The sequence below is a fragment of the Arvicanthis niloticus genome, chromosome 1, assembly GCF_011762505.2.
Source record: "Arvicanthis niloticus isolate mArvNil1 chromosome 1, mArvNil1.pat.X, whole genome shotgun sequence".
NCBI classification, from domain to species: domain Eukaryota; kingdom Metazoa; phylum Chordata; class Mammalia; order Rodentia; family Muridae; genus Arvicanthis; species Arvicanthis niloticus.
The window spans coordinates 146208947-146313952 of record NC_047658.1 but is presented as its reverse complement, the minus strand read 5'-3'; the positions used below and the strand labels follow the sequence as shown (position 1 = coordinate 146313952).

At 38.3% G+C, this 105006-nt stretch overlaps 1 pseudogene; it reads right to left on the bottom strand.

The window, feature by feature from the left end:
• Positions 1 to 20347: 20347 nt before the first annotated feature.
• On the bottom strand, positions 20348 to 74821 carry LOC117712980 (R3H domain-containing protein 2-like; annotated as a pseudogene).
• Positions 74822 to 105006: the final 30185 nt, after the last annotated feature.

Below are 105006 nucleotides of genomic sequence, written 5' to 3'. Positions count from 1 at the left end.
ACAGCTAACCACTGATATAATCAAGGGTTTCCTAATGGAGAAGTTAAAGAGAAGACTGAAGGAGCAGAAAGGGTTTGTGACCCCATGAGGAGAGCAACAATACCAATCATTCACAGCTCCCCAGGGTCTAAACCACCATCCTGGGAGAACATAGGGAGGGACCCATGACTCCAGCTGTATATGTAGGGGAGGATGGCCTTGTTGGACATAGGTGGGAGTGGAGATTCTTGGTCCCATGAAGGACAAACACAGACTATGTATGGGGGGAATGTGAAGTTGGGGAGGGGGGAGTGGAGGTGGGGGATAGTTGGGGGCACAGCCTCATAGAAGCATGAGGAGTGGGCATGGGATAGGAGGTTTCTGGGTGGTGGGGTGAAGTGGGGTAAGAGGATAAAATCTGAAATGTAAATAAAATACCCAATAAAAAAATAAAATAAAAAATGCAAAAGCATTTTAAATTGGTCTTCCATCTTAAACCTTAGTAAGTGTTCTGCTTTCATATTGCTTTCCTTGTCTCTAAACTCCTCTCTCCAGCCCAGCAAGAGTAACAGCCACAAGAAACTGTACGTTTTGTCATTGTTGATTGCTATAATCCCTGTCCACAGCATCAAATGTTATTAAATGAGAATACATTGACAAAGTCAAATCCATTAGAAAGGGCAAGAGCTATGAAGTCAGCACAGTTGCTTAACACAGTTCCAAAAAAGATTGAACAGATTGAAAAGTTCTGAAGAGATTGCTACAATCTTTGTCCTTCTATCTCTATCTTTTGGATTCTGCTCTCTGTATGTTGCATGCTTGGCAACTTTCTGCATTATGATTTTGTGTCTTTTTCTGAGAAAATTATATCTGAAACTTTTTAGGAAAATTCAAAAATTACATTATCTGGCCAATATGTAGAAGTCTTCTTTATGACTTGGAGATCATTAAGCACAGATAAGCACATAGCAAAATGAGGCCATTACTCCAGGAATCTTCTTTGGGTATCTCCATCCAAGCAAACTCAAACAGTATAATTGGTGCATGGTAAACAGAGACCATTAACAAACTGTGACTGTCCAGAAAAATGGGTTACAGATTGATAAGATAGATAGATTCTCTCTCTCTCTCTCTCTCTCTCTCTCTCTCTCTCTCTCTCTCTCTCTCTCTCTCCTTCTCTCTTGTTCAGAGCTCTTTGAGAATGTAGTTAAAAGATAAGGGTTCATGTAGGATACACTCATGAAGGAATAAAACTCAGTAAATAATATAGATTGACTAAAACTTTTGCTTACTTTATAGAGTAGATGAAACATATAGAAAAAGAAGTTAGGTATTAGAATCTTCTAATTATAAAAGACTGGTTCAGATATATTCTGTTTGTTTGGAGTGCTTTAAAACCACAAACATTTCCACCCAAGGAGAGTAGAGTGCAGGAAATAGTCAAACTCAGGGTCAAAATCAATCAAATAGAAACAAAGAGAATAAATGATTCAAAGAATCAACAAAACCCAAAGCTGATTTGTTGAGAAAAATCAACAAGATAGATAAACCCCTATCCAAACTAACTAAAGGGTACAAAAATAGTATCCAAATTAACCAAATTAGTAATGAAATGGGAGACATAACAACAGAAAAATGAGGACACTAAAAAACCCATCAGATCCTACTATAAAAGCCTATACTCAAAACTGGAAAATTTAGATGAAATGAATGATTTTTCTAGAGAGATACTATGTACCAAAGTTAAATCAAGAGCACATCAATTATTTCAACAGTCCCATATCCCCTAAGGAAACAGAAATGGTAATTAAAAACCTCATAGAGGAAAAAAAAAAAAAGCCTAGGGCATGATGGCTTTATGGCAGAATTTTGATAGACCTTCAAAGAAAAGCTAATACCAATACTTCTCAAACTATTCCACAAAATAGAAACAGAAGAAACTCTACCTAATTCATTCTATGAAGCCACAGTTACTCTGATACCACAATGACACAAGGACCCAAGAATGAAACAGAACTTCAGGCCAATTTCTCTTATGAATACTAATGTAAAAATACTAATAAAATTCTCCCCAACTGAATCTGATAACTCATTAAACCAATTATTTACCTTGATTAAGTTGTCCTTCTTCTAGGGACGGAGGGATGTGTCAATATATGAAAATCCATCAATATAGGAAACTATAATACCCATGATACAACTCACGGATTATATGAAGCTCAAGAGAAAGGAAGACCATGTAGTGGATGCTTCAGTCCTACTTAGAAGGAGAACAAAATAATCAAAGGAAGTAGTGGGTGGGAGGGACTTGGGAGGAAGAGAAGAGGAGGAGGGGAAAAAGAGGGGAAGAATCCAGTATAGGAGGAGATGGATGAGATGTTCAGAGGGTCAGGAAATTGACCAGAGGTGTGTAGAAATGGGGGATGGGGAGCTGAGTGTAGCAAGCAAGAAGTCCCAGATGCTAGGAAATCAAGAGCCTCCCAGGACTCCATGGGGTAACATTAGCTGAAATACCACACAAATGGGAGGGAAAGCCTGTCAAGATTATATCCAGAGATTAGGCACGGCCCCCTGGTTGAGGGATGTGGCCACCCACCAAAATTTTAACCCCAAATTGGTCCTGTCTAAAGGAAATACAGGGACAAAGAGTGGAAAAAAGACTGAAGGAAAGACCATCCAGAGACAGCCCAACCTGGGGATCTATCCCACATGCAGACACAAAACACAGACACTATTGTAGACACCCAGAAGTGCTTGTTGACAGGAGCCTGATACAGCAGCTGCCTGAGAGGCTGTGCCAGATCAACCAATACAGATGCAGTTGCTCTCAGCCAGCTATCAGACTGAGCCAAAGGACCCCAATGGAGGAGCTAGGGGAAGAACAGAAAGAGCTAAAGGGGCCTTATCTGGCATCAATAGGAGGGGAGGGCCTTGGTCCTGTGAACAAGGCTTGATGATGCCCCAGTGTAGAGGAATGCTAGGCAGGAGAGGCTGGAGTGGGTGGGTGAGAGGAGGAGAACTCTCATAGAAGCAGGGTAAGTGGGGATGGGATAGGAGGTTTGCAGAGGGGAAACAGGGAAGGGGATAACATTTGAAATATAAATAAATAAAATAAACAATTAAAATACAAAATAAACTATATAAACAAACTCAAGGAATAAAGTCACATGATCACCTCATTAGAAATTGAAAAAGCCTTTGAGAAAATACAACACCCTCTCAGGTTAAAAGCCTTAGAGAGATTAGGCATTCATGGCACATAATTAAGCATTATAAAAGCAATACATAGCAAAACGATAGCCAACATCAAATTACATGGAAAGTAACTAAAAGCAATCCTATTAAATCAGAGACAAGACTGTCCATTTTCTCACTATCCCATTGCGTGCATGAAGTTCTAGCTAGAGCAATTGGACAACAAAAGAAGATCAAGGTGGTACATATTTGAAAGGAAAAATCAAAGTATTACTATTTGCAGATGATATGGTAGTATACATAGTGGACTCCCAAAATTCCATCAGAGAAGCCTTACAACCGATAAACAACTTCAGTGACATGGCTGAATATAAAAATAACTCAAGCAAATCAGTAGCCTTCCTTTATACAAATGATAAACAGGATGAGAGAGAAATCTGGGAAACAACACCATTTACAATAGCCATAAATAATATAAAACATCTTACTGTGACTCTTACCAAGCAGTGAACGATCAGTATGGCAAGAAATTCAAATCACTGAAGAAAGGAATTGAAAAAGACCTCAGAAGATGGGATATCTCGCATGCTTTTGCATTGGTAAAATGAACATAGTAAAAATGAACATCTTACCAAAACAATATACAGATTCAATACAATCCCCATCAAAATTCCAACGTAATTTTTCACTGACATGTAAAGAGAAATTCTTGACTTCATATGGAAAATCAGAGAATCAAGGATGCCCAAAGCAACGTGAACTATAAAAAACCTTCTGGGGAATCACCGTTCCTGACCTCAAGCTGTACTACAAAACAATAGTGATAAAGATCACATGGTATTGATACAAAGACAGACAAGTCAATCAGTGGAATAAAATTGAAGGCCCAGAAATAAACCTATGCACCTATGGACACTTGATATTTGACAAAGAAGTCACAACTGTTTACTGGAAAAAGAGAGCATCCTCAAAAAATTGTGTTGTTCTAGGAGAATAAAAATAGATTCATATTTATCACCTTGCACAAATCTCAAGTTGGAGTGTGTCAAGGACCTCAACATAAAACCAGATACACTGAATCTAAAAGAAGAAAAGTTGGAAGAAGCCTTGAACTCATTGACACAGGAAAATTTCAGTGGGTCAGGCTCTAAGATCAACAATTGGTAAATGGGTTGAAACTTAAAAGATGAAACTTAAAAGATTCTGTAAGTCAAAAAAACACCTAACATAGGACAAATTGGCAACATACAGATTGGGGAAAAAAAAAAAAAAAACTTCACTTACCCTATATCTGACAGAGGGATAATATGTTTATTAGACAAAGAACATAAAAAGGTAGACTTCATAACCCAACTAAAAAATAAGATACAGAGCTAAAAAATAATTCACAACAGATGACTCTTGAATAGCCAAGAATGACATTGGCCAAGGACAAGGAAATGGACTGCAGGCAGAAATCCAACAATAGGCTAGAACAAAGAAGTAATTTCAAGCAGGAATCTAAATATTAGGCTAAAACAAAGAAGTAATTACTGGCATGGCAATGACTTTAGGCTAGGACAGGCAAGTAGGCTCAGATATTTTGGTCATCCTGATAAGCCCTTAGAAACAGTGATCATGGGAGTGATCACAGGACATTGTTTATTACCTTGCTTGTTCTTTGACTACTTGTGTTTATTGTCTTGCTTGTTCCTTCAACTATTTGCATCTATTGTGTTGCTAATTCTTCAACCTAGAACAGACCTTAATACTTGCAAATATTTAAAATGGCATAAAAGCAGATTGGGAAAAAAATAAAAACAACAAAAAGAAAAATGATTAAAGTCCTTACTCATTACAGAAATGCAAACCAAATCAGCCATGAGATTCTACCTTACACTAATCAAAAAGGCTAAAATCAAAAACTTAATTGACAGCACATGCTTGCAAGAATGTGGATAAAGAGAAACACTCCTTGATTGCTGGTGGGAACACATACTGGTGCAATAACTCTATAAATAAATCTGGCTGTTCCTCAAAAATTTGGAAATAGTTCTAAATGAAGAGCCACCTATACCATTCTGGACATATACATAAAAAATGCCTTACCATACTACAAGGACTAGTGTTCCACTATGTTCTTAGCAGCCTTATTTGTAATAGGCAGAAGCTGGAAACGACTCAGATGTTCCTCACTCAGAGAATGGATATAGAAAATATCCATTCACTTACATTTACATATTGAAATACTATTCAGCTTTTAACAAAAAGGACATCACACATTTTGGAGGCAAATGGATGGAACTAGAAAATATCATCCTGATGGAAGTAACTCAGACCCCAAATGACATACATGGTATGTACTCACTGATAAGTGTGTATTAGACAAAATATGTAGGATACAGCCCAAATAACTTAAAACGTTTAACAATATCCAAGTAAGAATGCTTCAATCCCACTTAGAATGAGGAACAAAATACTCAAGAAAGACAGAGGGTGGGAGAGGGGAAAGGAAGCAAAAAAAGGAACAGGAGTAGGTATGGGGTGGAAACTGGAGAGAAGTCCAGAGGGCAAAAAGATGAATGGAAACATGCAACCCCAGGGAGTGGGAGCTGGGAGTTTCTCTACTAAGTACCAGGGACCTGGGAGGTGAGAGACTCTCAGGTCTCAATTTGGGTGACCTTAGCAACAATGCCCAGCAATGTCAAGAGGGAGCTCGAAGAGTCCACCTCCAGTAGATAGACAGGGCCTCAAGTGGAGGAACATAGTTACCAAGCCAGAGTCAAAACTTCTGACCCAGAATTGTTCTTGTCTAAAAGAACTACAAGGACAAATATTGAAATAGACAGAAAGAAAAGAGATCCAGTGTCTGGTGCAATTTATGATCCATCTCCTGGGGGCGAGTGCATCAAGGCTTGACGCTATTACTGATGCTATGATGTGCTTATAGACAGGAACCTAGCATGGCTGTCATTGGTAAGGCCATCCCTGCAGCTGACTGAGACAGCTATTTACACCTAGCCATTTAAGTTTGGGACACCTCTGATTGAATTAGGGGAAGGATTGAAGAAGCTGAAGAGGAGGATGACCCTGTAGCAAGACCAGCATTCTCAGTTAACCCTCAACCCTGAGAGCTCCCAGTGACTGAGCTACAACCAGGCAGGATACAGGGACTGTCTAAAGGCCCTGGCACATATATAGCAGAGGACTACCTGGTCTGGCCTCAGTGGGAGAGGATATGCCTAATCCTAAGGAGACTTGAGGACCCATGGATGGAAGATGCCTGGTGGGTGGGGAGAATCTCTTTGGAGTCAAGGGAGAAGAGGAAATCAATGAGGAAATTTGGGAAGAGGGACCCAGCTGGGAGGTAATGGCAGTAATGTAAACAAATGAAGTACCTTAAACAAACAAACAAACCAACCAACCAACCAACAAACAAACAAGATCTACAGGCAACTAAGGAGTTCTGGGAGTGGAGAGCATGCTCCAGGGGGTAGTTCACAGATTGGTTAGCAAATACTACATAACCAGCTCAGAAACATATATAAAAACCTATATAATACAAAATTTGCAGGTGCTGTTATATCTTATGAAGTACATGTGTATATACAAATATGTAAGAATCATTAATGAAAAAAGACAAAATACACGAAAAAATCACTAATTTTATATGTGAGTTTAGAGAGCTCCAGTATCAACCAGCCTAACAAACAAGACCACTGGTGTAATAATAACCTGAGTATTCTGGGTGTAACAAACCACTTTCTGAGTGGATAAAAGGTCCTATGTACAAGATAGAACTCATACCTAGAACTATTACTAGGAGCAAGACCTGTAGATACTGGGGAAGAGCCGTCTACTACTATTTTAAAAAGACATAGTACTTAACAGACTCTTAAAGAAGCAAGTCAATTTTATTTAAAAAATAAGCAAACAAAAATCATTGAATGACAATTAATACAGTGACCTGCAAGTATTCAGGATAAAGAGACTAAGAGATTGCAGTTTCTAGTTCTGAGTCGGACATTTTTCTTTTCACATCCTCACATTTCAAGAGTCAGGAATCACTATAAAATATGAATCTATACCACTACTGGGCATATAATGAAAAGCTGCTCCAACATATACCAAGGACACATTCTCCACTATGGTCATAGCAGTCTTGTTTATAATAGCCAGAAGTTGAACTACATTCACTTCTAACTCATCTCTCCTTTTATTTATTCCTGATCCATCTCCACCATCTTTGCCTTAATTCTAGTTTTATTTTACATTTTTGTTTAATACCACATGAATTTTGACATTCACTGTCATTTATTGTGGGTGTGGGTCTCTCTACTGGAAAGTAGTCTACCTACCAAAGCTTTAGTCTTTAAGATAACTAACTCTCCTACCTTTAGAAGTCATCATCTGACCCTCAGTTCAGGATTGCAGTTCACATACCCTTTTGCTCTCCAGACCGGTTTGTTCTCAGTCAGGTCTTGTGGAGAAAGCACAACTTCTTTGGGTTTTTGAAGGCAGTGGTTCTCTCATATAAAGACACAATAGTAGGAAATAGGATTCAGGTGATAAAATGATCTTGTGATTACTATCCCTGAATCAATTTAAATGATGGATTACATGTTTCATTTCCCTTGCATATCTGAAATAAAACCGATTTGATCATGGTAGATGATCATATAGAGGTCATCTTGAATTCAACTTGAAAATATTTTATTCAGAATTCTTACATGTTTGTTAATAATAGAGATTAGCTTATACTTTTCTCTTTTTTTCCTTTGGTCTTTGTCTGATTTGGTTTATCAGGGTAATATTGGATTCATACAAACAACTCAAAAATTGTCCTTCCTTGCCATTTTATGAAGTAACATGAGAAGAATTGATGTTATCTTTTCTCAAAAGCTCTTGTAGAATTCTACATTGAAACTGTCTGGCACTAGGCTTTTTGAAGTTGTGGAAATTTTGATTACTGCTTTTATTTCATTGATTCTTATATATCTGCTCACTTTATTCTTTTCATTTTAGCCTAGTGATTTTTTTAAGTTATTGCATCAAAAATTCATCCTATTCTATGTTTTCTACTTTAGAGGAATATACATTATAGAGTATTTATTTATTTAGTTAGTTAGTTTTTGTTTCTTTGGTAACTAATATTTTATTAATTTAATCCCTGATGTTAATTATCTCTTACTATCTACTTTTTCAAGGTGTTGTTTACTCTTCTTTTTCCAAGGCTTCAACTGCCTCATTGAGGTATTAATTTACATCACTTAATTTTTATACAGGCATTTACAGCTATAATCATTCATTTTATGAATGCTGTTCTATGTCTCACGGATTTTAAAATGTCCTGTTTTAACTTATATTAATAAAAATAATTTTAGGTCTATTTTATTTGAATGAGGTTTTTGTTTTGTGTTTTGTGTTTTTTTTTTTTTTTTTTTTCATGTAAGTATGTGCATCACGTAAATGCCTGGTGCACTAAGAAGTCAGAAGTAGTCATCAGGTCCTGTGAAACTGGAGTTAAAAATGGTTGTGAACCAACCCAAGGATGCTATGACCCAAATGCAGGTCCTTTTTAAGAGAAAAGTACTTTTAACTGCAAAAGTGTCTCTCCAGCCCTAAATTTAGGAATCAATTAATTTCATTCTTCATTGCTTCAATGACAGAATTGTCATTTTGTGTAGTATGATATTTAATATTTTATGAGTTGGTATCCTTTCCCTTTCTGTTAATAATCACTTTTATTTTACTGTACTCTGAGAGAATTCAGAGTTTTATTTCACTTTACCTAATTTGTTGAGAATTGTACTGTGTACTAATATTGTTGCTCAGCAGTATTGGCTGCTGAGAAGAATGTTGATTCTTCAGGGCTTAGTCATAATGTTCCTTATGTGTATATTAGGACAAATTGATTTAAAGTGGTGTTTAACTATATTGTTTCTTTGTTTAGCTTTTGTACAGATGATCTGTCTATTAATAAGAATGAATGGTAGAGTCACTCACTATCACTGTGATGGGGTTAATCCATGGTTTTTGATATAATAACAATTTCTTCATGAAATTGAATTTATCTGTCTTCAGAAGTAATTTGATTTTTCTTACAGATTTTAATGAACTTTCTTTAATCTCTGATTTTAGTGTTTTAACTACAATGTCATAAGTGCATTTTTAATCCTATATATTTCAAATTCTGTAGACATCTTCAACCTAGACTGACATCTCCTTCTCTAGATTCTTTTCAGATTTCTACCAATGATTTTCTATGTCTTTGCTCTGGTATTCTCCTTCTTCTATGCCATAATCTCGTCATTGGGTCATTACACGTTGTCCAACAGCTCTTTTAATTTCTGTTTATATTTTTTTTGACTCATACAGAGTTATCTTTTTCGTCTACCTCTTTTTTGTTCCTGGTCAATTTATTTAAAGAATATCAGTATCAATTTTTAAAACATTTTTATTTAAATAAAGATTTATTTATATTACTTCCTATCACCCTTTCTATTTACTAAAATCTCCCATGGCCGTGTATGTCCATTGATATTAATAGTCTCATAATTTTAATTATCATTGATATTGTGTGCATGTGTGTGTGCATGTTTGTGTGTGTTACATATATAAAATGCAACCAGCTGAGTTTATTTAGTATTGATTGTGTGGATATATTTTAAGACTGACTAATGTATGATAACATTTAGGGTGTTCAACTCTGAGAAAGACTAAATCTTCCCATCCCCGCAGTTTTTAAATGCCTGGATCTCTTTACTAGGGTTGAATTTCCATGCCATCTGTCTCATAAAAATCATCATTTCCACTGATGTTATTACTGTTCACATCTTTTTTAGCAATGTTTTAGAGATTTTGTGGCCATAGCTTTCCTCTAATATCTAGAAGAAGCAATCTTGGAGCAGGTATTCTATACTCCTATCACTTACAATTTTTCTTTCCCTTCTTCCCATGGGGGTGATTGTAGGTCCATCGAATGGGTTTGGCAGTGGGTTTTTTGTGTTTTTGGTTTTGTGTGTGTGTGTGTGTGTGTGTGTGTGTGTTACTATTTGTGGAATAGTTTTGAGGAGTATTGGTATTAGCTGTTCTCTGAAAGTCTGTTAGAATTCTGCAATAAAACCATCTGCTTCTTGGTTGTTTTGGGTTGGAATGTTCTAATGACAGTTTCTCTTTCCTTAGGGTTTAGGAAACTGTTTAGATAGTTTACCTGCTCTTGATTTAACTTTGGTACATGGTATCACTCTTGAAAATTACCCATTTTATTTTGATTTTCCAGTTTGGTTAAGTATAGTCTTTTGAAAGTAATACCCGGTGACCTTTTTTTTTTTAAATTTAACCCTTTTTATTGGAACAGACAATGAACTAGGTTATTTTCCTAATATGTTTTAGCTCTGTGATTTTTTTTGTGACTTGGTGACTCTGTGTTTGTTGTACCATGGAACAATGGTAAGAGCATCACTGTCATCAGTGCTGCATGACAACAAGAGGTTCTCCAATCCAGAAATGTTTGCCCTGTCCACTTTCTAGATGGGAATGGAAAATTTAAGAAAAGTGGCCATTTCATTCTTGTTTTCAACAAGTAAAAAAACTCATTTTCTTTTTTTTTTTCATTTTTTATTGGATATTTTATTTATACTTCAGATGCCATCCCCTTTCCCCATTCCCCCCTTAGAAAACCCCTATTCCATGCCCCCTTTCCTTTTTGCATTTATTCACTTTTTTAAAAAATGTTAATCAAAGGCTTTATAAGTTTGGTAATGCTCAATCAGAGGTGTAACCCACTACCCAACCTACATATATCAACTATCTTTGACTGGTGCAGACACATGAACATCTGCCTCCCTGTCTCCCCCCTCTTTCTCTCTCTCATCACCTAGCTTCTCCTGTCCTTCTTCTCCTCCTCTTTTTACTCCTTCTCTTCCTCTCAGTACTCCTCCAACCTTAGCTCCTCCTACATATCACCCTTCCTGTTAAAATAAAACTTTTCTCTCAAAATACAATTAGAGCATAATTATGCCAATTTGTACCAGTGAGGTACAAGATAGTCCTAATATCCAGTCCATCATTTTGTTGACTAACCAGAACCTCTGTCATCTATCCTAACTAAAGCACTTAGTTCTGAACCTGGATTTTTCCTTGGCTTTAGAATGAATGTCAGCTGAAAACCATCCACTCAAATCTTTTCTCTCAAGGTAAATAGCCAGGATTGGTTATGAGACTATAAGTTTTCAACCCTGTAAGAAATCCAGAATGACTGAGTTAACTATAATTGTGGGAAGCACAAAGCATAGCTTCTAAACCTTAGCCAATTTATAGAGACCTCTGAACACCTGGACACTCCCTATACACAAAATGTTGGAGCATCTGATCTTCAGCCTTCTGGCCCAGAATCATGTGACAGACCTTAGTGATGCAGAATTATTAAGGGCTGATTACTCTGTCTAGGCAGATATAATCAGTTGACTATTCTGCAAGTGTGTCCTTTTCTGGACAGTAATTTGTCTGTAGATGGAAAGAGGCAATTCTTGCCTAGTGGCTGTCTCACCACAACTGGAGTAACTCCAAAGATGCTCAATTTCTTCTTAGAATTCAATACAGGAAGCTGTCAGGAGCAGACAGGTCTCTAATCAAAATGAACATTACTACAGAAATGTTTGTCACGTCAATTCTGTGGACTTCTGATGTTTTGAAAACCAACTATCCATGTAAGGTAATCTGGACTGTTGTTTGTTAACTCCACTCAGTATTTCTAAGTAAAACATAGAAACCACCCTAATAATAAACTGTAAGCCATGATTTGCTATAGTCCCTTATCTCACAGGCTAACCATCTCAAATCTGTTTAAAAAGTTAAAGAAGGACTGGGTCTAAGCTTTGTATTCCTAAATCTGTTATACTGGTACCATGCCTATGAGAGTAACAATATTCATCTCACTTTCGTGTCAATAAGAAGCTCGTACCAATGAAAACCTTAAAATTTGTAATCAAAGTAAATTGGTGCCATTTAAGAAATCATATCTTCATCTTGATAATAATTGTACAGATTTCTACCAATAGATTATGGTTATGCAATAAATCCTAACTAATCCTCTCTATTCCCCCCAAACCACTACTTTTCCCTAAAAAGGCAGCCCAACATTTACCACCTTATTCCCCAAGCCCAGAGAATAAGGGCGCTGACTCTTCATTAGCTTCTTCAAGCTGATTATGGGAGTTGAGATATTAGAAGAGGAGTGGGGGGGAGAGTAAATTGATTAGCCTCTGATGCTGTGTCTTCACTGCATCCAGATGGAATTCCAGGACCTCAGAGGTTTGAGCAGGTCTGCCCAGCTGGCTGGATGTAAGGGCAATCTGGCTTAGACATCTGTCACCCCATTGATCACCAGGGTTGATTTGGCTGATCTGACTGGCTAGGCGGGTGTCCCCTTCCTCCCTCACTTCTCCATGTGCATCCCTCCCGAAGCTGTGTGCTTCCCCGAATAGAGGAGGACCGGTCTTTGGTCAAGGGTATAGGAGTAGCTGCGCTCCCCTGCTAGAACCTCCAAACAAGCTCTCAAGAAAGCTCATTTTCATATGACTGGATTACAGTTTCAGATGTGATAAAACATGATGACCAGAAGCAATTTGAAGAGGAAAATGTTTATTTCATCTTACAACTTGTTCACTAACATCAGGAAAGTCTGGAAAGAAATTCAAGACAGGCACCTGGAGTCTTGAATTGATACTGAAACCATGGAGGTATGTTGTTAAAAATATATTTTCAGCCTGCTTTCTAATGAAATCCAGGACCACGAGCCAAGAGGTGACACTACCCACAGTGAGCTAGATTCTCCCCCACCAATCATCAATCATAAAAAAAATTCATACTGGCTTGCCTTATGGCCAATTTGGTCAGGAATTTTCTTGATTGAGGTTCACTGTTTCCAAATGTCACTCTCTTTGATTAAACTGACTTAAAATTAGCCAGCACACACTAGACCAAGGAGAGGCACATTGTGGATATTTTAGAATTTACATGGCAACTTCGATAAGGTTAGTTGATTTGTAACTTGTACATAATCAGGAGCATGAATCCAAAGATGAACCCATAATATGGGTGCATTTTGCCAAAAAAACTGCAGTAGGAGTTAGTTTAGTGTTAAAAATAAGAAAATATAAAGGCTTAGAATAATTAATATGGGTTACAAATTGGGACAAAATAGCATTCTCAACCTTCTGTACAGCTTTTCTACCGTCCTCTGTTAGAGCACTGTCAGACTTAGGGTCAGGATCTCCTTTGAGAATCTCAAACAGAGTCTTCAATTCTCCTGTCATGAGTTTCAAATGTGATCATAGCAAGTTAATGTCTCCCAATAATTTTTGAAAATCATTAAGTATCTTAAGGGAATCAGTCCTGAAGGTGGCCTTACTATTAATAATACATGGACAATTAATCTGAAATCCTAAACAAGTACGTGGATCTTGTAATTATACTTTTTCTGGTGCTATTTGTAATCCTGCAGTCTGTAAAGCTGTTCTAAGATCATCAAAGCACTAAAGTACCTGTTTTCCATATTTTCCTGCTATTAAAATATCATCCATGAAATGAATCATATAGATTTGCTTCTACATGGTTCTAACACCCTCTATGGTGGAAGCCACAAACTTTTGGCACAAGGTAAGACTGTTAGCCATACCCTGAGGCAAGACCTTCCATTGATATCTCTTCACAGGTTCTCTAAAATTTATAGTGGGAACACTGAAAGCAAAGTGCTTTCTGTCATTAGGATGCAATGGGATAGTAAAAAAAAAAAAAAAAAAAAAAAAAAAAAAAAAAACAGATTTTAAATCTATAACTATTTTATTATAGCCTAAAGGTATGGCCATCAGTGTGGGCATCCAAGGTTGTAAGGCTCCCATCCTAATCATGGTTGCATTAACAGCACTCAGGTCTTGCAACAATCTCCCCTTTCCTTTTTCCTAATGACAAATATTGGGGTATTCCATGGAGAGTTAGTCTCCTCTAAATGTCCTGCCTATAATTGCTCCTGCACTAGCAATTGAGCAGCTTGTAATTCTTCAGTGGTTAGGGACCACTGATCCACCCTGATGGGCGAGCCCCCCTTCCAGGTGATGAGATCTGCACAACACCCTGGGGGTACAGCTGAATCAGCCTCCCCCAAGCCTCTTCTTCCAGTGTTACCATAAACCTCAATAGGATGACTCATCCCATCTTCACTTTTTTTTAATCCTTTCCCTGGGGAAAATTCAGAGTTTATCATTTGAGCCATGATTACTTCATTAGGGCTGCACAAAATCAATCCCAACTGGGATAACAGATCTCTGCCCCAGAGATTAATAGGAAAGCCCAGGATGACATAGGGTTGTATATTCCCTGTATTGCCTTCTTTATCTTTCCATGTCAGCACCTTAGAGCTTTGTTTTGGATTTTGACTTTGGCCAATACTCCTTAGATTGGTTAAGGGTGGTGTCAGAGGCCAGGTGGCAGGCCATTTACTTTGTTTTAGAATAGTCACAACAGCTCCTGTGTCAATCAAGCCTTGAAATGCCTTTCCATCCAGCCATAGTGTCAGCATAGGTTTTTGCTTAACTATAGGCTGTACCCAATATGCATCCGAGGAGCCAAAGCCTTGATCCCCTCTCTTGGGACTCTTATATTTGTGATTAGTAGGGTACAATGGAAGTAACAATAGTTGAGAGCTATCCTCCTTCCTGTAGGAATGGTGACTATATTCTGAACTGCCTGGGCCATTACCTTAATCTCACCTTGATAATCATTGTCTATAACTCCAGGAAAAATTTGTAGTCCCTGCATAGTAGTACTGCTTCTTCCCACTATCAGGCCAAACACATTTGGATAGAGTGGTCCAAACACTCCAGTGGGTAAGGCCTAAGGTTCCATTTCTGGGGTTAATACTATGTGGGTGGCAGAACTGAGGTCTAGTCCTGTACTTCCTGGTGTTGCTCGACTAAGTTCTGAAAGGGATTTTTGTTTGCTGGTATAAAACTGACTGCTCCATAAGCCTGTTTTGGCTTGTGTTGGTTCAGGCTTTGGAACTGGCTCCTGTTCTCATTTTCCTGATTATGGGAAAGGATGTTTTCTTGTGTGTCTCTTTTGGACCTACAATCACTAGCCCAACGCCTTCCACATTTGCAAAGTAGGCAGAGCCCAGGCTGTTTTCTGGGCGCCTCTGGGTTAACTCATTTTCTGCCTTGCAATCTCTTGCAAAGTGTCCAGGCTTGCCACATTTAAAACAGGCCTTTTGGTTTCTACTAGTCAAAAAATCTCTTACTGATTGTCATTGTATGGCAGCCACCATAGCTAAGCCCTGTTGGTAGGAGGGGCCTATGTCAGAACAGAGTCTGATATACCCCATAAGGTCTGTCTTTTTCCTGTAGGGTCTAATGGCACCTTGGCAGGCAGTAATGGCATTTTCATATGTAAGCTGTTTCACATAACCTACACCTGCCTCTGAATTACCAAAAATCCTACCTGCTGTTGTTATTAATCGATGAACAAAATTAGAAAAGTGTTCATCAAGTCCTTGTCTGACTGCTGTTAAGGATGCACCAGAGTTCTCTTTTGCCTGGAGTTTATGCCAAGCCTTCATGACTGCATTTTGAATTTGAGCAAATAAGCCTGGGTCATATTGCATCTCATTATCACTAGAAGTAAATTTCCTTCTCTTACCAAATCATCAAAGGAACAACCATTGCCTGCCTGAATGTTTTTCCTAGCTGTTTCTTTACAATTCTCATGATACTCTGATTTCCAAATAAGATAGTCACCACCTGTAAGAACTGCTCCCACTAGCATATTCCAATCACTAGGAGTCAGCCACTCCTCTGCAGTAGACTCTAAAATTGCAAGAGTAAAGGGAGCAGTGGCACCATATTGTAATATTGATTTTTTTAGTTTCTTAATAATTTGGATATTAAACCCTGTGTGATGTCTCCAAGGAACCCCTTGAGCATCTCTGGTCTTCAATACAGGGAAAGCCTCAGTGAACCCCTTTTATGGATAATCTGTGGCTAATCTTAAGCTAGGGACAGGGACTGCCTTTGGACTCCTGGATGAGGAATGCAAGGAGACGGGGGATTTTCGCAGTTTACCTTTTGAGACATCTTCCCTGACTTTAATTTTTGTAGCTTATTAATTAAGTCCTGATACTATTTTTCTAACTCTATTTGTTGTTTAAGAACAAATATTTTTTCTTGTAACTCCCTTATGGGATCTATAACTACCATCTACATTGGAGGAGCACTTGGAGGCAAAGGCGCATAGGGAGGGGGTCTTTGGGAAGAGGGCCATTCAGGGTTGTAATGTTGGGCTGCCTCTTCCTCTAGGTCAGCACAATCTGGCTCTGACAAATTGTCATCAACCTTTGGTGGTATTTTAGATTCTAATTTCAGATAAATACTTTTCTTTTTATTTTGAACATAAAAGATAGCATTCAAACAATAAAACAAGCAGACAATTAGCACACATGAGCAGTAAACAGCAAAATAAAAACAGAGAGTTGAGTTCAGGCTGACTTATTTCTTGCCCCATTTTCATTAACATGCCTTTCTTGATACAGCAGATGCCTACAATGATCACCTTTATTTCACTTCTGAATTTTCAGCAGATCCTTCTTCCAGTAAAGTCCCTCACTGTGTCTCTTGTTCTTGCTGCCCCACATTGGGTGCCAAAAATGTTCCGGCCTGAGCTACCCCACATTTGGTGGTCAAATTGATAGAGCAGTTTGGGGGACCGCTCTATCAATATTGGAACCCGCACTGCCAAAAGCCTTGGGAGGTAAATTGTTCCGGCTCCTACTGCCCCTAATTGCTCCAATCTGCAGGTTGGTGGTTAGCAAGAGAGAGTGAGGATGTATGTTTAGGGGTATCTTTTTCTTTAGGTTAGGGAAGTTTTCTTCTATAATTTTGTTGGAGACATTTACTGGCCCTTTTTCCTCTATACCTATTATTTTTAGATTTGATCTCCTTGTTGTGTTCTGGATTTCCTGGATGGCTTCCGTTAGGAGCTATGTGCATTTTGAATTTTTTTGATTGTTGTGTCAATATTTTCTATGGTATCTTCTACAGCTCATATTTTCCTATTTCCTGTACTCTGTTTGTGATGCTTGCATTTGTGACTCCTAATCTCTTTCCTAGGTTTTCTGTCTCTAGGAATGTCTCCCTTTGTGGTTACTTTATTGTTTCTGTTTCCATTTTTAGATCCTGGATGGTTTTTTTAAATTCATTTTCCTGTTTGTTTTGTTTTCCTCTATTTCATTAAGGGATTCACGAGTTTCCTCTTTAAGGGCTTCTACCTTTTTACCTTTGTTTTCTTATATTTCTTTAAGGGAATTAGTTATGTCCTTCTTAAAGTCCTCTTTCATCATCATGAGATGTGATTTTAGATAAGAATCTTGGTATTCACGTGTTTGGATTCCTGGGATCCTTTTGGTGGATGAACTGAGTTCTAAGGATGCTAAGTAGCTTTGGTTTCTGTTGCTTATATTCTTGCACTTGCAGCTCTCAAATTGGTTATCTCGGGTGTAAAGTGGTCTTGATATCTGTGATTGGAGCTTGTCCCTCTTGTGAACCTGTGATTCTGTGAGCTTAGGTGTGTCAGCACTCCTGGAGGCAAGTCATTTCCAGGTGGTATTGGGGTGTGGAGGACTATGTCACAGAGTCATGCCCCTGAGATAGATGGGGATGGAAAGTGACTAATCATGTCTTTGGCTGCACCTCACATTTCCTGGCTCCTTTAGGCCCTGGGCAGGTGCCTCTTGGGACAGGTATTGGGGAGTACTAGTCTCACCTATGAGGTTAAATGTGTGAGCCTTCTTGGGGAACAATTTATCACTGGGCAGGAATGAGCTGGGGAGACTTGTGGCACTGGGTCAGCTTCCAGGCACAGATAGAAACCTGAAGCTACAAAATGTCTCTTAATATCATATGTTAGCAGGGAAAACTATGTCTCAGCTTTGTGTCTTTGCTTAAGTATTGTCCATTCAACCATCAATACAACTAACCACTCATCCAATATCTCATTCTCTTATGCCACTTACAAACACAGTGTCTCTTGATCTCATTGATGTACAAGGCATAGTTACCTTCTTTCACTCTTTATTTCCCATAGGAAAACGAATGTGTGTGGGAGAAAGCCTTGCCTGCATGGAGCTGTTTCTATTCCTGACCACTATTTTACAGAATTTCAAACTGAAATCTCTGGTTGACCCAGTGGACATTGATATAACACCAGTATATTCTGGACTTACTTCAGTGCCTCCCACTTTCCAGATGTGCTTCATCCCTGTCTAATGAAGACCAAAATATCAAAATGAAGAGAAAAAAAGCTTGTGCTACATTTTTTTCTAAAATCACCCATAGAAGCCTTTATTAATCATTGTCCCAGAAATGCTACTGTATACTTCCTTCTTCTAGCTTCTGTTCTCTAATTGCCCAAGGATATCAGTTGTCCATTATTCAATTTCTAATGTCAATGTAAAATATCATGAGGGAAAAATTTCACTGCAAATAAAAAGGGTTCTACAGTGATTTTCTGTTTCTAAACCCATTTTGGGAGCTCTTAAATGACAAACCCAAAGATTGAGCTCTGACCTCCATATATGACTTACACGTTTACACACACACACACACACACACACACACACACAGAGAGAGAGAGAGAGAGAGAGAGAGAGAGAGAGAGAGAGAGAGAGAGAGAGACAGACAGACAGACAGACAGACAGACACAGAGATATATACACAGACACACACTCACACACAGACAGACAGACAGACACACACACACATACACACACACACAGCCTATATTCTTCCTCTGTTAATACATATGGAAAAGAACTTATTGGTGAGGAAGAAGTGACAAATCTTTTTAGCTAAGAATCACCTAAAGTTACTGAAAGTACTTCTGTTTGAAACAAAAAAAAACTGTACCAGGAGTAGCTTCACTCTGTAAAACATCAAGGGTGGAATACACTGGCACGGTGACACCACTCATTCTTTGTTGTTACCCAGATCAAAATTAAAACATTTTAAATTTGTTTAAATACGCAAAAGCATTTTAAATTGGTCTTCCATCACAAATCTTAGTAAGTATTTAGTTTTCATGTTGCTTACCTTGTCTCTATGCTCGTCTCTCCATTCTTGCAAGAATAATGGTCACAGGAAGCATAATATTTTATCATTGTTAATTGCTGTAATCCTTTCCCACAACATTGAATATTATTAAATGAGAATACATTGACAAAGGCAAATCCATTAGAAAGGGCAAGAGTCATGAAGTCAGCACAGTTGCTTAATACAGTTCCAGAAAAGGTGAACAGATTGCTACAATCTCTGTCCTTCTATCTCTCTTTTGGGTTTTGCTCTCTGCATGTTGCATTCTTGCCAACTTTCTGCATTATGATTTTATGTCTTTTTCTGAGAAAATTATATTTGAGTCTTTTGAGGAGGGGGAATGTGATAGGAGGTTTCTGTGTGGTGGGGGGAAGTGGGGTAAGGGAATAAAATCTGAAATGAAAATATAATACCCAATTAAAAATAAATTTGAAAAATAATGATTCTAGTTCAACTGGCAATCAGCGTGTAGAAAAATGAAAAAAAGAAAAGAAATTTCTAAAATTAACCTTATCTGGCTACTATTTGGATGTCTTCCTTTTTATGCCCTGGAGATTATTAAACATAGATAAGTACCCAGTTAAATGAGGCCATTACTCCAGGAATCTTCTATGGGTATTTCCATCTGAGCAAATCAACTGTAAATAAATATAAACTGACTTCTTCTTTTCCAATATACAGCCACATGATTTCCTTCACTTATTTTACCATTGTGTCTAGATCTAGTTTCTGATTCTAGTGGAATTTCTTTGATAGTCCCTCCCTTTAATTTGAGGATAGATATAAGCTTGATATAAATTTCATTTATGTTTAGGTATGTGCCTTGGATCTCTATTTTCTCCAAGACTTTAATCATTGCAGGGTGTTGTTTTTTGTCAAAGACTTTTCAGGCATCTATGGGATAATTCTAAGATTTTGTCTTTCTATTAGTTTGGAGGGTAGATTATTTTGTCTGGTATTTGTATGTTGGACTATATTTATATCTCTAGTATGCAGCCATTCATAATGGTGAATGATCTTTTTGATTTGATCTTGAAGAAATGTTGCAAAAAAGTTCAAACATTATTCTAGAAAGACATTTAGAAAGCTGAGTGAAGCAGTTGCTCTTAAAAAAAATTGAAAGAAATCCAATAGTACCTGGTCTAGACTCCTTACATTTATGTGGGAACCATTATCATTGGCAATCATCCTCTTAAGATGCTCTACAAAGAACAAATGGCATTTGTACTTAGGGGAACATATGGCTCCACAATGCACTAAAAGTTAGCATGAGACCAATGCTCATGACATCTCATTAGGAAAAAAATCTTAGAATAAGACAGAAACAGTATTTCTCATACACAGCCATTCATAGAAGACAAAGATATTAAAGTCAGAATCTAACCTGTACTTACCACTGGTTTTCTTCAGTTCCTTCACAAGCCACTGTGCTTCCTCTTGCACTTTGTCCTCAGTGATCTTTTTCCTATGCCCAAGGTTCTCAGGGTAATGACTGTGAAGTGCCTTGTGGCTTTCTGTTGGGAGCCGCAGTGAGCATGTCAACATTCGCCATTACAAGATGGCGCGGGCATCCTGCCCTCCCACTAGTAAACAACTGACTGCGCAGGTGCAAAAGGCAAAAAGCGCACCAAAGTCACTGCCCATCCCGGGGTGTAATATGGGGTGATGAGTGAACAGCCAATCAGAAGTGAACACGCCACTCTAGGGTACATATAGCAGTGCCTTTCCCGTGCTTTGGGTCTTTCCGCTTCTGCTTATACAAGAAGTAAAGCCTCATGGTAATAACCACCCGAATACTGCCTCACGTGTCTTTTTCGCGGGCGAAGGGGACACGGAGGGGCTCGGATCATCTGGCGTCGAAACCCGGGATCTTCAAGGTGCCTCGGAAGGACCCCCCCAAGTTTTGGGGTGGGTTAAAAGACTACAGGATCGAGGTACATCTCTGAGAGGTATGCTTGAAGTGGAAGCCTTCGTTGTGAGCGGATATTCACCCATTGCCGCTGCTGCAGTATTTGGCCTCTTGTTTGTATTGTTTTTGCTTTTACCTTATTTGTGTTGTGAGGATCCATCCCGCAGCACAGCTATTAGGGCAAGTCAAGAGGTTTCAAGAGAGGTCCGCTCCAGGCTATCAGAAACAGAGCGTGTTAGCAGGCATCAGGCCAAGGAGCCTGGAGATCAGGCCAAAGAGCCTGGAGAAACAGATCAGGCCAAGGAGCCTGGGGATCAGGACAAAGAGCCTGGAGAAAGAAAAGAGTACTCAAAAGAAACAAGGGCTACTGCAGAGCCTGTTAAGGTTAAGGACCCTCCACCTGCAGGTGGAGAGAGAGTGAAGGACAAAAGGACCCTCCTTTATGGCAGAATCTTTGGAGAACCAGAGCAAGCAATTCCAGTGATAGAACAGATGATCTTTGAAAATGCCACAGCTGAATGCCATGCAGCCATTGTCCTTTGTAGGAACAAGAGGCTACAAGACTGGCTGAGAGCCTGTTGTGGCCCGGGGAGGGGAGCTGTGTTTGTGTTTATTCCACAGGTGAAGACAATCCAATTTGGGTCCCTACACGGCTGGTGCAGATTGTGAAGAATGAAGCTAGATTGCAAGATGATGGCTCTGATTCTCCTGATACTGATGTTCGATTTGGGGATAAGTATACCACTATGGGCCATAGTTAGATCTTGGCCTGTTCCCATGCCAGTACATTCACATTCTGCAGTGCTGCCATTGTTTACAGCTATTGAGTGTTACTTGGTTGCCCATCCTCAGGTGCACCGGCCAACAGCCTGAGTTATATAAGGCTACAAGTTTTCCATTAAATTTTACACTTGGTTTTGTGGCAGCAAAACTTTATAGCATAAAGGTAATCTACTTGGTGTTGATTTTAGAGAAAATAGATTGCTTACATCGTTAAAGATTGGTTTTGTTTCTCAAAAATATGGTTATACTCTAATATTACAAAAGAGGCTTAAAAACATAGTTAAACTGCCAATATTCCATTGGCTACAGTTGGTAGTTCAACCGAGAGTTTGAAAATTTTTGATTTGCCTATGTTTATAGAGAAAAGATACAACACGTGTCTTTTAAAGTTTACAGTTTAAATTTAAGGTTTAAGGTTAAAATTAAAGTCAAAATCACACAGTTCAGGCCTAGCCAAGCCTGAGAGAACAGGCTGGAGGAAGGTTAAGCGCATTTACATTTGAATTAAGACAATGCAGACTGAGCTCTGCAGCTCAGGTGCTAAAAGCTCCTTTTGTTCTGGGTCTTCACGACCAGGTCCTAGAAATGTGTTTACTGGAATTTGTCTTTTGTCTTCATTGTTTCTTGTGAGAAGAGGGATAAATCTAAGACCCAAAGACTTTACAACAGTCTGTGGGCTAAAAGTTATGATTATGCTGGAGACATTAAAATTATGCCTACTTCCCTCCATGAGTATAACTGTACCTGCTGATAAAATATTGTTCAAATTGTTTTAATTTCTTTATATTCAAAGTTGTTAAAAATGAGATGCTTTGGATTCCTCTAATATATGTAACAATTATTAGAGAATAAGATTGGCTTTTATCCGATATATTCATTGGACTAAAAAAGATTGGTTATTAAATTAATCCAAAATAAAGTTCAAATTTAAGATTTATACAGCCTAACTTGCCTACTCCAGCTGCCATTTCAATAGATGTTTATAGAATTATTATAGATATAAAAGATGTTTTTATACCATCCCTTTACATTTCTGGTAAAGGTGAGAGGTTTACAGTCAGTAAATTTATTCATAATTTTTAAGGGCCCATGAAGCGATATTTGTTAGAAATAATTGCTTCAGAAAATGGTTAATTGTTTTACATTTTATATATATATAAATATTGTTGTTGCTTTAATACAAAAAAATTAAGAGGTTAAATCTTTTAGTGTATATTATTCATTGTGTGATACTTTATTAGTGGATTTCTCTAAAGAAGTTTTTTCTGCAAGCCTTTGCTCCAATATAACGAGCTTTAAAAAAATTTTTAGAGTACTTGTTGCTCCAAAAAAGATTCAAAGACAGTGTCTTTCAGTATTTGAGACCTCAGTTATATCCTAATCAGATTGTGACACAGAAAATTCTAATAAAAATAGATAGTAGGGGCTGAAGAGGTGGCTCAGTGGTTAAGAGCACTGACTGCTCTTCCAGAGGTCCTGAGTTCAACTCCCAACAACCACATGGTGGCTCACAACCATTTGTGGTGGGGATCTAATGCCATCTTCTGGCTTATGAGTGTACATGCAAAAAGAAAATGGTTTGCTTTTAATCTTGATTTGCTCTTAGTGATTTTTAAAAGTTGTTAAGAGATATTATTTGGCTAAAACCTCATCTTAAGCTTACCATAGGAGGATTTAAACCTCTGTTTGATATTTTCAAAGGGATGCAAGTCCTAATTCCCCTTGACAATTAACTAATAAAAGATAGATAGCTTTGCTGAAAATAAAGTAAGCTGTTAGTTATCAACAGATAAATTATATAGACTATGATAAATTGTTGGCTGTTTGTGTTATTACTTCTCATATGTCCACAACAGCCCTTTGACAAAAGAAACCATTAATATGGATTTGTCTTTCTTCATTTACAAATAAAGTTTATATGATAAAATCCTAAAAACATTTTAGATAAAAGGTTTATTCTTTATTCCACATAACAATTAAATTGGTTATTGAATTATTAAATTTGGCCTATTACATGACAAACATTTCAGACAAATTTGATAATCATATGTTACAGTTTTTCTCTATACATGCTTTTATATTTCCTAAAATTTACTATGCATGCAGACCATAGAAAAGATGTTTGCTATATTTACTATATTTACAGATGCCTCATCTATTGAGAAGACAGTATATGTAATTAAAACATATGTGTATTTTCTTGAGTTTACCCTGCTTCAACACAATTAAATTATGTGTTGTAGCCACTGTTTAGAATGTTAAAAAGGGTGTATCTGCCTTTGTCTTGTTGAATGGTATATTTCATGAAGTACAAAATGTTTCAGCTACACAATCTAATATCTCTAGCCATTTGAATAACATTAAAAGTAATAAGGTGTTTAGGAATGCATCTGCACAACCGGTGTCAGTGTGTGTGGACCCCCCATTTTTTTTATGTTATCCAACTTTCAAAATAATTCTGATATCTTAGATTGTAAGAATGTTACATGCCTTTTGGCACAATGCTGGAATGGATCACTAGACCTAGCCTTGGTTGTGCACATGCCTACCTTTGTGCCCATCCCAGTAGAAGCTGATCCTGAAACCTTCCCTACTACATCATTATTGAGACATAAAAGAGACTTTGGCATTACTGTAGCCATTATCACTGCTATTACCATCTCTGCAGCTGCAGCTGTGACAGCCGGCACAGGCATGGTTAATAAAGTTACAGCAGCTACTATGGTTAATCAAATTTCAGAAAAGACCTCTGAGGCTTTGACCATTCTACAGAAAGTGGATGCATACCTGGCATCAGACATTCTGTTGGTCAATCAGAGAGTTGATTTGCTCCAAGCCCATGTGGAGCAGCTCACGGATGTGGTTCAAATGAGCTGCGTGTCAGCAACCCCACATCTAGGTATTACACCTCTGAGATTTGTGAATGATACATTTATTTAAAGCCATAATCTTCATGCTTATTTAAAAGGGAAGTGGACTAGGGAGCTGGACCAGATGCAGCAGCAATTGCAGATCCAGATTTCGAGCCTTAATGGAACACGAGTGGACCCTGTTACCCCTGGCGATTTTACTTCTTGGCTTACCTCTGCCTTTTCCTTCTTTCTTAAAGGGTGGGGATAGGCCTGTTATAACTGTGGTACCAGAATATTTAGAGGTGTTGCGAGTGGGTACTTGACAGGGAATGTTCCACAAGTGTGGATAGATTTCCCGAAAGTATGCCTGATTGCACAAAGGTTTGATGCCAAGAAACCTCCCCTGGTGGCGCCCCAGGGTGGAGGCTCCCTTTCCCCGTCAAAAGGCATCGAGATGGGTATGGGAAGTCAACCCATTACAATATCTCATTTTGCACAGGGGATCATGCCTCTGCTTTCCCTCACTGAGTTGGTGCCACGCTTGATAGGCAATAGCATTCTCCATTACAAGATGGCGCGGGCATCCTGTCCTCCCACTAGTAAACAACTGACTGCGCAGGTGCAAAAGGCAAAAAGCGCGCCAAAGTCACTGCCCATCCCAGGGCGTATTATGGGTAATGAGTGAACAGCCAATCAGAAGTGAACACATCACTCTAGAGTGTATTTAAGCAGTGCCTTTTCTGGGCTTTCCATCTTTCTGCTTCAGCTTATACAAGAATTAAAGCCTCGCTGTAGTAACCACCCGAACACTGCCTCACGTGTCTTTTTTGCGGGCGAAGGGAACATGGAGGGGCTCGGAACAGCTTTCCTTGCATTTCCATGGCTAAAAGTGATGCCTGAAGAAATTGGAACAGATGCTGGATTGCAGACATGGAAGAAGCTCACAGGTGGCAGCAATAGACTCCCAAAGTATTTCTGAAAAGCAAGCATGACCTCTACTCTCCTCTTTTCAGCTCACTCTGAAAACTGCCCAGCACACACATAAGCACACACACACTTACCATGTCCATTAGTAACATTTCCAAAACCTGGGAAACTTCCTTTTCCAGAGAACTCTTCTCCATAGTCAATGAGGGCTTCTTTTATTGCCTCATAGCCATGCAATACCACAGTAGGCTGTAAGCGAAAATACAGAGTGTACACAGGATCATAGATTTTAGAAAACTGGAAAGAAATAGCAAACAAATATTAGTGAAAAATGTCATTGTATTTCCTTAGAGTCAATCTATTAAGCCTGATGATAGTATCGTATTATAATATTTTTAGTCAGGAAACTCAATTTAAAGTCTGTATAATTCCTTTCACTATGAAGATTGTCATATATTGATGACCTACAGAGTGCCAGAAAATCTCCCAGGCTGTTGACACACTAAAACCAAAGATTTATATTGATGTCACCTGCTTTTCCTATTGCACAAAGAAACTGAAGTAAAACATTCACCTTTATTTCTAGGGTTCTATTGCAAATTACTAGAGTCAAATTTGACCCTCTGCTTATTCAGTATTAGATACTTGAGCAACACTCTCATGATATCTCCAAACTGAAATGGACTTCAATAGTCATATGAGTGCTGCAGAAGCAGTTGTTAAACAATTTCTGTTACAACTAGAGAGCCCTCAGCAGAAAGAATGTAAGCAGCCAACCTCAGGAGGTAGGAGGTAGGGGGACCCTGTAGAATATACCAGAGACCAGGGAGATGAGGGACACACAGGACTCAAATTAAAGAACCTTAGATGAAATGCCTTACAGTGGGGAGAGGGAACTTCTAAAGTCCACCTCCAGTAGAATGACAGGGCATCAAGTGGAGGGGTGTGATAGACATCTCACAGTCAAAAACTCTGACTTAGAATTGTTCCTGTCTATAAAAACTGCAGCAACAAAAAATGGAGATGAGAAAGAGGGAAAGAAGGTCCAGTGACAATCCCAAATTGGGATCCAGTTAGGGAAAGGCCCCAAGGCCTGACACTATTACTGATAATATGGTATGCTTACAAACAGGAGCCTTGCTTCACTGCCCTTGCCTCTAAAAGGCCCAACAAGCAGCTGAAAGAGTCAGATGCAGATAGTTATACCTATCCAATGGACAGAAGCTGAAGACCCATGAGTTTGAATTAGGGAAAAGCTGGAAGAAGCTGAGGAGGAGGGCAACCCCATAGGAAGACCAGCAGTTTTAACTAAACTGGACCCTGGAGATCTCTCAGACACTGAGCCACCAACCAGACAGCATACACCAGGTGATATGAGGCCCCCAATACATGTACAACAGAGGATTTCTGGGTCTGGTCTCATGTGAGAGAAGATGCACTTAGAGACTTCAGGCCCTAGGAAATAGGGAGGTCTGCTGGGGTGAGGGTAGTAGTTGCTGTGGACATGCTTTTGGAGACAGTGGAGGAGAGGGGAGGAGGTATCAGATGAATAGTGGTTGGGGGCAGACTGGGAGGGGGATGAATACTGGACTGTAAAAAATTTAAGATGATAATAAAAAATTCATAAACTAGAAACATAACTTATATATGGAGAATCTTTGGGATAAAAAATAGAGAGAAATAATAAATAAATAAAAAGAAAAAATTAAAAATAACAACAACTAGAGAATCCTGTGATGAAGAGTAGAAATATAAAACCTTATATTACCACAAATGTTTGATTTTAATTCTCATCGATTGTTACAAGTGTACATAGTGTGGGCATCATACAAAGTGTACAAAGCATGCAGCATCATAGAAAAAAGCACCTTCTCACTGATTACCATTCTAGGCTTAAGTCACAGGCTTTTAATAGAATAAAAGGTCATTGGGAAAATACGGCATGTGCCGTCACACATTATTTGTAGCTTTTACTTCGTTTATGAGTTCATACACATTGGATTTACTTCAAATAAGACTCCAGTAAATTCTTCAGAGTATAGCATTAATGTCAAATCCAAGAATAATGCATTTTTAAAATTCTGAGTCATTGAATGAAATATTCCTTACTCTTAACCTTCAGTCAAAATAATAAAAAATGTTTGTAAAATAGTATATAATTACCTGAATTTGTAAAAAATAGTGTATAATTACCTGCATTTCAGCTTCTTCAATCTGAAACCTAGAGCATTATTAATATCCTTACCAGAACTAGAGGCAACAGTCAGGAAAAAAAACATAGAACTCTAGAGTTTTTGCCTTTATATTCATTTTCACAATATTATTTTTAGTAATAGAATTTCATGAAAGCAGTATTATTTATATCTCCCATTGCAATGTACCTGAGGAGCATAAGGGATACTTACATCAGTTAACAATTGGTGGATGTTCTTCATATTTATCTGAAGGGTATTTCCAATAATTGGCAAAGGAGTGGGGCCAGGAGGGAGCATCCCTCTCCCAGAGCTCTGTCTTCACAGTGAGAGGAGAAGCAGAAAAGAAAGAGTGAGCACCAAAACCACAACTGGATCCGTGGAGATTCTTCTTACTGAAATAGATGTGATCAGGCACTCTAGAGATTTTATGATGTATCCTTAGAATCAGTATTTTGTGTTTGGGAAACTTTGTACAATCAACTAGTCACTGTTCAACTCTCTTCCAAATGGACTTTGTCTCAATTATAAGATAAAATAAGCTTCTTTAACTTTGTCATTTTTGTTGGGTGTCTGTAAGAGATTTTGGTTTAATTCTACTGAGTTGTGACACATAATGCTGATTAATATGGTCATTTAAACTTGACATATATTTGAGTTAAATTTTAAAATTTGAGTTCAATAGAAGTTTGTAGTTCCAAACTTTTCCCTAGCTTGACAAGCAAGAGAAATCTGAACAAAAGAGAAAAGGCTCTAGCAATTAATCCTTTACTTAACCTCCTGCTGTTTTAGGATGAGGTGTTAAATGACAGAGACTGCATTTACTGGCTTCAGAGAAACATAGAACCAGGTTAGTTATAGTTCCAGTAGCAAAGTAACTTAGACTTAGATAATTGAACTTTCTAAAATTACTTTTTTTTTACAGTTCAGTCATTGCTTCTTTCCTGGTCAGCCCTCACACAGTTCCTCATCCCTATATCATTTATAGATATGTGAGGATAAAATTTGAAAGCAGCATTGTAACAATAACAAAAATTCATGGTCAGCAAAGACCACCAACAATTTGTTAAATATAGTCATAATAAAAATATTAAGCCCCTGTAGGGAGAGGGTGACCCAAATGAAAAGGCATGCTAATACATGCCCAGATAAGCCCAAGTGAGTAATGGGCCATCTGGTGTTTACTTTTCTCTCCCCCTTTCTGAGAAGTCCAAGGTTTCATGGTCAAAAGTAACTAGTCATCTGACAGCTCGCACGTAGCCACTTCTGCAAGTTGCTGATGTTTGAAATATCCAATCATATGTAACCGCGCCAAATTTTCCCACTCACCCCAACCCCTACCCATAAATATCCCAAATTTCCTGGGTTCTGGGTCAGAACCTCTATCTCCTGCGTGAGATATGTTCCGGCCCGAGGGCCCTTGCTATTAAACCTCCTCTGCAATTGCATCAAGAAGGTCTCTTGTGTGTCCTTGGGACATGCAGGTCCGGACTTGGGTGAGGGTCCCCTTGGAAGGGGGTCTTTCAGATATATTATTGATGATATATTATTGATGATATAGTTCCTAAACAGAACTCCAATGGCTAAGGCTCTAAGATCAAGAATTGATAATGGGAACTCATGAAACTAAAAAAACTTCTATAAGGCAAAGGGCATAGTCAATAGAAGAAATCAGGAACCTACAGATTGGGAAAAAAACCTCCACTAACCCCACATCTGATAGAGGGCTAATATCCAAAATATAAGCAGAAGGCAGTTTAGAGGTCAGGTGTGGTAGGGAGGTTGGATGGTGTGATAATGATAAAACTATATTATCAATAATGTCAGCCTTGGAGCCACCCCTTGAGATATATCCCAATTTGTTCAGTCACTGGACTGTCTTTTGCTCAGCCTATTCTTCATATTTGTTCCTGCAGTTCTTTTAGACAGGAATAATTCTGCATTGTAGTGTTTGTGGGATGGCAATACCATACTTATACTTTATGCTCTGTCTTTCTACTGGAGGTATCCCTGTCCCACTATTGGCCATTTCATCTCAGGTTCCTTATTTTGCATTCTGACAGTTTCTTACCTCCCAGGTCTCTTGCAATTTCTAGAGAGACGTCCTAACTTCCCACCACCAAAGGTTGCATACTTCCATTCATTCTCCTGGCCCTCAGGGCTTCTCTCCTGTCTCCCCCCACATACCTAATCATGTTCTCCTTTTTCTTCCCCCCTCACTTCTTCCACTGAGGTACCTCCCTCCCTCTGCCTCCTGTGACTGTTCTCTTCTCCCTCCCTAGTGAAATTGAAGTATCCTCAGTTGGGCCCTTCTGCTTGTTAACCTTATTGACTTCTGTGTATATACTTGGCATTCTGTAAGTTTTGGGTTAATTAGTGAGTACATACCAGGAATGGCTTCTTGGGTTTGAGTTACCTCACTCAAAATGATAACTTCTAGTTTCATCCATTTGCCTGCAAAACTCAAGATGTTCTCATTCTTAATAGCTGAATATTATTCTATTGTGTAAGTGAAACACATTATTGTTTTCATTCTTCTGTTTTGGGACACCTGAGTTGTTTCCAGCTTCTGGATATCATAGATAAAGCCAGTATGAAGACAGTAGAGCACATGTCCATGTGGTATTGTAGTATATATGTGGTATTGTAGTATATATAGTATATATACTTTTGTGTATATGCCCAAGAGTGGTATAGCTGGGTCTTCAGGTAGATCTATTTTTAATTTCCTGGGGGAACTTCCAGATTGATTTCCACAGTGGTAGTACCTGTTTACAATCCTACCAGTAATGGAGGAGTGTTTTTTTTCACCATGTCCTCCCCAAATTGTGTTGTTGATCGCCTAAGTTTTTTTTATTGTAGCCATTCTTATATGTATAAGGTGGAATCTCAGAGTTGTTTTGATTTGTACTCCCCTGATCACTAAGAACTTTGAATATTTCTTTAAGGGCTTCTTGGCCATTTCAGATTCTTTTGTTGTGAATTCTCTGTTTAACTCTATACTCCATTTTTTTTTAATTGGGTTGTTTGTTGTTTTGTAGGTCAGCCTCTTGAGTTCTCTTTTTTCTTTTTTTTTCATAATTTTAAAAAATAATTATTTATTTTTTTCTACACTCCAAATTTTATTCCCACCCACGGCCACCCTCCAGTTTTTCCACATCTTATACTTCCAACCCACACTCTTGTCTCCATGATGCTGTTTTCACCTGACCTCTTAACTCCCTTCTTTATAAATTTTGGATATTAGCCCTCTCTCAGATGTGAGGTTAGTGAAGATTTTTTCCCAACATGTAGGTTCCTGAATTGTTCTATTGACTATGTCTATGACTAAGGAAAAGGCATTATAGATGCCTTTTAGTTTCATGAGTTGCCATTTATCAATTCTTGAGATCTTAGCCATTGTTGTTCTGTTTAGAAAATTTTCCCCCATGCCAATGACTTTAAGGCTCTTTCCCTGTTGGGGGAGATATTTAAATTGGCTGTATCCAATCTGGCTTTTCTTAATTGGCTGCCATGTTCTTGACTAGCCTAGGCCTGTGGCCATGAGTGGAGGTGGCATACCACTGCTGCTCAGTTCAGGCCGTCTGCTCAGGCAGCCAGAAACACCTGCCCTGCCACCCATGAAATGCTAGCATGGGAGATGGCTCTGCCAATCTTCCACACTGTCCCCACAAAGCTTGGCTCTGCCCATACTATCCTGCCATCCTTGCAGGCCTGGTAGGAAATGAGACTCTAAAGCTTGAATATTAATCAAAGGGTTTATGTATTTGGTAATGCTAAATATCCATATACCCACATAATTATAGATGTTTCCCAGGTAACTAACATAGATAAGTTATTACACAGTAACAACTGCTCTCAGTATCTGCATGGCTCTTCATCCTCCTACATCTCTGTCTTGAGCTCTTCCTCCTCCTCCTCTTCCTCTCCTTACTCCTCCCACCTTAGCTCCTCCCAACTTGTGGGAAAAATTTCCCGCTACATATCACCCTTCCTGTTAAAATAAACAAAAAACCCTTTCTCTCAAAATACAATTAGAGCACAACTATACCAATTTGTATCAGTAAGGTGCAAGATAGACCTAATACCCAGTCCATCATTTTGTTAACTAAACAGAACCTCTGTCATCTCTCCTAACTAAAAGACTTAGTTCTGAAGCTGGCTTATGTCCTGGCTTCAGAATAAATGTCAGCTGAAAACCATCCTCTCACATTTTTTTCTCTCAAAGGAAATAGCCTGAACTGGCTAAGAGATTATAAGTCTTGAACCTTGTCAGAAATCCAGAATGATTGAATTAACTGAAGATATGGGAAGCACAAAGCATAGCTTCTAAACCTTAGCCAATTTATAGAGACCACTGAACATCTGTATAATCCCTATACTTCAAAATGTTGGAGCATCCAATCTTCAGCCTACTGGCCCAGGATCATCTGGCAGACCTAGTAATGCAGAATTTTTAAGGGCTGATCACTCTGTCTTGTCAGATATAATCAGTCAATTATTCCACAAGTGTGTCTTTTTTCTGGACAGTAATTTATCTGTAGATGGAAAGAGGCAATTCTTGCCTAGTGTCTGTCTCACCACAACTGGAGTAACTCCAAATATGTTAAATTTCTTCTTAGAATCCAAGACAAGGAAGCTGTAAGGAGCAGACAGGTCTCTAATCAAAATGAATATTAATATAGAAATGTTTGTAACATCAACTCTGTGGACTTCTGATGTTCTTGAAAAACTACTATCTATGTAAAGAAACCTGGACTGTTGCTCATTAATGGCAATGGAAGAAGAAGTCGACAGGGGTGGAAGAAGATGATGGAGTAGGAAGGCGATGGAGAAGCAGAAGGTGGAAGGACAATGAAGGAAACCACATGGCCTGGAAAATCTGCAAGTTATAAGGGATCTCATAGCTGGGGAATAGAATAGTGTAATGGTAAATCTACCCAATCTAGGCATGAAGTTTATATCCATAGTTATTGAGTTGTGTTTTCTTTGACCCATCTTATTTGGGTTGGAGATTTACCACTACATTTCCTCCTTTCTCTAAGTGACATTAATCATTATAAAGCTACATTAATTATCTCATAAGACAGATGTCTTACCCATATATCTCATAAGGCAAAATCTTACCCTCTGCCAATACTTTTCCTCCTTTACTGCCTCAAGGAGATCCAATGAGAAAGAAGACCTCACTGGGACTGGCCCCCAGCAGTCCAGTACAGTCTTAAGTTCATATGCCCTCTTACCCAAGCCTTTAACAACCTTACAAAAATTTTGGAGCCATTCTTTTCTAGCACAACCCTCCCAATGATCAATGAAGGCTTCTTTCAACACCTCAATGTTGTACAACACCAGGAAGTTGTACAACACCACAGTGGGTTGCATGACTGAATACAGAATGAACAAAGGGTTTAAAGACCTAAAAAGAAAAGGGAAAGCATAAATATTAGTAAAATAAAGTAACATTAGTTTCCCTTGAGTTAATGTATATGGACTGATAAAAGTACTGTGTTATAAGGATTTCAATCAGAAAAACTCACTTTGATGTCTGTATTTACTGTACATTATGATGATTTTCATCTATGGATTGACTACACTGTTCCAGGCAGCTGACACATTGAAGACAAAGAATCATCACACTAAGACATTCAGCATAGTTGGTTTTTTTTTTTTTTTAATTTTTGGTTCTATTTCACAAATAAATTAAAGTAAAACATTGAAACTATTTATTTCAGAGGGTTCTATTAAATCTAAATAGACTCAGATTTGAAACTATGCTTTCTCATTACTGGATGCTTAGCAAAGCCCACATGCTAACTCTATATTGAAAAGGACCTCAGTATTCAGATGAGTGATTTTGAACCATTTAAAAAATTCATGTTAATACTACAGATCACTGTGATAGAGAGTACAAATCTTAAATATTTGATACTACAAGTGTTTGACTCTAGTTCTCACCTATTATTACAAATGTACAGAGTGTAGACATTCTAGAAACTCTACCGTAGCATGCTGCACCTTAGAAAAAAGCACATTCTCACAAATCAGAATTCTAGGCTCAAATTTTTATATGTTGGATGTCTATGTTTTTAATACTTACAATTGGAAATTTGAAACCAATTGTTAAGTTCTTTCTGTCACAACCTATTTCTCCCTCTGTGACCATTTCTTAGTTGTCTGTAGTTTCTTGTACAGAGTTGAAGTATTCTGAGCTTTCCCTATCCATGCAAGCCTTTCTATTGATGTTGTCCCTGTAGAATATTCTGGGGCAGGCATTTGAGTGTGATTTAAGGGTGGATATTCTGACATCCTTAGGAGATACTATCCTTTCAGTTAATTTTTAGATAAATGAAAATTCCTCAAAAGTCTTCATTTTCAGGTTAGTGTCCAAGTAGGAATTCATGCTTTGTGGGTATTTTGTATGTCCCATGGTATGTCTTTATTTAATAAAGTCTCACTCTACTCTAGTAGATCAGACTAGCATCAAACCCACAGCTCTTCCTGTGCCTTGTCCAATCACTAGAAATATATGTACACAAAAACATATGCATGTTTAACTGTATATTTAAAATGGTTCTTGCAAAATTAAACATGTAGATTTATGTTGTCAGGGGCATCTCTGCTTGTACACTGAAGGCCTGGAATCAGTCATAGGCTTAAAGTCAGCCTGCTAGCACAAAGTCTTGGGTCTCTGTGAAAAAAACCTTGAAACAGATGGCTAGAAGCTATTGTAAACAAGCAGCTTTATTGGAAAGCTGCCAGGTCTCAGTCATAAACCTTGTAGATAATAACCTTGATGGATAATATTAATTTAGATAGGGACAAGTGAATCATAGACAGAGTCACAGAGTTCTGTACCCTGAACTTTCACCCAGCTGACACTCTGTTCTGGAGATATCTGTACTCCCCCTGAACACCTACGCTCCTGTGTCACCCACTTCCCCACATCCTGCCTTTTTGTATATATAACCCCTGTGTGAAAAAAGTAAAACTGGTGATTTGATCAGCCTATAGACAGATCACCATTGTTTTGAGTTTGCCTGTCCCCCATCTTCTCTTTCATGTGACCTCCCCAGACCCCTGTTTAATGCCCTGCTGACCAGGACATTATGTTCTTACTAAGACAAGCCTCACAATTTGAGAATGTTGCTTAGACCAACATAACTAAGACAAAAATATATTAGTCATTCATCTTCTTCTGCTCTCCTACTTCTATGAGGGTGCTTCCCTACCTGCCAACCCACTTCTGCCTCTGCATCTTAGCATTCCCCTAGATTGGGTTGTTGAGCCTCCACAGGACAGTAGGGCTTTCCTTCAATTGATGTCTTATAAAGCAATCCTCTGCTACAAATGCAGCTGGAGCCCTGGGTTCCCCCATGAGTGCGCTTTGGTTGGTGGTTTAGTTTCTGAGAGCTTGGGGGGGGGGGTGTCGGGTCTGGTTGGTTGATATTGTTGTTCTTTCTATTGGGTTGAAAACCTCTTCAGCTCCTTCAGGCCTTGCCCTAACTTCTTTTTTTGAGTTCCAGCACACAGTCCACTGTTTAGTTGCATTCATCCACATCTGTATTGGTCAGCCTCTGGCAGAGCCTCTCGGGGACAGCTATACCAGCTTCCTGTCAGCAAGTGCGTCTTTGCATGAGCAATAGTGTTTGGGATGGATCCCTAGGTGGATTTTTATAAGGCCTTTCCTTCAGTCTCTGCTCCACTCTTTGTCCCTGCATTTCCTTTGACAGGAGGAATTCTAAATTAATATTTTTGAGGTGGGTGGGTGGCCCTATCCATCAACTAAGGGCCCTGCCTATCCACTGGGTATGATTTCTACCAAATTTTAATGTTCCATTCATTTGCCTGTGAATTTCATGAAATCATTGTTTTTAAAACCTGTTTTTAATACCACTTAATACCTGTTTTTAATACCATTGTGTAAATGCACCACATTTTCTCTATTCCTCCACTGAAAGACATCTGGGTTGTTTCCAGCTTCTATTATAAATAAGGCTGTAGAACATAGTGGAGCATGCGCCTTTATTACATGTTGGAGCATCTTCTGGGTATATGCCCAGGAGTGGTGTATCTGGGTCCTCAGGTAGAACGCTTTCCAATTATCTGAGGAACTGTCAGACAGATTTTCAGAGTTGTTGTACCAGATTTCAACCGTACCAGCAGTAGGGGAGTGTTCTTCTTTCTTCACATCCTTGCCAGCACCTGCTGTCATCTGAGTTTGTGATCTTAGTGTTTCAGACTGATATAAGGTGGAATCTCAGGGTCGTTTTGATTTGCATTTTCCTGATGACTAAGAATGTTGAACATCTCTTTAAGCATTTCTCAGACATTTGAGATTCCTCAGTTTAGAATTCTTTGTTTAGCTCTGTACCCTAATTTTTATTAGAGTTATTTGGTTTTGTGGAGTCTAACTTCTTGTGTTCTTTGTATATTTTGGATATTAGGCCTCTGTCAGATGTATGATTGATAAAAATCTTTTCCCAATCCATAGGTTACTGTTATGTCCTATTGATAGTGTCTTTTGATTCACTGTAGTTTTCAATTTTATGAGGTCCCATTTGTCAATTAATGATCTTATAGCATGAGCCATTGTTGTTCTGGTCAGGACAACTTCCCATGTTACAATCTGTTTGAGTTTTTGTTGTTGTTGTTGTTGTTGTTTTCTTCCCCACTTTCTCTTCTATTAGATTCAGTGTATCTGATTTTATGTGGAGACCCTTGATCTGCTTGGTCTTGAGCTTTGCACAAGGAGATAACAAATGGATCAATTTGCATTCTTCTACATGCTGATCACCAGTTGAACCATCACCCTTTGTTGAAAATCCTGTCTTGTTTCCACTGGGTGGTTTTGCTTTCTTTGTCAAAGATCAAGTGACCATAGGTGTGTGGGGTCATTTCTGGGTCTTCACTTCTATTCCATTGATCTTTCTGCCTGTCTCTGTGATAATACCATATGATTTTTTAAAATCACTGTTGGTCTGTAGTATAGCTTGAAGGTGATTTCCCCATGATTTCTCTTATTTTTGTGAATAGTTTTTGCTATCCTGCATTTTTTGTTGTTCCAAATGAATTTAAGGATTGTGCTATCTCTGTGAAAAATTGAGTTGGAATTTTGATGGACATTGCATTGAATCTGTAGATTGCTTTTGGTAAGATGACCATTTTTACTATGTTAATCTTGCCAAACCATGAGCATAGATGGTCTTTCCCTCTTCTGAGGTTGTCTTAGATTTCTTTTTTTTTCAGAGACTTGATGTTCTTGTCATACAGATCTTTCATTTGCTTGATTAGAGTCAAATCATGATATCGTATATTACTTGTGACTATTATAATAGGTGACATTTCCTTCATTTCTTTCTCGAACCATTTGTTCTTGGAGTAGAGGAAAACTACTGATTTGTTTGAGTTTATTTTATATCCATCCATTTTGCTGAAGTTGCTTATCAGCTGTAGGAGTTCTCTGGTGGATTTTTTTTGGGGGGGGGGGGTCACTTATGTATAGTATATCATCCACAAATAGTGGTATTTTCACTTCCTCCTTTCTAGTTTGTATTCTTTTGATCTCCTTTGCTGCTTAATTGCTCTAGCTAGAACTTCGAGTGCTATATTAAATAGATAGAGGGAGAGGATGCAGCCTTGTCTTGTACCTTATTTTAGTTGGACTGCTTCAAGTTTCTCTCCATTTAGTTTGATGTTGGCTATTGGTTTGCTTTATATTTTATTTAGTTAAGGATCTTGAAGTCCTGATCTCTCCAATACTTTTAACATGAAGTGGTGTTGTACTATGTCAAAGACTTTTCATGACCTGATAATACAATCATGTATTTTTTTTTCTTTGAGTTTATTTTTATAGTGGCTTACATTGATGGATTTCTGTATATTGAAACATCCCTGTATGCCTGAGATAAAGCCTACTTGATCATGGTGAGTAATTGTTTTGATTTGTTCTTGGATTCAGTTTTCTAGAATTTTATTGAGTATTTTTGCACCAATCTTCATGAGGGAGACTGCTCTGAATTTCTCTTTTTTTGGTGGGTCTTTGCATGGTTTATGTATCAGTGTAACTGTGGCTTTATAGAATTTACTGTGTAGTGTGCCTTTTATTTCTTTTATGAAATATTTTGAGACCTATTGGTATTGGGACTTCTTTGAAGGTCTGATAGAATTCTGCACTAAAACCATCTGGTCCTGGGCATTTTTTGGTTGGGAGACTTTTAAAGGTTGCTTTTATTTCCTCAGGGGTTATGGGACTGTTTATAGGGTTTATCTGATCCTGATTTAACTTTGATTCCTGGTATCTGTCTAGAACCCTCAGTGAGACTAACTAGAGGAAACAGAGACAGTATACAAATTTAAAAAATCAGAAATGAAAAGGGAGACATAACAATAAAACTGAAGAAGTTAAAAAAATGATCAGATCCTACTACAAAAACTCATACTCAACAAACCTGAAAAATCTAGATGAAATGTATCATTTTCCAGACAGATATCAAATAACAATGCTTCTTACTTTTACTAATATTTATGCTTTCTCTTTTCTTTTTAGGTCTTTAAAGCCTATGCATCTGTGTTCATTTTGTATTTGGGCACACAACCCAGTGTGGTATTGCATGATTTTGAGGTGTTGCATGATTTTGAATTTGTAAGTTTTGTAAAGACCTTGGTAAGAATGAATATGTCCTTATGAGTGTACTGGGCTGCTAAGAGGTATGCCAGGTTGGTCTTCTTTCTTTTTAGTTATCCTTGAAGCATTGGAGGGAGACGAGGAAGAGCTTTGGCAGAGGGTAAGACTATTGCCTTAGTAGATATATAGGTAAGACTTTTGTCTTATGTACAACATATTTTTTATTCATTCATCTGTTGAGACATTCTCAGTTGTTTCCAGTTTTAGGCTATTATCATTAAAGTTTCTATGGATATAGTTGAACAAGTACATTTGTGATAGGATAGAGCACCTTTTGGGTATATGCCCAGTAGTGGTATAGTTAGATCTTAAGGTAGATGGAGTCCAAATTTTCTGAGAAGCTACCAGAATGATTTCCAAACTGTATGTACATGTTTGTACTCCCACCAGCTATGGAGAAGTGTTCTTACTGCACATACTAGCCAGCATGAGCTGTTCCTAGTCTTTTTCTCTTAGCAATTCTAATAGATGTTTTCCTTTTTTATTTCACAGATGTCTAATGATTCTGAACATTTTTCAAGTGATTCTCAGCCATTTGAGATTATTCTGTTCAAAGTTTATACATGAATTTATATCCCAGTTTTTAATCGGATTATTTGTCTCATTTATGTCTCCTTCGTGAATTCTTTATATTTTTGCAAGGTAGCTCCCTATCTAATAGGAAATCTATAAAAAACATTTCCCATTCTGTAAGCTGTCAGTTGTCCTATTGATAGTGTCTTTTACCTTACAGAAAAATTTTCATTTTCATGGGGGCCCTTTTATTTATTGTTCATCTTAGTGATAACTAATTTGTATATTTGTATATTGTTCAAGTGTGCCCTTCTCTCAGCCTACCGGCCTGCCAGCCTGAGCAGGCCTGAATGCTGTTTACCACAAGAGACCAAACATTAGGACATGGGATGCATTGCAATGCAGGCCTTGGTGCCCTGCAGTCTGTTACAGGAGTTAAGAAGAATAGACTGCCTGCTGAGCTTGCCTTGACAACTTCTGGCTACTATCTCCTTGCCCAGCCCCTGGGCTGAACAGAGAAGAGACTCTGGGGGGTGGGGCTTACCCTTTATATGTGAAAGCAAAATATTAAACTTGGAGCCTTGATCAGAGAACTTTGTCTTGGCCTCATCTCTTCTCACCCTCCATTCCCCTTTCATTCCCAGCCTTCCTCTCAGGTGCACCTGGTACTCATAGCTGCTGGCAGCTACATTCAAGAAGTTGTCTCTTGTACCAGTATGTTCCAGGTCATTCCCCACCATCTCTTCTATAAGGTTCAGATTATCTGCTTTTATGCTGAGGTAGGTCTTTGATCAATTTGGACTTGAATTTTGGGTAGGTTGATAGATATGGCCCTATTAGCATTCATCTAAATGTTGACATCCAGCCAGACTGGCATCATTTGTTGAAGATGTTTTCTATTTTCACTATATAAATATGGCTTCTTTATCAATACCAGGTTCCTGTAGTTGTGTGGATTTATGTGTGGTCTTCAATTTGATTTCTTTGATCAAATTATTTTATGCCGTTAACATGGTGTTTTTAAAAAATATATATATTACAATAGTTATGTAGTACAGCTTGAATTCAGAGAAGCAATAACTCCAGACATTAGACAAACCCTTATCCAAACTAACTAAAATACAGAGAGACAATATCCAAATTAACAAAATCAGAACTGAAAAAGGAGATATAAGAAGAGACATCTAGGAAATTCAAAGAATGTTTAGGTCTTACATACTTCAAAAGCATGAACTCCACAAAATTGGAAAATCCAAACTAAATGCATGATATTCTAGACAGGTACCAGTGATTAAAATTAAATCATGCCCAGGTAAATGATCTAAATATTCCAATAAGTCCTAAAAAAATAGCAGCAGTCATTAAAGGTCTCGCAAGCAAACACAAAATGCTCAGGGACAGACAGTTTTAGCACAGATCTTTACCAGACTTTTAAAGAAGAGCTAATATCAATATTCTTCAAACTATTCCACAAAACTTCCAAGACAGATAAAACAATCCTGGACAATAAAATAACTTCTTGATGTACAATTATTTCTGATTTGAGGTTATACTACAGAGCACTAGTAATAAAAACCACATGGTTTTGGCATAAAAACATACAGGTTGATCAATGGAAGAGAATTGAAAACCTAGAAATGTACCCACACACCTATGCACACTTGACATTTAACAATATAATCAAAAAATTAAAGCATCTTAAAGAAATGGTGCAGGTCTAATTAGATAACTGCATGTAGATGAATGTAAACAGACCCATAGCTATTACTACTCTGCACAAAGCCTACATCCAAATGCAACAAAGATCTCATACACTAAATTTCCTAGAAGAGAAACTGGGGTAAATTCCTTGAATTCATTGGCACAGGAGACAAATTTCTAAAGAGAACACCAAGAACTCAGGCACTAAGATTAATAATTTACAAATGTGACCTCATGAAACTGAAATGTCAGGAGACAAATAGAAGTTAAAAACCAGCAGGTAATCTTCCTGAGATGAGTTCACCTTGTATTAAAATCTACAACAAATTTGCTACAGTAGGCAAGCTGCATGAGAAACCCATTTTAGGAAAAATTCATGCTATTAATATGCCATATATATATATCACTAGGTATAACCTCACCTTTTTGTGCAGATCTCTGTGTGTATATATTGAAGATGTATGACTTATTTTGATGCTACATAGACACCAAAATAATGATTTCATAGTATTACTAATTTAATTCAAATAATTTTGGGACAAATTTTTTAGAGATGGTCTTAGTTGCTAGAAGAATGCAGTGAATTTAGAATCAAGAAAAGAATGAGCTCACTCATCAGAATAGTAACATAGTAACATAGACATAAGACAGGTAAATATTTTATTATTATACAGCAACCCTAAATATCTCCTAAGACCAAGTCTTACCCTACCAACATTCTTCTCTTTCCACTGTCTGAAGAACAAACAAGAAGGAAGAACTACCAGTGTTGGCTCCCAGCACTGAACAGCTTTTGCAAGGTTATGGACACTATCAATAGGACAAAAAGGCAGCTTAAAATGAGAAAAATCTTTACCAACCCTACATCCAACAGACAACTGATATAAAACTATATATATATAAAGAACTCAAAAAGTTAAACACCAACAAACCACATAACCCAATTAAAAATGAAACACAATGCTATGTACAGAATTGTTATCAGAGGAATCTCTAAGAGCCAAGAAGCACTTAAAGAAATGTTCAACTTTTTTAGGCATCAGGGAAATGCAAATCAAAATGACTCTGAGATTCCATCTTATACACACTGGAATGAGTACGATTAAAAAAAAAACTACTCAAGTGACAGAATGTGTTGGAGAGGATGTGAAAAGGGGTGAACACTCCTCCATTGCTCATAAAATTGAAAACTAGTACAACCATTTTGGAAATGAATTTGGCAGTTTCATAAAATTGGGAATAATTCTATCCCACAACCCTGCTAAACAAATCCTGGGAATGTCTCCAAATGAGATATTCCCTACTATAAGACAAGGATACTTGTCCTACTATTAGACAAGGACACTTGCTCAGTTGTGTTCATAGTAGCTTTATTTTTAATATTCGGAAACTGGAAACAAGCTAGGTTTACCTCAAATGAAGAATGGAAAAAGAAAATGTGGTACATGTACACAACAGAATACTATTCAGCCATTAAAAACAAGGATATCATAAAATTTTCATGCAAGTGGATGTAGGTAGAAAATATAATCTTTTTTTATTTTATTATATCTTTCATTTACACTTCAGATGCCATCCTCTTTCCCCTTTCCCCATTCCCCCCCCTTAGAAAACCCCTATCCCATGCCCCCTTTTCCTTTTTGCATTTATACATTTTTTTAAAATAATGTTAATCATAGGCTTTATAAGTTTGGAATTGTTCAATCAGAGGTGTAACCCACTGACCAACCTAGATATAACAACTATCTTTGACTGGTGGAGATACACGAATATCTGCCTCCCTGTCTCCCCCCTCTTTCTCTCTTTCATCACCTAGCTTCTCCTCTCCTTCTTCTTCTCCTCTTCTTACTCCTTTTCTTCCTCTCAGTACTCCTCCCACCTTAGCTCCTCCTACACATCACCCTTCCTGTTAAAAGGAAACTTTTCTCTCAAAATACAATTAGAGCATAATTATGCCAATTTGTACCAGTGAGGTACAAGATAGTCCTAATACCCAGTCCATCCTTTTGTTGACCTACCAGCACCTCTGTCATCTATCCTAACTAAAACACTTAGTTCTGAACCTGGCTTTTTCCTTGGCTTTAGGATGAATGTCAGCTGACGACCATACACTCAGATCTTTTCTCTCAAGGTAAATAGTTAAGGGGTTCCTGGGTGGTGGGGGAAATATGGTAAGGGGATAAAATTTGAAATGTAAATATTATATCCAATAAAAGAGGGGAAAAATAGAAAAGCGGTTAGAACCAACATTCTTAATAAAATGTCAGCCCTCTTAAAAAAAAAAAACTATCTTGATACTAAAATTTGTTTTGAGAATTGTATATTGCAGAATGATCAGCCTTGGTGTATCTACTCAACAAGCAAGCTGGGCAGACCTGCTCAAACCTCTGAGGTCCGTGAATTCCATCTGGAGGCAGCGAAGACACAGCATCAGAGGATTGTCAATTTGCTCCCCCCCCCACTCCTCTTCTAATATCTCAACGCCTATAATCAGCTTGAAGAAGCTAATGATGAGTCAGCACCCCTATTCCCTGGGCATGGGGACTAAGGTGGTAAATGTTGGGCTGTCTCTCTAGGGAAAAGTAGTGGTTTTGTCGGAATAGAGAGGATTAGCTAGGGTTTATTGCATAGCCATAACCTATTAGTAGAAATCTGTATAATTAATATCAAGATGAAGATATAAATTCTTAAATGGCACCAATTTACTTTGATTACAAATTTTAAGGTTTTCATTGGCATGAGCTTCTTAGTGATATAAGAGTGAGATGAATATTGTTACTCTCATAGGCATTGTACCAGTATAACACACTTAGGAATACAAAGCTTAGAACCAGTCCTTCTTTAACTTTTTTAACTGATTTGAGATGGTCAGCCTGTGAGTTAAGGGACTATAGCAAATTCATGACTTGGAGTTTATTATAAGGGTGTTCTCTATGTTTTATTTAGAAATAGCTGAGTGGAGTTAACAGGCAACAGTCCAGATTACCTTACATGGATAGCTGGTTTTCAAAACATCAGAAATCCTTAGAATTGACATCACAAACATTTCTGTATTAATCTTCATTTTCATTAGAGATCTGTCTGCTCCGGACAGCTTCCTATGTTAAATTCTAAGAAGAAATTGAGCATCCTTGGAGTTACTCCAGTTGTGGTGAGACAGCCACTAGGCAAGAATTGCCACTTTCCTTCTACAGACAAATTACTGTCCAGAAAAGGACACACTTGCAGAATAGTCGACTGATTATATCTGCCTAGACAGAGTAATCAGCCCTTAATAATTCTGCAGCACTAAGGTCTGTCAGATGATCCTGGGCCAGAAGGCAGAAGAACAGATGCTCCAATGTTTTGAAGTAGAGCGAGTGTCCAGGTGTTCAGAGGTCTCTATAAATTGGCTAAGTTTTAGAAGCTAAGCTTTGTGCTTCCCACAATTATAGTCAACTCAGTCATTCTGGATTTCTGACGGGGTTGAAAACTTATAACTATTTACCTTGAGAGAAAATATAATCTTGAGTGGGGTAACATAGACACAGAAAAACCACATACGTTATATACTCACCTATGATATAGACATTGATCATAAAGTACAGGATAATCATGCCACAATCTACAAACTCAAAGAACCTGAATAATAAGAAGGATCCCAAGGGAGGATGCATGGATCTCACTCAGAAGTGGATGTAAAATAGTTATTAGAGGGAGATAAAGAGAGGGAAGTGTGTGGTAGAGGGGATAAGAAGCAGAATGGATATGGGATTCTAGTATGAGGAGAAGGGCTATGAGAGAGGGTTGGGAGAGAGAATGGAAATCAGTGGGGGCATATCTAGAACTATCTGGAGACCTAGAAATGAGGACACTCTAGGGAGTCTACAGTGGTGAGACTGTGTGTGATTCTTCCAAACAAGCAATATAGAGACTGTAATTGAAAATTTTCTCTTATATTCCAACAGAGTTATATTCTGCTGACTTAAACTTTTGGTTTCAGAGTAGAGAGTGATCATGCCTGGAGCCAATGCAAACATTTTATTGAACTGGAAGGTCAACGTTCGCATGGACACTTTGGGATTCCGAGATGCTCATGTCAATAGGCAAAGAATAACTGTTGAAGTAGGAGAGATTGATCCAGATCCATGGCCACATTGATTTGTTTCTCCAGAGTAGAGGCCATAACATTTATGTTTGAAATGCAGAAAATTTTTCATCATGTCTTTTGGTGTTATCAATTCCCATGATTAACATCAACTGGAAAGTACAGAATCATAATACATGCAGGACGTAGTTTGAAATGGAAACTTTTCTTTTATGTTTCAACAACCTTATATTCTGCTGACTTAGACTTTTGGTTCCAGAGCAGGGAGTGCTCATGCCTGGAGCCAATGCAAACATTTCATTGAAATGTACTGTCAAAGTTCCCATGTCCACTTTGGATTTCTGAGAACCTAAAGCCAATAGCAAAGAAAAACAGTTTTACTAGGGATGATTGATCCAGATTCATGGGGGAAACTGTATTGCTTCAACACAATGGAGGCAAATGTTTGTGTCTGTAATGTAGATAATTCTTTACGGTATCTTTTGGTGTTATCAACTCCCATGACTAACATCAATTGGAAACTTCAGCACCATAAGCCATACAGGATGTCATAGGGTACAGAGAAGTCAGGAGAGAAAATATGGGTCATATACCTAGATAACAAGCCAAGAACTGCAGTGAAGCTTACATGGAGTAGAGGAAATATAAATGGATACTAGAGGATGATAGGTATAAATACCAGCACAGGTTTTACGATCACTTATAGAAATGTGGATTACACTAGATATTAATCATTGTGTTGTGTTTTGTTAAAATTTATTTATACAGATTATTGTACTATCTTTCAATTTCTTTGTCAAGTCCTGTAACATCAGTTAAGATTATATTCATGGTTATCACATTTCAGTTTGAAATTTTACAAAAATGTGACTCAAGGAATATGGCCTTTTATTTTAAATCTATAATGGATTTGTGTTTTATATGTGGTAGTTATAACATTTTATGCATAGTTATAATATGCATAGTTAAATATATGGTACATTTGTAATAGTATGTGGGGTAGGGATATTATATTTAGACATTCACATAACTTGTATATTGTTTACATTTTTAGTTTAATGATGATATGAGGAGAAATGATTGCATCATAAATTGAAAAGGGTGAACTTGTAATGGCTATCTTTCATTATTAACTTGATTAAATTAACTAAAATCCAAAAATCTGGAATTAACTAAAATCCAAAAATGAAGGGCACCCAAATGAGATATTTCTGCTTAATTTCAGAGGTATATTCATTTCTAATCCACGTCTTGAGGGAAGAAAACATTCTAATCTGGGCAACAGCTTCTGCTAGAAGCCTATATAAAGGCACAAAAGAAGAAAATTTATAATCTTTGCCTGTATGTCCTAATCTGGGGTTCCTTGATGATGGAGGGGAAGGAGTACATATGAATGAGAACAAAGGAAACAAGCAATGAACAAATATGACAAATATGACAGAGGAGGTGATGAAAGTCATATACTAAGCAGAGGACTCCCTGAGGTATACCTTAAAGGCCCTATCCCTGCCCAGTATCCCTGGGATGAAAAAGGTGTTTGGGAACCTTTCCCTGGTACCTTTGCCTGGGAGACCAGCCCCTATACCAGGTACTGAGATGAATCAAAACCAAAAGTGAAAATGAGCAGGAAAAGGTAAAAATGACAGAAAAGATGTCCATATTCTCACTCTCAAACTGTGATAAAAAGTAAAAGTATTTGGTTACAAATGTAAGCAAACACAGACGAAGAAGACAGAAACAAGGACAAAGAAAATAAAGATGGCTACTGTACACTCATCAGCGAGATGAACAGGTGAAAAAAGACAAAGAAGACAGAAATGAGGTCTGCATTGTCAACTTGAGGGGACCCACCATATAAAATACTAAGGGCCCAACCAAAGAAGCTAGAACATATACCTGGAACTATTATCAAGTTCAAGGACTTGTAGCTAGATAGGTTAAGGATACCAGGAAAGAGCCAACTATTGCTACTTTCAAAATATAGTACTTACATGAAAAGTTGGTTTTATTTCTTAAAAAACCAAAAACCAAACAAAACCAAAAACATTAAATGACAATTATCACAGGGAACAATAGATACAGAGGATAAGAAACTGCAGAGTGCTCAGTTATGAGTGGAGTTTTGTTTTTTTCATATCCTTAATTTTCAAGATTCAGGAAATATTTCAAAACTGAGGCCAAAAGACTAGGAAAACTAGAAGGAAGCAGTGCTTTCCAGACAAAATGGGGATCAGCATATATTAATGTAAACAATTGTGACAAGCACAACACAAGTAAAACTGCAAGCAGACAAAATGCCAGCAAGTATGTGTTGCCTGGCAAAAAACATATTTTATCACCATTATCTGAGGAGCTACTAGTAATTGAGAGATACCAGAAATAGGAAACTGTACCCAATTTCCTTAAATGTATATCCCTGTTAAGATGAAATATCATATGCCCAAGAGTATGAACTAGACTTGATGGGTTAAGAAAGAGAACAAAATTCGGTGGTATGGGACTAGACTTAGACTCATGAGAATTAGAGAAAGGGAAAATTAAAATGCAATATACAAACTTCAAAGAGTTAAAAAATATTTTAAAAGTTGTCCCTTTCTAAAAGGGATATACTGTTTTTACTCTAAGAGATAAAAGTCTGTACAAATTCTCATCAAAAGAAATGGATAAATAGAGAAGGAACAACTGTTACTTTGGATGTAAAATCATTCTGCTTTTAAAGAAGTATATGCAACATTTTTTTATCAATATAAACTATACAAAATTGGGGCACATAATTTTAGAGCAACATGTGTCAGTCACAGATTACTGCTTATTTTGTTATAGATAATGGAGATCTCAAAAATGTTGGTTCACTAATATTTTATAAATAATAGAAAGCAAATACTTAAAATGCATGTTCTAAATCATGAGACTCTATTGAGCAACTCCTTATTTATCTTGATTGCTACTGAATACAGTCAACATTGAAACTTAGGACAAAGTCAGCACTGTTGATTGACACAAGTGATTGAATAAATGTATTTAGGGAAAGAGATGAGACACAATTGACATGGACTTAAGCCTCAACCTAGCATCTGGCATCTCTCTCTGTTTTACCAAGGTTATGAATCCCCAAGACCCAGCTTCTCTTCTCCATATGTAAAACAAAACAAAACAAAAATCAACAAAATAACCAACAGTAATGTAAGTGGAAAAAATATAAAGACATAAGAGAGGGATATAAGAAAGAAGGCTGGACTCTCAGGAGCTCTAACATGCCCAGTAGTGTAGGTGAGTAGGATGAGCACCTGCGCCCCCAAAAAGAGAGTAAGTGGGACCCGCAGTGACCAAGGAAATCCTTCAAGGCCAGTGGTGCAGGACAATTCCAGTGGTCCTGTGCTCGGAGCAGTCCTAAGGCATCAGCTTTGTACCCAATCCTCCAAAACCCAGAGGAGGCTGGACTCTCAGGAGCTCTAACACGCCCAGGAACATAGGATAATAAGATCACTGGATATCAGGAGCTTGGTCACACCAGGATTTCAGAATCTCAGAAACAACCTGAGTCCCAGGAGGTATCACATCCAGGATCACATGTTCACAGAGACAGCTGGACTCTGAGGAGTTCTGACACACTCAAGATAACAGGAGAGACAGGCTTCAGTCAGAGATTGTGAGTGAAGGTAACACTAGAAATAACCAGATGGTAAAAGGCAAGTGCAAGAACATAAGCAACTGAAACCAAGGTTACTTGATATCATCAGAATCTAGTTGTCCCAGCATAGAAAGTCCTGAATACCCCATGACACCAGAAAAGCAAGATTTAGATTTAAAATCACTTATAATGATGATGATAGAAGACTTTAAGAAGAATATAAATGACTCCATCAAATAAATACAGAACACATGGAAATAGGTAGAAGTCCTTAAAGAGGACACAAAAAAATATCCCTTAAAGAATTACAAGAAAACACAATCAAACAGGTGACAAAACTCAACAAAATGATTCAAGACATAAAAATGGAATTAGAAACAATAAAAAAATCACAAAGGGAGACTAACCAGGAGATAGAAAACCTAGAAAAGAGATCAGGAGACATGGATTCAGTCATCACTAACAGAATACAAGAGATAGAAAAGAGAATTTCAGGTGAAGATGATAGATACCATAGAAAACATTGACACAACTATCAAGGAAAATGCAAAAAAAACTCCTAACTCAAAACATACAGTAAATCCAAGACACAATGAGAAGACCAAACCTAAGAATAGTAGGTATAGAAGAGAGCAAAGATTCCCAACTTAAAGGTCCAGTAAGTATCTTCAACAAAATTATAGAAGAAAACTTATCTAACCTAAAGAAACAGATTCCTATGAACATACAAGAAGCCTAGAGAACTCCAAATAGTCTAGATCAGAAAAGAAATTTACCCCATTACATAATAATCAAAACACAAAATCCACAAAACAAAGAAAGAATATTAAAAGCAGTAAGGGATAAAGATCAAGTAACTTATAAAGGCAGAGAGATCAGAATTACACCAGACTGTTCACCAGAGACTATAAAAGCCAGAAGATCTTGGACAGACCCTAAGAGAACACAAATGCCAGCCTGGACTACTATACCCAGCAAAACTCTCAATTACCATAGATGGAGAATGCAAGAAATTACAAGACAAACCCAAATTTACACAATAGCTTTCCACAAATCCAGCCCTATAAAGAAAAATAGAAGAAAACCACCAACACAATGAGGAAAATTATACCCTAGAAAAAGCAAGAAAGTAATCTTCTTCCAACAAACCCAAAAGAAGAAGGCCACAAAAACATAACTTTAATAACAAAAGTAACAGGAAGCAACAATCACTTTTCCTTAATATCTCTTAATATCAATGGACTTAATTTCCCAATAAAAAAATAAACTAACAAACTGGATACATAAACAGGAGCCAACATTTTGTTGCATACAGAAAACACACCTCAGTGACACAGACACTACTTCAGAATAAAAGGCTGGACTGGCAGGATTTATAGTAATAATGGCCATCTTGTGGGGAGCAACCTACAGATTCAATGCTATCCCCATCAAAATTCCAACTCAATTCTTCACAGAGTTAGAAAGAGCAATTCTCAAATTCACTTGGAATAACAACAACAACAACAACAACAACAAAAAAAAAAACAGGATAGCAAAAACCATTCTCAACAATAAGAAATTGTCTGGGGGAATCACCATCCCTAACCTCAAGGTGTACTACAGAGCAACAGTGATACAAACTGCATGATATTGGTACAGAGATAAGCATGGAGATCAATGTAATAAAATTGAAGATCCAAAAATGAACCTACATACCTATGATTACTTGATGTTTGACAAAGTATCTAAAGCCATTTGGTGGAAAAAAGACAGCATTTTTAACAAATGGTGCTGGTTGAAGTGGAGGTCAGCATGTTGGAAAATTCAAATCCATACACTCTTATCTCCTTGTACAAAATTTAAGTTCAAGTGGATAAAGGACCTCCATATAAAACCAGACACAATGAAACTAATAGAAGAGAAAGTAAGGAAGAGCCTTGGACACATGGGCATGGGGAAAAGTTCCTGAACAGGACACTAATGGCTTTTGCTCTAAGATCAAGAATTGACAAATGGGACCTCATAATATTGCAAATTTTTTGTAAGGCAAAGGACATTGTCAATAGGACAAAATGGCAACCAACACATTGGGAAAAGATCTTTACCAATACTACATCTGATAGAAGGCTAATATCCAAAATATACAAAGAACTCAGGAAATTGGTCTCCAGACAATTAAATAACCCTATTTAAATGAGGTACAGAGCTCAACAAGAAATTTTCAACTTAGGAATATTAAATAGCCAAGAAGCACCTAAAGAAATGTTCAACATCTTTAGTCATCAGGAAAATGGAAATCAAAACAAACAAACAAACAAACAAGAAAACAACAACAACAACAAAACCCTGAGATTGCACTTCACACCAGTCAAAATGGCTCAGTTTAAAAACTCAGATGTTGAAGATTCTAGTGAGGAAGTGGAGAAAGTACACTCCTCCATTGTTGGTGGGATTGTAATCTGGTACAACCATTCTGGAAATCAGTTTGGTGATTCCTCAGAATATTGGACATATTATTAACTGTGGATCCAGAGATACCACTCCTGTGCATATACCCAATATATGTTCCAACATATAACAAGGACACATGCTCCACTATGTTCATAGCACCCTTATTTATAGTAGCAAGAAGCTGGAAAGAACCTAGATGTCAATAGAGAAATGGTTACAGAAAATGTGGTACAGAAAATATGGATTGCTACTCAGCCATTAAAAACAATGAATTCATGAAATTCTTAGGCAAATGGATGGATTTAGAAAATATGATTCTAAGTGAGGTCACCCAATCTCAATAGAAGGCATGTGGTATGCATACATTGATAAGTGGATGTTAGCCCAAAATCTCACATTACCCAAGACATAACTCACAGACCACATGAAGCCGAAGAAAAAGAAAGCCCAAAGTATGGGCGCTGTGGTTCTTCTTAGAAGGAGTAACAAAATACTCACCGGGAACAATTATGAGGAGCAAATGTTTGAGTCATATTTCTTGTTAATGAAATAAACAGCAGGGGGGGGGAAGAGGCACAGAGCCTTTGGGGCTGCTTTGTAAGAATCTGACATGTGCCAAGGACAAGGAAATGAGCTGCTTGGCAGGAACATGACATTGGGCAAGATCAAAGAAGTAATTTCAGGCAGGAATCTAAATATTAGGCTAGAATAAAGAAGTAATTTCAGACAGGAATCTAAATTTTAGGCTAGAACAAGGAAGTAGGCTTCAGTGAAAATGACTTTGGGATAGCATTTGGGAGTAGGCTGAGATATTTTGGTCATCTTGATAAGCCCTTAGAAACAGTGATCATGAGAATGTTCACAGAATTTTTTTTACTGCCTTACTTGTTTTTTTTTTTTTTTTGAGAAATTATGTTTACTGTCTTGCTTGTTCCTTGACTATTTGCATCTATTGTATTGCTAGTCCCTCAACCTAGAACTGACCTTAAAACTTGCATGTGATTAAAATGGTATAAAAGCAAAAGGGAGGAAAGGGGATCGAATAGGGGTGCTCTAGGGAGGGAAATGAGGCATCTTTACAGGAGACTTTGATTGAACCATGCAATTACTACTCAAATAATAAATGTCATTCTTCTTGAATTTAAGTACTGGAAATGTATACCCATAGTTATTTAATTTTGATTTCTCTAGTCATTTATAATTACAATTTTGACATCCATAGAAAACACATGTTTTATTACTGCTTCAAATTTAACAAAACTTCCTTATAATGGACCAACTGTTTATGATTATTATCAATGTGAGAATAAAATGAATGAAAGCAATATCTCTGGAGTACTTCAAATTATATAATATAGTCTTTCTGAAGAGCTATAATTAATTGTCATCTCTTCAGTTATGCTGAGCTAGTCTCACTTCTTTAATGATGGTAAGTGGAGAAACCTAATAACTGTAAAGCCAGAGGGAGTATCTGTAATTACAAAATGATCACACTGAATTTTAAGTTGTTTCATCTATGAATTGTGACACACTTGTAGTCCTTCTGTTACAGTGCTGACAACAGAGAGAAAGAGAAAGAGAGAGTAAGAGAGAGGGAGAGAGGAAGAGGAGGAGGGAGGAAGAGGGAGAAAGACAGAGAGAGAGACACAAAGAGAGACAGAGAGAGACAGAGAGAATTGACAAGGTTTTCTGTTAGATTTCACAGTGGTAAAAGCCATACAGCTTTCCCTACGTAGCAACTTGTTTTCTTTTTTTATTTTGAATCTCTCTTTTTTATCGAATAATTTATTTATTTACAGTACAGATGTTATCCCCTTTCCCCATTTTCCCTCCCTAGAAGCCCCCTCTCCTATACCTGTTCTTGCTTTATGCTTTTATACCATTTTGATTACATGTATGTAATAAGGTCAGTTCTAGGTTGAGGGTCTAGCAACACAATAGATGCAAATAGTTGAAGAACAAGCAATAAAATAAGCACAAACAGTTAAAGAGAAAGCAAGGCATTAAGTCCAGTTATGTGAATACTCCCATGATCATTGTTTCTAAAGGCTTATCTGAATGACCAAATTATCTGACCCTACTTCCCTATTCTAGCCCAAGGTCATTTTCACATCTGAAGCCTACTTCCTTGTTCTAGCCTTAAATTTAGAATCCTGTCTGAAATTACTTCTTTGTTCTGGCCTAATATTTAGATTCCTGACTCAGATTACTTTTTGGTTGTAGCCTAAAATTTAGACTCTTACCTGAAATTACTTCTTTGTTCTAGTCTAATGTCAAATTCCTGCTTGAAGCCTTGTCCTTGGCTAATGTCATATTCCTGTCATGCAGCCCCTTTCCTTGTCCTTGGCCCATGTCAGCTTCTTGCCAACAGCCCCAATGGCTCACCACTTCTCCCCCTTTTTTATTTCATTAACAAGACTGAGCCTGTCTTAGATTGTTCTGAAAAGAATGCCTTTCTTACCAGTCATGGAATATGCAATATCAAAAGCCATGCGCTTTGGTCTTAGGTTGGTAAGGCTCTGTGCAGAATCTTAGCTGTCCTTGGCTTATCAGCCTGTTAATTTAATAATTATCTCTGGGGGTTCATTTTCAGGTTTAAGCCATGTACTTTGGCTGCCAACATGTTGATGCTGTTAAAGATAAGCTTTAGCACGATGGGCAGGGATAAATGTATTCCCAGGACAAGAAGGGCAAGCTTGATCAAGCTATATATGCCACTTGCTAGGTTTGTTCAAAATGGAAATACTGAGCTCAGGCCATGGGTAATTTTATTGGCATTATCTGCAGCATCAAAGGTCAACAGAGCAACATTCTTTAAATTCATAATCTCATTATGCAAAGTTAAGACACCCAGAGAAGTATTAGGATTATGCCAAATACCCAACAGGTGTCTTTAAACTTTTTTCTAATTATAATGACAACCATTGTGAATTTCAAAAGTAACACTACTCCAATAATATTTGTCATGACGCTTGGGATGGCTCCTAACTCTTGAACCTAGAACCTCCTTCAGATAATTTCAATAGTTTATACAGTATCATTCGTTGTTCCAGATACCTATATAAATCTTTTTGTATACTCAATACACGAGTACCATTTTTTGCTAGATGATTAACAAAAATAGTTGTCTTAACTCCTTGTGCCAATGCTATTGCAGAAGCAGTGGTGCTAGCAATTAACGGAATTAAAGCTGTTATACCAGCAATCATCAAGCCTGCTACCATCTTGCTTCTGCTTAAAGCCTAATTCACTGCTTCCAGCACTTTCAAGCTTTTTTCAGATAATCAAGGTTTTCTAATATTCAGGGCAGTGAGACAAAAACTGGTTGATAGACCCCCACAACAGACATGCCAGGTTTCAATACACTAACATAATTGGAAATTATAAAGTCAATGCAACCCATAACAAATGCTGTATAAGAGACAAAACCAATTTTAGCTTGACAATTAAAAGAGCCCCAAAACATGCACCAACCCTTGCTTAAAATTCAGATCCTGTCCCAACACCATCTCTCGCTATCCCAATGTCACAGGAAGCTACAGTCAGCTTCCAAACATGTTCCTGACAAAGTCCAGATCCACTCCTCCAAAAGTAGACTGCTACCTCCCATACTGGACTCTTCTCCAGACAAGTACATAATTGAGTCCTAATAGCTGGGCACCTTCAAGAAGAATATAAGAGACATAGTTTCTCTTTTTGATTTTCTACCCCACAAGGTCTAAATATTTGAGGCAAGGCAGCTTATCCCATCTGGGATATAGTATAGCAAAGGTGGATCAGGAACTTATGTCCAATACTGTGGGGAACCGACAGAAGGCAGCTCTCATCCTTTCAGCCATCTTGAGCCATATACCCTGATAAGAGATTTGATTACAATAGCCTATAACAGCTGAGCACACTCTGATAACATCTTGCTTTAGATACACAGGATTTTTCCCTTGGGTTTGTGAGACTTAAAGGTGTGTGACTTAAGGGCATGACTTAGAGATCAGATTTAGAGACAAGACCTAAGGACATGATTAAAGACATGACTTAGAGACGTGGCTTAGAAGTGAGACATATAAAAGGTGAGAGGCAGACAGAAGAAATCAGTAGTTATTAGGCATTAGATAGTACAACTTGGAGTACAACTTGGAAGTAGGAATTAGGCATTAGGAGAGAACAACTTGGAGTTAGTTATTAGGCATTAGGTACCAGGCACATGGAGGAAGAACTTGGAAGAAGTAACTTGGAACTTGGAGGCACTAGGGACTAGGAACTAAAGACTAGGAACTCAAGACTAGGGACTTGGAGAGAAGAGAGACTGAAGAATAAACAGGATTGAATCACACTCTGTCTGGTCTCCATTCCTTGTGTCCATTCTCACTCTCTCTCTTACTGAACCCTGACCTGCGGACCAGAGCAGCCTGGGGCAGTACGGGCTAACAAGTTAGTCCCCAAGGCTTTTTGGCAGTGCCGGTCCAACATTAACAGAATGGTCGAGACATTTTGGCCCCCAAATGTGGAGTAGTGCAGTTCTCAACATTTCTGGCCCCCAAGCATGGGGCAGCTTGGGCCACAACACAATACTGCTCCCCAGTCACCCTTGTCAGGGCACGCAGCAAGCTCACAGGTCAGCATCTTTGTCTCAGCAACAGCATGTCTCACCAATCTTTTTAAAGTTCCATGAGACTCACCCACAATACCTTGTCCTTGAGGATTATGAGAAATCCATGTAATAAATTGTTGACAAAAAGTCTCGACTGCTCAACTACAATTGCCAGATCCGTCATCTGGTTGTTTAAATTGGCTATTTTATTTATGTACCTTTCAATGTTATCTCCTCTCCCATTCCTAATTCCTACTTCCAAGTTGTACTCCAAGTTGTACTATCATGATTAAAGGCATGACTTAGAGGCGTGGCTGGGGTGTGTGTGTGTGTGTGTGTGATTATCTGTATACTGCACAGTTTCCAGAGTGAGCTGAAAGGTGGAGAGTAGAGGTCATGCTTGCTTTTCAGGCATAGGTTGGGACTCTTCTATTCTCTGCCACCTGTTTTCTCGTCCTAATTCTTGGATTTTCAGTGTCTCCAATTTTTCTTTCTCTTTTTTTTTGTTACTTTTATTTATATATATATATATATATTTTTGCAGAAAATAGTCTGCCCACCTACAATTACTCATCCTAGTCCTCCTTCTTCATGTTTCACAGAGGATGTCCCCTGCCCCCCTATACTCCACCAGGCCTCCCTAATCCCTTTGTCCACAATTCTCCAGAGAGTTAGGTCCCTATTTTCCCACAGAAAACCAATCTTGCAGTCCTTTGATGTATATGTGTCCAGGGACTTTGAATAGCTTGTGTATGCTGCCTGGTTGGTGTGATATTTGAGTATACTTGTAGGTCTGTGAAAGGGGTCTTGGTTTTTAGTAGAAATGCTGGCTAAAAATAGTCCAGGGACCCAACAGGTATCCATTGCCTGTGAGGGATGGGCATCTATTCTGCTGTGCTCCCAGAATCCAGGCTCCTAACACATGGCGTGGAACTCCATTGACCTGCACTGTTCAGTCATGTAGGCCATTGCAGCCCCTCCCAAAGAGCACAGGTAGAGAGCATGACTACAGGCCTCAGGCCCTAGAGATATTTACATACTATTGAGATACCTGAAGGCCAGAGGGTGGAGCCAATTAAGGATTCTTCAGTAGACCCTCTCATCTTCTCCCTCCCTATTTAACTCAGGTCTGCCCTGAGTTTCACGGGGGTACTGTAAGATCCATCTACATCTGACATGACAATAAAATTCTTGGAACCCATGGACTAGTCGTGTCTTTGGGGCTCAATGTGGGAACATGCAGAGAAGGCCTTTAATGAGCTGCTCTAGCCTCAGCCAGTGCTCCAAACTACCTACCTGGAGGACCTTTCCACGTTCCAGCCACAGCAACACACATCTTCAAGCAAGCTAGCCAAGCTGAAGAGTCTGCTAAGCAAGTACAGTAATCAAGTCACTCCTGTGGGATGCTGCTGGGGCCTCTTTCTTTTCTTTCCCTCTTTGTTTCTTTTGTCTGTGAGCTGGCTGGTCATGAGCCCATATGCCCCCAGTCTCGGTCCTTCTGAGCTCTCTCAGTAGCATCTGAGAGCCCAAGGGCTAGAAACCAGTTGGTCCCCGGCTACCTCCTGGCCTGGGGATCCCCAATCACTTCAGACTGAGTGAGAACTCTCCCTACACTCCGCCAGGCAGGGCACCATAGGGCCCACCTGGTGCCTTGCCCAAAGTAAACTCAGTCAAGATTCCCGAACTCCAGTATCTTTGGAGCCGTGGGAATCACAACAGCCCAACAAGATTCAAGAACCCACACCAGGGCCCACACATGATCTAATCATTCCCCGCATATACTGGTCTGCCAATGAGGTCACTCACTTCTACATCTTCTTCATGCTTTTCCCTAATTCAACTACAGGGGTCCCTGACTTCAGTGAAATTGTTGGGTGTAAATATCTGTATCTCTCTGTCAGCTGCTCCTTGGGTCTCTCAGATGATGCCATGCTAGTATTCTGTCTGTAAGCACACCATAAAATCAGTAACAGTGTCTGACTTTGAAGATTCACTTGAGATGGATCTTAATTTGCACTAGTCACTAGACCATGTTTCAGTCACTCTAATCTCCATTTTTTTTCTTGCAGGTCTCTTAGATAGGAACAACTTTGGGTCAGAGTTTTGACTGTGGGATGAAAAACCCTTCCCACCACTTGAAGTCATGTGTCTCTCCTGGAGGTGAACATTATAAGTTTCCTCTCCCCAAAGTTGGGCAATTCATCAAAGGTCACTCCCTTTGAGTCCTGAGAGTCTCTCATCTCCCAGGTCTCTGCTATACTCTAGAAGGTCCCGCTATCTCCCACCTCTCAAAGTTATATATTTGCTGCTCTGAGAGCTTCTCTCCTGTGTCCTCCACATACCTGATCATGTTTGCCTTTTCCCATACCCTTACTATCTTTCACTGAGGTACCTCCCTTCTGCTGCCTCGTGTGATTGTTTTCTTCCTCCCAAGTGGGAATGAAGCATCCTCCCTCAAACGTGTCATCTTGTTAACCTTCTTAAATTATGTGGATTGTATCCAAGGTATTCTGTACTTTTTTGGCTAACACCCACTTATGAGTGACTACATAATATGCATGTCCTTCTGTGTCTGATTTACCTCACTTAGGATGGTGTCATCTATGTCTGTTAATTTGCCTACAAAACTCATGTCCTTGTTCTAAATAGAATAGAGTAGAATAGAATAGAATAGAATAGAATAGAATAGAATAGAATAGAGTACTATTCCATTCTGTAAATGAACCACATATTTTGTATCCATTCTTTCTTTTTGCAACAGCTGGGATTTTTCAGCTTCTTGGTATCACAAACATGTCCACTATAAACATAGTAGAGCATGTGCTGCTATGGTATGGTAGGGTATCTTTTGGATATATGTCCAAGAGTAGTAAATCCAGGTATTCAGGTAGATCTATTTTCAATTTTCCAAGGCATATCCAGATTAATTTCCAGAGTGGTTGTACCAGTTTACAATCCTTCCAGCAATGTAGGAGGGCTCCTCTTTATTCACATCCTCACCAACATGTGCTGACACTTGAGATTTGATATTAGCCTTTCTGATTGCAGTAAGGTAGAATCTCAGGTTCATTTTGATTTGCATTTCCCTTATCACTAAGGACTTTGAACATATCTTTAAGTGCTTCTCAGCCATTCAAGACTCCTCTGTTGTAAATTCTCTGTTTATTTTTATAACCAATTTTTTTGATTGGGTTGTTTCGTGACTTGTTGGGTAACTTCTTGAGTTCTTTATATATTTTGGATATTGGCCCTCTATCAGATATGGGGTCAGTAAAGACATTTTCCAAATCTGTAAGTTGCTGATTTGTCTTGTTGAATATGCCCTTTTCCTTACAGAATATTTTCAGTTTCTTGAGGTTTCATTTGTCATTTGTTAATGTTAGAGCCTGAGCCATTGGGGTTCTGTTTAGGAAATCCACCCTCCCCTCCTCCTAACCCCATACCAATGACCTCAAAGCGCTTTCCCACTTTGTCGTCTATTAGATTGAATGTATCTAATTTTATGTCCAGGTCCTTAATCCACTTGAACATGAGCTTTGTGCAAGGTGAGAAATATGTGTCTATTTTCATTTTTCTACATACTGACTGCCAGGTAAATCAGCACCATTTATTGAAGATGCTTTTTTTTTCATTGTATATTTTTGTCTTCTTTGTCAAAGGTCAAGTATGGATTTATTACTGGGTCTTCAGTTCTACTCAGTTTATTGATCTGTCTGTCTCTTACCAGTATGCTGCTGTTTTTATCACTGTTGCTGTGTAGCACAGTTTGAGGTAAGGCATGGTGATTCTCCCAGAAGTTCTTTTATTGTTAAGAGTAGTTTTTGCTATCCTTGTTTCTGTGTTTATTCATATGAAATTGAAAATTTCTCTTTCCATGTTTGTAAAAATGTTGAGTTGGAATATTGATGGGAATTGCATTGAATCTGTAGATTGCCTTCAGTAGGATGGCGATTTTTACTATGTTAATCATACATATTCATGAGCATGGGAGATCTTCCCGTTTTCTGTGGTTTTCTTTGATTTCTTTCCTGAGATCCTTGAAGTTTCTGTCCATATAGATTTTTCACTTGTTTGGTTAGAGTTACACACAGAAAGTTTATATTATTTTTGACTATTGCGAATTGTGTTGTTTCCCTAATTTGTTTCTCAGCCTGCTTAACATTTGTTGAATAAAGGAGACTGATTTTTTGACTTAATTCTATATTCATTCACATTGCTGAAGTTATTTATTAGATGTAGAGATTTATTGGTTGAATTTTTGGGTTTACTCATGTATGCTATCTTATCATCGGCAAATAATATCTTCACTTCTTCTTTGCCAATTTATATTCTCTTGATCTGCTTTTGTAGTCTCATTGCTCTAGCTAAAACTTTGAGTACTATATTGAATAGACATGGGGAGAGTGGCAGCCTTATTTTGTTCCTGATTTTAGTGGGATTGTTTGAAGTAACTCTCCATTTAATTTAATACTGGCTATTAGTTTACTGTATATTTCTCTTATTATGCTTAGGTATGGGCATTGAATTCCTGATCGCTCCAATAGTTTTAACATGAAGGGGTGTTGTATTTTATCAAAGGCTTTTCCTATGTTTACTGAGATGATCATGTGATTTTTTTTCTTTGAGTTTGTTTATATAGTGGATGCCAGAAATGAATCTTTTTTTATATTGGATCAACCTTGAATTTATTCAGTAAAGTCTACTTGAATGTGGTGAATGATGTATTTGATATGTTCTTATATTCACATTTCTCAACTTTTATTGAGTGTTTTTACATCAATATTTGTATGCAAAATTGTTCTGAAATTCTTTTTCTTTGTTGGGTCATTGTGTGGTTTATGTTTTAGTGTAATTGTGGCTTCATAAAATGTATTAGGTAATGTTCATTCTGTTTCTATTTAATGGAATATTTTGAGAAGTGTTGGTATTATGTCTTCTTTGAACGACTGGTAGAATTCTGTACTAAAGCCATCTGGCCCTTGGCATTTTCTGGTTGGGAGGTTTTTAGTTATTTCTTTTATTTTCTTAAGGGATATGGCACTGCTTATAGTTTACCTGTTTTTGATTTAAATTTGGTATGTGATATAAGTCTAGAAAACTATCCATTTCATTTCCATTTTCAAGTTTTGATGAATATAGGCTTTTTTAGTAGGATCTGCAGTTTTTGTTTTGAAATTTCCTCAGTATCTCTTTTCATGTCTCCCTTTTCATTTCCGATTTTGCCCTTTGGTTAGTTTGGCTTGGGGTTTATCTTTCTAGCAGACTTTCTCAAAAAGAAAAAAAAAACAAACAGCTTTTAGTTTGAGTGATTGTTTGTATCACTGTAATTGTTTCTATTTCAGGAGCCATAATTGGACAAGCTAATAACTAGCAGATGATCATCCTGAAATCCTTCCCTTGGATAATTATATAATCTGCTGTGACAAGTATGCCCCATTAACAAGGCTGTGGTGGACATAATTTTAGAAGATTCCTGCTATTAATATGCCTCTTCTTCTTCTTCTATTATTATTATTATTATTATTATTAAACATATGTAATAATCACTAAGCAATAGCACACGCCTCTGGAGCAGATCTCTGCAGATCCACAAATATGTACTGTCCGGTAGTGATACTATATAAATCAATAGATGACTTCTTAAGTGTTAATGATGATCCTATAAGAATTCCTAAAATTCCTAAAATATCAATGATTATTAAGCTCTTTATATCAGGACTGTTATTAAGTCCCTCAGGCATAGTCGAAACTGTAAGGAGAACTCTGCCAGTCTCCTGAGTCTTACTAGTTAATTGCCCCGAGAGAGATAGTAACTAGACCTTCTCCTGCTCAGAGCACATTCCAAGAAGTTGTAAAACAATTAACCTAGGTCACTAAAGGGAATCCACAATTTATTATAGGTACCAGGACAGAAGAGAAAATATTGCCTGGGTTTATCTATACAAAACGTCCCTAATTTCTTAAGTTATAGTTTCAAACTTTCTGTGAACCTGTGGAGCTAAACAGGTGATGAATGTCTAGCTAGATAATTACTCTTAATGGATATTCATGTAAACATTCTGTGTTGTAAACTTCTATTTCAATTTATGATTTGGATTTTGGTGTGAACTTGTGATAAACTTTGTAACATGTGATCATGTACTCTGAATGGTGTATAAATGCTGAATACAAAGACAAAGAAGTTAGTTAGTTAGTTGGTTAGTTAGAATAGTGAGTTAGAAAGTTAGAATAGAGAGTTAGAATAGAAGATAGAATAGAGTTTTTCCTTTTTCTCAAATAGAAGTTTTCTCCTTTTCCCCATTTAGGACCTTTTCACCTTTCCCCTCAGATAGCTTTCATAGGATACATTTTACACTTACTAAACTTTATAGCAACTTCTCTAAGTGTCCTTTTCTTCCTGTGACCTCAGACTAGCAGGCATAAGTTAGAGCGCAGTAGTTCCTGATGAGATAGAACAAAAGCCTCATTGCCTAATCCTCTGCTGTTAGCCTACAGGTATTAATCACTTAACCCTGCAGTCTCTTGCCCTCAGAAGGAGTTTTTAGGATAGTTCAAGGCTATTTACTTAACTTCTTGCTGGTCTTAGAGCTGGGATGCAAGTGCCAGTTTCTGGCCTCAGAATCTCTGAGGTCAGCTATGGTAGCATAGGGCCTGCCTCAAGAACCCACAGGAGGAGAAGAAAGAAGCAGCTTCTCCCCACTCTTCACCCACGCTGGGGCTGGCCCCCAGCATTTCTACATGGTTTATTTCTGTCTTGGTTCATTCTGCTTGTGTATCCTGGCTTTTAGCTTTTGTCTTTTATTGAGAATTGAGTCTGTTGATATTGAAAGATATCAAAGATGGACAATAGTTACTGTTATATTTTATGTTGTATGTAATCTACTTGTGTTGGAGTTTTGCTTCTAGAATCCTCTGTAGGGCACGATTGGTAGATAGATATTGTTCAAATTTGGTTTTGTCATACAATATTTTGGTTTTTCCATTTATAATGACTGAAAATTTTGCAGCCTAAACTATCCTGGGTTGACATTTGTCTTCCACAAAGGATTGCATGTCTTCTGTCTAGGTTTTTCTGTCTCGTACAATCTATGTTGAGAAGTCTGGTGTAATTCTGATAAGTCTGCCTTTATATGTTGACCCTTTTCCCTTACAATTTTCAGTGTTTTTTTTTCTATGTGTTTAGTGTTTTGATAATTATGTGACAAGAGGACTTTGTTTTCTGGTCTAATCTGTATCTTTCTTGAACATTTATAGCCATCTCTTTCTTAACGTTTGTGAAGTATTCTATGATTTTTTTGAAAATGTTTTTGGGTCCTTTGGTCTGTAAATCTTTGCTCTTTTCTATTCCTACTATTCTTAGATTTCATCTCTTCAATTCTGTCTTTGATCTCCTGGATGTTTTAAGTTAGGAATTTTCTACATTTTGAATTTTCTCTGACTGATGTGTCAATATCTTCTAAGCTTTATTCCATGCTTGAGATTCTTTCATCTATCTCTCATATTCTGTTGGTGATGCTTACACGTACAGCTCCTGACCCCTTTACTATGTTTTCCATTTCCAGGGTTTCCTCCATTTGTGATTTCTCTATTGTTTTTACTTCCTTTTTTAGGACTTGGACTGGTTTGTTGAATCACTTCACCTGTTTGATTGTGTTTTCCTGTATTTCTTTAAGGGAATTATTTGTTTCCTCTTTAAAGGCCTCTACCTATTTACCTGTGTTCTCCTGTATTTCTTTCAGTGAGTTATTTACACTCTCCTTAAAGGACACTATCATCTTCATGAGATAAGATTTTAAGTCAGCATGATGGTTTTCACGTGTGTTGGGGAACCCAGGTGTTACTGTGGGTTCTGATGTTGACAAAGCATTTTGGGTTCTTTCACTTATGGTCTTGTGCCTGCCTTTCACCAACTTGTTATCTCTGGTGTTACCTCATCTGGATGTGTCTGTCTGGAGCCTGCCTCCCTTGTCTCTGGGTTGCTGTAGGTCTCCTGAAAGACCTGTGGCCGTGGCTGCAACAGATCTCCTGGGAGGACTTAAGACTGTGGTATCTGTTACCCTGTGTGCAATAGATATCCTGGAAGTGCCTTCTGACAGTTGGCTCTTAAGAGGGAAAGACAAGATGATGATCTGCTCTGACTTAAGTTACAGACCAGAAGGGAGGTGAACTTAGTCCAAAAAAGATCAGACCAGAGTCTGCTGGGCTCTTCTTTGTTCCCAGCTGCTGTGATTATTTGGGAGGTTCTCTTATCTGTTGCCTTGTGTGCAACATATCTCCTGGGAGGCCATGAGACTGTGGCATCTTTGTAGGCATAGACAAGCTGATGTTGTTTCCTGGTGGAAGGCACAGGCCATAGGGGCTGTATCAATTTCTTTGTATATTGGTTTTTGCCATGGAAATGTATGGAAACTCACAAGACAATTCACCCTCAAACCCTGAGGAATTTGGGTATGGGAAAAAAGACAATTGAGGCCAGAGTGCAAGAAGAAGCACAGTGTCTCATAAAAGAACTAAAGAAAACCAATGGTAAGTGCAAGTTAGGCTCTGACTTTTATATCTTTGTTTATGCATGTCTTTATGAGACAAGTTTTTTTTTTTATTTTACTGTAAAATATTTTTCCTAATGAGACATCATGAATATAGGTCTCATGTTAATTTTAACACATTGTGGAATTATAAATTCACCTAAGTACAAATGTCATTTGTTTATTGCATGCTATCATGAGAGGATGACTGTCAATGATAATGTTTACAATATAAATGTAAGGAGCATACACTAGGTAGTATTAGATTCCTTATTATTATCATTTTTCTTTTTTGAATAGCAATAATTAGCACTGCTTCATTCAAGTTTCTATGTGGCCTTTTACAATCATGATTTGTAGTTTCTGGTAATAGTGGTGTGAGGGAGTTTTTCATTTCAGCTGATCATAATATAATTGTGATCAACTATTGCATCTCTGATTTTATCATGAAGTAAAAAATGTTATTATTTTTTCTTACATACCTTTTAATATTTTGATTAATAACCTTTACAAAAACACACTTCAACATAAAACATTCAAATTTTACTTACAAATGCAAACTAGTGAAATGATTCATTCAACTAAGCTAGAAACAGTTTCACTGTCTCTAGTATTTCACTGTGTCTTCAGTCTTGGAAGTCATTTTGACTTTTATAGATTTTGTATTACAAAATTGATGGCTGTAATTTTGCTAACACTCTGGATTCTAGTCAGCTAGTACTTTCAAAGTAAGTATTACATTGTTTTATATATTTCTACATGAATACATTTTAACATTCTTTTTTACTTTAAACTACAGTAAAAGATTGACAATCATATTTACCAAGTGAATGGCATGCACAGAAGAAAAATAATCTCAAATTCTTTCATTTCATCCTCTTTATTTAAAAGTATTGTATATTGTATAAACAATTGTTTATTGTAAGTTGTTAAATTCCTGGTATGTCATTAGTAATCTCAACAAATTTCACATGTTTAATTGTCTAACTTTATAAACTCATGTGACCTTTTTTGAATCTCCATAATTTATGATCACTTTCAACACAACATCACAATTTTGATTCTTTGATCACAAAAATTTCACTACTGAAAGCAATAAAAGGAAACAATCATGTTCTAATAGATTGTTATTATTTTTGTTTCTGTCAGAAAACACTGACCAAACTAAGTTGATGATGGGTTTACATGGCTTACAGTTTTGAAAACCAGTGTAGGACCTCAAAGAAGGAACTTGGAGGCATTAACTGCATCAGAAAAAAAAATGGAGATAGATGCTCAGTGGTTTGTTCCCATGTCTTTCTCACTGTCTTTTTTCTACAGCCATAATCACAAGCTCAATAAGAACTGCCCATAGTGAGTTTAGCATACCCCATTATCAGTGATTAACAAAGAGTACAGAGACATGATTCCAGATTAGTTTCATGGAGCTATTATTCAGCTGAGGTTTTTTCTTTGTACTGACTGTAGTTTGTGTCAACTTTACTGAAACTAACAAACATAAATGCTGATTATATTTTTGCCTTCATGAGAAGTAAATCACATGATCAATATAATGCATATACTTAAAAAAATTTGTAATATAATATCTTAACAATTAATGAAAAATATCCATAAATTTTAGTTTTGCTTAAATATATTAAATGTGAAGTTTAGCCACAATGAATATTGACTTTCTTTTCAGTAAATGCTATTGTTGCAATTGTAGTGCATACTGGATTGAGATCATGAAGACATTTTTGTAATAGTAGATTATGCATTTTGGTTTTGCTTGCCCCCTCCATTTTCTCCCATTATTCTTAGTTACCACCAAATTTTGCTTTTATTATATTTTCACAATAGATATTATCATGACATATTTATTTCTTAGATAGTCAAATTCACTGTTTGAAAATGAACCTGTGAAAGTATTAATTTTTTTCTCATAGCATTTGTTTTACCTTGTCTGCGTACTAAAAAGTAAATGCTCCTATACCATTTATTCATATAAGTGTATCATGAAATACTTAGCAGTTGTTGACATTACATTTTCTTCATATATAAGAGTGATGTATCCTGGTTTTTTAATTTATCCTTCAAAATCTGTAATGTCATTAATATATATATATATATATATATATATATATATATATATATATATATATTATTTCCACTACACTTTTCAAATAGATTTTGTTTTTTCTTTTGTTTGTTTTTTGTTATATTTTTGCTTTTTGTTTTTTATTTGTGTTTGTTTTAGAGATATTATTTTTTTGAGTAGATCTGACTCTCATGGAACTAGGTTATAGACCAGACTGACCTGGAACTCAGATATCCTCATGGATCATAGTTCTGTTCCCTCCAAGTTTCCAGGATTGATGCTATTGACATGGATATGGACATGTAGTATTTGCTCCTCCACTTGTTTCTAACCCCCAACACAAGCACACAAACTCAACAGGATTTTAGTGCCTCTTTATCACAATCTATGGCAAAACCCATTGGATTAATTTCTTTATTTGAGAGAATGAGCTGTGTACATCCATTGGTACCTACAGTGAGAAAATATAGCACACAAGAAAGAGCTTACAGACTTAGTGGTACAAATGTTTTCATGTCAGAACTGAGAATTCTTGCAGTCATTTCTCCTTTTCAGAGACTAGACACTAAAAAGTTACATTCAAAGATTTCTTCATCTTATTGATAAAGTCACCAATTAGAGAAAATATCTGTCTTTCAGACCTGTTCTATCAAATCAACTTGCCTCATTTTGTTGCCAAGATTGAGAGCATCGGAAATGTAAACAAAAGAATTATAGTCAACATAAATGACATTGCAAAGCTCTACAGTGTATCTCAATCAGTATTTTGGTTGAGACCTGGGAGCATAGACCCTGTTTGATGTCAGGGATAAATGGTGCATTGTCGATATATTTCATGAGATAAATAAGTTGCAAGATGTGTTGAATGGATATAACAAAAAATTAGCATTCTGGCCTGAATTAGAATGCTGTAACACATCTATGTGTCAAGCCAAAGAAACAAACAATAGACAATTCTTGTAAAGCTTGTTGGTACCAACATATAATAGATATAACACTATAAGAACTTAATATTCATTTCAAAAAATGAAAAGAAAAATAAACATGTTAGAATGTGTCCCTATTACAAAAATATAAGAAATAAATAAAAGGGGAAAGGATATGCACTTCTAGAAGGAGATGTTGGATGCAGATCTTTTAGTAGCACAAGTTTTCATTAGATTGTCAGAAAAGATCTCTAAGAAAATATGCCATAAATGAATGTATCATAATGATTCATGTCAAATTTGAACTGTCTATTAAATGCATGGAGTAAGTGTAGAAATGAATTTCTAGTAATCAAAAATAAATTAATCATGAACATTTATAAGCAGTCTATTCTAAGGCTGTCAGTGTACCAAAGGTAGAATCTATGGGGTTTGACAACAAAGATGAAGAATGTGACATTGATGCCATTTGAGAAAATGAATGCAACTTAGCTTAACACTATCATGCTGAAAACTATTCTCCATTATCAACCAAAAGTGCAATAGTTATGCATAAACACTGTAGTGACTTAACATGCTACACCTAATCCAAGAGGATTTTTAATGAATGGTTGATTTTACCAGGGGAAAGAGTAGGTGGATGGAAGTTCTGAGAATAGTTTTTGATGAATTTGCCCTAGTGAGGTTAATGATAGGTGTCTAATGGTTGTGTTGTCAGGATTAACTATTGGCAAACAGACCTGTTTTCCACAATTTCTTTGACACTCAAATTTATAAAACAATTGATGACATTCAGGTTGGTTGTTAGGAGTCAGTAACGCACCCTTTGCCTTTGTTTATATCTTTACTAGTGGTGAAGTTCAAGAGTTCCTCATTAATGAAACTTTTTAACACTATTTTAAAAAATCAAGACTGTGTGTTCCTGGACTTTGCTACTTGTTTTTCAAGAATGCTTGATGAATCTGCATCCTTTAAACTTCCATATGAATTTTAAGACATGTCAATTTTTGTAAGGAGACAAGTGAGAATTCATACAGTGATAGTCCTGTTTTATGAATGTCAAATTTTTATCCAATTTTACATTATTATTATTAATTATTGTTATTTTTATTTTATTTTTTTTAAATCCAGTCATTATCCTACTCCTGGACTGCCCTCTGACTGTTCCTCAACACATATCTCTTCTCCTGAATCCAACAGGATGTCCCTGCATCTCCAACCCCCAGCCCACTAGACCTGCCCACTCTCTGGGGCCTCAACTCTCTATATGGTTATGTGCATTATTCTCTCACTGAGGCCAGACAAGGCAGTCTTCTGCTGTATTTGTGATAGGGGCCTCAGATCAGTTAGTTTCTGCTACTTGGTTAGTGTCAAGTGTCTCAGAGGTCTCAAGGATCCAGGTTAGTTGAGACTTTTGGTTTTCCTAAGGTGTTGCCCTATTCATCAGCTTGTACCAGCTTTTCTCTAAATCAACCAAAGGGGTTTCCAGCTTCTGTTCATTGGTTGGGGTTAAGTATCTGCATCTGACTCAGCGGCTTGTTCAGCCTACAATAGCATCAATAATAGTGTCAGACCTTTAAGCCCATTGATCTTCAATATAGAGAGAAAGGCTATTGATTTATTTGGGTAAATTTTTTATTCAGCCATATTTCTCAAGTTGTCTGTCAGCTGGAGAAGTTCTCTGGTATAATTTTTTTTGCATTGCTTATGTATACTATCACATCATCTACAAAGATTGATACCTTGACTTCTTCTTTTCCAACTTGTATTCCTTTGATTTTCTTTTGCTGTCTTATTGGTGTAGCTGAAATATTGAGGATTGTATTAAATAGATATAGGGAGAGTCACCATCCTTGTCTTGTACCTGACTTTTGAGGGATAGCTTCCAGTATCTCTCCATGTAATTTGATATTGGCTGGTGGTTTGCTGTATATTCTTTTATTATATTTAGGTATGGGTCTTGAATTCCTTATTACATCAAATCTTTTAACATGAAAGGGTCTTGTATTTTGTGAAATGCTTTTTCAGTATCTAATGAGATGAACATTTGATTTTTTTTACTTTGATTTTATTTATATACTTGATTTAATTAATGGATTTTCATATATTGAACAAACCTTTCATTCCTGGGATGAAGCCTACTTGATAATGGTTAATTATGGTTTTTGATGGGTTCTTGAATTCATTTTACAAGAACTTTATTGAGTATTTTTGCTGCAATATTCATAAGCAAAACTGATCTAAAGTTCCCTTTTTTGCTGGGTCCTTGTGTGGTTTAGGTATCAGAGTGACTGTGGCTTCATAGAATGAATTTGAAAGTGTTCCATTCATATCTACTTTAGGGACTAGTTTGAGGAGTATTGATATTAGTTCTTCTTTGAATGTCTGTTAGAATTCTGCCCTAAATCCATCTCCCCCCCCTTTTTGTTTATAGTGACTTCTGTTTTCTAAGGGGATTTGAGCCTGTTTAGATAGTTTTCTTGGTCTAGATTTAACTTTGGTATATGGTACCTGTCCAGAAATTCATCCATTTCTTCATTTACCAATTTAATTAAATATAGGCTTTTGTCATAGGATCCTAAGGTTTTTTTCAAAAAACTTCAGGATCTGTTTATTCAGTTTCTGCTGTTATGTCTCCATTTTTATTTCTGATATTGTTAATTTGGATATTTTCTCTGCGCCCTTTAGTTACTTTGGCTATCAACTTATTTATCTTGTTGATTCTCTCAAAGAACCAGCTTTTGGCTTGTTGAATCTTTGTATCACTCTCTTTGTATTTGGTTTTTTTTGGCCCTGAGTTTGAGTATTTCCTCCCTTCTATTTGTTTTGGGTGAGTTTGCTGCTTTTTGTTCTAGAGCTCTCAGGTTTCCTGTTAAGATGCTTGTGTAGAGTTTCTCCAATTTTTTTACTGAAGCATGTAGTGCTAAGAATTTTCTCTTGGCACTGCTTTCATTGTGTCCCATTAGTTTGGGCATGCTGTGTCCTCTTTATAATTAAATTCCAGGAAATCTTTTTTTTTTCAAGTATATAACATTTTGCTTCTATTGACTTAATAATGTTAATGATTGATAATGTTTTAGTCATTGACCTCCACATTAATACTCTCACTTAATTACAAAATAAGCAGTGTTTCTGTAAATTCTTTATAAAACTACATGGCTTATCTACGCAGATTGCAATATTATATCCTGGGTTTTATCCCTTTACTTCTTTTTCTCAATCTGATTTTATACTATTTTAATTACATGCAAATATTAAGGTCAGTTCTAGGTTGGGGAACTATCAATATAATAGCTGAAAATAGTCGAGGAACAAGCAAAACGATAAACACAAATAGTCAAAGAACAGGCAAGGCAATAAGCAAAGTTCTGTGATCACTCATGATCACTGTTTCTAAGGGCTTAACAGGATGACCAAAATATCTGAGTCTACTTCCCTGTCCTAACCCCAAATAATTTTCATGCCTGAAGCCTACTTCTTTGTTCTAGCCTAAGATTTAGATTCCTGCCTGAAATTACTTCTTTGTTCTAGCCTAATGTCAGATTCTGCCTGAAGCACATTTCCTTGTCCTTGGCCAATGTCAGATTCCTGTCAAACAGCCCCCAAAGCTATCTACCTCCCCCTTTCATATTTAATAAACAAAACTGAGCCTGTCTTTGTATGTTTTGACAAGAATGCCTTCCTTCATTGTCACAGAATATACATTATCAAAAGCAATGCACTTCAGTCTTAGAATGATAAGCCTCTGTGCAGAATTTTACCTGTCCTTGTCTTACCAGACTGTTAAATTAATAACTCTGTATGGGGGTCCATTTTCAGTTTCAAGCCATGTACTTTGGCCCCCAAACATGGTGATAATGTTAAAGACAAGCATTAACATAATGTGCAGGAATAAACGTATTCCCAGAACAAAAAGGGTTAGCATGATCAAGCTATATATGCCATTCTTGAAGCTTGACTAAAATGGAAATACTGACCTCAGGACATAGATAATTTTTTCAGCAGTATCTGTAGCATCAAAGCTCAGGAGAGTAGCATTCTTTACATTGATAATCACATTATATCACATTATTCAAAGTTGAAATATTCAGAGAATTCTTAGAAATCTTTTTTTCTAAATTTCTTCCCTGACACAGTTATCATCGAGTAGAGAATAGTCCAGTTTTTATGGCTATGTGGGTTTTCTTTTTTTTTTTTTCTTTTTCTTTTTGTTATTGACTACCAGTTCTAGTTTGTGCTGATCTGATAGAATACATTGGATTATTTTAATCTTCTTATATCTTTTGTGGTTTGTTTTGTGATTGACTATATGGGCAGTTTTGGAGAAGGTACCATGATGTGCTGAGAAGAAGGTATAATCTTTTGTTTTATTGTGAAATATTTTGTAGATGTCTATTAATCCCATTTGGTTCATAATCTCTGTTAGTTTCACTGTGTCTGTGTTTAGTTTCTGTTTCAAAGACCTGTCCATTATTGAGAGTGTGGTGTTGAAGTCTCCCATTATTATTGTATGTGGTTCAATGTGTGTTATGAGTTTTAGTAAAAGTTCTTGTATGACTGTGGGTGGCCATGCATTTCAGCATTATTGAGATTTTCTTTTGGTGTATTTTTCCCTTAATGAATATAATGTGTCCCTCTCTATCTGGCTTTATAACTTTTGGTTGAAAGTCTATTTTATTGGATAAGACCAATGCAGTTACAGTCATCCATTGAGACAAACACAGGAAACATATCGGAAGAATTGTGGGTTTAAGGAGATGAATGGGATTGAAAATACACTAGAACATGAACAGTATGAATTAATCAGAACCCCTTTATTTTATTTTAATCCAATTACAAGTTACCAGCCATTTTTAAGTTTTAAGAGCCCAATTTCTGCACAGATCCACTGTCACTTTACAATGTGGCAAGTCCCCAACTCACTGATGACCTTTGTGTTTCTTTCATTTCTCTCTCTTCTCCATGGGTAGGAGATATGAAGGGCCTGCTTCCATTATGTGCATTGGCCTGGGGGTTACCATAGGGACTGTACAGGTCTCCAGGCTTCTGACCATGCTGCTCTACACTGTAGTATTTTCAGTGACTCCACTGGACCATGGATGGATTCTGGAGGGACTGGGGTCCGTTAGGGAATTCAGTTGCATGACCACCACACCTGGTTCTGAAGGTAACACTCCTGAGTACTGTTGTGGCATCTGTGGTAGGCTACAGGTAGAGGGAGACTGAGGTATCTAGTACTGCTCAGGGCCAGGAGGCTGTAGAAACCCCACAAAAGGGCTCATACTGTTCTGCTGTGCTGATTGGATCACGTTGTAGCATACAGGCATGACTCCTGCTGGAAGGCCTCCTTGCACACACTGGCTAGGAGGTACCAGCATGGGCTGCTGGAAAGGCAGCTGAATCACATTTTGTGAGTCACTGCCCACTGGGACTTCGTAAAAAGGCAGTGGAGTATACTGGACCACCAAGCCTTGCATCTGGCCTCCCATGCTGCTCCTCTGGTTGCAGAATTTGAACTGGCTCTGAGGCTGCTGGACCCCAAGTATGCCTTGGTAAAGTGTCTGCTGCTGGCTAGACACCATAGGCTGTAAGTCAGGCTGCTGGGATGCTTGAGGAAGCTGTTGACGATGCTGGGGGCTACAGGAAAACAGGTGAGACAGAGGTTGATATTGCTGGTTGGAATTAGGATACTGTCCAGGAGGGTAGTAAGAAACCTGGATCTGTTGAGGGGACTGCATGTAGCCTTGGGGTGGCAGGACTTGCTGGGTAGGTGGAGCATAGCTAGAAATGGAGTAGTTGGAAGTAGGAAAGGGCTGTCCTTCCAAAGCCATGATGAAGCTGCCTTGCTGAGCATGTGGGAAGAAAAGTGGGGCCTAGAACAAAACTGAGAATGGGTCATCTGCTTCAGTAGAACCTTGGTGGCTAAGGCTCATGTGTCCAAAGCAGTTGCTGAGATCTTCTGCCTGTGAAATCAGGTGATTATTCAAGGGTGGCTGTTGTTGAGGAGTGGATAGGAGAGTGAAAAGTTGTTGTTGTTGCTGCTGCTGCTGCTGCTGCTGCCGCCACTGCCACTCCAGCTCCTGCTGCTGCTGCCAGCACTGCCACTCCTCCTCCTCCTGCTGCTGCTGCTGCCACCACTGCCACTCCAGCTCCTGCTGCTGCTGCCAGCACTGCCACTCCTCCTCCTCCTGCTGCTGCTGCTGCCACCACTGCCACTCCTCCTCCTGCTGCTGCTGCCAGCACTGCCACTCCTCCTGCTGCTGCTGCCACCACTGCCACTCCTCCTCTTCCTCCTGCTGCTGCTGCTGCTTCCAGTACTGCCACTCCTCCTGCTACTGCTACTGCCACTCCTCCTCCTGGTGCTGCTGCTGCTGCCACCCCAACTCCTGCTGTTGCCACCACTGCCACTCCTCCTCCTGCTGTTGCTGCTGCTGCTGTTGCTGCTGCTGCTGCTGCTGCTGGGCAGTACAAGGAAGAAGGCCCTGGACAGACTGGGGTGAGGTGACCTGGTTGCACACTTCTGGTGCACCTAGTGCCATGCATGGCATGGAGAGCCTGCCTTTACTGCTGTCAAGGCTTTCACCTCGTGTGAGGACGGAGATTCCACTGAAGCTGCTGGCTTTGGTGAAAATCGGTCGCCTTCTTTGGACAGAGCCATCTGAGTCACTGCTACTCAAGGCTGTGACTCAAGGAGATTGAGTTTCCTGTCTGTGCTGCCCTGTAGGCTGCTTGAGGTGCAGCTCAGCCCTTCCCATTTTCCCTCGATATCATTTAGATGTACGTTCTGGCTGGTCTCTTGGGCAAATATTCTCTCTCTGAAACTTTGATATTCCTCCTCTCTCTGTTCTATTGACTTGCTCCTCCTTCTATCCTGCAATGGAACTCTCATCTGCTTATCATCTCTGTCCATACTGGCACCATCTCTCTTGAGAATGAATCTCTGTTGAAATTCTGTGTTCTTCTCATCTTTTATATGTTCTGAGAACCTCTGTTCAGGGATCCTCGTGCTGCTGGTTTTGTGGATGATGACACCTTTCCTAGTTTCATCAACGTTGTGATCCATCCCAAAATAGTCAGCTACCCGGTGTAATAGCATCCGGTGATGTGAGGTCATCTGAGGGAACTTCTTGAACTGGTTATTGTTATCACTGATGAAGTTCAGAATCTCTTGCTCTAACTTTAACAGCACCTTTCTGTCCCTTGGGTTGTTTTTAAGTGTACTTACAAGAAATTCATGTAGATCTATTTCAGTGGAGTCGATAAGATCTTGGCTGGAGTCTCTGGGTAGCATCTTCCTCAGGACGTTTTTTCTTACTTTTGTTCTTATCTTCATTTTCAGAGACATCTTTTGTGGACTTTTCTTCCTTCTTGTCAGAGGGGCAGCTGATGTGAAGTTGAATTATGTTCTGGTTGCTTAGTGGCCCATTGACAAATGGAGTGGAGGATTCTTTACACACTGCCAGACTGCATGTCAGATTCAGCTTGGAATTAGACTTGGCTCTTTTCCTGGCATGGCCATGTTTGGATGTCTGTATCTGTGTCTTCTGATGAAGACTGATCTCATCACCCTCCTTCTCTACTTCTTCCTTACTTGAAGTTTTGCATATAAATTTACTTTTGTTTACAGATTCTCTCATCAGTTTTTTTTTCTGATTCTTTCATTATTTCCAAAGTCTCCTGAGTAGTGTTACTGTTAGACATGTTCAGGGTACAGCAGCTTCTGTGGATTTCTATGCACGCGCCTTCAATCCCAGCACTGAGAGGCAGAGGCAGGTCAATCTCTGTTGAGGTTTGGTCTTGCTGTGGTTTGTATTTCAAATAAACCAACACAGTTCAGCTGTGAATGTGAAGTCCAAGAATCGAGTCGTTTCTCAGTCCCAAGAAGCTAGTTGTAGAAGGAGGTTGCAACAGATTTGCTGGCAAGTCGCTGCAACAGTCAAAGAAGACTCAATAATTATCTTGATACTAAAATTTGTTTTGAGATTTGTATATTACAGAATACACAGGCTTGGTGAATGAATCTTCTTATCACCTGCATGTTCACTGATGCCCTAGACTTCCAGCTGGATGCAGTTAAGACAGACATCAGAGGCTTATCAATTTACCCTTCTCTTCATCCCTCTTCTAATATCTCAATGCCCATATTCAGCTTGAAGAAGTTAATAAAGAGTCGGAGCCCCAATTCCCTGGACTTGGGGATTGAGTTGGTTAATATTAGGCTGTCTTTCTACAGAAAAGTGATGGTTTTACTGGAACAGGAAGGAAGAGCTAAAATTGATTACACAGCTATAACCTATTGGTAGAAATCTGTATAGTTGTTTGTCTCCTTAATTTTTTTTCGTGAGTATTTTCTTCCCTTTCCTAAGAAGGACCAAAGCACCCACAATTTGGTCTTCTTTTCTTTTGAGCTTCATGTAATCTGTAAATGTTATCTTGGGTATTCTGAGCTTTTAGGCTAATATACACTTTTGCATACCATGTGTATTCTTTTGTGATTGGATTATCTCACTTAGGATGATATTTTATAGTTTCATTCATTTCCTTAAAAATTTCATAAAGTCATTGCTTTTAATAGCTAATTAGTACTCCATTGTGTAAATGTACCATATTTTCTATATCTCAGTTGCAAAAGATACCATAAAAATATAGACACAACAGTCAAAGAAAATGTAAAATGTAAAAAGCTCTTAACCCACACATCCAGGAAAGCTAGGACAAAATGAGATGACCAGACCTAAGAGTAATAGGTGTATAAGAGAGCAAAGATTTTCAACTTAAAGGGCCAGTAAATATCTTCAACAAAACTATAGAGGAAAACTTCCCTAACCAAAAGAAAGATATGCCCATGAACATACAAGCCTACAGACCTCCACATAGACTGGACCAGAGAAGAAATTCCTTCTGACACATAATAATCAAAACACCAAATGCACAAAAGCAGTAAGGGGAAATGTTAAGTAACATATAAATGCAGACCTATCAGAATTACACCAGACTTCTCACCAGAGACTATAAAAGCCAGAAGACCCTGGAGTATCCACTTCTAATTCAGATCTTGAGGGAATAACACATCTTAATCTAGGCAACAACTTTTTCTGGAAGCCTATATAAAAACACAAAAGAGAAAAAAAATTAATGCTCTTTGCCTGCTTGTTCTCACCTTGATAAGAAGTAGATTTCTTCTAGGCATTAGTGCCTAGTTCTTTATGATTCCAGTGTATAAAGAAGACCAACTATTTACAGCCTTGTAATCAATAACTTATAGATTCATGAATTTCCTGTTCACAAACAGACATTGTTGAATTTACTAGATTGCATCCCATAATACGAAAAATTCAGAGGTCTTCATTCTCTGTATATAAAGAGAACACTAGCTAATACAGGGAGCTATGGGGAAAGATATTCTAAGTGCAAAGTGGTAAAAACAGGACAGTGTAGAGAAAGGAAATGAATATCAAAGTATACAAGATACTAGAATGAATATGATTGTGAATCTTTTGTTTGTGAAATGATTATCATTTGATTATATCTGCATAAAATAATTTAAATAATTATAAAATGAAACATAAGTGATCAAAGATTCTGTGATATTAATGAAGGATTTGATGAGTAACTCAATGAAATACACTAATGGGCTAGAAAACAAAGAGAAGTTAATTCATCTTTATGAATTTGCTGCATGACTGGTGACAATCTCAATGCTTCACCAGTATCTCCTTACTAGTTAATCTTAATAATTTTTATTTTCAGGTCTACACCAGCTTGATTTGTCATGATCAAACACTCAAGAATAAGTTGCCATTAGCTATGGGGTCTTCCCATTGAGTTCTATAACATAAGCAAGTATAATAGCAATAACCTGTAATATCTCTGGGTTTATGGAACATCACTTGCCAAAATCTCCAACTTGTACCTGGCACAAAGCTTGTATTGCTGCCTGTGCCCTAGACTACTTCCTGCTCTATGCTACCTGCTCTTGGGAGTTGGCAGTGAGGTGGGGTAAAATCAATGACTCAGACTCAAGGAGCAATTGAGAAATGCTGCAGCAAGCTGGTATGAACACTGCTGCAAACTCCTTTAATACTCTCTATCCATGCCTCATTGGTCCCAAGAAAGCATTTCTTCTAAACATCAATTCCTAATTGACTGCCATTGTCTGCACCAGCAATCCTTCATCTCTCAGGCACTCCTCAATTAGGTCTTCCTCCACGAAATACCTTTGCCTAGTGGTTGCCTAGATGCCATTTCCTTGACATGGTTGACCCCACCTCGGAGGATTTCCAGTATACTAGATTATGCCCATCTTCTAGAATCTTACCCATCAATTGACTACTAGCTTTAAAAGTGATATCACACTGGAGGCCTGTTACACATTTGGGATATGAAGAACAGCCTACATGGTTATGCCATTAATCTCTGTGATGCAGGATTTGATCCCTCCCTTGGAGGGAGGGCACAATTGAGATTTTAGAGAGCAATCAGCACCTGAAGTGTCACATTTGTGATGTGCTGCCTACAAATATGCTTTACAATACACTTAAACAGAATAAGTATTAGTATGACAATTTCTCTCATCAATAGAGTAAGTGGCTATCCATGAGGACTCAAACAGACTCTTAATATTGTCAGAGTAAAGAGATGGACATCTTTAGGTAGAGTAAGGGGGAATAAATCAAGACAACTAGAGGGACCACATACTTCTCAACTGCACATAATCATGTCATATTAGAATCTAATGGAATCCCTGTTAACATAGGGAGTAATATTGAGAGCATCATGTGAGGTAAACCTCCACATGCCAAGTGTGAACTTAGATGACAGTATCAGGGAGTTTCTGGCCAATGTTACACCTAGTATAGTATGCCCTTCCCCCCAAGCCTTGAGCAGGCCTGAGAGACCTTGTTTACCACAACAGACCAAGTGATAGGATCTAGGTGGAGTTACCCACCTTGGCTGCACAGAACACAGAAGCAGAACTGCCCCTGAGCTTGCCTTGAGACATCTCTGACCGTGACCTAGAATGGATTATGGATTATCCCACCCATCTCTGGCTGAAACCAGGAGGGGTTGTGGGTTGGGCCTTCCCCTTTAAATTGAGAGCTGAACATTAAAGCTTTGAGCCTTGATCAGAGAACTCTGTCTTGGCTTCATCTCTTCTTGCCCTCTGCCCCCTTTCATTCCCAGCCCCCTTTCAGGTGAACCCAGTTGACTTGTGGCCGTGGCCGGCTAGGCTGGTAGTCCTCCCAAAAGATAGGAAGTTCCACAAAAGTGTGCATTTGAGGGACCCTTGGACAGTGAGGCAGGGGTAAATGTGATATTCTTGGCTGATCCTTTGGGAATTTTCAATCAGTATAGGGAACATGAAGTTCCATGGGCAATATGGTGTCATGGGTTAGATTACCACAAAAGTTCCTGTGGTTATACTCTGTAGCTGGATACAGGAATAATTGAAGAAACATTGGTGGTAAAGCAGAGAATTTCCTCCATGGGCCAGGTGCCATCTGTTTGTCCTGTAGCACTGAAAGGCAAATCCAAACTTACATTGGCAGAGAAAAGTACAGGGCAGGCTGGGAAGTTAACTGCAATAGGCAAAAGAATGCAGGGGAGCAGAGACCCAAAAGCCCAGAGCTCATTGGCTTTCTTCCAATGCTGAAGAAATATTAATAAAACACTATGTGCATTGTGTCTCTCAGTCCTGGTCTTCTTCTGACTTCTTCATGGGCAGATGAGCATCTCTTGAGGGTACCTATATTGTAAGCAGGGCTCAACCCTTTCTCATCAAAGGAGAGAAAGTTCACATGGAACAGGACCTCCACCAAGGCTAGGTGTGGATTTCTTTTGGATACTGAGGAGATAGTCCAAGCAAGTGCTCCATTCAAGAAGCAATCTGCTCATTGCTTGGCCTTGAGGATTATAATGTATTCCAATGAGGGACCGATCCTCCATGAGGATAAGAAGGTACTGAACTGCTGAGATGAGTAAGCAGGTCCACTGTCAGTGTTAAGTGCCCAAGGCACTCCCTTTACCAGAGTTGCTGATTTCATGGCATTAATAGCATGACAGGCCTTTTCCTTTTCCATGGCCACCATGTATATGAAGATTGAGTAAATATCTACAGCAACATGTACCTAAGATTACCAAAGGCTGGGTAATTGCCAAATTATATTGGCAGGTAGACTTCTAGGATTAACTCCTGATCTGCCAAAGGGCCCCAGTGGTGCAAGAGCTGCACATGCTGCACAAGACCTTGCAAAATGTTTATATTACAACATAGACAATTCAAGCATGAAGTTATGTAAATTCTGTAGAGAAAGATGAAATTTCTTGTGTAACATTCTGGCTTGTTCTAGCAATACCATGTCTACAGCCATAATCAGGGCATCAGTTCTCTCACTTCGTTCTGGTAATGTGCCAGGCAATTTAGAATGGTCTTATTTGTGAGATGAGTGATGGATGTGCCCTATTCTTGAGAGCCTTCGGAATAGATCACATGCAGACATGTATGGGGCTGTTTTGCTCTTTAATATAGGAGAAGAGCAGGGTACAGAAAGCTTGTACTGCATATTGGCTACCTGAGAACATATTAACTGGCTTCTGTTGGCAACACTCAAAAAATTTCAGGAATCCAAGTAATTAACCTAGTTGCACTGAGCCAGGATTAAGGAGAATATAAGTTGTGTCATTCCCCCCAAACACATGTTCCTTGGATAAAAACCTCCATGTCTGGATTTATTAGCCTCAGAATAGGCCATAGTTGCCTTAGGAATGGAGGTAGGTATACCACGGAGTTTAACTGTAATCAGCAGCTGGGACAAAGAAGTAACATGGTTTTCTGGTGGCATGTTGTTATCCAATGAGCTTGTGAACCCTGCCACTATTTCTTGAATGCTGAAAGAATCTACCCATAATGATTGAGAGCATCATATGGAGAATGTTAGAAATATTTTTTCTTGTTCCCTGTTATAAGTTCTCTTTGCTAAGCCTCTTGTCTAAAAGGCAAGGGAGGAGGCAATTTCAAACTTTGAGGTAACCATAAGTACATCAGAGTGGGCCTGGCACAACCACATGAGGAGCCCATTCTGACATAAAGCTACTAGGAACCCCTCAAGGGAGCATAGAATTATGATCAGGAAGGGTTTCCGTGGATCATGCCTTTCCAGAGTTGATACAAAAAGGAAGGGAGAGTAAGGAAATACAGACAAGGTTCAAACGACTCCTGGCCAAGCGAGGTTACCTTTTACTGGCAGAGTTGAGGTATGCCCCCTTTGGAGTTTAAACTTTCTTCCTGATTTTGAGAATGACAATCCTTGACCCAATGGAAATCTTTGTCACAACACAGACATCTTGTCTTAGGCCTAGCTGAGGGGCAATCCTGTCTGGGGTGAACAGACTTGTCACAGCCCCAACAAGCTTGATCAGGAGCCTTTCAGGGGGAGTGTGTGTAATCTGTACCTGTACCTGATCCATGACCAAGGTGTTAATGGAGTCCATCATGGCTACAGTGAGACCTATACCAGGGTGTGAGTCACAAGTGGCAACAACATATTTATGAATATCATCTTTGCTTACAGCTGTCAAAGCACTGGGAGTGTGGGCATTAGTGCCCTCCCATGCAAGCTGCTTGATGAGCCTGACTCTGGCTGAAACAGAATCAACCTTCCATTCCACTGCCTCAGTCACATGGGACAGGAATTTCGTGGAGCACTCTCCAGACTGCTGAACAAGACTGTAAAAATAAACAGAAGCTTGGCAAGTAGTACAGGCCTTAAGGGCCTCAAAGGCAAGATTAGCAATCTAGTTAAGCAAGCATGGAGTTCAATAGTGACCTGAGTGACTGAGTTAATCTACAGCTCCCAGCCATGAAGCATATTGAAAGTAACATTAAGAATATGTTTCAAATAAATCCTAGCCTGGTTCTCATGCAGGTGATGATATTCAGACCTCCAATTAAGAAACACAGCAGGCTCAAGCACTGCCTTAAGTAGATTTACCAATCATACTAGATATGGATGTTCATGTCCTCATTGCTACAGTACTTGTTCTAATTAAGGGAAAGCTGGACCAGATTTGTTGGCAGCTTTCTGATTAGTATCAAGTTTGCCAGAGGAGTGGGAATCTAGGCACCAGTTGCTGCATCAGGGCTAAGATTGACAGGGAAAGCCTCATGATATACATGAGAATAAAAAGGCTCCTGGGGGAAAGGCAATCCTGCAGGAGGGATAGGCACCTCAGGAGCAACCACTACAGAAGTGATCATTGGAAGGCAAAATCCCTCTAAACCACACCAGGTGTAAGCTAGAGGTACCTCAGATTGGGCAGGAGGGAGAGAGCTATTGAGAGGGAGCTGGGACAGCAAGGCTAGAGGACAGTTTGGAGCCAGAAATCAGGAGTGCTCCAGTAGAAGTACCCTCATCCTCATCCCCATCGATGAAATTGACCTGTTTGTCTACCCTGTGAAAGTGGGGCAGTGTCAATAATGGAAAGGTAAATATTAGCCTGATCCTGGCAGTGTCTGTTATGGGTAACCACCAGTTCATCTGGGGAAGAATTCTGAAGACTGGCAATGACTACAAGGAGGATGGGGACCAAGACCAAAGGAGGGTAATCCAAGACTGTACTTCCAGCTTATGGGCAAGGAAGGGGACACACATCCAGAGTCAGATGTTCTCCAGAAATAACCAGGGGCCTAAATAACAACATTTCCAAAAATTAATCTAGGTCATGAGTGTTAACCTTAAGACCACAAGTAACCAGAAAGGTTTTTGAGTGACCTAATCTGGGGTTTATTGATGATGAAGGGGAGGATACACAGACCAAAAGGAACAGAGGAAACAAGAAATGAAAAAATATATATGACAAATATGACAGCAAAGGCAATGAAAATCACATACTTAGGAGAGGACTCCCTCAGGTGTAGCTTAAAGTCCCTATGCCTGAACCATGTCCCTGGGATTGAAAAGGCATTCGGGAGCCTTTTCCTGGTACCTCTACCTGGGAGATCAACCCCTATGTCAGGTACTGAGATGAATCCAAACCAAAAGTGAAAATGAGCAGACAAAGACAACTAAGACAGAAAAGATGCCTGTATTCTAACCCTCAAATTGAGATAAAAAATAAAATATTTTGGTTGCCAGGGTGAGGGAACAAACAAAGACAAAGAAGACAAAAAAGATGGCTGCAGCACTCTCAACTGTAGCATGCTCACCCAGACAAAGACAAAGAAAGAAAGGGAGGCTGTCACACACTCAACACTGGGATTAACAGATGAAAAAAGACAAAGAAAACAAAAATGAGGTCTGTATGAGCACCTTCATGGGACCTACAACATAAAACACTATGAATGAACTCAATAAAGAAGCTAGAGCTCCTCTGCCCAGCCTGCTGATGAGTGCACCCCGGATCCTGCCAGAGACATTCTGGGGGCTCCACAGATCCCACAGCCAGCACTAGCACTCCCCCTCCACCCTTCACCCCTCTTCCGGTCTGAGGCCTGGACCAGACCTCTGCCCGGCCTGCTGGTGAGTGCACCCCGGAATCCGCCAGAGACATTCTGGGGGCTCCAAGGATCCCACAGCCAGCTTTAGGTAGGAAAACCCACATACCGCCCTGAGCCCATACCTGGGTGCCCTGAGTGCTCAGATTCCAGCTCCTGATTCTGCCGGCTAGCACCCCCCCCCCATCTGCCCACCTCCCAGGTCTGAGGCCTGGACCAGACCTCTGCCAGGTCTGCTGTTGTGTGGACCCTGGATTCCACCTGAGACATACTGGTCCACTCAACCCAGAGCCACAGAGGAACAACTGAACTCAGAGCGTCAGACAACATATCCTGAGATATCCAAGAGGAGACACTGCACCCAGAACAGCAGACACCTAGCTGGACTGCCACCTTGGAGGCACCATATCCTGAGGCATCCTAGAGATACCACGATAATCAGTGCAGCTGGAAAAAAATCACAGAGACATCTGGACCCCTAGAAGACCAAACACAATCGAGACAACTGGAAAGGCAGGCTTCAATCAGAGACAGAAGTACAGGTAGCACTAGATTTAACCAGATGGCAAAAGGCAGGCACAAGAACGTAAGCAACAGAAACCAAAGTTACATGACATCACCAGAACCCAGTTCCCCCATCATAGCAAGCCCTGAACACCACATCACACCAGAAAAGCAGGATTCAGAAATAAAATCACTTCTCATGATGATGATAGAGGACTTTAAGAAAGACGTAAATAACACTCTCAAAGAACAGATAAAAACCCTTAAAGAGGAAACACAAAAATCCCTTAAGGAACTGCAAGAAAATGCAACCAAACGGGAGAAGGAATTAAACAAAACCATGCAGGGTCTAAAAATGGAAGTAGAAACAATAAAGAAATCACAAAGGGAGAATACCCTGGAGATAGAAAACTTAAAAAAAAAACAATCAGGAGTCATAGACACAAGTATTACCAACAGAATACAAGAGATGGAAGAGAGAATCTCATGTGTAGAAGATACCATGGAAAACATTGACACAACTGTCAAAGAAAATGCAAAATACAAAAAGCTACTAACCCAAAATATACAAGAAATCCAAGACACAATGAGAAGGCCAAACCTAAGGATAATAGGAATAGATGAGGGGGAAGATTCCCAACTTAAAGGGCCAGTAAATATCCTCAACAAAATTATAGAGGAAAACTTCCCTAACCTAAAGAAAGAGATGTCCATAAATATACAAGAAGCCTACAGAACTCCAAATAGTTTAGACCAGAAAAGAAATACTTCCCGCCACATAATAGTCAAAACATCAAATGTACAAAGCAAAGAAAAAATACTAAAAGCAGTAAGGGAAAAAGGCAAAGTAACATATAAAGGCAGACCTATAAGAATTACACCAGACTTCTCACCAGAGACCATAAAAGCCAGAAGATAGTGGACTGATATCATACAGACCCTAAAAGAACATAAATGCCAGCCCAGACTACTATACCCAGCAAAACTGTCAATCATTATTGATGGAGAAACCAAGATATTCCATGACAAATCCAAATTTAAACAGTATCTCAATACAAACACAGCACTTCAAAGGATAATTGGTGGAAAACTCCATCACAAGGAGGGAAACTACAACCTAGAAAAAGCAGGAAAGCACTCTTCCAAAAACCGTAAAAGAAGGTAGCTACACAAACATATCTCCACTGCCAATAACAAAAATAACAGGAAACAACATTCATTTTTCCTTAATATCTCTTAATATCAATGGACTCAATTCTCCAGTAAAAAGACATAGACTATCAGACTGGATACGTAAACAGGACCCAACATTTTGCTGCATTCAGGAAACGCACCTCTGCGGAAAAGACAGACACTATCTCAGAGTAAAAGGTTGGAAAACAATCTTCCATGCAAATGGTCCCAAGAAACAAGCTGGGGTAGCAATTCTAATATCAAATAAAATCAGTTTTCAACCAGAAGTAATCAAAAAAGATAAAGAAGGACACTTCATATTCATCAAAGGAAAAATGTACCAAGAGGAACTCGCAATTCTCAACATCTATGCCCCAAATGCAAGGGCACAAACATACATAAAAGAAACTTTACTAAAGCTTAAAGCATAAATTGCACCCTACGCAATAATAGTGGGAGATTTCAACACCCTACTCCCAGCTATGGACAGATCATGGAAACAGAAACTAAACCGAGATACAATGAAACTAACAGAAGTTATGAACCAATTGGACTTAACTGACATCTATAGAACATTTCATTCTAAAACAAAAGAATATACCTTCTTCTCAGCACCTCATGGTACCTTCTCCAAAATAGATCATATAATTGATCACAAAACAGGCCTCAACAGATACAAAAAGATTGAAATAATCCCTAGTACCTTATCAGACCACCATGGACTAAGACTTGTCTTTGACATGGACAAAAACAACAGAAAGCCCACATACACTTGGCAACTGAACAATGCTCTACTCAATGATAACTAGGTCAAGGAAGAAATAAAGAAAGAAATCAAAGACTTTTTAGATTTAAATGAAAATGAGGACACATCATATCAAAACCTGTGGGACTCATTGAAAGCAGTACTAAGAGGAAAAATCATAGCTCTAAGTGCTCACAAAAAGAAAGTGGAAAGAGCATACATTAACAACTTGACAGCAAACTTGAAAGCATTAGAACAAAAAGAAGCTAGTATACCCAAGAGGAGTAGATGGCAGGAAATAAACAAACTCAGGGCTGAAATCAACCAAGTTGAAACAAAAAGAACTATACAAAATATCAACAAAACCAGGAGCTGGTTCTTTGAGAAAATCAACAAGATAGACAAACCCTTAGCCAGACTAACCAAAGGGTGCAGAGACAACACTCAAATTAATAAAATCAGAACTGAAAAGGGAGACATAACAATAGAAACAGAGGAAATTTAAAAAATCATCAGATCCTACTACAAAGGCCTATACTCAACAAAATTGGAAAATTTGGAGGAAATGGACAGTTTTCTAGACAGATACCAGGTACCAAAGTTAAACGAGGAGCAGATAAACCATCTGAACAGTCCCATAATGCCTAAAGAAATAGACACAGTCATCAAAAATCTTCCCACCAAAAAATGTCCAGTGCAGAATGGTTTCAGTGCAGAATTCTTTCAGACCTTTAAGGAAGACATAATACCAATCCTCTTCAAGCTATTCCATCGAATAGAAACAGAAGGAACACTACCCAATTCGTTCTATGAAGCTACCATTACACTCATACCTAAACCACAGAAAGACCCAACAAAGAAAGAGAACTACAGATCAATCTCTCTTGCGAATATTGATGCAAAAATACTCAATAAAATTCTCCCAAACCAAATCCAACCACACATCAAAACAATTATCTATCAAGATCAAGTAGGCTTTATCCCAGGAATGCAGGGATGGTTCAATATTCGAAAATCCATCAATGTAATCCACTACATAAATAAACTCAAAGAAAAAAACCACATGGTCATCTCAGTAGAAGCTGAGAAAGCATTTGACAAAATTCAACATCCCTTCAGGAGATGATCAGAGGATGCCCTGGTCTCTCTGGCTCTCATTGGGGGAGATTCTCAGTTCTTTCTCTGTTTATTGTCTGTTCTTGGCGCACCAACCTGTCTATTTGTGTGTCACTTCTCTGTCTTTGTCTACTTGTTTGAATGATTGTTGTTCTATGTTTCATATTCAAAAGAAAAATTGGTTAAAACTGCTTGCTCAATTTAGTTTGAGACTTGCTTAGGAATGACAGTTTCAATTTACACAGCAAAGACTGATAAACTACCCTCCTCTGTGGCTGGGAGTAGGGTACAAACTGTTCTTGGAGGGAGGCCAACAGTTTTTTGGCTTCTGTAGCAAGGGAGTTGATAGTGGTTATTCCTGGTTTGATAAGTGAAAGGGTGCTTCTCTCTTAAAATTACAGCTAAAAAAGGTAAGAAATATTTGTTTAGACAAAATCTATAATAAATACACTTATTTAATTTTTGGTTTTGACCGGTTTTAAAGATATCAATATGCTCTATATGTCCTGGTTATATATTATTGGGCATGATTACAAATTTATAATTTTGGTAACAAAAACCTGGATTAAAACTGGTAATTGGGAGTTAGAATCATTCTAAAATCAAATGTATAAAAAAGATCTCAAGAAGCATTTTTTTCTGGGATCAAACAAGACCCTGATGAACATCTTCCTTTTGTTACACAATTGGCTTATTAGTTGATCCCTCTAAAGGAGTTTTAATAGATGCCCTTGCTCTCATACAACAAGCTTTAAAATTTTAGAGAGTGCTTGTTGCTCCAGAAAACATCCAAAAACAATATCTTTTCAATATTTGAGACACGAGTTATATTTCTAAGTAAATTGTAATGCAAAATTCAAATAAAAAAGACAGTTTACTTATTTTAAATTATTTTCAAACATTTCTAAGAGATGCTAATTGGCTAAGATCTTATTTTAATCTCTCCACAAAAAATTAAGCCTCTGTTTAATGTTCTCAAGAGGAATACAAATCCTAATTTCCCTAAACAATTAATTGCCAAAGAAAATTACTAAATATTACTAATTTTCTAATTTCTAATTTTACTAATTTTCAAATTTTACAAGTACATCTCAATTTTTTAAAAAAAATGTATTTTTCTTTAATTTTTTAAGACATTTAAGAGCTCATACTAGATTGCTTGAACCCCAGAAAAATGCCATAGCAAATTTGTATATCAGATAAATTACAGACCTTACAAAAACAATTGGCCATACAATATTATTCTTTACATTGGGGTTGCTATATAATAAAAGTTTGTTTATCTAGATTGCTATGCCACTGTAGCTGATCTGCCTTTTGTGATCCTTGAGGCTAAAAACTGCAGTTTCTTGGCACTTAGCACCTCATTTTAAAAACAACCAAAGTTTAAGTAAACAGTTTTTGTTTGGTCTCAGTAAGAATTGCTGGGCTCTGACTTATGCTTGCTAGTCTGAGGCCACTTTTTAAAAAAAGTTATTAAAGAGTTTATTATTAAGTATAAATAAGATTTTCTATGAAAGCTATCTAAAGAAAAAATACAACGAAAACTTCTATGTTATTTAAGAAAGAAAAAAAAGGGTTAGATTTTATATGATATCCTGAGTGGGAAAAGACAAAAAGTTCTGTTTTATCTCTCCACTATATTTACCCTCTTATCTTTTTGTCCTCAGTGTTCATATATTTTTTAAATATATGATCACATATTATAAAAGTTTATTACAAATTTACACTAAAACTAAATCATAAATTGAAATAAAAGTTTATAATAGAGAATGTTTATATACATACTTATTAAAAGTTATTATCTGGCTGAACATCCATTGCCTGTCTGGCTCCACAGCTGCACAGAAAGTTTAAAACTATAACTGAGTTATCAATGAAGATTTGTGTTGATGATCCCAGAGGATATTTTATTTTCTGTCCTAACCCCTATGGTAAATTGTTGATTCCCTTTTAATAATCTTTGACAAATTGTTTCATAACCTCTTAGAATATGCTCTGAGTAGAAAAAAAGTCTGGTTACTATCTAAAAACAATTAAATAATGTTATGTGAGAGACTGACAGAGTTCTCATTACAATTTGGAATATTAAAAAAGACCTAGTAACAGTCTCATTATAAAAGAGCTTAATAATCATAGATATAATTTAAAAATTTTTTTATAAGATCATTATCGGGATTTGAAAAGTCATCTATTATATAACATCACCACAAGATAGTACATCTTTATAGATCTATGTTTAATAATAATAGCTTGAGATAACAATTTGATATTTTTAGGGAATGTATAAGTCAAATTACAAAAAATTTGTTTTTAGTGTCCTCAATTTTTTCATAATGGTGGTAATACTAGGGGACTTATATCTAATCAATTATGATAAATAGATGTTATTCATTTTTTATTTTAAAAAATTAAAATGTGTATATGTGATTTGACACCTTTTCAGGCTTTCTTATTACAACTACTTTAACAGGAAAAACAATTAAAAAGTACAGTTAGTTATTGTGTATATTATTCTTTTATGCTTGGTGTTTTATATCAGATTAAGATAAACAAAATTGACTGTAGCAGTCAGATATTTGAGATGTTTTGTTGACAATTTGGTATTACCCATCTATTGGAATTCCTTGTAATCCTCAAGGACAAGGTATTATAGAAGAGATATTGTGAAACTTTGAAATAGTGTCTTCATGACTCTCTGAGTGTAGAAGAAGTGGCTGCTGGTGCTTCTGCCCTGGTTTTACAAAAACTCTAATGTGAAGAAATCACTCATTTTGCTGTCTGAAGTGATCTCCAAAAATTGCAAACAACTTTATTAGACTTGATTTACTCTTTTACAATAGAAAAGACTGTGTACAGCTCTAGACTGTGTACAGCCTTTATAGAAGAATGTTCCTCTTACACAGACAAGAAAGGGATGGATAAAGAGTACATGGAAAGAGGCAGAGAAGGCCTTGAGGAGAGAGAGAGAGAGAGAGAGAGAGAGAGAGAGAGAGAGAGAGGAGTGACGGTACAAGAATTGGTTTTCAACCTCTCCATGGCTGTCAACCCTACTTCTTTCCATTTTGAGACCATTAATTGGGTTATTTTTGCTTATTTCTTTTGGTTTCTGGACCTTAAATAGGCTTACTCACTTTGTGAAACAACAGAGATAATTTGATAGCAAAACCTATTCAGATACATTATCATACGTAAGCTATGGAGGACCACTAGACTCAAGACGAAGTTGTTACTCTATCCAGAGTGTTCCCAAAACCCATCTCCACCCAACCTAAATGAGGGGACTTCTGCCCCTAGACCAAGCATAGAGGGGCCACCCAGATCCCCCTCTGACTGGCAATCTAAATTCTTGCTTAGGCTGTGAGGCTAAGCACTGCAAGGGAATATAAATAAAAATTAAAAATATGTTTCTGGGTTCCCTGAAGGACAAACCTGACTGCATAGGGGTTGATGTCAAAAATATCCCCTCTTCAGGAAAAAGACATCGGGATGGGTGTGGCCCTCATGCCTCACTGAACAACATTGTGAGGACTGAAGCCATTACAAGCTCCACTTTAATTACTGGAGGCCAGGCCTCTATAAGAGGCTTTAGAAGATTGGAATCACCATGGTCCTTCTATACTTGGAGAAGGGAGGAGATGTCAGGGGCAGCCTTGCTTATACACCGAAGACCTAAAATCAGCCATAGGGCAAAAATCAGCAATAGGCCTGACATACATGCCTGCTAACACTTGGTCTCTGTGGATAAACACTGAAATAGATAGCTATAAGATATTGTGAACAGGCAGCTTTAGTGGAAATTTACCAGCCTGGATAAGGACAAGTAGTCATGGATCTTGTGGATAGTCATAGACCTTGGGTAATTTTGGTGGATAGTACCAACTTAGATAAGGACAAGTGAATCATAGGTGGAGTCACAGTGACCTGTCCTCTGAACCTTCACCTAGCTGATATTTTATTCTGGAAGATATCTGTACTCCCCCTGAACACCTATGCTCCTGCATCATCCCCTTCCCCACATCCCGCCTCTATGTGCATATAACCCCTGTGTGAAAAAAGTAAAATCAGCAGTTTGATCAGCCTATAAACAAGTAGCTGGTTTTTTTTCGTTCATCTGTCCCCCATCTTCTCTTTCAGGTGACCTTCATGGACCCCTGTTTAATACTTTGCTGGCTGGAGCAAAAACACAAGATAATCACATTGAATCATTCTAGCTATAACTTGGGAAACACTTGTAGTCCTTCTGCTACAGTTCCAATAAATGAGAGAGAGAGGGAGAGAGAGAGAGAGAGAGAGAGAGAGAGAGAGAGAGAGAGAAACAGACCCCAGAGGAGCAGGGCTACCATGTATCCTCAAGAGGGATAAGGTAAAAGTAGCCTGTAAAGATAAAAGAGGTTTGAGTCTGATTACATAAGCAAGCAAAGGTAGGAGGCAGCTTGTTTTGGGAGTGGTGACACAGGTACTAGGTCCTGAGACCATCTCCAAAGAAAATCTTTTAAAGGAAGAATGTTGCCAATGGCAGGAACTATGTTCTGTGGACAGAGTAAGATTATTATGGGGGATAGCAATTCCTTCATAGAAAGAAGGGGAAGAATGATAGCAAAGCCACCACTCCTGCGTGAGCTCTGGGAGAGAATCATTGATGGCAGCAAACATCTGTTCTACAAGGGAAAATGTTGCGGCCTTTACTCTACCTCAACGGTTTTGCCTCAACACTTTTGGTTGAGCTAAGTGCTCTGGTCAAGAGAGAGAGTGGGGCTGCAGGGGCAGGAGACTCAAAGAATGGAGACAAGACAGGGTGTGATCAAGTCTCTCTTCTATTTTCTCAAGTCTCCCCCATATTGAAGGGAATTCTGAGGTATTTATATACACAAGCAGGAGAACACAGGTGAAAACACTTTACCATGTGCACTATACAGCTGAGGTCACTAAACAGCAAAACAAGCTATGTGGGATAAACAATATATTTATCAGAGTGTGCTTCAGCTGTTGTAGGCTTTTGACAACCAAGTCTTTCATCAGGGTATATGGTTCCAGATGGCTACAAAGTTGATCTAGCCGCTTTCTACTAAAGTCGGCCCCCAACAGGAAAAGACAAGGTGGGAAGAAGAATGACAAGAAACTGTTGTTATGAGGAAGTCGACTCTGGTGCTACATGATCCTGTGAAGGAGAAGCAGGAGGAAGAAGAGGGGGAGGAGGAGGGGGAGGAGAAGGGGGAGGAGGAGGAGGAAGAGGAGGAGGGGGAGGAGGAGGAGAGGGAGGAGGAGGAGGGGAGGAGGAGGAGGAGGAAGAGGAGGAGGAGGAGGGGGAGGAGGAGGAGGAGGAGAAGGAGGATGTTGAGAGTTGGAAGGTGGAGCAGGTTGGTAAGGGACCAAAACTGGATTAGGTCCTATGGCGACAGAGGAAGTTTTATGTGGGATTTCTTTGAAGAGTTTGCTGTGAAGGGATGATGGATGTTAGTCAATGTCCATGTCAGTTCGATAGGCGAGAAGGTCAGAAACAGGATCACCATCAGCATCAGGATCATCATTCTTGGGGGAAGCATTTTCTGTGAAAGAAGCACAAGGGAGAGCGTCCTCAACTGGGGCTTGAGGCTCCTGGCTGGGAAGTGTGGTCCTTTGGCTCGGTCCAGGCATTGGCCATGAATTCCACAACGTAGTGGCCTATCTGGATTGAACCCGGTATGGCCAGCTATGGAGGCTCCAGAGGCTTCATTGGGCCCAGGGCCTTGACAGGAGAAGTGCTCTACAAGGTGGCTTCAAGCATGGACTTTGACCACAGCTGCTCGGACAGTGTTGAGTACCGGACGCTCAATGTTCAACCCTTCAAAACAGTACATCACTGGAGGCGCCTCCCACTCTGGGACGATTCATGGGCGCCCAGAGCAGCAAGCATACAGTCGTAGCATATAAGGATACCATCTATGTGTTTGGTGGAGACGACAGAAAGACAATGCTCGATGATCTTCTGCATTTCATGGAGGACAGAAACCTCCTGTAGAGCAGAAGGGCAAAAGCTCACTTGATCTCCCGTGATTCAATGTGAAGGATTGCGCCTGGTGCAGAGAGTAGGGTGGGGGGAAGGAATGGCCAAGCTTAGTGAGTGTGGCTTTTAGAGTCTGATTGGCTCTTTCCATAAATACCTTGACCTTGTGAGTTATAGGGGATACCAGTGATGTGATTAATGCCAAGTGTGGCACAGAAAGTTTTAAAGCTAGATCCTGTATAGCCAGGGCCATTATCAGTTTTTATGATCTTAGGCCAACCCATGACTGCAAAACAATTTATAACATAAGAAATAGCATATTTGGAAGCCTCTCCAGCGAGGGGTGAGGCATAAATGAAGCCACTGTAGGTGTCAATAGATACATGAACATACTTGAGCTTACTAAAACTAGGTACGTGTATCCCATCCATCTGCCATAGGTCATTTGGGAGCAGGCCTCTGGGATTAACCCCCAAATGTGGACTGGGTGAAAAGGAATACAAGCCTGGCAGATCTTAACAATAGCTTGAGCCTGTTCAAAGGTGATCTCAAAGAGTAGGTGAAGAGAAGGTACATTTAGGTGATGGAGGAAGTGAGCTTGTCTTGCAAGCTCAAAAGGATCAGGGCAAGAGGCGAGGTAAATATGGTGTCTGGTAGCCAGATCAGCAAGGGGATCACTCCCTCAGAAAGTGGTACAGGGAGGCCGGAATGAACTTGAAGGTGGCTAACAAAGAAGGGGAGCATGCGAGAATGAATCAGAGTCTGTATTTGTAGAAATAGAGGAGAAGCCCCTGAGGAAACTTTAATATAGGGGACAATCTCAAGGAGAGGTAAGGAGTGGGCAACATGAGAACTATCTGTGTAAATGTTGAGAGCCTTATGGGGAAAAGCAAGAAAAACTTGTAATATGGCATATAACTCAACTGGTTGGGGCAGAAAAATAAGGGGTCTGGAAGGTATGAGGGTCATTATCTACAACATAGGCAGCTATACCATTGGCAGAACCATCAGTAAAGACAAGTTGTGCCTGTTTTAGTGGCTCTAATAAGGTCTTTTTTGGAAAAACAAAGGGATGGATACAGGAGAACTGGAGTAAGAAATTTTCGGGGTAATGATTATTGATAGTGCCTGAAAATTGAGCAAAAGCAATGCCCCAAGCATCTGAGGACTGGAAAAGCCAGTCAACCTGTTCAGCAGTGAAAGGAACAATGATAGAATCTGGGTCCTTAGCAAAGTATTTGCTGGAGAGTTTGTGTCCCCTGGAGACCAATCGGGCAATTAGCGAGGAATAAGATAGCAAGAACCTTGGCAGGGGAAGAGGGGAGAGAGACTCAAAAAAGGAGAGACCCTATCTTGGAGCAGGGGATAACAGGACTCTGCCAAAATGCTCCAAGAGGAGAGTGAGGAGTAGCACAAACAACAAAAAACAGGGGGAACTTATCTTGAATTTGGGCAGAAGTCTGGAAATTTATGGCATTTTCTATTTTTTGAACTGAGGAGCAAACCTCGAGGGTGAGCTCTCAAGGGGATAAAGGATGTGAATCTCCTTTGTGCAGATCATAAAGAGGGAGCATTGTATCTGGGGAAATCTTAAGATAGGGATGTAAAAATTGAAGATTACCTAAAAGAATTTGGAAGTCATGTAAGATCTTGAAGGATGAGATTTGGAGCTCCAGTCTAGGCAGGAATATCTCGCAGGAGTGGAGCTCAGATCCCAGATAACTAAAGGGTTCAGAAAGCTGTATTTTTTCTGGAGCCACCTTAAGATTTGCTGTTGAAAGGGCATGCTGTAACTGTTGGAAGCACGTTAAAAGATGAGTTTGGCACTCAGTTGCCAGGAGGATATCATCTATGAAATGAAGGATATATACATCTGGCCAAGCATCTCTGACAGGTTGTATAATTTGTCCCACAAACTTTTGGGCCAATGTGGGGCTATTGGCCATCCCCTGGGGCAGGACACACCAATGGTAGCAGGGTGTGGGGGCCTGAAAATTAGGCTGTGGTAGGCTGAAAGCAAAATGAGCACAGTCATCAGTGTGTAAAGCTATGGTAAAAAAAAAAAAAAGCAACCTTTAATGTAATAAACAGTGAGGAATAAGGGGTGCTGTGTGCTGTAAGGTACCTGGGGGTTGGAGGCAGGGATGAACCCAATTGCCCTAAGGCTTATCTCAGAATTGGTAGCCAGAGGCTGCCCCCTGATCCAGTTTTCCGACTCACAGGAGAGAAGTAGATTGCCTTGCAGGTCAGTGTGAGAACAGCACTCATTAGCCCAATGGAGCCGGAGCTTACATTGGGGACAAACAGTAGTGGGTTGTAGACTATTAGTAAGAGGAGTGCCAGATGGAGGGGCAGATGGCAGGGGCCTAGGAATTACAGCTGGTCTGGGGTTAGGACACTCTGAAGAGAAGTGCCCAGGCTGGCTGCAGTTGAAGCATGTCCTATTAGGCTGCCTGCCCTTGCATGCCAGCCCTCTGAAGGGCCAGTCCTATCATATGGCTGGAGCCTATCTCTGAACAAAGGCTGACATAATCGGAAAGGCTACCCTTTTGATGATGTCTCAAGGCATCCTGACAAGCTGGGTTAGCATTTTCAAAGGCAAGTTGTTCAATAAAAGGGCTATTGTCTTCGTGAGGCCCTAGGAGGCAGTGAGTTGTCTCCTCCAAGTGGCTAACAAAACTACTATAAGGTTCCTCAGGACCCTGTCTGATCTTAGTCAATGCTCCCAAAGCAATATTCTTAGGCAGGAGTTTTTTCCAATCTTCCCTTGCGGCTTGGTAAACCTGAGCCAAGAGACAAGGTGTATAATGTCTTTGGGCATCAGGTGTATTTTAAGGTGGTTTGCCCATAAGTTTGGCAGCTGACCAATCACAGGTATCAGTGTTTTTGGCATTATGAAGGCTACGAGCCGCTTCTTGAAATTCAGCCTTCCATAATACATAATCTCCTCTTTCTCGTGCACCATGAGCCAGCTGAAAAACTTCATTTGGAGTTAACCAAGCCTCAGTAGAGGCCTCCAGTAAGGCTAAGGTAAAGGTGGGCAGTTGGACCATACTTAAAGGTAGCTGATTTAAGTTTTTCCAGAATTGACAAATTAAGAGGAGTATACAAAAGGGTATCTTGGTCTAGGTTTGGCCTCTCAGGGGCAGCTGCAGCCACAGAATCTCCGTCATCTTCATCCTCACTAATAGTCCCATCGGGGTTAGGATTATGAGGGTGAGCCTCACTAGAAGATGGCTCATCACCTGTGTCTCACGAAGTGAAAGTGGAAAAGCAAGTGCTGTGTGAGGGGCCTTTCCAGGTTTCTTCTTAAGGGACTGGGGCTCATCATGAAAGGAATGTTGTAGGCCTGGGGGGAGGCAGAGATCTGTTAATTGTTTATCCAGGTCATGAAGAGTTTTTAAAAGTAAAAGTTGTTCTTGGGGATTATGGACCAAATCTGTGAGGACACTCAAGTAGACAGTAGCATGCCCGAAAGGCGGGGGGGGGGGGTGTTATAAAAACTTGATTAAGAGGAGAAGATGGATAGATGGCTGGGAATAGAAAGGGGGGAGAAATTGATTAGAGAGTTGCTCATGATTTTTGCAAGTTGAAAGAGCCACAGTTTTCTCGAGAGGGGGCCAGTCCGGATTTTAATATTGAGCAGCCTCCTCACCAAGGGTGGCTGAGTCTCCCAGATCTAGGGGTTCCTCTCTGCCTTCATCCTAAAGACCAATGAAAGAGGGATAAAGAGGGATGGCTTTAATGGTTTTAGTTGGCAAAGTTTAAGGTGCCTTTTCAGAAATTTCTACAAGAGGGGACCCTCGGGAAAGGAAGTGGGAGGTTTGGTGAGGTTGGAGTGGTGGTTGGGTACATCCTCTTGGAGACAGGGGTCGGGGACTAGAAGATGGTGGTGTGGAGGAAGTATGGGATGGGGAACAGTCAGGGACAGACTAGGAGAGGGAAGAATACTGGAGTGTAAAACAAAATTAAAGAATTACATAAGAAATTAGGTGGCTGAAAAACACAAATGTTCAACATGCTTATCCATTAGTGAAATCCTAATATAAGTCAGGTTCAGGCATTATCTTATATCGGTCAGAATGGCTTAGATCAAGAACACAAGTGGCAATTCATACTTGCAGAGACATGGAGCAAGGGGATCACTATTTGGAAATTGGAATAGTTTTAAAAAGAGATAATACTCCTGCAAGTAACATATCATTTCCATCTCTACTAGAGTTTAAATGGGAAAGCTACTCCTGAAATTCAAATGCAAATGTGGGTGTAGAGAGAGATCTGAACCCTAAACTTGAAAACTCACAATGGAAAATAGCAATCATAGGAGCATGATGTTGACACACAGATCACCATCAAGATCTAAAGAGCTTTGATATCAATATTATACAGACTCATATGTTAGCAAAAGTGCCTTATACATGGTATAGCAACTTAAAAATCAAAAATAAAGAACCTTATAGATATTAAAATGCACATTATCTTTTGGAAATTTTAGGTGTTTTTCAGATAATGCAAATATGAAATTACAGTTTGAATGAAAAACCTCATTATTTGGGATGCACACACAGAAAAGAAACCATAACACCAAGAAACCTGTGCCCAGATATTTATAGACAAATAGCTCAGAAAAGTCTAAGGTAGAAATAATGGAGAGATATATGAATAATGAATAAATGCATTGAAGTTCACATGCTTGTAAAATGAAGTTTGTTTTATCAGAAAAAGACAGTTCACAAATGAAGCTCAACCTTAAGGAATACACAAGGTTTTATGTAAATGCAAGAACACAGAAAGTAAAGCCACATATGCTGTAAGCTGATTAGATGTGAATATGCTCTGTCAGAGAGACACAGGAAAGTAGATAAAGAGTAAAATCACAGTTAAAGTTACTAATAACATGGAGTTTATGGCTTATTAATGGCTGTGTTTAATAGAGTGATGTAGCATTTTTAAATTAGAGAGCTGGCAGTTACAGTAAAGTATTTGTGAGTGACCAAGATCCTACCACAATGTGCTCCAAATATGGTGACTGGCATTATACGTTAATTTTATCTGTTTATAAATGGCCCAGTCCCCTTAAATGAGTGACAGATTAAGGGCAATCTCTTTATGAATCTTCACTGGCCTCCTTATAGAAATTAATAACATATCTTAAAATTCATATGAAAGTTTAAAGGATGCAGATTGATCAAGCAGTCTTGAAATTCAAGTAGCACAAACCAGGAACACATAGTGCTGAAGTTTTAAATAGTGTTTAAAAGGTTCATTAATGGGGAACTGTGACACTGCGCCACTAGTGAAGGACATAAAGGCAAAAAGGACAGAACTGACTCCTAACAACAAACCTGAATGTCATTATTTTGTAAATTTCAGTGTCAAAGAAATTGTGGGAAAACTGTCTTTTTTCTAAATTACCCAATGCCAATAGTTAATCCTAACAGCACATCAATAGACACCTAACTTTAACCCCCCATCAGGAAAATTCATCAAAAACTATCCTCAGAACTTTCATCTACCTACTCTTTCCAATGATACAACACAACCATCCATTAAAAAAAAATCTCTGTAGGGTCTATTGTTGCAAATACGTTCATATCTTTTCTAATACACATGATACAAGTGATCCACACACTGGCTAATGATGATGAAAATGTTCATGTTAATACAGAACTACTTATGATTTATAACTGGATTGGAATTTGATTCATCTTATCTGCCATTCATCTTATCATTCTACTCTACTTTGTTATTTTAAGGATTTTTTTTTGTTTTTAATTCAAAGAACAGGACAATATGTTCAAATTAACAAACTCACTAGATTTCTCCAAGCCATATCCACACATGTAGTAAAAAATAAATAGTTTTTAAAATTATATTTGCCTGATTTTAAACATCACTTGTAAATTAGTAAGTATTCAATGAACTATACAATACTAGACCAGTTCACTAATTATATAACTCTACATTAACCCTTTACCTGATGTCTTTGAATTAGGAAGTAATCAATTAGGAATAGGTAATCAATTAGGAAGTCCCAAGGATTTGTAACATCCAATGATTCTTCATGTTCTTTTATTTTCTCCAAAATGTAACTTAATATATGTATAACTTTTAAAAAATATGTTATGACTTCCTGGACAATAATCAAGAAGTATAGGGAATGCATTGCAAACTTACAAAGAAATGCAAGAATTTACTAAATGAATACAGTGCAATGATGTAATTAAGATATATTTATAACATAATGCATGATTATTTTCACTGACAGATCAAGATATGAGTGAAATTCTTCTTAGATAGGTTGTTTACATATATCATAATTTTCTATTCTAATAGAGATATTTGATGGATGAATTACTGCAAAATGAACAACAATTATAATTAAAATTTCCACATTCACATATCTTTTGAGTGTTGGTTAACTCAATGATTCAAATAAACTCTGTTCTACAAGTTTGAATAACCATGTGACATAAACTACTAACACTCACACTTTTAAGGTGATAATAGAAGTTTAAATTTTGGGGGTGATCTGATTTATAAAAGGAATCTAAGCCTGGCATGCCTTTAATCCCAGCACTTGGGAGGCAGAGGCAGGCGGATTTCTGAGTTCGAGGCCAGCCTGGTCTACAGAGTGAGTTCCAGGACAGTCAGGGCTACACAGAGAAACCCTTTCTTGAAAAACATACAAAGAAACAGACAAAAAGGAATCTAGTGCCTGAGTTTTATTTCTACCCACCAGCTTCTGACATTCAATGTCTATTTAGAAGTAGGTGGAGCTTCAAGATGCCTTGAATCAGCAGCACACCATACTACTTTATAATTTCTGTATGACCACACAATCATTTTATTTAAAATCTGCAGTCAATGCTAGTTAAGGCTAGGTCAATTCTGTGAGTCTGATTATGGTCCACACAGTATTAAAATGTTGATCTTTTCACTTTGTTCTGTCCCCTGGTTAACTATTATCCCAGCTGATCCATCTAACAACTGTAACTACTCAGGTTTACAAAAGCTTTCATTGCTATTAATATTCTTCCTTATTTGAGAGAATGCTCTTTCTACACTGAGGTATTCCTGCCTAGCAATATGATGATGTCTTTAATTGTTTTAAAGTATGAAAAAAATATCTATAGTAGAAGAATGTCCTATATGTGACTACCCACACTTATAGAAGTGAATGGAATTATTTCACAAACAATTTTGTGATAGTCATTGAAAAATTCATGGATAGGCAGCTAGCAGACTTGAGTCATCCTTGTATTTGCCCCTTAGTTTTACTGCTTGTATTGATTTTGACTGTAAGAAAGAAAGATGATACATGTGTTTTCATAAGTAAAAGAACTTGGCTTTACCTGCAACCAGGAAGACCTCAAAATATTCATGTGCTCATTCATTTTTTTGTATCAACATAAGAAGATCCTTATCTTCATAGCTAAAATGATTCTGGAAAGTAATGGAGCAGATGACTTTGTAGCGAGCATATCGCAGGATGAATTGGGGATCACAGGGTGAGCCTAAAAATTAGAAACAATTGTAAAATTCTTTCAAAAAAATAGATATATTTGCCACTTTTAACAGGTTTAGGTACTTCAGAAATCATAAGCAGTAACTTAATTATGAATATACTTAACTGCTAGGTGGTAATCTGATGAAGAATCATGACCATCTTCACATTAAACTTGAGGTAGTTTTCATTCTCACTAGTTAAGCAAGACTGTTCATTAGCACATTCAAGGACCTTAATTTAAATGGTGTGAACTTCCTGGAGGTCTCTTAACTTATTGATAGACCACTTACACTAGCAAATTATTTACTTATTTATTTATCTATTTATTTATTTTCAGATTAGGTGTTGTAGCTTGCGGTATTAAAAGAGACGACCTACAAGCTCCAGCTCTATCCCCATCCAAATTCCCACACTAAGCCCAGCATTGGCAGGCCACCTCAGTCCCAATGTCTGGCTGGCTAAGCACTGGCAGGCAAAGGACAACCTGTTTTATCTCCTGAAGACTCTGACTCAGAGCTCCAGAATCTTTCCACCCAGCTAGCTAAGTTCCCCTTGGCAGGTCACTACCAGGCCATCCCTTGCTTCAAAACCTCCATGGCCTTTGTGGATGCACATTTCAGGAAAGCAGAATTAGCATTGCAATACAAACAGCACCAGGTCCATCCACAAAACTTCCTTGAGCCAATAATCAGAAAACCCAATAAAAAGACATAGACTATAGGACTGGATACATAAACAGGACCCAATATTTTGCTACATACAAAAAATGCACCTCAGTGACAAAGACAGATACTACCTCAGAATAAAAAGCTGAAAAACATATTTCTAAGGAAATGGCCCCAAGAAACAAGCTAGAGTAGTTATTCTAATATCAAATAAAATCAACTTTTTTTTTCTTTTTTCTTTTCTTTTTTTTCATCATGATGGACCCATTCATTCATTCATTCATTTTCTTTGTTTTTGTTATATATATATATATATATATATATATATATATATATATATATATATATATATAATTTCTTTAAAATACATTTCAGATTTTATCCCCTCACCCCATTCACTCCACCACCCAGGAACCCCATATCTTGTCCCCCCTCCTGCTTCCACAAGGGTGTGCCCCACTTACCCCCCCCCACACACACACACCCTCAAATTCCTACCTGATCTGTGTTCAGCCTTTATAGGACCAGGGATCTCCTCTCCCACCCATGCCCGACAAGCCCATCCTCCCCTAAGTATACAGCTGAAGTCATGGATGCCTCCCTTTGTGCTCTCAGGCTGGTGATTTAGACCCTGGGGAGCTCTGGTTGGCTGGCACTGTTGCTCTCCTCTTGGGGCCACCAACCATTTCAGCTCCTTGAGTCCTCTAACTTCTTCTTTGGGAACCCTTGATCAGATCAACAGGTTGCTGGGAGCACCTGCCTCTGCGTATGTCAGACTCTGGCAGACCTTTGAGGAGACAGCTGCATCAGGCTCCTGTCAGCATGTACTTCCTGACATATCAGTGTCTATCTTTGGTGACTGCACATGAAATGGATATCAAGGTAGAGTAGTCTCCGGATGGCCCCTCCTTGACTTTCTGTCCCATACTTTGTCACCTTATTTGCTCTCTTGAGCATTCTGTCACTCCTTCCAAGAAGGACTGAGGCATGCACACTTGGTCTTCCTTCTTCATGAGCTTCATGTGGTCAGTTAGTTGAATCTTGGCTATTTCAAGCTTTTGGGCTAACATCCACTTATCAGTGAGTAAATACCATGTGTGTTCTTTTGTGATTGGGTTACCTCACTCAGGATGATGTTTTCTAGTTCCATCCATTTACCTAAGAATTTCTCGAATTCATTATTTTTAATAGCTGAGTAGTACACCACTGTGTAAATGTACCACGTTTTTTGTATCCATTCCTCTGTTGAAGGACATCTGGATTCTTTCCAGCTTCTGGCTATTATAAATAAGGCTGCTATGAACATAGTGGAGCATATGTCCTTGTTATATGTTGCAGCATCTTCTGGGTATATGCCCAGAAGTGGTGTAGCTGGGTCCTCAGGTAGTGTTATGTCCAATTTTCTGAGGAACCACCGGACTGAGTTCCAGAGTGGTTGTACCAGCTTGCATTCCCACCAACAATGGAGGAGTGTTCCTCTTTCTCCACATCCTCGCCAGGATCTACCATCACTTGAATTTTTTATCTTTGCCATTCTGACTGGTGTCAGGTGGTATCTCAGGGTTGTTTTTATTTGCATTTCCCTGATGACTAAGGATGTTGAACATTTCTGAGGGTGCTTCTCTGCCATTTGAATTTCCTCAGTTGAAAATTCTTTGTTGAACTCTGTACCCCATTTTTAATAGGGTTATTTGGTTGTCTGGAGTATAATTTCTTGAGTTCTTTGTATATATTGGAAATTAGATCTCTATCAGATGTAGGATTGGTAATGATCTTTTCCCAATCTGTTGGATGCTGTTTTGTCTTATTGACAGTGTCTTTTGCCTTACAGAAGCTTTGCAATTTTATGAGGTCCCATTTGTCAATTCCTGATCTTAGAGCATAAGCCATTGGTGTTCTGTTCAGGAACTTTCCCCCTGTGCCTAAGTATTCGAGGGTCTTCCCCACCTTCTCTTCTATTAGTTTCAGTGTATCTGGTTTTATGTGAAGGTCTTTTATCCACTTGGAATTGAGCTTTGTACAAGGGGATAAGAATAGATTGATTTGCATTCTTCTACATGCTGACCTCCAGTTGATCCAGCACCCTTTGTTGAAAATGCTGTCTTTTTTCCACTGGATGGTTTTTAGCTCCTTTGTCAAAGATCAAGTGACCATAGGTGTGTGGGTTCATTTCTGGGTCTTCAATTCTATTCCATTGATCTTCCTGCCTGTCTCTGTACCAATACCATGCAGTTTTTATCACTACTGCTCTGTAGTACAGTTTGAGGTCAGGGATAGTGATTCCCCCAGAAGTTCTTTTATTGTTGAGAATGATTCTCGCTATCCTGGGTTTTTTGTTATTCCAAATGAATTTGCAAATTGCTCTTTCTATCTCTATGAGGAATTGATTTGGAATTTTGATGGGGATTGCATTAAACCTGTAGATTACTTTTGGCAAGATGGCCATTTTTACTAAGTTAATCCTGCCAATCCAGGAGCATGGGAGATCTTTTCATATTCTGAGATCATCTTCGATTTTTTTCTTCAGAGATTTGAAGTTCTTGTCATACAGATCTTTCACTTGCTTGGTTAGATTCACTCCAAGATATTTTATATTATTTGTGACTATTGTGAAGGGTGTCATTTCCCTAATTTTTTTCACCCTGTTTATTGTCTGAGTAGAGGAAGGCTACTGATTTGTTTGAATTGATTATAAAATCAACTTTTTATCCAGCCACTTTGCTGAAGTTGTTTATCAGGTTTAAGAGTTCTCTGGTGGAAATTTTTGGGTCACTTAAGTATACTATCATATCATCTGCAAATAGTGAAATTTTGACTTTTTCTTTTCAGAATAAAAGGCTGAAAAACATATTTCTAAGGAAATGTTCCCAAGAAACAAGCTGGAGCAGTCATTCTAATATTGAATAAAATCAACTTTCAACGAAGAGTTATCAAGAAAGATAAGGATGGACACTTCATACTCATAAAAAAAAGATCAATGAAGATGAAATTTCAGTTCTGAACATCTATGCTCTAAATGCAAGGGCACCCATATTCATAAAAGAAACTTCTAAATCTCACAGCACACAATGCATGTCACACAATAATAGTTGGAGATCAATACCTCACTCTCTTCTATGCACAGATCATGGAAACAGAAACTAAACAGAGACACAGTGAAACTAACAGAAATAATGAACCAAATGGATTTACTAGATATCTAAAGAACATTTCACCCCCAAACAAAAGAATCTACCTTTTTCTCAGCTCCCCCAGTACCTTCTCTAAAATTGACCATGTAATTGGTCACAAAACAGGCCTCAACAGATACAAGAAAATTGACATAATCCCATGCATCAGATAACCACAATATTGTTTGTCTACAATAATGATAAAATCAATGGAAAGCACATAGACATGGAAACTGAATAACACTCGACTCAGTGACAACTTTGTAAGGAAAGAAATATAGAAAGAAATTAATGACTTTTTAGAATTTAATGACAATGAAGTCACATCATACCAAAACTTGTGGGACACAATGAACACAGAGCTAAGAGGAAAACTCATAGTTCTAAGTGCCTACAAAAAGAAACAGGAAAGAATATACACTAGCAGCTTGATAGCACATCTGAAAACTATAGAACAAAAAGAAGCAAATGCACACAAGAGGAGTAGACAGCAGGAAATAATCAAAGTCAGGGCTGAAATCAATCAAGTAGAAACTAAAAAAAAACTATACAAAGAACCAACAAAACCAGGAGCTGGTTCTTTGAGAAAGTCAACAGACTAACCAGACTAACCAGACTAACCAGAGGGCACAGAAATAGGATCCAAATTAAGAAAAACAGAACTGAAAAGGAATACCTAACAACAGAAACTGAGAAAATTTAAAAGTCATCAGATTTTACTACAAAAAATCTATACTCGACAAAACCAGAGAATCTGGATGAAATGGACAATTTTCTAGTCAGATACCAGATACCAAAGTTAAATCAGGATCAGATAAACTATCTAAATGGTCCCATAATCTCTAAAGTAATAGCAGCAGTTATTAAAAGTGTCCCCACCAAAAAAAGCCAACAACAACAAAAACCCAAAACAACAACAACAACAACAACAACAACAACAACAAAACAGGACCAAGTGGTTTTAGTGCAGAATTCTATCAGATCTTAAAAGAAAACCTAATAGCAATTCTCTATAAACTATTCCACAAAATAGAAACAGAAGGAAAACTATCCAATTTATTCTATGAAGCCGCAATTATGCTCATACCTAAACCATACAAAGACCCAACAATGAAAGAGAACTTCAGACCAATCTCCCTTATGATTATTGATGCAAAAAAACTCAGTAAAATTCTCAAAAACTGATACCAAGCACATATCAAAACAATCATCTATCATGATCAAGTAGGCTTTATCCTAGGAATGCAAGGATGGTTCAATATTTGGAAATCCATCAATTTAATTTACTGTATAAACAAATTCAAAGAAAAAATATCATGATCATCTTATTAGATGCGGAGAAACCATTTGACAAAATTCAACACCCCTTCATAGTAAAAGTCTTAGAAAGAACAGGAATTCAAGGCCCATATCTAAACATAGTAAAAGCAATATACAGTAAAAACAGACACTAGACAAGGCTGCCCATTCTCTTTCTACCTATTCAAAATAGTACTCAAAGTCAAAGCCAGAGCAATTAGTCAA